The 142,902-nt window shown below is 48.3% G+C and overlaps 3 protein-coding genes and 1 non-coding gene across 6 annotated transcripts; 1 reads left to right on the top strand and 3 right to left on the bottom strand.

Annotated features, from left to right (window-relative positions):
- Nucleotides 1–8,357: 8,357 nt before the first annotated feature.
- Nucleotides 8,358–10,682, bottom strand: LOC133249895 (MORF4 family-associated protein 1). Its single transcript, XM_061420912.1, has 3 exons — nucleotides 10,440–10,682; nucleotides 9,887–10,320; nucleotides 8,358–9,385 (listed from the first exon to the last, which is right to left on the bottom strand). Exon 2 carries the CDS (start codon nucleotides 10,281–10,283, stop codon nucleotides 9,900–9,902), a length of 384 nt encoding a protein of 127 aa, XP_061276896.1. The 5' UTR covers nucleotides 10,284–10,320; nucleotides 10,440–10,682; the 3' UTR covers nucleotides 8,358–9,385; nucleotides 9,887–9,899.
- A 330-nt stretch (nucleotides 10,683–11,012) lies between these two features.
- On the top strand, nucleotides 11,013–11,084 carry TRNAC-ACA (transfer RNA cysteine (anticodon ACA)). The gene has a single exon. It is a non-coding gene; the product is annotated as a tRNA-Cys (tRNA).
- Nucleotides 11,085–30,650: 19,566 nt separating this feature from the next.
- LOC133249894 (epididymis-specific alpha-mannosidase-like) lies at nucleotides 30,651–83,538 on the bottom strand. 3 transcript variants are annotated; one of them, XM_061420908.1, is made up of 19 exons: nucleotides 83,331–83,537; nucleotides 81,721–81,867; nucleotides 79,117–79,222; nucleotides 70,853–71,025; nucleotides 70,367–70,455; nucleotides 69,420–69,597; nucleotides 63,068–63,266; nucleotides 59,768–59,958; nucleotides 48,443–48,581; nucleotides 47,434–47,567; nucleotides 43,678–43,961; nucleotides 38,034–38,225; nucleotides 37,282–37,534; nucleotides 36,065–36,175; nucleotides 35,795–35,987; nucleotides 34,931–35,074; nucleotides 32,653–32,765; nucleotides 32,193–32,313; nucleotides 30,651–30,888 (listed from the first exon to the last, which is right to left on the bottom strand). In XM_061420908.1, exons 1-19 carry the CDS (start codon nucleotides 83,466–83,468, stop codon nucleotides 30,791–30,793), a joined length of 3,003 nt encoding a protein of 1,000 aa, XP_061276892.1. In that variant the 5' UTR covers nucleotides 83,469–83,537; the 3' UTR covers nucleotides 30,651–30,790. The 3 variants fall into 3 exon arrangements, with proteins under 3 accessions (XP_061276892.1, XP_061276893.1, XP_061276894.1); XM_061420909.1 differs by lacking the exon at nucleotides 36,065–36,175 and having other exon boundaries at nucleotides 83,331–83,538; XM_061420910.1 differs by lacking the exon at nucleotides 34,931–35,074.
- Nucleotides 83,539–89,307: 5,769 nt separating this feature from the next.
- On the bottom strand, nucleotides 89,308–130,941 carry LOC133249184 (epididymis-specific alpha-mannosidase-like). Its single transcript, XM_061419246.1, has 19 exons — nucleotides 130,804–130,941; nucleotides 129,314–129,460; nucleotides 127,884–127,989; nucleotides 110,183–110,355; nucleotides 109,708–109,796; nucleotides 108,936–109,113; nucleotides 108,064–108,262; nucleotides 107,010–107,200; nucleotides 105,802–105,940; nucleotides 103,355–103,488; nucleotides 99,708–99,982; nucleotides 98,817–99,008; nucleotides 98,055–98,307; nucleotides 96,813–96,923; nucleotides 96,543–96,735; nucleotides 93,024–93,161; nucleotides 91,252–91,364; nucleotides 90,788–90,908; nucleotides 89,308–89,545 (listed from the first exon to the last, which is right to left on the bottom strand). The coding sequence occupies exons 1-19, from the start codon at nucleotides 130,939–130,941 to the stop codon at nucleotides 89,451–89,453; spliced, it is 2,985 nt and encodes a 994-aa protein (XP_061275230.1). The 3' UTR covers nucleotides 89,308–89,450.
- Between the last annotated feature and the right edge of the window lie 11,961 nt (nucleotides 130,942–142,902).

The following is a 142,902-nucleotide window of genomic DNA, read 5'->3' as shown; positions in this document are numbered from 1 at the left end:
CACTATTTACAATAGCCAGGACATGGAAGTAACCTAAATGTCCAACAACGGATGAAGGGTTAAAAAAGATGTGGTACAATATGCAAAATAGACAGCCAACGGGAATTTGCTGTCTGGCTCAAGAAACTCAGACAGGGGCTCTGTATCAACCTAGAGGGGTGGGATGGGGAGGGCAGTGGGAGGGGGGTTCAAGAGGGAGGGGATGTATGTATACCTGTGGCTGATTCATGTCGAGGTTTGACAGAAAACAGCAAAATTCTGTAAAGCAATTATCCTTCAATAAAAAAATAAACTAAAAAAGAAAAGAGAAAACCAAAGAAAGATATGGTTCATATATACAACGAAACATGACTCAGCTATAAAAAATGAAGGAATAATGCCATTTGCAGCAACATGGTTGCAACAAGAAATTATCATACTGAGTGAAGCAAATCAGACAGAGAAAGACAAATATCACTTATATGTGGAATCTAAAAAATCTAAAAAATAATTTAACTGCATTTATTTATGAAACAGAAACAGACTCATAGACATAGAAAACCAACTGCTGCTGCTGCCAAGTCGCTTCAGTCATGTCCGACTCTGTGCGACCCCATGGACTGCAGCCTACCAGGCTTCTCTGACCATGGGATTCTCCAGGCAGGAACACTGGAGTGGGTTGCCATTTCCTTCTCCAATTAGAAAACCAACATAGACGTAGAAAACCAAAGGGAAAATGTGGGGAGAGGGGAGGGACAAATTAGGAGTGTGGGATTAACAGATACACACCACTACATATACAATATATAAACAATAAGGATAATACTGTATAGTACAAAGAACTATTTTTAATACTTATAAAGGAAAATAATCTGAAAAAGTTATATATAACTGAATCACTTTGCTGTACATCTGAAGCTGACACAGTATTATAAATCAATTATACATGAATAAAAAATTTTAAAAAGTGTTTTTTGGGTTTTTATTTTATTTTTTTTACAAACAATACCTTTCAGAAAATATATTTCTTTGGGGAATTCCCTGGCTGTCCAGTAGTTAGGGCTCCACAGTTTTCACTGCTGAGGGCCTGCATTCAAGATCCCACAAGCCAAAAATGTGGCCAAAAAAGAGTGAAAAAAAGAAAAGAAAGTATATTTTTTCTTTGTTCCTGGTGAATAGAAACACTACTTACTTTTAGGTATTGATTTTTTTTCTAGAAAACGTGAAAACTTGCTACTTGCTAAGTACTAAACTCTACTACTAATTCTGATAATTTATCTTTAGACTCTTTCAAATCTATGATGTCTTAAAAACATTTCATCGGATTGTAATGATAATAGCTGTGGTGGTTTTAATGTGTCCACAAACTCCTTGCCATTTCCCTTGTTGAGTGGTGGAACATTTTTTTTTCTGGCCATGCCATGCAGCTTGTGTTATCTTAATTCCCTGACCAGGGATTGAACCCCGGCCCACAGTAATGGAAGCACTGAGTCCTAACCACTGGACCACATGGGAATTCCCCAGAGGTGAAACTTGATTCCCCTCTCCTTGGAATGTGGTTCTGGCCTGTTGCTGACGAGGCCAAGCAGAACCGATGGTATATTTCACTTGTGATATCAAGTTGTCAAAAGACTGCAGCTTTTGGGGAATTTCCGGCAATCCATGGGTTAGACTCTGTGCTCTGACTGCTCAGGTGTTGTTATTGTTCTGTCTCTAAGACCTGTTTGATTCTTTGTGACCCCTTGGACTGCAGCATGCCAGGCTTCCCTATCCTGCACCATCTCCCGGAGTTTACTCATACTCATGTCCATTGAGCCGATGATGCCATCCAAACATATCATCCTCCGTCGCCCCCTTCTCCTCCTGCCTTCAATCTTTCCCATCATCAGAGTCTTTTCCAATGAATCGGGTCTTCGCATCAGGTGGACAAAGTATTGGAGTTTCAGCTTCAGCATCAGTCCTTCCAATGAATATTCAGGGTTGATTTCTTTTAGGGTGGACTGGTTTGATCTCCTTGGGTTCCATCCCTGGTTGGGGCACTAAGATCCTAGGAGTTCCTGAGGTGCTGTTACAAAAAAATAAAAGACTGGAATTTTTACCTGTGCTTTCTCCGTGTCTCTCGGATCATTCTCTTTGGGGGAAACCTGCTGCCTCGGAGTTGGTAAAAGACCACTGATTACAAGTTCCATTCAGAAAAGGGAAGAACGTTCAGCACACAGCCACCAGAGTCCACAGGCGGAGGGCAAAGCCCCAGCTCAGCCATCAAGCGCCTCCTGCTTTGCTGTGTAAGAGGACCTATGCAGGGAGGCTCTTCCTTGTCTTTCGCCTTCTCCGGCCACAGATCAAATACACCCTGGGGGAGTGCACCCTTTTGGGGGTAATGTAGCTTTGGAAGCCTGCTTCTTGCTGCTGCAAGTGCCAGACTCAGGAGTTCCTCCAAGGTTTAGCACACCTGGTCTGGAATTTCTTTGGTGATGTCATGTCTTCAATACCCAAGGATGCTTCCTGTTTACTTCTGGTCAGGTCAGTTCTAATGGGAAGGTAATCACAGACAAAAATCTCACGAAGACGCTTGGGTTTTGTTCAGTGGTCTCTGTGACATCCCTCCCGACTCTTTCAGCCCCATGATGTCTGTGTGAAGCAGTGGCCTTGATAGGACGGTGACAGTAATCCTTTGGTCTCTGTTGCTTGGCAGGCATTCACCATCTGGGGAAGCACCTTTAAAGGAGACACGTGAAAACAATCTTGGGGCCTCGGTCTCATCTCATCTGGAAGACAACTTCTGGAGCCATCTTACAGCTGTTTCAGGTTGGGGTGCAGAGATCCTTGCCACTGTCCACCCCAAAGGACAGTGGTGGTGGCCTCCTAGATCTCCTTCAAGGACGCTATTCAGGAAGCACAGTTGGGTGACAACCTTCAGCCACAGCTTCTTTGGCTCCACCATACTGTTCATGGGGCTTCCCCGGTGGCTCAGTGGCAAAGAGTCCACCTGCCAAGCAGGAGACTCAAGTTTGATCCCTGGGCTGGGAAGATTCCCTGGAGGAGGAAATGGCAACCCATTCCATTATTTTTTTTTTAACTTTAAAAACATTTTATTTATTTTAAATTGGAGAATAATTGGGGCTTCCAAGGTGGCTCAGATGGTAAGGAATCTGCCTGCAGTACAGGAGACTGGGGTTCCTTCCCTGTGTTGGAAAGATCCCCTGGAGAAGGGAATGGATACCCACTCCAGTATTCCTGCCTGGAGAATTCCACGGACAGAGGAACCTGGATACAGTCCATGAGGTCACAAAGAGTCAGACATAACTGAACGACTAACACTTTTACTTTCTGCTTTACCATAATGTGTTGGTTTCTGCCATACATCAACATGAGTCGGCCACAGGTATGCATATGATCCCTCCCTCTTGAACCTCCCTCCCACTTCCCACACCAACCCATGCCAGTATTCTTGCCTGGGAAATCCCATGGACAGAGGAGCCTGGCAGGCTACAGTCCATGGGGTCCCAAAGAGTTGGGGCATGACTTAGTGACTAAACAACAATAGTGTTCACACCAAAGGGATACCCTCCTCCCCGAGGAGATGGGGTTCGGGACTGCCTGTCACCCCTGTTTCTCCTGTGGATGATGCAAGTAGATGTCAGCCTCGGGTGCTATTCTTCTGCCAAGTTTCCCATAAAGCTCTCCTCCCCCAAACCCTCTCCTGAGCCACAGCTTCACGTGCCTGGCTCACCCACCCCCATCTTGCCCCTGGCTGGACTGTCCACGGAGAATTGTGCCAACTCTGTACTCAGGCCCGTGGAGGGAAAGCTGCTCAGTTCCCTGTGTTCCTCGTGCGTGCTCCTCCCCTGGCTGTGGCTACACTGCTGCTGTCTTCCCCGTGTCTAATGGGACAGACATGCCTTTGGAGTGCTTGCTGCTCATCTGACAGTCCTCTTCCTTTGTCATCCTCCAAGCCCCTCCCCCACTGCATGGATGCCCCACCCACTGCAGGTTTCCCACCTGGCCCCTGGGCCTCTTCCCCACCTCACACCCTGCCTGCCACCATCATCCTAGCTGAGTTCCATGCTCATACGGTCACCATCCCACACCTGGGGCCCCAGGTCCTCAGTCTCTTCGTATCCAATGAGCAGTTCCCACTAGCTCAGGGCATTGTCCAAAAAAAAAAAAAAAAAAATCTTTTTCTTTCCTTGGTAGCTGTTTGCTCTCCTCTGCCCTCTAATGACCCCAAGGCAAATCCATCCTCCCCCTTCCAGACAGCAGATAAACATATTTTCACCGTCTTCCAAAAACAAGTGGGGATTTGTTATCTGTGGCCAGAAAAATCTAAGTCCAAACAGGGCTTGCTTCTGTCACTCACTCCTAAGTGTGACTTAAGGCTTGTTACTGCCCCCAAACCTGCTTAGTAGCTGCTCAGTCCTCTTTTCTGATCTCAACCCCATCCTTCCCACCATTTCCACTATAGTCGCTAGCCCCGTTTACCTTATTTATTTGACTGCCTTGGGTCTCAGTTGGGACACTTGGGATCTTGGTTGCCTCGTGCAGGATCTTTCGTTGTGGTGCAAGGACTCAGTAGTTGCGGTGAGCCGGCATTTGGGATTTTAGTTCCCCGACCAGAGATCAAACCCATGTCCCCTGCATTGCAAGGCAGGTTCTTAACCACTGGACCACCAGGGAAGTCCCCACTGGCACCCTTTTTAAGCTTCACCAGGCCCTCAGCTCACTTGAACAGCTTTCTCCCCTGCTCATCCACTTAGTGGGCATGGTCATGGTTGAAATAACACCCTTGTCATAACCCCAACCTCTTACTCCCCTTTTCTTTTTTTGCCCTTCACTCCTCTCTGTTGAAAAATGCAGCCCTTGATTGATTGGGTGTTGGAACCATCACCAGTGGGGCAGCAGGAAAGCCCAAGGCTTGGTGGCGTGTGGGGAGTCCAGTCTCAGCTGTTACACGTGGTAAAGAAACTTTGTTTGAAGAGTCAAAGAATATGGATGAGTTTGGGGATAACAGAATGGAGGATTTTATGAGTCACAGAGAGCTTGAAGAAAGAAGGAATGGGAATATAAATCAGGAGAAAAGAACTACAGAGAAAGGGAGAAAGGATCAGGGGTGGGGCTTACTTCCAGCAGCAGCAGAAGCACTCCCTGTTTGGACTTAGATTTTTCTGGACACAGCATTAAGCAGATAACAAATCCCTACTTGTTTCTGGAAGATGGTTAAAACTCATGTTTATCTGTTGCCTGGGATGGGGAGGATGGATTTTCCTTGGTGTCATTAGAGAGCAGAGGAGAGAAAACAGCTACAAAGGAAAGAAAGAGAAAGATAATGTTTTTTTTTTTTGGACAATGCCCTGAGCTAGAGGGAGATGTGAGGATAAGTGAACATACAGGCCTCAGAGAGAAGGACAAGGCTTTCATCAAAACACAGGAAAGGAAAGGAATGAAAGTATCAGTCATCTCAGTCTAGACTGTGTCATCCTAACAATTTCCAAATCTCAGTGGCTTAAAACAAGCAAAGTTTTTCCTTGTTTGTGCGACATGTTCATCACTGGCCGGCAAGGAACACAGGCTGACAGTCAACCACCATCTGGAAAGTTGTGTCCCTGAGCCAGAAGAAAGAGCTCTGGATGGTCTCATGTTGGAGAATTTGGCTTGGATGTTTCCCTCACAACTCACACACACACACACACACACACACACACACACACACACACACAACACAACCATAACTGCCGGGGGTCAGATGCATGCAAGGTGAAGAACTGGAATTTATTTCAACAGTACTCAGGACTTCTATGGCATTTTTACCTCAGATGAGCTTTATGCCAAAGAACTGATGTTTTCTAATGGTGGTGCTAGAGAAGACTCTTGAGAGTCCCTTGGACAACAAGATCAAAACAGTCAATCCTAAAGGAAATCAACCCTGAATACTTACAGGAAGGACTGATGCTGAAGCTGAAACTCCAATACTTTGTCCACCTGATGCGAAGAGCCGATTCACTGGAAAAGACCCTGCTGTTGGGAAAGGGTGAGGGTAAAAGGAGAAGAGGGCAGCAGAGGATGAGATAGCATCATTGACTCAATGAACATGAATCTGAACAAACTCTGGGAGATAGTGGAGGACAGGGGAGCTTGGAGTGCTGCTGTCCATGGAGTTGCAGAGTTGGACATGACTGAGCAACTGAACAACAAAAAGAAACCCAGGGCTGGAAACCTCAGAGACAAGCCAATACTTGCCCAAGATCACAGAAAGCGGCAGTGGGCTGACTGGGAGCCGGGTCTCCTGTCCTCCAGCCCCTGGATTCCGAGCTTTTATCTTTGGCAAGGTTAGAAACACTTGACTCACCTCCCTTCACCTGGAGTCAGACTTTCACTCATGCTGCCACACACCCTGCCTCAGAGTTGAAAGTGTCCTTGGCTATTGCCAGTACTTCTGTAGTGTCCACTAGAATTTTCTTTTCTCCCTGGGGCCATCTCAGCTGATGCAACCAGATGTCAAAACCTTTGTAGCACGAATTTTTGATCTCCCCAGCCTGATTGTGATCAAGTAGGACCAGCAGATTTTGAACATTCTGCACCTTTCATCAGATGTTCTGTTACGAAATACCATGTTTATCTCCTCCTGAATGCTTCTCCAGACCCCATGCTCCCACAGCCCTCATGCTTCTTCCTGTAATAGCACTTTGATAAAAAAAAAGGTCACTTGTCACATCTGAGCAAAGATAGATTCCAGCTCCAGTGGGCCTCTGCTAGCAGGAACCTGTCCAAGGACCCCAACAAGGCTTTTTGCACAGCTGTCCATGACCTACCTCTGAACAGCCTGGGGCCCAGCAGGGACATATGGATCCATGGTAAAAATTCTGGCAACCCTAGTTAGACTCAATCTAACATTATACAGCCCTATCAGACTACCTGTCAGATTGGCTTCTTACCACTCTTTGCCCAGAAAAAGCAAGATTGAATTGCTCCAGCTGCTAGCAAGCCAAGACTGATTTCAGCAAATGGAGAAATTGGGACTTATCGGCTGCACTGTTAGTGAAATCGTAAGAAAGACGAATTAAGGAGTGAAAATAATCTAGGACAAGTCTCAAACTTCTGGGTATGTAAGAAACCACCTCTGACTTCATAGTTCAGTGAACAAAATTCAGTCTTTTAAAAAAGAATGCAGGCCTGGACGTTTGGCTAGGGTTAACTGCCAAACTATAGTTTTAGGTGGAAAAAAAAGTCAAAGGACAGTCATAGATCAGTGTGTTCCTATTTATGCAAAATAAAAAGGTTGGAGAGAGCTATATATGTGTATGTTCAGACATACACATTTGGAAGGCTACACAAGACCCTGATGCTGGGAAAGAAGGCACTGAAGGAGGAGAAGGGGCCGACAGAGGACGAGATGGTTGGATGGCATCACCGACTCAATGGACATGAGTTTGAGCAAGCTCTGCGGGTTGGTGATGGACAGGGAAGCCTGGCATGCTGCTGTCCATCGGGTTGCAAAGAGTCAGACACGACTGAGTGAGTGAACTGAACTGAACTGACCGATAAAAGACGCTAGTGAATGGTCATCTTCGAGGGGAACTGGGACGCTAAGGAGAGGGTCACTTTTCTTTTGAATTTTGGGCCATTTATATTACTTCTTTTAAAAATAAATCACCAAATGCAATGTGATATCCTGACAGAAAAAAGTGTTAGTGGGAAACCAGTCAAATTAGAATAAAGTATAGTCTAGTTAGTAGTACTGTACAGCATTAATGTCCTTGTTTTGGCAAATGTACCAAATGCAGATTTTTTGGTGACTTTTTCCTGGTTCTTTTTTCATCATGCCCACTCTTCCCCATTCCTGGAACTCTGGCTTTTTCTCATGCTATTCCCTGCGTGTGGGATGTTCTCATTCTCTCTTCCTCCAACGCTGCACCCATCCTTCAAGGCCAAGTTCACCAGTTACTTGCTCTGAAGTGCTTTCCTCACCTTCCTTCCCTCAGTGCTCTAAGGTACCGTATCTGGCTGTGACAGTTGGTTTACTCTTGTTTCTTACCTGCCATCAATTGGATTCCCCACGAATTAGACTTTAAGGTGAAGACTGAAGTGCAGCTAAGTTCTGCAGGATGCAGAATCGTGGGTACTGAGGGTTGGAGGGCTGACTGTGCTGTCATCTAACAAGGACCTTGAGTAGCCCTGGATTTGGACCTGTGGGAAGGTGGGGGTCCTAGAACCACCCCTTCCACCCTCTAGAGTGACAACTGCACTTTTTTCAGTCACACACAGCAACGAACCTTCCTTATGAGCCAGGCTTACTGAGAGCCTCAAAAACCGTAAGCAATGATAACATTAAATTTCATTCTTAAAGAAACAAAACTTCTTAGTCAATAATCTTTCAGGTCTTTTGTCTTTCCAAGCAAATGAATACTTTTATTAACATGGTAAATTGTTTTTAAACACACGGTAGGGTTTTGACCTCAAATGCTTGTCAGGTCTGCTACTGAAATGAACTTACAGCTAGATAATTTACAAATCTTGAAGATACCTAGTCCCTGTCCAGTTTAGGGTCCAAAATAGCCATTGCTTTTCTTCCCCAGACCCTTAAGGGCCTTTGCAAATATCGCTTTCATGTCCAGAACCCCCTGAAATGTATCAGGGTATCACAACCATTACACAGAATACGGAGACCTAGCTTGCGTCCTATTTTAGGTTCCGTGTCACATAAAGCTGAGTTACCTTTTCCAAACGAGCTGACCAGACAGGTTACATCAGTGTGCCGCATAAAACTTAAAACTTTGAACAAAATACATTTCTCCTCCTTTGGTCTCACACAGAAATCAAAGTCCCCAAACATAATATCATCCTCCAGCCCTTCTTCTGGTTCATCAGTCCCAGCCAGATCAGCTCCCGTCACATTCCCAGTTGAAGTCTGGTCCCTTCTTCAGCTTCTTTAGCGATCGTTGCATGGAGTCATCTTCCAGAAATAATGTAGTTCCTTCAGGACCTTCAGAGCCAGAGAACCCCAACTCTGAGTCTCATCGGTCACACACAGACCCAAAGTTCCAGGGAGCTATCAGGTCACACAAGAAAGAGCAAAGCACCTCAAAACTTAGGAACAAGTTTAGAAAAGCCCAGGAACAAATGTGGCTGCTGTAAGAGCTTACAATCTAGGCCCTAACTCTTGTGAGTGCATTTTCCAAATTAAAGTTACCTCTCCAAACAAAAACATTTAACAGTCAAAACTGAAATTGAGGTCATTAACCACAGACCATAGCAGAAACGTAGTGTAAGTGAGAACAGAGTATAGACAGAAAGGTGGGGGGTGGGGAGGGGGCGGAAAAGAAAGAGAAAACAAAAGGCTCTCTGGTTTCAGCTTCTCCAGGGTGTCAGCCAATCTCCATCAGTTGACCAGAATCCATTGGCTGTAAATCTAAAGTGAAAGTGGGAGAAACTCATCATTAACAGGTTAATCCGGAGTGGGAAAAAAACAACTCAATAACATTACAAATTCAGCCTCGCAGGAAACCATCTCTTCCGGAGGCCATTTGACTCCTTCAAGCAAAATCTGGGACCGTCCAATAATGGCCTTCTCTCTGTTAATTCTGTTATTTCTATCCCCGTCTGCTTAATGGTCTATACTGTGATTTTTGTTGTTTATTACCCTAGTAGTTATCCTAATGAGCGTGATTTTAGCTTTCAACCACTTACTAAGTCAAAACCAACCAACTGGCTTTCCCCCTAATTGCCAGTTCAAGAGTAAACAATTTTTGTACGCCCTAACACCTCCTAACGTAAAAACTTGAGTAGAATTCTATTCTCTTCTCCCAACTCCCACCCGCCAGGCATCCCCTGTAAACAAACGTCCCCGAGGCCGACCCAACCGTCGGGCAACCGCTGGGACCCCCCTGCTGTCCCCCACCCCCCGCCTTACCGCCGACCCTCCTTCAGGACGACTCGCTCTTCTCTATCCGCCGCACCAGCTCCACCAGCATCTCTGCCATCTTCGCGATCTCCTTGGCCTTCTCCTCCGCCTTCTCGCACCGTTTGGTCCCCCGGCCCTCGACTCCGTCGTCCGGATTCTGCAGATGGTTGAGCGCGCTCTCCTCCGAGGCCTCCACCTGCGTCTTTATCTGGATGAGCATATTGTCCATCTCCCACAGCTTGCTTCGGTTCCGCAGGTAGGCCCGCCCGTGCTCACGGGAGAGTGCTGCGATGTCCTCGCGCATCTCGTTGATGACCGGCAGCAGGAACTGCTCGAAGTCCTCCTCGGGCTCCAGCACCTCCACCTCCTCCGGCTCCGCCAGCTCCACGATGTCCAAGGGCCGCATCTTCCCCGCTCTTCCCGAACCACAGGATGCGAGGCGGCTGCAGAGAGAAAATGGAGACCCGCGGGGCTTACCAACACACTTCCAGAATATTCTTTAAAACTTTCACCCCTTTTAAACTTTTCGCCTCACAGAAGCTACGGAAGACGAGCGACTTACGAGCAGAGAAGCGGAGGACAAAATGGAGGCTCAGCCGTCAACCAGCGCCCTGCGTGTTGCGGCCCCTTTCACGACACCGCCGTGCCTCTTTACGGTCACGCCGCTGGTGGAACTAGCTGCGGGCTCGCGCACGTCAGTAGAGGGCGACGCAACCCGCTTTACTGCGGCCGCACGCGCGCACACCCAAGCTCTCTCTACCCCTTCGCCTTCGGGCTGCGTCCTTCTGTAACACACGCACGCGCAGACGCACACGCACGAGCTCCCTTATCTCCCTCCCCCTTCACCCCTGGCGACCCGCCGCTGCTAACCCATGGAGTGTGCACGTGGGCTCTCGTGTTCTCCTCACCGTTACCCTCATGCTGCGCTCGCCTCCGCAACCCACGCAGGGGCAGGCAACACTCCCTCTTGTCTCGCTTCGTTTTCATCCCCAAACCTCCATCCGGCTGCTACGCTGGCTTTGGGCCTGGGTCCAAAGTGTGTCTCCTGAAGGAATTTGTGTGTGTGGTTGTTATTGTTTAGTCCCTAAGTCGTGTCCAACTCTTTTGTAACCCCCCCCGCGCCTTTGGACTGTACTCCCTGGTGGCTCAGACGGTAAAGCGTCTGCCTACAATGCGGGAGACCCAGGTTCAATCCCTGGGTTGGGAAGATCTCCTGGAGAAGGAAATGGTAACCCACTCCATTATTCTTGTCTGGAAAATCCTATGGACAGAGGAGCCTGGTAGACAACAGTCCAAAGAGTTGGACACGACTGAGCGACTTCACTTTCACTTGGGACTGTAGCCTGCCAGGTTCCTCTGTCCATGGATTCTCCAGGCAAGAATACTGGAGTGGGTTGCCATTCCCTTCTCCAGGGGATCCTCCTGACCCAGGGATTGAAACCTGGTCTCCTGCATTGCAGACTGATTCTTTACTGTCTGAGCCACCAGGAAGCCCCCTTTATTCATAATTGCTAAAATTTGGAAGTGACCAAGATAGCCAACATCCGCTGTATCATCGAAAAAGCAAGAGAGTTCCAGAAAAACATCTATTTCTGCTTTATTGACTATGCCAAAGCCTTTGACTGTGTGGATCACAATAAACTGTGGAAAATTCTGAAAGAGATGGGAATACCAGACCACCTGACCTGCCTCTTGAGAAACCTACATGCAGGTCAGGAAGCAACAGTTAGAACTGGACATGGAACAACAGCTCAGTTCAGTCGCTCAGTCGTGTCCGACTCTGCAACCCCATGAATCACAGCACACCAGGCCTCCCTGTCCATCACCAACTCCCGGAAATCACTCAGACTCATGTCCATTGAGTCATTGATGCCATCCACCCATCTCATCCTCTGTCGTCCCCTTCTCCTCCTGCCCCCAATCCCTCCCAGCTTCAGAGTCTTCCCATGAGTCAACTCTTTGCATGAGGTGGCCAAAGTACTGGAGTTTCAGCTTTAGCATCATTCCTTCCAAAGAAATCCCAGGGCTGATCTCCGTCAGAATGGACTGGTTGGATCTCCTTGCAGTCCAAGGGACTCTCAAGAGTCTTCTCCAACACCACAGTTCAAAAGCATCAATTCTTCGGCGCTCAGCCTTCTTCACAGTCCAACTCTCACATCCATACATGACCACTGGGAAAACCATAGCCTTGAATAGATGGACCTTTGTTGGCAAAGTAATGTCTCTGCTTTTGAATATGCTATCTAGGTTGGTCACAAACTTTCCTTCCAAGGAGTAGACTGGTTCCAATAGCAAAAGGAGTACGGCAAGGCTGTATATTGTCACCCTGCTTATTTAACTTCTATGCAGAGTACATCATGAGAAACGCTGGGCTGGAAGAAGCACAAGCTGGAATCAAGATTGCTGGGAGAAATATCAATAACCTCAGATATGCAGATGACACCACCCTTGTGGCAGAAAGTGAAGACGAACTAAAAAGCCTCTTGATGAAGGTGAAAGAGGAGAGTGAAAAAGTTGGCTTCAAGCTCAACATTCAGAAAACGAAGATCATGGCATCTGGTTCCATCACTTCATGGGAAATAAATGAAACAGTGGAAACAGTGTCAGACTTTATTTTGGGGGCTCTAAAATCACTGCAGATGGTGAATGCAGCCATGCAATTAAAAGATGCTTACTCCTTGGAAGGAAAGTTATGACCAACCTAGATAGCATATTCAAGAGCAGAGACATTACTTTGTCAACAAAGGTCCATCTAGTCAAGGCTATGGTTTTTCCAGTAGTCATGTATGGATGTGAGAGTTGGACTGTGAAGAAAGCTGAGCACTGAAGAATTGGTGCTTTTGAACTGTGGTGTTGGAGAAGACTCTTGAGAGTCCCTTGGGCTGCAAGGAGATCCAACCAGTCCATTCTAAAGGAGATCAGACCTGGGTGTTCTTTGGAAGGAATGATGCTAAAGCTGAAACTCCAGTACTTTGGCCACCCCATGTGAAGAGTTGACTCATTGGAAAAGACTCTGATGCTGGGAGGGATTGGGGGCAGGAGGAGAAGGGGACGACAGAGGATGAGATGGCTGGATGGCATCATCAACTCGATGGACATGAGTTTGAGTGAACTCTGGGAGTTGGTGATGGACAGGGAGGCCTGGCGTGCTGCAATTCATGGGGTCACAAACAGTCGGACACAACTGAGTGACTGAACTGAACTGAAGGTAGCTTTCAAAAGGTGGATGGAAAAGTGTGGTATATCCAGAGGATGGCATATCAGTTCAGTTCAGTTCAGTCAGTTAGTCGTGTCTGACTCTTTGCGACCCCATGAACTGTAGCACGCCAGGCCTCCCTCTGTCCATCACCAACTCCCGGAGTTCACCCAAACCCCTGTCCATCGAATTGGCGATGCCATGCAACCAACTCATCCTCTGTTGTCTCCTTATCCTCCTGCCCTCAATCTTTCCCAACATCAGGGTCTTCTCAAATGAGTCAGCTCTTCACATCAGGTGGCCAAAGGATTGGAGTTTCAGCTTCAGCATCAGTCCTTACAATGAATGTTCAGGACTGATTTCCTTTAGAATGGACTGGTTGCAGTCCAAGGGACTCTCAAGAGTCATCTCCAAAAGCATCAATTTTTTGGCGCTCAGCTTTCTTCACAGTCCAACTCTCACATCCATACATGGCTACTGGAAAAACCATAGCCTTGACTAGATGGACCTTTGTTGACAAAGTAATGTCTCTGCTTTTCAATATGCTGTCTAGGTTGGTCATAACTTTCCTTCCAAGGAATAAGCGTCTTTTAATTACATGGCTGCAATTACTGTCTGCAGTGATTTTGGAGCCCCCCCCCCAAAATAAAGTCTGACATTGTTTCCACTGTTTCCCCATCTATCTGCTGTGAAGGGATGGGACTGGATGCCATGGTCTTAGTTTTCTGAATGTTGAGCTTGAAGCCAACTTTTTCACTCTCCTCTTTCACCTTCATCAAGAGGCTTTTTAGTTCGTCTTCACTTTCTGCCACAAGGGTGGTGTCATCTGCATATCTGAGGTTATTGATATTTCTCCCGGCAATCTTGATTCCAGTTGTGCTTCTTCCAGCCCAGCGTTTCTCATGATGTACTCTGCATATAAGTTAAATAAACAGGGTGACAATATATAGCCTTGACGTACTCCTTTTCCTATTTGGAACCAGTCTGTTGTTCCATGTCCAGTTCTAACTCTTGCTTCCTGACCTGCATATAGGTTTCTCAAGAGGCACATCAGGTGGTCTGGTATTCCCATCTCTTTCAGAATTTTCCACAGTTTCTTGTGATCCACACAGTCAAAGGCTTTGGCATAATCAATAAAGCAGAAATAGATGTTTTCTGGAACTCTCTTGCTTTTTCCATGATCCAGCGGATGTTGGCAATTTGATCTCTAATTCCTCTGCCTTTTCTAAAACCAGCTTGAACATCTGGGAGTTCATAGTTCATGTATTGTGGAAGCCTGGCTTGGAGAATTTTGAGCATTACTTTACTAGCGTGTGAGATGAGTGCAATTGTGCAGTAGTTTGAGCATTCTTTGGCATTGCCTTTCTTTGGGATTGGAATGAAAACTGACCTTTTCCAGTGCTGTGGCCACTGCTGAGTTTTCCAAATTTGCTGGCATATTGAGTGCAGCACTTTCACAGCATCATCTTTTAGGATTTGAATTAGCTCAACTGGAATTCCATCACCTCCACTAGCTTTGTTCATAGTGATGCTTCGTAAGGCCCAGTTGACTTCACATTCCAGGATGTCTGGCTCTAGGTGAGTGATCACACCATCGTGATTATCTCATTCAGTACTAAATGGAAATGAACTATCTATGGAGGAAATGCAATTACACATCACAAAGTGAAAGAAGCCAATCTGAAAAGGCTACATAGTGTGTGATTCCAACTATATGACATTCTGGAAAAAAAAGCAATGGAGACAGTAAAAAGAGCATTAGCTGTCAGGGGTTTAGAGTCTGGGGTAAGGAATAGGTGCAGCACAGAGGAGTTTTTAGGGCAGTGACACTTATTCTGTGGGGAAAGGCAAAATGAGAAAAATAATAAAATATAAACAGAAGAGAAAAGAAGTAAAGTCCAATCAGTGAGCATGCTGACTTTCCTTAAAAGAATTTGGCATTTGGAGTCAAACTTAAAAGTCCAGGTGTGTGTTATTTATGAGAATCACACCAGTGATGAAATGCAATGAAAGTATAAAAATGAAGGAATAAAGTAGAATTGAAGCTCCAAAGTGTGAAAGAGAAAAAAAGGACATTGTGCACTGATAAAAGATGTCTTGTGGCTCAGATAGTAAAGAATCTGCCTGTAATGCAGGAGACCTGGGTTTGATCCCTGGATCGGGAAGATACCCTGAAGAAGGGAATGGCTACCCACTCCAGTATTCTTGCCTGGAGAATTCTATGGCCAGAGGAGCCTGGCCAGGTATAGTCCATGGGGTCGCAAAGAGTTGGACATCACTGAGATACTAACACTTTCACTTTCACTATATGTTTCAGTCATCTATTGTTGCTTTCTAAAGACTCCAAAACACAATGGCCTAGAACCCTAAGGCTCACTTGTCACACTTCTGGGATTCAGGAATCTGGGCAGGGCTCGCTCGTTGCTTCTTCTGTTTCTTGTAGTGCTGCCTGGAGCCACTTCCTCAGCTTCATTGTCCTGCTGGCTGGATGGGCCGGGAGGCCCCCAAAGGTCTCACTGGTTTCTCTGATTACAGTGGTGAGGTTCAGATGCAGCCTTTGGATGAAACAGAAACTGGGAAATGTCTCTGGCTGTGGAGTGTAGAGGGGAAGAATGTATTTTGGTAGAGAGCTGACCGTCTTTGCCACAACAAAAGCATCTCCATCTTGTTTAATACTGGAATGGGTTGCCATGCCCTCTTCCAGGGGATCTTCCCAACCCAGGGATTGAACCCAGGTCTCCTGCATTGCAGGCAGATTCTTTAATGTTTGAGCCACTAGGGAAGCCCAAGAATGCTGAACTGGGTAGTATATCCCTTCTCCAGGGGATCTTCCTGACCCAGAGATTGAACCAGGGCCTCTTTCATTGCAGGCGGATTCTTTACCGCTGAGCTATCGGGGAAGCCCAGTTTATACCGTGGAGGGTAAGAATGGATTTTGGTAGAGAGCTGACCATCTTTGCTACAACCAAAGCATCTCCATCTTGTTTAAGTCGGTTTGTGTTAGGCCTGTGTGGTCTGGGTTAGGTAAGAAAACCTGTTAGAGGTAAGGTGTGAATTTGAACAATTTTTCTTCTTTTTTCACTTTGACATTGATTATTTTTCACATATTTGTACTTTGAAACATTTTAAATATTTTTATGTGACAATGACATGTACATAAATATTATATATGTAATGTATGTCATATATTTATATAGGGACTATTTTATTACATATATTTGTATATTTACTATAATATGAAGTTTTAAAGGACATGTGAAGGGCACTCTTTTTAAAATTTCTTTTAATTGGAGGCTAATTACTTTACAATATTGTAGTAGTTTTTGCCATACATTGACATGAATCAGCCATGGGTGTACATCTGCTCCCTATCCTGAAGCCCCCTCCCCTCCCCTCCCCATCCCATGCCTCAGGGTAATCCCAGTGCATTAGCCCTGAGCACCCTGTCTCATGCATCAAACCTGGACTGGCAATCTGTTTCACATATGATAATATACATGTTTCAATGCTATTCTCTCAAATCACCCAACCCTTGCCTTCTCCCACAGAGTCCAAAAGACTGTTCTATACATCTGTGTCTCTTTTGCTGTCTCACAGGGTCATCATTACCATCTTTTTAAATTCCATATATATGTGTTAATATACTGTATTGGTGTTTTTCTTTCTGACTTACTTCACTCTGTACAATAGGCTCCAGTTTCATCCACCTCATTAGAACTGATTCAAATGTATTCTTTTTAATGTCTGAATAATATTCCATTGTGTATATGTACCACAGCTTTCTTATCTATTCGTCTGCTGATGGACATCTAGGTTGCTTCCATGTCCTGGCTACTATAAACAGTTCTGCAATGAACATTGGGGGTACGCGTGCCTCTTTCAATTCTGATTTCCTTGGTGTGTATGCCCAGCAATGGGGTTGCTGGGTCATATGGCAGTTCTATTTCCAGTTTTTTAAGGAATCTCCACACTGTTCTTCATAGTGGCTGTACTAGTTTGCATTCCCACCAATAGTGTAAGAGGGTTCCCTTTTCTCCATACCCTCTACAGCATTTATTGCTTGTAGAATTTTGGATAGCAGCCATTCTGACCGGTGTGAGATGGTGCCTCATTGTGGTTTCAATTTGCATTTCTCTGATAAATGAGTGATGTTGAGCATCTTTTCATGTGTGTGTTAGCCATCTGTATGTCTTCTTTGTAGAAATGTCTGTTTAGTTCTTTGGCACATTTTTTGATTGGGTCATTTATTTTTCTGGAATTGAGCTGCAGGAGTGGCTTTATATTTTTAAGTTTAATTCTTTGTCAGTTGCTTCGTTTGCTATTATTTTCTTTTTCTTTTTTTTTTGCTGAAAGCACTTTATCAACATTGTATTTGGTTGGATGAAAACCAAACATGTTTGTCATCATTTCTTTTTTTTAACCACTTATCATTTCTCTATTATTATTATTTTACTTGACAATATTATGTTGGTTTTGCCATACATCAACATGAATCCACCACAGGTGTACACGTGTTCCCCTTCCTGAGCTCCCCTCTCACCTCCTTCCCCGTACCATCCCTCTGGGTCATCCCAGTGCACCAGCTCCGAGTGCTATTGTTTTTTCCCATTCTGAAGGCTGTCTTTTCACCTTGCTTATAGTTTCCTTCACTGTGCAAAAGCTTTTAAGTTTAATTAGGTTTCATTTGTTTATTTTTGGGTTTATTTCCATTACTCTGGGAGGTGGATCATAGAGGATCCTGCTGTGATTTATGTCGGAGAGTGTTTTGCCTATGTTTTCCTCTTAGAGTTTTATGGTTTCTGGTCTTACGTTTAGATCTTGAGTCCATTTTGAGTTTATTTTTGTGTATGGTTTTAGAAAGTGTTATAGTTTCATTCTTTTACAAGTGGTTGACCAGTTTTCCCAGCACCACTTGTTAAAGAGATTGTCTTTTCTCCATTGTATATTCTTGCCACCTTTATCAAAGATAAGGCGTTCATAGGTGCGTGGATTTATCTCTGAGCTTTCTATTTTGTTCCATTGATCTATATTTCTGTTTTTGTGCCAGTAACATACTGTCCTGATGACTGTAGGTTTGTAGTAGAGCCTGAAGTCAGGCAGGTTGGTTCCTCCAGATCCATTCTTCTTTCTCAAGATTGCTTTGGCTATTCGAGGTTCTTTTTGTATTTCCATACAAATTGTGAAATTTTTTGTTCTAGTTCTCTGAAAAATACTGTTGGTAGCTTGATAAGGATTGCATTGAATCTATAGATTGCTTTGGGTAGTATACTCATTTTCAGTATATTTATTCTTCCAATCCATGAACATGGTATATTTCTTCATCTATTTGTGTCATCTTTGATTTCTTTCATCAATGTTTTATAGTTTTCTATATATAGATCTTTTGTTTCTTTAGGTAGATATATTCCTAAGTATTTTATTCTTTTCGTTGCAGTGGTGAATGGAATTGTTTCCTTAATTTCTCTTTCTGTTTTCTCATTGTTAGTGTATAGGAATGCAAGGGGTTTCTGTGTGTTAATTTTATATCCTGCAACTTTACTATATTCATTGATTAGCTCTAATAATTTTCTGGTAGAATCTTTAGGGTTTTCTATGTAGAGGATCATGTCATCTGCAAAAAGTGAGAGTTTTACTTCTTTTCCAAACTGGATTCCTTTTATTTATTTTTCTTCTCTGATTGCTGTGGCTTAAACTTTCAAAACTATGTCCAGTAGTAGTGGTGAGAGTGGGCACCCTTGTCTTGTTCCTTACTTTAGGGGAAATGCTTTCAATTTTCACCATTGAGGATAATGTTTGCTGAGGGTTTGTCATATATAGCTTTTATTATTATGTTGAGGTATGTTCCTTCTATTCCTGCTTTCTGGAGGTTTTTTTTTTTTTAAAATACCATAAATGGATTTTGAATTTTGTCAAAGTCTTTCTCTGCATCTATTGAGACAATCATATGGTTTTTATTCTTCAATTTGTTAATGTGGTGTATTACATTGATTGATTTGCAGGTATTAAAGAATCCTTGCATCCCTGGGATAAAGCCCACTTGGTCATGATGTATAATATTTTTAATATGTTGTTGGATTCTGTTTGCTAGGATTTTGTTAAGGATTACTGCATCTATGTTCATCAGTGATAGTGGCCTGTAGTTTTCTTTTTTTGTAGCATCTTTGTCTGGTTTTGGTATTAGGGTGATGGTGGCCTCATAGAATAAGTTTGGCAGTTTACCTTCCTCTGCAATTTTCTGGAAGAGTTTGAGTAGGATAGGTGTTAGCTCTTCTCTAAATTTTTGGTAGAATTCAGCTATGAAGCCGTCTGGTCCTGGGCTTTTGTTTGCTGGAAGATTTCTGATTACAGTTTTGATTTCCATGCTTGTGATGGGTCTGTTAAGATTTTCTATTTCTTCCTGGTTTAGTTTTGCAAAGTGAAAGTGAAAAGTGAAATCGCTTAGTCATGCCCGACTCTTTGTGACCGCATGGACTGTAACCTATCAGGCTCCTGTGACCATGAGATTTTCCAGGCAAGAATGCTGGAGGGGTTGCCATTTCCTTCTCCAGGGGATCTTCCTGACCCAGGGATCGAAGCTGGGTATCCTGCATTGCAGGAAGATGGTTTACCATCTGAGCCACCAAGGAAGCTTGGAAAGTTTTACTTTTCTAAGAATTTGTTCATTTCTTCTAAGTTGTACATTTTATTGGCATATAGTTGCTGATAGTAGTCTCTTATGATCCTTTATATTTCTGTATTGTCTGTTGTGATTTCTCCATTTTCATTTCTAATTTTGTTGATTTGAATCTTCTCCCTTTGTTTCTTGAGGAGCCTGGCTAATGGTTTGTCTATTTCATTTATCTTCTCAAAGAACCAGCGTTTAGCTTTGTTGATTTTTGCTATAGTCTCTTTTGCATTTATTTCTGCCCTAATTTTAATGACTTCTTTCCTTCTACTAATCCTAGGGTCCTTAATTTCTTCCTTTTCTAGTTGCTTTAGATGTAGAGTTAGGTTATTTATTTGACTTTTTTCCTGTTTTTTTTTTTTTTTTTTTGAGGTAAGCTTGTACTGCTATGAACCGTCCCCTTAGCTCTGCTTTTACTGAGTCCCATAGGTTTTGGGTTGTTGTGTTTTCATTTTCGTTCATTTCTATGCATATTTTGATTTCTTCTGTGATTTGTTGGTTATTGAGAAGTGTATTGTTTAGCCTTCATATGTTGGAATTTTTATTTTTATTTTTCCTGTAGTTGACATCTAATTTTACTGCATTGTGATCAGAAAATATGTTTGGAATGATTTCGATTTTTTTTTTTTTAATTTACCAAGGCTAGATTTATGGCACAGGATGTGATCTATCCTGGAGAAGGTTACGTGTGCACTTGAGAAAAAGGTGAAATTCATTGTTTTGGGGTGAAATGTCCTGTAGATATCAATTAGGTCTAACTGATCCATTGTATCATTTAAAGTTTGTGTTTCCTTGCTAATTTTCTGTTTAGTTGATCTATCTATAGGTGTGAGTGGGGTATTAAAGTCTCCCAGTATTATTGTGTTACTGTTAATTTCCCCTTTAATACTTGTTAGCATTCCCCTTACATGTTGCAGTTCTCCTATGTTGGGAGAATATATATATATATATATATATATATATATATATATATATATATAATTGTGCATATATATTTATAATTGTTATATCTTCTTCCTAGATTGACCCTTTGACCATTATGCAGTGTTCTTCTTTGTCTCTTTTCATAGCCTTTATTTCAAAGTCTATTTTATCTGATATGAGTATTGCTCCTCCTGCTTTCTTTTGGTCTCCATTTGTGTGAAATATCTTTTTCCAGCCCTTCACTTTCAGTCTGTATGTGTCCCTTGTTTTGAGGTGAGTCTCTTGTAGACAGTGTATATAGGGGTCTTGTTTTTGTATCCATTTAGCCAGATTTTGTTTTTATTTGGGGCATTCAACCCATTTAATTTAAGGTAATTATTGATAAGTATGATCCCGTTGCCATTTACTTTGTTGTTTTGGGTTCTAGTTTATACACCTTTTCTGTGTTTCCTGTCTAGAGAAGATCCTTTAGCATTTGTTGAAGAGCTGGTTTGGTGGTGCTGAATTCTCTCAGCTTTTGCTTGTCTGTAAAGCTTTTGATTTCTCCTTCATGTTTGAATGAGATTCTTGCTGGGTACAGTAATCTGGGCTGTAGGTTTTCCTCTTTCATCACTTTAAGTATGTTTTGCCATTCCCTCCTGGCCTGAAGAGTTTCTATTGAAAGATCAGCTGTTATCCTTATGAGAATCCCCTTGTGTGTTATTTGTTGTTTTTCCCTTGCTGCTTTTAATATTGTGTGTGTGTGTGTGTGTGTGTGTGTGTGTGTGTGTGTGTGTGTGTGTGTTTGATCTTTGTTACTTTGATTAATATGTGTCTTGGGGTGTTTCATCTTGGGTTTATCCTGTTTGGGACTCTCTGAGTTTCTTGGACTTGGGTGGCTATTTCCTTCCCCATTTTAGGGAAGTTTTCAACTATTATCTCCTCAAGTATTTTCTCATGGCCTTTCTTTTGTCTTCTTCTTCTGGGACTCCTATGATTCGAATGTTGGGGCATTTGACATTGTCCCAGAGGTCTCTGAGATTGTTCTCATTTCTTTTAATTCTTTTTTTCTTTTTTCCTCTCTGCTTCATTTATTTCCACCATTCTGTCTTCCACCTCACTTATCCTAAGTTTTGCTTCAGTTATTCTACTGTTGGTTCCCTCCAGAGTATTTTTGATCTCATTTATCGTATTATTCATGATTGATTGACTCTTTTTTATTTCTTCTAGGTCCTTGTTAAACATTTACTGCATCTTCTCAACCCTGGTCTCCAGGGTATTTATCTGTAACTCCATTTCGTTTTCAAGATTTTGGATCATTTTTACTGTCATTATTCTGAATTCTTTTCAGGTAGACTCCCTATCTCCTCCTCTTTTGTTTGGTTTGGTGGGCGTTTATTGTGTTCCTTTACCTGCTGAGTATTTGTCTGCCTTTTCATCTTGTTATATTGCTGTGTATGGGGTGACCTTTCTGTATTCTGGCAGTTGGTGGTTCCTCTTTATTGTGGAGGTTCCTCCCTGTGGATGGGGTTAGACGGGTGGCTTGTCAAAGTTTCCTGGTTAGAGAAGCTTGCGTTGGTGTTCTGGTGGGTGGAGCTGGATTTCTTCTCTCTGGAGTGCAATGAAATGTCCAGTAGTGAGTTTTGAGATGCCTATGGGTTTGGTGTGACTTTGGGCAGCTTGTATATTAAAGCTCAGGGCTGTGTTCCTGTGTTGCTGGAGAATTTGTGTGGTATGTCTTGCTCTGGAACTTGTTGGCTCTTGGGTGGAGCTTTGTTTCAGTTTAGGTATGGAGACTTTCGGATGAGCTCTTATTGATTAATGTTCCCTGGTGTCAGGAGTTCTCTGGTGTTCTCAAGTTTGGGATTTAGGCCTCCGACCTCTGGTTTTCAGTCTTATTCTTACAGTAGCCTCAAGACTTCTCCATCCATACAGAACCAATGATAAAACATCTAGGTTAATGGTGAAAAGATTCTCCACAGTGAAGGAGACCCAGAAAGGTTTGCTGAGTTACATGGAGAAGATAAGAGGGAGGAGGGAGATAGGGATGACCAGGAGGAGAAGGGGGGGGCGGTGGTCAAAAGGAGAGAGACAGATTTAGCCAATAATCAGTTCCCAAAGTGTTCTCCATAGCCTGGAATAGCCGAAGAGATTCACAGAGTTGGGTAGAGAAGAGAAGGGGGAGGGGGGAGATAGAGGTGACCTAGAGGAGAAAAAGGAGAGTCAAAAGGGGGAGAGGGCAATCAAGCCAGTAATCACACTCCTAGGTAAAAATGGGTACTGAAGATTGGATTTTTAAAGGTAGAAAATTGATATCAAATACCAAAAAGCAAAGATTAAAAATTTAGAGTAGAGGTTAGACTCTCAAAAATACAATATTAAAAAAAAATCACAAAAATTATAAAAAATATATATGAAATTTGCTTTAAAAATAGGTTTTTTCTTGCAAGGTAACAGTAGGTTATAAAAATGAAAATTAAAGGAGTAATAAAGGACTTAAAAATAAAAAAATTAAAAACTAAAAAATTTATAATAGTAAAAATATATCTAGGAATTTCTCTGGAGCTGTTGTGGGCAGCGTTTGGTCAGTTCAGTTTCAGATAGTTCCTTGTTCAGCTTATACTTCTCAAGGTCTATAGGCCCCTTCCAATGTAGTTGGTGCTAACTACAGGGTTTTAATCTGCTGTACCTGTCACTTCCAAAGTGGTTCCCTTTTGTTTATTTTGGCTTCTTCTGTTTGCAAGTCTCTTCAGTGTCTAATTTCTGCCCTGACACAAGGGGGTGAAGGTGGTCACTTATTTGGGCTCACTTGTTCAGTCGTGCTGTGGGGAGGGAGGAACACTGCAAACAAATGTCCCTGGCGTGTGTGGGGAGTGCTCGCAGTGTGCTCGCAGTGTCGGGGCCACACTGGGTTTGCCCCCGCTCACGGTGTGTGTGCTTTCCCAGTCAACACTGCTCAGGCTCCAGGTTGCTCTGCAGGGGAACTGTCTAAAGTGGGCTCTGGGTTGCGTGCACTTCCCAGGTCTAAGCCACTCAGGTTCAGGTTCTCGGGTACTCCACAAAGGCACAGACTTGGTTGGGCCTGCGTTTTGTGCCTTTCCCAGGTCCGAGCAACTCAGGTGACCAGGTACTTGGCGAGCGCACTCTCCCCAGGTGGGGTGGTGTGTCTTATCACCTCCCCGGTCACAGCCGCTCGGTTTCCGGGTGCGCAGCAGGAGCGCTGTCTCAGGTGTGCCCTATGTCTCCTCTGGGGAGCTAACCTCTGACTGCGACCCTCCCAGTGGATGTCAACCATCCAGGATCCTAGGAAGACTTGGTTAGCAACTGGGAGCCTGCTCACAGTTTGGTAGAGGATGCCGTTTCTGGGGCCGAGATTGCCCCTTTCTGGCTCTGGCTGTAGGCTGCCTGCCTCTCTGCCTCCAGCGGGGGAAGGGCTGGTCCGCAGCTGGCTAGCTCTCCTCTGGTATTTGCTCAGTCCTTTGTTCTGTGAGCAGGCCCGGCAGTGCCTTAGTTTATAGCTTTTCATGAGAAAGTTCTCTCTCTTCTTTTCTCTCTCTCTGGCTATCCCACAGTTGAGGTTGCCCTGTATACCATCAACTGTAAGTCACAATATAAACTTACTCTGGAACCCTAGGCCCTCAAGGTTTGGGGAGCCTTCTCAGGTTGCATTCATTACTTTGTAGATAAGTGCATTTTGCTATATGAGCCCCCATATTTCATAAGATTTTCAAAGGATTCATGGACTTCCAAAACATATTTTAAAAAGCAATTGGAAGTGGAAATTATTATGAGAAATTTAACAAGTACAGAAAGAGGACAGCAGATCTGGCTAGTGTTGCTGGATGTTGCTGAATTTTTCAAAGCCCTGCCAATGATCAAAATAATGATTATTTGCTCAATAAAACCATATTTTCCTGTTCTCTTCTAAATGATAGTTCCACTGTATGTGAAGTTCAAGGGTAAGAGGGAAACAACATGGGTATATTCAAAATTGGTCCTAGTTCAAGTTTAGCATCTGGTAGGAAGAGCATTTTGTTCCTTTCATAATTTATCCCTTGTAGTTTTCCACTCATGGCTGCCTAGACTCTTAGAACATTAGAGCTGGCTGGATGTGTCCAGATCAGGTCACTTACCTCTTTAATTGTCCTCAGGGCATTCAGGCCCAGTCCTTTCCCTAAGCAGTGCAGCCCGCGCCTCCTTGTTCAGCCCCCGCTTGCTGGTGGCAGATGCAAGCGTCTGGGTTACTTCTCCATTGGGAGTTGCCATTAGGCACATAATCCGTGGGGCTTTTTTTTTAATTTTTCCTCCCAGTTATGTTGCCCTCTGAGATTCCAAAATTCCCTACAGACCCACTGGTGAGAGGATTTCCTGGTATTTGGAAACTTCTCCTCTTTAAAGACTCCCTCCCCGGATGGGTCTTCGTCCCTAACTCTTTTGTCTCTTTATCTTTTATCTTTTGTCCTATCTCCTTTTGAAGACAATGGGCTGCCTTTCTGGGTGCCTGATGTCCTCTGCCTGGTGGCCTTCTGGGTTCAGAAGTTGTTTTGTGGAATTTTCTCAAATGATCTTTGGATGAATTTGTGGGGGAGAAAGTGGTCTCCCCGTCCTATTCCTCTGCCATCTTAGGACCTCCCCCTCGAGGGTCACTTTTTTTTGCAGCACAGACTTCTCATTGCAGTGGCTTATCTTGTTGCCAAGCATGGACTTTAAAGAGGGAGGGCTTCAGTTGTTGTGGTGCACAGGCTTAGTTACTCTGAGGCATGAGGGATATTCTTGGATCAAGGATTGAACTCATATCCCCTGCACTGGCAGGGGGATTCTCAACCACTGGGCCACCAGGGAAGTCATGAGACATCTCTTCTTAATCCAGCCCTCCCACTCCCCATTAGAGATAACCCCTTTTATGACTTTTGGTTATTTATTTATTTTGGCTTTTCTTTGTTTTATCAGCTATAAATGTAATCATAAATAATATGGTATAGTTTTTCTCCCATTTTTTAACTTTATATAAGTGAAATCATAATTATTTGTTTGTATCTTGCTTCTTTTACCAGTTTTATATATGAGACTCACCTGTGTTGACGTGGGTAGGTATGTGTGTGTGTGCGTGTGTGCTAAGTCGATTCAGTTGTGTCTGACTCTTTGTGACCCTTTGGACTCTAGCCCACAAGGCTCCTCTGTCCACGGGATTCTTCAGACAAGAACACTCGAGTGGGTTGCCATGCCCACCTCCAGGGGATCTTCCTGACTCAGGGATCCAACTCAAGTCTCATGTCTCCTGCACTGACAGAGGAGTTCTTTACCACTAGCGCCACCATGGTAGGGAGTGTTCTCTGGCAGTAGTTCTCAAATTTGATTGTGCATCAGAAAAATCTGTAGAATTTGTTGAAACACATATTTCTGGGCCCAAACCCTAGAGTTTTGGATTTATTTGATCTGGGGTAGGGTCTGATGGCGGAGAAGGCGATGGCACCCCACTCCAGTACTCTTGCCTGGAAAATCCCATGGACGGAGGAGCTTGGTAGGCTGCAGTCCATGGGGTCGCGAAGAGTTGGACACGACTGAGCGACTTCACTTTCACTTTTCACTTCATGCGTTGGAGAAGGAACTGGCAACCCACTCCAGTGTTCTTGCGGAGAATCCCAGGGACGGCGAAGCCTGGTGGGCTGCCGTCTATGGGGTCACACAGAGTCGGACACGACTGAAGCGACTTAGCAGCAGCAGCAGCAGCAGCAGCAGGGTCTGGTGGTTTGTATTTCTCACAGCTTCCCAGGCAATGCTGGTACTGCTGGTCTTGGGGTCACACTTTGAGACCAACTGAACACTTTCCTCATCTGGCTGTCAAGGGATCTTTGGGTTATTCACAATTTACAGCTGTCACAAACAATACCACAACTTGCTCAAAAGCAAGTGCCATGATCTGTTAGTCCCATCTGTTCCTGAAAAACAGGTCTTGGGCACATCTTGGAAATTTTCACTAGGCTCTCCCAGAACATTTTGGAGCTTGGAAATCTCTCCACACCCACAGCGACACAAACTATACCATGTAGGGTTGCAGTCCGTTGAATTGTATCTCCCCAGAGATTTGATGAAGCTCTAATGCTCTGTGTATGTGAACAGCACCTTATCTGGGAATAGAATCTTTGCAGATGTAATCGAGTTCAAATGAGGCCCTGATGGCACAGGGCGGGGCCCTAATCCGATATGACTGCTTTTATGTCCTTAAAAGAAGGGGGTGGGGCTCACAAAGGGAAGATGGCTATGTGAAAACAGGGGAAGAATGGGAAGTGACGGAAGAATTGCTGGGAGTCACCAGAAGCTGGAATTGGTGAGAAACAACCTTTCCCATGAGCCTCAGAGAATCTGGCCCTGTGGACACCATAATTTCAGACTCCTGGCCTCCAGAACTGTGATAGAATAAATCACCTTTTTTTCTTTTTCTTTTTTTAAAAACCACCTAGTTTGTAGTACTCTGTCACTGCAGATAGTGATGCAGCCATGAAAACAAAAGACGCTTACTCCTTGGAAGGAAAGTTAGGACCAACACAGATAGCACATTCAAAAGCAGAGACATTACTTTGCCAACAAAGGTCCGTCTAGTCAAGGCTATGGTTTTTCCTGTGGTCATGTATGATGTGAGAGTTGGACTGTGAAGAAAGCTGAGTGCCGAAGAATTGATGCTTTTGAACTGTGGTGTTGGAGAAGACTCTTGAGAGTCCCTTGGACTGCAAGGAGATCCAACCAGTCCATTCTGAAGGAGATCAGCCCTGGGATTTCTTTAGAAGGAATGATGCTAAAGCTGAAGCTCCAGTACTTTGGCTACGTCATGCGAAGAGTTGACTCATTGGAAAAGACTCTGATATTGGGAGGGATTGTGGGCAGGAGGAGAAGGGGACGACAGAGGATGAGATGGCTGGATGGCATCACTGACTTGATGGAGGAGAGTCTGACTGAACTCTGGGAGTTGGTGATGGACAGGGAGGCCTGGTGTGCTGTGATTCATGGGGTTGCAAAGAGTCGGACATGACTGAGTGACTGAACTGAACTGAACTGAAGAAAACTAATGTGAGGGTGTTCTTGTCATGGAGCCAGGCCCTGTGGTCCCCCTCCCCACATGTCCTCTGTTTGCCTTTTGTATGTGGAAACAGTTAGCCAAAGTTTAATCACAGAAGTGAGAAAAGGCAGAAACAAATGAAGATAGTCCAATAAGACTAAATAATTATAGTTTTGTCATTAAGCAAAGCCAGGGACATTTAGTTCCTTCTTAAGGACTTATATTCCAAGCCATATACTGTGAGCTTTCTCGTAGATATTAAAACCCCCACCGGGTGGAAGAAGGTAACTACCTGACCAGACTGTAGCTATGGCATAGGCGGCCACAGTTCCAAGAACTGGCCTCAAAGAAATGGAAACAAACCACTGCAAGAACTGCAGATTAACTGTGCTTAAAACAATCAAGCTGATGCTAATGAATGAATTTCAAGATGATGATCAGAGCTGACTGTGCTGTTTCTTCATGCAGCCCCTTCCCTCTGTCTATAAAAGCTTTTGCCCACTGATTGTCAGTGGCAGGGAGTCAGCCTTTGGACAGGCATCTGTCCTCCCCCTACCCCTCTGGTTGTGGGGCTCCAAAATAAAGCAAATTTTACTTTCCACCATCCTTGCTTCTTTACTGGCTTTTGAGCGTCGAGCAGGTGGACCTTTGCTTTTGGTTACACTCGGATTCACTTTTTCCTTCAACGATGTGTCAAGCACGTTTTTCTAAGCCAATTAGTGGGTCCCTCCCTGCAGGGTCCATCAGAGCCTGATGCTCAGAATACCCTCCCAGCTCTTCCCCTGGAGATTTGTCATGGGTATGAATAAGTTCAAGGCCCCTGTGTCCCTCTGGTGTCTGCCCTTCCTTGGTGATGCTTGGAGGGATTTGTTAACTAAATCCTCTAAAATTTATATAAGTAGAAACTGAGAATTGACTTTAGGTTAATAAGTAAATTTTACGATTTAACAGTTATTCTAAATTGATTATGAATTTACAGTGCTCCACACTTGCTCAGCTGTAGTTCTGAAACCTAAAAAGCTCTGAAAATGAAACACTGCTTTTTGACCTCTTTGCTGGTAAACATGGCCTGACGGATGTGAGGGCATTTGTAGCACTTATTCGTGCTACTTCCTGTGCATATCATATCCTCACTGTGTAAATGTTCATGTGACGTTGCCAGGGTCAACATAACAAAGTAACAGGGACTGGGTGGGCCAGTGAATATAATTTTGTTATCTCACAGTTTTGGAGGCTGGAAGTCCAAGACCAGACAGAGTTGGTTTCCTTCCGAGGCCTCTCTCCTGGATGTGTAGACGACCATCTTCTCACTGTGTCCTCACACGGTCATCCCTCTGTGCATCTGTGTCCCAGCCTCCTCTTCTCACAAGGACACCAGTCAGCCTGGATTGGGACCCACCCTAATATCTCACTGAAAGAGCTGACTCACTGGACAAAACCCTGATGCTGGGAAAGATTGAAGGCAAAAGGAGAAAGGGTGGCAGAGGATGAGATGATTGGACGGCATCACTGATTCAATGGACATGAACTTGGGCAAACTCCGGGAGATGGTGAAGGACAAGGAGACCTGGAGTGCTGCAGTCCATGGGGTCGCAAAGAGTTGGACATAATTTAGCAACTGAACAACAAAACAACAAGATAACTTCTTTTATGTTAATTGCCTCTTTAAAGACCATATCTCCAAGTATAATCACATTCTGAGGTGCTAGGGGTTAGGACTTCAGCATACACATTTTGGGGAGACACATTTTGTAGCCTGTGATCATGGGTGCTGTCCTAAATCCACTGCTGGGTGCTCTGTGATACAGGACAGGTACTGTTTATCTCTTTCTAAGATCCGAAGAAGCTCTAGGATCTGGGACACCTGGCTGGTCCCAGACTCTGTGTGAGGACCTCTGTTGCACACAGATCCTGACAGCCTGTGGGCTGTGATCTGGTGTCATCCCTAGGTGCTCCTCCAAGGGCCCAGGTGAGGTGTCCTGTTAGAAGTGACCTGGTTAGATATCTCCTGAGAGCCCCCTACAATCCTGACATCCCCTGCACCCAGGAGTCTGGCTCCACCAACAGCCCAGATGGGAGTTTTGGGGGTTTTCTTGGAATGACCCCCAAAGGCTCTGCTTGGCCACCCCACCTCTTGCCATTCCAGGTCAAGGCAGCAAAAGATCAGAGGGCCCCTTGACCTCAGCCAGCTCCATGAGTGCTCATGGACATCACCCTTCCAAACACTTCACAATGCTGGAACTGGTTTAGCATCCATCCCAGCTGCCTGCCTCACCTCCCAGAGGATAGTGCCCAGTGATCTCTCTTCTCAACCATCCTCCAACTTTTTCAAGACTCCTCTGGAAGAGGAGACTGGACGTACCTTCCTGCATGTAGCTGCTGTGTTTGCCTTGTTCTGTTTAGGGAAAGACATCCAGCCTGAGAGAGCGTTGGAGCCACCACAAGAAGCCCTCTGCTGGGTGCCTGCATCACCCCAAATGGACTCCTCAATATGTCTGCCCCAGCTCAATGATAGATTTCCTGTCTGCATTTCTTTTTTGCAGGGAGTGCAGATGAAATTTTCCAGTGCAGGATGCGGGGGACCCTACAGGAAGAGGGGGCCTCAAGCTGTGTCTGTGAGGTGTTTATACAGTTCCAGCCAGGAATAACCTTTCCACAGCTTTCCCAACATAGAAACCATGGGCCATGAAGTCCTCTTGTCCCCACCATGCTGGCTCCTGGCACCTCAGGTCACTAGTCACACAGCAGGGTCACTGTTAACACTGGTGGACTTGCTGAGATCTGGCAAGGCTGCAGACATTTTGGTATCACTGGGGATTATTTCTTTCTGTCTTTGGGAGAACTTCCTGCCTTTGATTCTTGCAGGTGAAGCAGGAGTGTGAGTGTGTGTGAAGCTACTGTCTGTGATAGGAGAGGAGAGAGAGGGCTGGCTCCAGTGGGCAGGGGAAGACACAGGTCCTTAATGCAATTTTATTTAAGAAGTCAGAACACCCCCCATCCGTCCATTTCCTGCTGTTAGCCCTCCAGATTGGCAGCTTTCCCCTCATCCCTGTAGGCTGCTTTCCTGTGTCCTGGGACCAAGAATCTCCCAAGGGCTCACTGCTCTTGAAAGTGAATGAAGAACGTCCGGATCTCCTTCGGGTAGATGGTGACCTCGGGGCCTCTTGGCGGTGGTGAGGGCCGACTGGAGTTTCCTGGGAGCACAAAGAGTCAGTTCAGCATGGCCCCTGGACCACCTGCTTCTCCGGGGCCCCTCCTCCCAGCATCCCCCTTGCAACAGGGCTCCTGCTGCGTCTGTGGCTCCCACTGTGGTTACAGCCCTCAGCTGACCCCTCTCAACAGGACTTCACTGCCAGGGGCACTCTCTCATTTCTGGCCTCCTCTGAGGGACAGCACAGTGAAGGCATGTACAGGGGTCCTGGCCCCACTTGGCCTCATATCTCCATGGGTTGTGGCCCTGTATATGTATATAAGAGCCTTCTTACTGAGGCCACGAGGGGGCCCTGGTCCCTCTTGGCCTCCTATCCCATAGGGTGTGGAACTCAATTCCTAAGAGCTTTATCAGTGAGGTCATTAGTGGGCCCTGTCCTTGATCTCAGCGGACTCCACTGAGGGGTCACAGCCTGGGATTTAGGCTTCCTCCTTGGGTTGAAACACGCTCATCCATCCATCCTTCCATCCATGCATCAATCTATCCATCGAAACATTCACCATTTAATCATCCATCCATTCACCATCTACTCAACAATCCATCTTCTATCTTCTTTCCCTCCTTCCATCGTTCCTTTCCTCATCCATCCATCCACCCATCCATTACCCATCCATCTTCTTTTCTTCCTTCATCTTTCCAACCATGTATCATCCAATCACCCACCTGTCCAGCATTCACTTACCTTCCACCCTTCTTTATATCCTTTTTACCCAACTAACCAGCCTTCTATTAATCTGTCAGTCAAGACTGACAAAGTGTCTACCTATGTAGCCAGACTATGCTGTGTGCAGTAGACAAAGAGGAGATAAATGGGTCAGAGCAAACTGAGGGAGAGGGGAGAGCAGAGGAGGCCCCGGATTCAGCCCTGGACCTGGAAGAGCCCCATTAGGAGATGCCCAGATAAAGGGGACAAGGGCCTTGCAGGTAGAGGGAGCAGCGCAGATAGAGTAGTAAGGCAGGCTGTGGTTTGCAGGAGCTGGCTGTGTGGCACAGTGCAACGCACAGCGGGGCAAATGTCAGAACCCGAGGGTATACTTGCAAGATGAGGCTCACCCAAGGCAGGGAGAGGGTGTGTGGTCTCGGACTCATGCACACACAGCCTACATACATAGTCTGTGTGATGACTCTCCTGAAGACTGTGAACCTTCTGTGGCGGATGCAGGCAGACCTAGACTTGGGGCAGGAGGGCACCACTTCAAGGTCACACAGGCCTTAGAGGAAGAGCTGGGGTCTGGCTGGGGGTCAGGCTGGCTACCCGGGGCGGGGTCAGGACCAGGGTGCCCGAACCTCTGTGGCCGTGAGGGTCCCGCGTGCTCCAGGTCCAGCGGTGCATCTCGCTCACGTCCCAGGTCCCTGTGAGTGAGCGCTCCTCCACGGACACCACGGAGCCCAGTCCCCGCAGCACAGACTGCAGGACAGAGCACAGGGAGGGCTGAGCACCCGGACAGCAGATCTGAGCAGAGAACCCGACGAAGAAGGGCGGCCACACCAGGGCCCAGGGACAGGATCCCCCACATTCATTGTATTGCAAGTCCCTGCGGGAGGAGGGGCAGTCCCATTTTACAGATGAGGAACAGGCTGGAAGGAGCTGCTCCCAAGTGCCGAGATTGATCAGCACTCCCAGCAGGTGGCAGGCAGGTGGGGCCACCCCAGGAAACACCCAGTCACCAAGGTTTGTCTCCCGAGGTGCCTCCTCCTGGGGCCTGACTCAGTGATGTCGGAGCGGGACATGGGAGGGGCAGGTGACCTGCAGGTTCACCGTCACAGGCCGAGACAGCACGGGGTCCTGGTCCACCTCATACAGGTGCTGGAGCCGCAGCAGGACACGGCGAAGGTCTGCCTTGGCCTCGTGCTCTCGGTCTTGGGGACAGAAGGAAGGTGGAATGAGGACACAGTCTTGGCCTGGCTCTTCACACTCTCACCTCCCTTTCACATCTTCACCGTCCCTCAGAGGCAGCTAACACAGCCCCACTTCGCAGATGAGCCAAACAAGGCTCAGAGAGGGGCAGGCACTTGCCCAGACACACAGCTGGTGTGCATAAAGAAGAAGGGGGAGGATCCACCCCAGGTGCAGCCAAAGCTACCGCCTCCACCACCCACGCTGAAGCCGGCGCTGATTCTTATTCACTGGTGGGGTCTTCACTGGGCTCGTCCTTTCACCTTCCAGTTCTCTGGAAGATTCTCTCTGGCTTGGCCACTGTGAAGCATGGTATGGCCTCGTAACCCTGAAGATGAGGCGCCATCTTCAGGATTGATGTGTCAGGTCACTGCCACCAAGACCTAGGAAATGTGTTGTAATACAGCTTCCACTTTCTGGGTCCTTGGTGACCAAATGAAAAGACCCATGCTGACAACCCCACAGAGCACAGGGACGAAGTGACCTGTGCTGTGTGAGGAGGACTGAGAGCATGTGGGCTCCTTGTTACTGCAGCCTAAGGGGCCTGCAAAGTCTCTTGTTTCCATCAAGTGCTGAGATTAGGGACTGGAGCTCTAGAATCAGGGAAGGGCTTCTCAGAGCAGAAAACGAAGTTGACCAGGATAATGGTGATGAAGATGGTGATGTTGGTGATGAGGGCAGTGACGGTGATGCTGGTGATGGTCCTGATGCTGTGATGGTGGTGGTGATGGTGATGGTGATGGTGATAATGTTGGTGATTGTGGTGATGGTAGTGATGGTGGTGATGATGTTGGTGATGGTGTGGTGATTGTGGTGATGGTGATGATGGTGATGATAATGTGGTGATGATGGTGATGGTGACGCTGAGGTGATGATGGTGGTGATGGTGATTGTGGTCATGGTGGTGATGGTGATGGTCCTGATGGTGCGATGGTGGTGATGGTGATGATGATGGTGATGGTGGTGATGGCGATTGTGGTGATGGTGGTGATGGTCCTGATGGTGATGGTGATGCTGATGGTGATTGTGGTGATGGTGATGATGGTGGTGATGACGGTGATGATGGTGTGGTGATGATGGTGATGGTGATGCTGATGGTGATGATGGCGGCAGTGGTGATTGTGGTGATGGTGGTAATGGTGATGGTCCTGATGGTGTGATGATGGTGATGGTGGTGATGGTGATTGTGGTGATGGTGATTGTGGTGATGGTGGTGATGGTGATGATGATGGTGATGGTGGTGATGGTGATGGTGGTGATGGTGATTATGACTGTGATGGTGATGACAATAATGGTGAAGACAATGATAATGATGGCAATGATCATGCTGGTGGAGATTCCTCGAGGATTCAAGCATCATGAGAGGCAGCAGGCCTCACGCCATCCCCTGTGGCTCCCCTGATGCAGTCTCTACCGACGTCTCTCTAGGAGGGTGGACTTGCCCAGCCCAGCCCCCTTGGCCTCCTCTTTGGCACAAGCTGCCCCCGGAAGATGCGTTTTCAGTGCACTTAGCCTGACACACATAACAGTAGCAGAGGCTCTGTCACCCCAGGTGAGGCTCCCCCATCTCACCTTCTGTGACAAGTGGAGATGCTGTGTGTCAGTGTTAGAATTCTCATGTCTACAGACTTGAGCCACAGTTGGCAATGCCCCTCTATCAGGTACAAAGATGACCTCTGCCTTTTTCCACCTTCTCCTCATTTCACAGACACTTGGAGCGTGCCAGCCTTTGGTGGGTCTCATGGAGCAGGGGAGTGGCTGAGGCACAGCCAGTCCATCCTTTGAAAAGCATGGAGTTAAGGGAGCAGATAAGCTGCAGCAACCCCAATATGAATAATGGGTTCCTGGCAGTTGTTTCCTCCTCCAGGAAGCCCTCCCTGACCCCCTGCTGGGGGCTTCCTCTGTACACAGTCACAGCACCTGACGTCATCCAGACGCACCTTGTTTCTGCTTGCTGAGTGACCCGCCTCCCTGAGGCTTCAGATCCGTCTTTGGCCAGATAAGGGAACCAGGTGACCTCACAGAGCCTGGACGACTCTGAGGAGAGTCCTTTGTACGGTGAAGGGCTGGGGACATGGCTGACATGTGGAGGCAGGAGTGAGTCTGGACACCTGAACACCTGCCTCACCTTTCTGGAGAGTCCGCAGGTGCTTTGTGTGGTTCGAGCTGTACTTCCAGCCGGGGATGCTGAGGATCTGCAGGTGGACACTTGAGGGGAGTGTCACAGCCTCTTGCTTCCAAGAACCATTCCAACTGCCTCTGTGGGCAGTTTCTGCAAGGCAGATGGACAACAAGGAAAGGCTTTGGGCCAAATTCTCCTCTCTGCATTCTTAGCTCTCCACACTAAGGCCCCCATTTAATCTGATCTCTTTCCTTCAACCACACCACAGGCAGCCTGAAGCACCTGCTGGTGCAAATGCCCCAAAATGCCTTGAATCTCTAGTCCAGCCCTTTCAAAACTGCAGATGGGGAGACTGAGACCAGAGAGAAGATGCCATTTCTTCCATAAAATGCAGCGAGTTTACACAGAGACCTGCTCTGTGAACAATTCTAGGAAGCCAGCTTCTGTGCTGTCATCTATCGCTGCCTCTGCCCAGAGGGACCGAGCTCTCCTCTTCCAGGAGATGTTCTGCTCAACTCTGGGCTCCAGCTGGAGCTACCATCCCCTCACAGTTCCCAGGCCATGGGGATTGGTCAGTCTCGGGTCACATGATTTGATCAGGACCAGTCAGAAACTTTCTCTGGGATCTCTGCTCTTGAAAGAGGAGTTTCATTTCCTCATACTAGCCGTATGACCTTGAGCAAGTCACTGAAACCTCTTTAACCTCAGGATGCCCACGTTTACAAAGAGGGGCTTAGATCTGAGGTCCCTGGTCACTTCCTGCCCCATAGTAGCTCAGGTCCCTGCAGGCACCAGCTCAGCGCCAGTGCTAGACAGGTCGGCTCACCCGGGGCAGTGATGACAGGTGCACTGTGGGACCCCCCACCTCACCGTTCATCTCTCTGAGCATCACGACGGGCCGGTGCTGCAGCGCCAGCCCACTCCTCTGGCGCAGGCCACTGATGAGTGTCCTGGGTCCCAGCAGGAGCCAGAACACTGGGTGGACGACTGAGGAGTCATTCAGTGTGACGTTATTGTCGAGGGCCCACTGGTCATTGTTCCACAGCCGCCGGTGGAGCATGACCTACAGGGGACAACTGTCTGACCAGGCCTGCCTGGGCCCTGGGGTCCTGGAGAGTGACCAAAGGGGCCTCCTCCTACCTCCACCTGCCCGTTCCCTTGGCTGGAGATGCCGTGTGCCTGCTCAGACAGCAGCACCAGCCTGCTTGGTAAGTCCTCGATGGAAGCCATTTGCACCATGGGGTAGTAATTCTGTGGACAGAAACATTGGCAGGCTGGTGGTAAGAGCAGAGGGCCAGGTCAGCCAGCAGGTCTGGGGTCTCCCTCTGGCCCCAGGCGGCCTCCTGCATGGGCACAGCAGCAGCCCAGGTTGGCACAGTAGTGATGGGAGGGGCTCTGACTTGTGAGATGAACACACTGGGATTCAATCCAGCTCCACTGCTTCCTGACCTTATGCCCTGGGGGACTCAGCCCAGCTAAGCCTTGGTTTCCCCATATATGAAATGTGCCCAAAAGGTCCCCCTGGTGGAGGGAGACAATAAGGCATCTGTGCCAGTCCCTCCAGGGATGGCCCCCAGCCAGGGGTTCCAAATAGAAAGGGCCTGGTGTCTGGGCTGGAAAGTGCTCATACAACTTTTTGTTCTGTTTGTTTGTTCTACTGGAGCAAGATGTCCTGGGCTGATTTCCCCAGACTCTCTGGAGCCCAGGTCACAATGGGTGAGGAACAGCTGCAGAGATGAAGGGACAGAGGTTCAAGGAAGACAGAGCAGGGAGGAACCACACCCATTCTCAGGGCTCCAGTGGAAGGAGCGAAAACTAACAGGGATGGAGGCTCAGGAGGTGGTCAGCACAGCACTGCCCCTGGATCATCCCAGGGCTCAGTGCACTTCTCTTCCCAGGAGAGTACCGAGGGCCAGGGACACCCAGGGACTCAGCCAAGGTCACGCTTTTGGAGGGCGAAGCCCTGGGAGCTGACTGATTTTGGAGTTCAGCCCCTGCTCAGCCCTCCCTGGCAGCCAGGCTGTGGCTCAGCTCAGAGCAGCAGAGGAGGGTCACACCCCATTCAGGCCTAGCCAGGTACCACATGCTTAATCCTCAAGCAGCCCCCAGTGGGTCACCCACTGACCGAGTAAGACCCGCGGTGGACATAGGAAACCTCAAGGACACACCTCACACACGGCAGCCCCAGACTCTGAGACCAGGTCTGAACATGCCTGGGCCACAGCCCCTAGGGGCGGACAAAGGGCAGTTGGGCTCTGGGAGATGCTCTAGACCTAAAGGGGCTCTCCTGCCTTCTGGAGAAAGGTCACCAGGACTGGATCTGTGGCTGCCACACCCCGGGACAGCTCAGGGTGTACCCGAGCGATGGTGTTCCACATGTTCTGCCGGTAGGGCCTGCGCTGCATCTGGTAGCCATTGTTGTCCGAGTGGAGGACTTGCCCCGTGTTCAGATCAGTGCTTGTCCTCAGGATGGCCTCACGGTTCAGCTCCAAGGGGCCCACCCGGTACTCCTGCTCTATGCGATGGCAGAGCAGCTCCCCGTCAGAGCTCTGGGGCCCGCGGGCCAGCCAGGAGTAGATGGCGAATGTGGGCTCATTGTCGTTCACCCCCCTGGAGGAGAAGCAGGAGAGGTAGGTCAAGACTTGGGAGCATTCTGGGTGCCCTGCCCTTCTTCTTTCTTCCTTCCTCTCCTTCCATTTCCCTTCCTCCATCCTTCCTGCCGCCAGGGGTACAGGGAGCCTGCTCAGGCAATAGAACAGGAGCAACCCAGTTCTCTGAAGGTTCTGGTTACCAAGTCATACCTGGGTGGCTCTGTCTGTCCTGCTAATGAAAACACAAGAACTGCTCTCATGTCTAGGTCACTGTCACTGTGGGCTCCTGTCCCGCCTCTAGACTTAGGTACCACCAAGGTGACACAGCACAGGCAAGCAGAGCAGGACTGCAGAGACTGGAGCAGCTCATGACTTCATCGAACTTCCATGGAGGAAGGACCATGTACCAAGCCCAGGTCCAGGAGCTGGGTGTCTGAAGCATGACGGGCCCTCATTTCCCCATTCACCTGCCTGTGAGCACCTCCATGTGCTGAGCACAACCAGGGGGCCACCTTCACCTGTAGAAGTACTGCCGGATCTCAGTCACCAGCGGCCCCTCCACAATCTCCATCCTCACAGCCTCCCACGCTGGCTCTGCTCTACCACTGGGTGTGAACACATAATTATCTGAAATGGGGTCATGATTGGAATCACTCTTCACATGATACTCCATGAAACTCTGGGTCACCCGTACTGTTCGGTTACTCTGCCTGCACAGAAAGGAAAGAGAAAAGAGTGTCATCATCATGGCCATCTCATCCTCATTCTGGGACCCAGGCTGACAGAGCCTCTGGAGATGCCAGCCTGGGCCAAGGGGGGGAACACAAACAACCTCCTAAGTGCACCAGTGACATGTGTGAGCTCACTTAGTGAGGCTCATGCACTTGGTTTGGATAAGAGCAGGATGGACCCACCAGAGCTCACATGACATCAGATCCTTTCCCTTTCCTGGTTGTTGCTGTTGTTCAGTTGCGAAGTCATGTCCGAATCTTCTGACCCCACGCACTAAAGCACACAAGGTTTCCCTGTCCTTCACTATCTCCTGGAGTTTGCTCAAATTCATGTCCATTGAGTTGGTGATGCTATCTAACCATCTCACCCTCTGCTGCCCCCTTCTCCTTTTGCCTTCCATCTTTCCCAGCATCAAGATCTTTTCCAATTAATGGGCTCTTCCCATCACATGATCAAAGTATTTGAGCTTCAGCTTAAGCATCAGTCTTTCCAATGAATATCAATGGTTAATTTCCTTTCGGATTGACTAGTTTGATCTCCTTGCAGTCCAGTGAACCCTCAAGAGTCTTCTGCAGTACCACACTTCAAAAACATCAATTTTTTGGCACTCAGTTTTCTTTATGGTTCAACTCTCAAACCCTCACATGACTACTGCGAAGACCAAAGCTTTAAGTATATGGATATTTGTTGGTAAAGTGGTATCTCCATTTTTTAATATACTGTGCAGATTTCACATAGCTTTTTTTTTGCCATGGAACAAGGATCTTGAATTTCACGTTACGTCACGATCTGCTGCAGTAATTTGTGGAGCCCAAGAGAATAAAATCTGTCACTTTCTCCATTTTTCCTGTTTCTATTTGCCAAGACATGATGGGACCCGATGCCATAATCTTAGTGTTTTGAATGTTGAGTTTTAAGCCAACTTTTTCACTCTCCTTTTTCACCTTCATCAAGAGGCTCTTAGGTTCCTCCTTCACTTTCTGCCTTTAGAGTGGTATCATCTGCATATCTGAGATTGTTGATATTTCTCCTGGCAATCTAGATTCCCCCTTGTGATTCATTCAGCCTGGCATTTCACAGGATGCACTGTGCATATAAGTTAAATAGTCAAAGTGACACTATACAGCCATGAGGAACTCCTTCCCCAATTTTGAACCAGTTGGTTATTCCACGTCCAGTTCTAACTCTTGCTTCTTGAGTTGTATACAGTTTTCTCATGAGATAGGTAAGGTGGTCTGCGGTTCCCATTTCTTTAAGAATTTTCCAGTTTCTTTTGATCCAAATCCAAGGCTTTAGTATAATTAATGAAGCAGAAATAGATATTTTTCTGGAATTCCCTTGCTTTTTCCCTGATCTGACATATGTTGGGAATTTGACCTCTAGTTCCTGGAAGTTCTCAGTTCACATACCACTGAAGCCTAGCTTAAAGGATTTTGAATACATCCTTGCCAGCATGTGAAATGAGGGCAACTGTACATTAGTTGGAACATTTTCTGGCATTGCCCCTCTTTGGGACTGGAATGAAAGCTGATCTTTTACAGTCCTATGGCCACTGCTGAGTTTTTCAAATTTGCTAACATACTGAGTGCAGCACTATCACACATCATCTTTTAGGATTTTAAATCGATCAGCTGGAATTCCATCACCTTCACAAGGTTTGTTTGTAGTAATTCTTCCTAAGTTGAAAGAACTCTTACAACTGCACAATAAAGAACAGCCCAATTTTGAGATGGGCAAAGGATCTAAAAAGACATTTCACCAGAGAAGATGCACAAATGGCCAAGAGGCCCATGAATAGATGCTCAACATCTACAGTCCATAGGGTTGGAAATCAAAGCCACAGTGAGATAGCACGTCACGTTCACTAGGGTAGCTATATGGACCAGGCAGTTAATACAAATGCAGGTGGGGTATGGGGAAATCAGACCCTCATAGTTTTGGATAAGATTGAAAAATGGTGCAGCTGGGTGGGACACAGTCCAACAACTTCTCAAAGTGTTAAACATAGAGTTTCCTGTGACCAAACAATTCCACTCCTAGGAAATGACCCAAGAGAAAGGAAAGCTTTTGTCAACACAAAATCTTGTACATGCATGTTCACAGTGGACTTATTCACAAAAGCCCCAGAATGAAAACCACCCACATGTCCATGAGGTGAGAACTGGATAAATGAACCCAGGAATATCTGTCAGTGGAATATAAATCAGCCCCCAAGAGGAACTGGGTCTCACTCCCACTGCAATGTGAATGAAACTTGGAAATATGATGCTGAGTGGAAGAGTCATCATGCAAAATGTCAGGCTGGATGAACCGCAAGCTGGAATCAAGATTGTCAGCAGAACAACAATCTGAGATGTGCAGATGAAAGTGAAAGTGGAAAGCCCTCAGTTGTGTCCGACTCTTGGCAACCTCATGTACTTTACAGTCCATGGGATTCTCCAGGCCAGAATCCTGGAGTGGGTAGTTTTTCCCTTCTCCGGGGGATCTTCCAATACCAGAGATTAAACCCAGGTCTCCTGCATTTCAGGTGGATTCTTTACCTGCTGAGCCACAAGGGAAGCCCAAGAATACTGGAGTGGGTAGCCTATTCCTTTGCCAGGGTATCTTCCCGACCTAGGAATTGAACTTGGGTCTCCTACATTGCAGGTGGATTCTTTACAAACTGACCTATCAGGGAAGCCCTACATGCAGATGATACCACTCTAATGGTGGAGAATGAAGATGAACTAAAGATCCTTTTGATAAGGGTGAAAGATGAGAGTGAAAAAGATGGCTTAAGTCTGAACATTCAAAAAACTAAGGTTATGGCATCTATTCTCATCACATCATGGCAAATATAAGAGAGAAAAATGGAAACAGAGACAGACTTAATTTTTACCTCCAAAATCACTGCAGATGGTGACTGCAGCCAAGAAATTTAAATACACTTGTTCCTTGGAAGGAAAGCTATGACAAACCTAGACAGCACACTAAAAAAGCAGAGATATCACTTTGCCGACAAAGGTCTGTATAGTCAAAGCTATGGTTTTTTCAGTAGTCATGCAAAGATGGGAGAAGTGGACCATAAAGCCATAGATCTGATGCTTTCAAATTGTGGTGCTTGGGAAGACTCTTGAGAGTCCCTTGGACTGCAAGGAGATCAAACCAGTCAATCCTAAGGGAAATCAACCCTGAATATGCATTGGAAGGACTGATGCTAAAGTTGAAGCTTCAATACGTTAGCCATCTGATGAGAAGAGCAGACTCATTGGAAAAGACTCTGATGCTGAGAAAGACTGAGGGCAGGAGGAGAAGGGGGTAACAGAGGATGAGATGGTTGGATGGCATCACTGACACAATGGATATGAATGTGAGTGAACTCCCGGAGGGAGTCGAGGACAGAGGAGCCTGGGGCACTGCAATTGATAGGGTCACAAAATCGGACATGCTGTAGCGACAGAACAACAACCACCGTGTGAAGGATACCAGGCTCCAAAGGGCCCCGTAGGGTGTGATTCCATTGACTGAAATGTCTAAATTAAGCAAGTCCAGGAGATTCCACTAGCCAGGTAGCCCTGTGTGTGTGCTTAGTTGCTCAGTGGTGTCTGACTCTTTGCAACCCCATGGACTCTAGCCTGCCAGGCTCCTTTGTCCATGGGATTCTCCAGGCAAGATTACTGGCGTGGGTTGCCATGTCCTTCTTCAGGGGATCTTCCCAATCCAGGGACTGAACCCAGGTCTCTTGCATTGCAGCTGGATTCTTTACCACCTGAGCCAGCAGGGAAGCCAGGTCCCTGAGGGAGGTGAAAAGAGGACATGTGAGGATTCTCTCGGGGGTGATGTAACTGTCCTAACCTGAGTGTGGAGATGCCTGTACGATGCTGTGATCACAGGGAACAGCACAGACGTGTACAGTGTAAAGTGATGACCCGGATGGTATGTGCCTTTCAGCAACACCCTTGATGTATATAAAAGAACAAAGGCCCTCCTCCAGCAAAACTGCCCTGGGGTGGTCTGTGCACATGCTGGCTCCCTGCCTTAGGCCTTTGCACGTGCGGGTCCTTCCCAGGAACCACTGCCCCCTTCTCTGACCCACAGACTCCCTCCTGCCCTTCAAGGCCTCACACCTGGCTCCAGGGGCCTCATCCCACTACGCCCACTCTGCACCACCCTTTCTCAGTCCCCACAGCCTCCCCTCTCTGACTCTGCAGCAGGCGCTGGCAGTTTCCCTACTGGGATGTGAAGTGGCATCATAAGGAACATGCTGTCCTCCCTGAGACAAAAGCACCTAAAGACACACAGGGTGAGGAAGGTGGACAGCAGGACACATGCTCTTCCCCTGGGGAGCGCCATGTGGGGTCCTGGCTTAGGGATGGGGTACCTGAGGGAGGGAAGAACGGGGTGGCGAGACGGACCTGGCTGTTCAGGGGTGTTCCAGAAGGGGCATGGGGCCTGAGTGATGACAGAGCTCAAGCTGGCCTGCAGACTCCACCTTTCAAAGCATGACCCCTTGGAGGGGGGGGGCAGTCACTCACAACCTACTGGGGTGACAGCCCATTTCTTCTGTTCCACCAGAGTCTCTGCAGTCAGCCCTGACTACGTGCCTCATGCCCTCTCAAGAAGGACCTGTGGGTTGACTGGAGGAGGGAGCCCTATTGAGGGGGTCCAGGTCTGTGCTTGCAGACTGCTGACAGATGACAGGGCTGAGCTGCAGGTGACACTCACCTCAGACTGATGTGCCCTGTCTTCCTCCCTTTCTCTGGCTGCCTCCTCCTTCTCTTTCCTTACCTCACTTTCTGCCCGGTGCCTGGACCCCCACCCCCGGTTCCTTGACCCTCTCCCTGGCAAACTTCTGTTCCTGTTAGGAGATCACATCAAGAAACAGAAGTGGGTGCGTTGGACAAAGAGCTGAAGAGGTGTCGAAACTGCCTATCATGTGACCTCACCATGGACAGGGCTCTGGGGGCCTTTCCTGGGGCTCAGCTGCCCTCTCTGCTGCCAACGAATAGCTGGTGGTGAGTGAATAGTTCAGTGGATGGGTGGATGGATGGATGGATGATGCATGGATGGATGGATGATGGATGGAAACCAGGAAGGTTAGATGCATAGATAAGTGGTTGTGTGAGTGCATAGTGGATGGGACTGTGGGTGAATAGATGGATTTCATATGGCTCTCAGTTTTAAAAAGTTGATCTCATGATTAGTATGTTTTCCCGGGGTGTGTTAGGATATACCCCATTTTCTGAGGATTAAAATTTTTGGAATGAACAAGTTCAAGAAAGGCTGTATGGACCTGGCTTAGATTCCCACAACTAGACTGGTTTCACTGCAGGGAGCTTCATCACCATCACACCCTCGCCCTGCAGCTGAGGAAATGGAGACCCAGGTGGGGCATCACCTGCCCAGGTCCAGGGTGCTCCTGGCCTCAGAGGCACAATGGCTGCACCTTACCTCTCCCAGATGCTGTGCATCAGGTTGGTGTCTGTGTCCAGGAACACGGTGTAGCAGTCATTCTCCACAAGCATCAGGTGGTAGCCCACTTGTCTGCCACGTCTCCTGAGTCTGGGTCCAAAATGCTGGGTGCTGGCCACAAAGGGTGCAGTCTCCCCAGTGGCCTTCTGGGAACTCCTGCTGGGCCGGATGCTGTAGTGCCGGTAACTGAGTCCTGGGATTGTGGTCAGCATGCGCAGGTCATAGGCAGAGGGCATCTCCTTTGAACTCTGGACCTGAAAGGCCTGAGGGAAAAGATGAATGATGGATGTCAGGGATGGAAGATGCCTCAGTCCCCTTGGAAATCCTGGGCTTACACACCTGGTGGATGGGGTGCTTGCTCTGCACAGAGACAGTTGGGTCATTCAAAACTGGGCTGAGCTGGGCTCCCCTCCTGCATCCTCCCTGCTCAACCGGGTCCAAACTCTTCTCCCTCCTTCCTCTTTCTCCATCGGGGCTGCAAACCACCTGCCCTCTTCACACATTCCCTCCTGTTCCTGCCTCTGAGCCGTTGTTCATGCCATTCCCTTGACCTCTTTGAAGGGGGCTCCCTTGTCTCTTAATCCTCCAGTTTTCCCAAGGAGGGAGGTTTCCAGATTATCCTACAGGACTTTCTCCATCTTCATGTCATCTGATTCAGGGAAGGGAGTTGGATGAGGACACGAGGTCTATGCAGGAGGTCCTTCACTTTCTAGGGAACATGTGTCATTTCTGAGTCCTGTGTGGAGGGTTTGGGGGATCTATGAAGAAACTCATGTTTCACTTCACAGTCTCCAGCATGGCCTTTCTCTGAGCTAAAGAAGACACCTGTTGCCACCTCACATCCCACACTTGTCCTGAAGGATTTCCTCCACCACAATTGTCATCTGTCACTCCTACACTTTCTTATTTTCTTCTTTCCTGCATCCCCCACTAGAATAGAAGCCCCATGAGAGCAGGGATTATTGTCTACATGATTATTAAAGTTTCTCCAGTGCCTAGAGTAACACCTGGCACATATTAGGTGTTCAGTAGGCTGTGGGGGAGGCCTTACAAATAGCTGTGAAAAGAAGAGAAGCAAAAAGCAAAAGAGAAAAGGAAAGATATAAACATCTGAATGCAGAGTTCCAAAGAATAGCAAGAAGAGATAAGAAAGCTTTCTTCAACGATCAATGCAAAGAAATAGAGGAAAACAACAGAATGGGAAAGACTAGGGATCTCTTCAAGAAAATCAGAGATACCAAGGGAACATTTCATGCAAAGATGACCTCGATAAAGGACAGAAATGGTATGCACCTAACAGAAGCAGAAGATATTAAGAAGAGATGGCAAGAATACACAGAAGAACTGTACAAAAAAGATCTCCATGACCCAGATAATCACGATGGTGTGATCACTGACCTAGAGCCAGACATCCGGGAATGTGAAGTCAAGCGGGCCTTAGAAAGCATCACTACGAATAAAGCTAGTGGAGGTGATGGAATTCCAGTTGAGCTATTCCAAATCCTGAAAGATGATGCTGTGAAAGTGTTGCACTCAATATGCCAGCAAATTTGGAAAACTCAGCAGTGGCCACAGGACTGGGAAAGGTCAGTTTTCATTCCAATCCCAAAGAAAGGCAATGCCAAAGAAGGCTCACTACCGCACAATTGCATTCATCTCACACACTAGTAAAGTAATGCTCAAAATTCTCCAAGCCAGGCTTCAGCAATATGTGAACCGTGAACTTCCTGATGTTCAAGCTAGTTTTAGAAAACGCAGAGGAACCAGAGATCAAATTGCCAACATCCGCTGGATCATGGAAAAAGCAAGAGAGTTCCAGAAAAACATCTATTTCTGCTTTATTGACTATGCCAAAGCCTTTGACTGTGTGGATCACAATCAACTGTGGAAATTCTGAAAGAAATGGGAATACCAGACCACTTGATCTGCCTCTTGAGAAATTTGTATGAAGGTCAGGAAGCAACAGTTAGAACTGGACATGGAACAACAGACTGGTTCCAAATAGGAAAAGGAGTTCGTCAAGGCTGTATATTGTCACCCTGTTTATTTAACTTATATGCAGAGTACATCATGAGAAACGCTGGACTGGAAGAAACACAAACTGGAATCAAGATTGCCGGGAGAAATATCAATAACCTCAGATACACAGATGACACCACCCTTATGGCAGAAAGTGAAGAGGAACTCAAAAGCTTCTTGATGAAAGTGAAAGTGGAGAGTGAAAAAGTTGGCTTAAAGCTCAACATTCAGAAAGTGAAGAACATGGCATCTGGTCCCATCACTTCATGGGAAGTAGATGGGGAAACAGTGGAAACAGTGTCAGACTTTATTTTTCTGGGCTCCAAAATCACTACAGATGGTGACTGCAGCCATGAAATTAAAAGATGCTTACTCCTTGGAGGGAAAGTTATGACCAACCTAGATAGCATATTCAAAAGCAGAGACATTACTTTGCCAACAAAGGTTCATCTAGTCAAGGCTATGGTTTTTCCAGTGGTCATGTATGGATGTGAGAGTTGGACTGTGAAGAAGGCTGAGTGCCAAAGAATTGATGCTTTTGAACTGTGGTGTTGGAGAAGACTCTTGAGAGTCCCTTGGACTGCAAAGAGATCCAACCTGTCCATTCTGAAGGAGATGAGCCCTGGGATTTCTTTGGAAGGAATTATGCTAAAGCTGAAACTCCAGTACTTTGGCCACCTCATGCAAAGAGTTGACTCATTGGAAAACACTCTGATACTGGGAGGGATTGGGGGCAGGAGGAGAATGGGACGACAGAGGATCAGATGAGTGGATGGCATCACTGACTCGATGGACGTGAGTCTGAGTGAACTCCGGGAGGTGGTGATGGACAGGGAGGCCTGGCGTGCTGCGATTCATGGGGTCGCAAAGAATCGGACACGACTGAGCGACTGATCTGATCTGAATATTTAAGAGCATTTAGACTTAGTGGGTGGTGCCTTTGGGTTGGAGGGGGATGTTATATATTGGATCTACTCATCCCAACACCCTCATGTCTCCCGACCCTGACATAGAGGAATCTTCCTCCTCTGTCTCAGCTAAGGATCACTGCCCTGCCTGCCAGGTCATCACCCCATGCCTTAACTGTCTGTTTCTTGAATCCCAGGATGGTTCCACAGTCCAGGGATGAGCACTCATCTGGGGCCAGGCTCAGAACAGACATTTGGCAGTGTTTCTGGAATGATGGACTGATGAAATTCCCTCTCTCACCTCTTCAAGAAAGGGCTGGCTTGGTAACAGTAGGGTCACCTCCAGAACCAAGTCTAGCCCCAGGTCTGGGAAGGAGATGAGGAGGGACCACACAGGATGTGGATGTCATAGCTGGGGCCTGCCCCTACGACAGCACCTCCATAAATGCACAATTAGGACTATTTCTGGCTTCCCCATGAGAAGTAGAAATGTACACATATGTGTATATATATATATTCCCAATGAGGGGCTGGACTGTGGGTGGATGCCTCCCATGGAGCTGAAGATACCATGAGACCTTCCAGGGCAGGAAGAGTAGAGCAGACTTCTGGTCAACTCAGATGCCCAAAGCCCAGGGTCAGTCCCCTGGGTGGATCCACTGACCCTGATGGTGACTCACCCATAGGACACTGTCCTCACAGTGAGGGCAGCGTGTCACATGTTCCTTTTAGATGCCTACTTCTGGGGCCCCAGCCCAAAGCAGGGGCAGCAACAGGGCATGCACCATAGATGGGATGTCACCCTTACCTGTGCAGGGACAGGGCGGCCTGACTCGTCTGTGATGCTGACATTGGGGAAGTCCAGAGTCAGGGTGATGATGGTGGTGACTGTCCAGGCCAGCGGGTTGTAGACCACTGCAAAGTGGCCCCCAGACTCCGGGCCTGCACACAGAGAACAGGCTCTACTGCTGTACCTGACCCACCCCTCACCCCGGTGCCCCTTGGAACAAGAGAAACTGAGGCAGGTGAGACGAGTTCTGCAGAGTCCAGGGGGAGGAACAAGCAGACACGTGGGGTCTGACGTCCAACTCCCTCCTAATCTGTTCAAGCTGGGTCTTGGTTCCCAGGAGGGGTGGGAGAGCATCCACCCAGAGATGAGGGTCCATGAGCTCCTCACTCATCTCTTCCTGTTAGCCCACTTTACTGGTGCGGACACTGAGCTGCAGAAAGAAGGGTCAGCTGCCCAAGGTGACCCATGTTCTAAGGCAGGGTTCCAAAGCTTAAAAGCTTGGAAATGTACAGAAAATCCTCTGGAGCTTGAAGGGTCAAGGCCAGTCACCAAGGTCAGCACTGGAGGTCTCTTTGGTGTGAACCTGGATTCTCTTTCCACTCCATCCTCCACCAGATGTGCCCCAGGATAAGGTCGTGTCCGATGACTCCCGGATCCCTGAACACTGCACACACTGTCCAGTCCCTGGCCTCTGCCCGGGCAGCTCCCATGGCTGGATGCCTTTCTGGGGTCTCCACCTGCACCTTGCCTGGGGAGTCAGTCACCCTTCTGAGCTCATTGGAATAGCCAGCCCCACCAGGAACTGGAAGAACCCAGTTCTAAGTCCCTTACTGAGAAAGTCTTCCCCTCCCAACACCAGTCTGCATGGGCAGAGTTCCTGTGTGCTGCACCCCTGGTCTCCAGGGCCGTTCCAGACTCTGAAAGTGGGATGGGACTGCACACAGACACACAGCAGAGGTCAGAGCTGGGCAGTACAACCGGGCAGACACCTGCCATGGCCCACTGTGCCCCCAGGGGGCTCGCTTACCTGAGTTTGCTGGAGACCTGTCCTGGGTGATGGAGGCCATCAGCTTGTGCACCGCTTGCATCCCGGTGCTCAGGTGCTCCACAAACATGTCACCAACCTTGCCGGCGTGAGTCCCGGTGATGGCATCGTGGGGCTGGACCTGGGCCCCCGCAGGAGCAGGACAGGAGTGGGGTCAGGCCAGCCTCTGCTCAGCACCTGCTGTCCTGACACCCACAGGGCCCTGACACCACTTCCCTCTCAGCAGGTGCTGCTGGAGAATTGGGGGTTCCTCCCACTTTACAGAAGAGGAAACTGAGGTCAGAGAGGTCGATGAACTTTCCCAAGTGTTTTTGACCTTGGGAAAACGCATAACTGTGTCCCTGACTCTGGACAGAAAACTGACTTCCGAAAAGGACCCTCCCCAGCTTCCCTCCATGACCCAGCCATCCCATAATGAGAGGGTAACAAGCAGGAAGGCCAGGGGTCTCCGAATGGAAGAGTGTCAAACATTTTTCTCTCTCTCTTAAGGGGCAGGAGGAAACAAACTAGTGTTATTTTTTTTTCCCTTTTCTATACAAATTTAAAAAGAGGTTTCTCTTAAAACTCTGTGTTGCCATAATGACACCTGGTTCCACCTGAACCTAACTTTTCTCCAACCTTGAGCTCACCAATGCATTTTCCTTATGGAAGTGTTGGTCTTAAGCTGTGCTAATGTACAGTGTATTTTCCCCAGACTCTGTCTTCAAGTCGGTTCCCCCTAAAGACTCAGAACCCACTTGACAAGCCAGTATGTTGTACTCATACACTGTTCTCCTAATCTATGTTACCGAAACTGTGTCTGTGTATGACAGTCTGCCCTTCTTCAAGATTCACGTCAATCATTTCATGGCCCGGGATGACTCCCCTGGTGCTAATGTTATCTCAATGAATCTTGTGGGTGAGGGGCCTGGTGCCATTCTCTGAGTTTTGAGACATTTCCTTTCTCTAATTAGCAGATTTCTAGTAGCTATGTAACACCCAGCTAAAGACTGGCAGGGGGATACTCTTTCTGCCCCCTTCTGATGTCTATGTCAGAAGCTTTCTCTATCTCTTTTATACTTTAATAAAACTTTATTACACAAAAGCTCTGAGTGATCAAGCCTCGTCTCTGGCCCTGGATTGAATTCTCCTCCAGAGGCCAAGAATCCAGGGTTTTTCATGGTTCAGCAACAACCTTTCAGTAAGTGCTGATAACCTGCTCCAGAAAAGCCCTACACATGGCCTATTACTTGCCTGCACCACGTAGGGTTGGATGACCTCCTCTTCACAGAAGGGAAACTTGAGTCCCCGTGAGGTGAAGCCACACGGCCACCCCCTCTGATGGATGCTAAAGTCAATCCTCTTCACCCCCGCGCAATGACTAGTCCTGCCAACAATTCTTTTTAGTGACTATGAATGTCATGAGCAGTGTGGCCCATTTCTGACTAGTGAAGAGACAAGTTGTAGGAGATCTTCGGTCTCAGTTTTCCCATCTGTACAGTGGGGACAAGTAAGATGCAGAGTTATGAACAACTTTCTTTGTGGCAGCACAGAGCCCAACAACCTATGTGTGTTTGGATATAGGGTTCTCATTTTCCAAGGAGGAAATTAGAGCTCAGAGAGGGCAAGTCAATAGCCTGAGCTCACAGATCTGGGCTGAGATTTGAGCCCAGCATTGGATTGTTGGACATCAGTGCTACTCCACTTTGCCCTTTTCTCTCTGGGGAAATCTGGCTGTATATCTTCCTTAACCGCAAGCTTGACCCAGGCAGGCCATGGTCCTAGCCTTGGGGCAGCTTCATCATGCATGTGTCTTGTGATCAAAGGCGACCTTTGTGTTCTCATCTATAAAGTGGACGTGTAGTGACCAGGGACTGGGAGGTGTGCTGACCTAGGTGAAGAGGAAAAGTTAAAATTTTACATAACGTCCTGCTCCTTCTGCCTCTGTAACTCAGCGTGCTCCTTGCAACGTCTGGATCATGTAGGTCATGTAGTCTCAGAAAGTGGGGACTCATAGTACTAGGAACTGGATCATATTTCACTCAGCCTTGTCTTGCTCTTTGCAATCGCCCAGCCCCCTGCAAATGCACTGATCATCACTGTCTGTGTATACAAACTGTAAGCCCCGTGCTTGGGGCTCACAGCTTGGAGTGTTAACTCCTCTGGAAAACCTGAATTTCTCCAACTCTCTGAGTGTGGTGCTTGGTTTCTCGAGTACTGGTTTCTGCAACATTTCTGGAGGCCCCAGCAAGATTGCAACCATGCCACCTGAGCCACCAGACTGGTTGCTCAGCCGGGTCGGAGTGGAGGAGCCCCGAAAGGGACGGGGTGGCACACCACCTGGTGGTGTTCTGGGTTCTCTTTTGGACCAGCGTTCTGACTCTCCAGGTGGCTTAGCCCTGACCGGACTCATTGGAGGAATGGACCAACTCACCAGGAACAGCCACAGGATCAAGTAAGGCCCCGTGGCCAGTCCCCAGTCAGGCCCTACCCTAACGGGTAGAAGAGGAGACTGATCACCTCCTTGGAGATCCCAGGAAGGGAGCATCAGATAGGGAGACCTGGGGACTCAGGAAAAGGGAGGTACTGTGATGACCTCTTGAATTACTGTGTATACATGATTGCTGATTGAAGGAAGTGGAAGTGAGCTACACAGTCCTCGGACTACAGAGCCTGAGAGGATCCAAAACCTGCAGTTCTGTGATGACCTCATAAGGCTGAAAGGCAGGGCCAGTCTGTGGGGGATTTGATTTCTCCCTGCGAGGCTGGTCTGGGTCGGCAGTTTATACCAACCTGCCAATGTTCAGAGGCATCTTAAATCTCCCTCAAGAGAGCAGCCAAGAGGATGAGACATGAATGTGAACGAGTGTGCAGCCTGATTCGCTTGTGCTTCCGGCTTAATTGTGTGGCTTCACGGCCTTCATGGCTACGGAGTCTGAGTAGGCCCTAACTTGTGGTTCCGTGGTGACCTCATGTGGTTCAAGGCGGTATCTGCTCTGAGGGACCCAGTCCCTCACTTCGAGACAGAACTGGATCAGGGGTATATACTGATCTGCCAATGCTAAGAGGCACCTAAGTTCCCCCCAGGGACGCAGGCAAGCAGTCACCTGAATGGTATTCTCTTTTGACGGGCCAGCCACCCTTGCTTGTCTTTACACCACTGACTCAAGGCGGGATATACAGTGAGGGAGAAATTATTGATTACTGGTTATTCTTCTGTTGACTGACTCCTTGAGCTGACAGGTAAGAGATGAGGTTTTCCTCAAAACCCTGCCAGGTAGATTACGCTTGTCAACATGGGTGGCACTTCCTCTGAAGCAACAGTTTTAGACTGATAAAGAACTTTAAGAAGGGCTTTGCAGGAGATTAGTCAAGATGACCCCCAGGAAACTTAACTTATGTGAGCTCAGTTGGCCATCCTTTGATGTTGGATGGCTGCCAGAGGGCAATCCTGACCTTCCCACTGTCCAAGCAGTGAACCAGGTAGTCACTGGGACTCCAGGCTTCTCTGTCCATGGGATTTTCCAGGCAAGAGTACTGGAGTGGGTTGCCATTTCCTTCTCCAGGGGATCTTCCTGATCCAGGGATCAAACCCAGGTCTCCTGCATTGCAGGCAGATGCTTTACCTTCTGAGCCACCAAGGAAGCCCCCATATATAGACACCTGGCTTCTAATAGCACAGATCCTGCCCCCATGGGCAAGATTTTGCATGAACAGATAGGGACAGAGTAGGGTATTTGTTTCCCAACCAGAACTCAGAAAAAGAAAGAAGAGAAAAAATATATATTCCAGGGAGATCCAGTGGAAGACCCATGACTGCCCCTGCCATACCTTCCCCGGACTCCAGACGCCCCGGCACAGTCAGCGCCAGACCCATTGCCAGACAGTCCACCTCCCTCCACATCCCCCGCAGCACCTCATGAGCAAGACACCAGCCCTGAGCCAGTAGGGAAGCAGCTCCGCTCAGCCAAACAGTCTAACCAGCTGGCCACCGCCCATGAGACGCCACTGCAAGAAACTCAAGGTCCTCAACAAGTGGATGAGGCTCAGTCCAGCCTGGTCGCTCCCTCCTCTATCACCAGCCTTCAGCCCTACTGATCTCCTAAACTGGAAACACCATAACCCAGCGTACTTGGATAAACCACCAGCTATGATTGACCTCCTAGGGTCCATTTCCCACACCCATCAGCCTACATGGGATGACTGTCACCAGCCCCTTACGTCTCTCTTCACCGCTGAAGAAAGGTGATGCATCTCAACAGAAGCCCCCAAATGGCTCCGAGGACAAGTGTCCACAGAGGTCTTAGATGCAGAAGGATGGGCACAAGAAGTGATGCCAGAGATGAGGCCTGGTTGGGATTTCAATTTCAGAGGAGGATAAGAAACCCTGGGTTGCTACTGTGATGCCTTTCTACATGGATTTCAAGCAGGAGCCAAAAAGCCCACCAATATGTTCAAAATTACAACAACAGTCAAAAAAGGCAGATGACATTCCCACCAATTTCTATGAAAAACTGTGTGAAGCATTCCGGACATACAACCTGTTCATCCCTGAGGCAATAGAGAATCAACCAATGATTAATGCTTCCTTTGTGGCTCAATCCTGTGCAGACACCCAACGAAAGCTCCAAAAGCCGGAAGGCTTCACTGGGACGAATCCCTCACATTTACTGGAGGTAGCAAATAAAGTCTTTGTGAACCTAGACCATGAAGCCCAATGAGAATCAGATAAATTAATGAAACAGAGAGCAGCCCTGCTAGCAGCATCATTGAGGAGCTCAGATCAAGTGAAACAGAATGTCCCCTTGTGGAAAGGGGAAACTAAGAAGAGACCACCTCTACACCACGACCAGTGCACCTATTGCAAGGACACTAGACACTGGATTGAGTGCCACCGTCACAGAGGGACATCTAAGGGTCAAAGAAGTTCGGTCAACCCAAAAAGAAAGGCACCAGCCTGAGCTGGCCGTCCAAAACCTTGTTGGCCTGGCTGGAGCAAAAGCAGACTAAAGAAGACTGGGCTAACTAATCCTGGGCCCTTGGGAGCCCCTGGTCACAATGAAAGTAGGAAGCCAATCAATGACTTTTGTGGCAGATACTGGAGCTGAACACTTCATGGAAACCACACCTCTGGCTCCCCTCACAGGCCGAACAGCAACTACTGTTGGGGCCACAGGGACATGGCAGCCTGCTCATTGTGCAAGGCCCATTCGTGTCAGCTAGGGGGCCATCTGGTGACTCATGAATTTCTCTGCTTACCTGAATGCCCCATTCCCTGGCTTGGTAGAGACTTACTGACAAACCTGGGGGCACAAATTACCTTTGCTCCTGGAAAGCATACGAGCCTCACTCTGAGGAGCCAATCAGCTCTGACAAAGGCCATGACTATGCCCAGGGAAGATGAATGGCATCTCTGCTACTCACGGAGGGAAAAAATAAATCCCCCAAGCTTGCTAATAGAATTCTCTGATGTCTGGGCAGAGAAGGAGCCCCCAGGTTTGGCCACAAACCATGCCCCCATTGTAGTGGACCTGAGGCCAGGAGCCACTCCTGTTAGAAACAATATCCAGTACCTACAGGAGGCATGCCTGGGAATTTGGGACCACAGCCAGTGCCTACGAGATGCCGAGATCCTAATGGAGTGTCAGTGTCCCTGGAACACCCCACTCTGACCAGTCAAAAAGGAGGGAATGACTACCGCCCCATCCAGGGCCTCTGTGGCATCAACAGTGTGGTGATCACCAACCATCCCATGGTCCCAAATCTCAACATTCTCCTGAGTCTCTTACTCTCTCATGCAAGCTGGTTCACCTGCTTTGATCACAAGGATCCATTCTTCTGGCTCTGGCTCTCACCAGCCTGCCAGCCAGCCCTTCTTTGCCTTTGAAAGGGAAGACCCACACACTGGGACGAAGACACAGCTGACTTAGACCCGGCTGCCACAAGGCTTCAAAAACTCACCTGTTTGGTGAAGCCCTGGCTGAAGACCTTGCTGCCTTTCGCAGAGAAACTTTGAACTGCACACTATTCCAGTATGTGTATGTCCTGTTGCTAGCCAGTCCCACCCAGGGGATTGCTGGAGAGGCACCAAAGCCCTGTTGGCTTTTCTCTCCACCACAGGGTACAAGGTGTCATGGAAAAGGCTCAGATCTGTACACAGGAGGTCAAGTACCTGGGCTTTGTCATTTGAAAAGGGCATCGGGCACTGGGACAGGAGGGGAAGCAAGCCATCTGCTCACTACCTCGGCAGAACACCAAGAAAGAAGTCTGTGAGTTCCTCGGGGCTGGATTCTGCTGGATCTGGATACTGAGTTTCTCTGAAATTGCCAAGCCTTTGTTGAAAGCCACAACAGAGTGGTAAGGATCCCCTGGAGTTGCACCCTTAAAAGGAAAAGGCCTTCAAGGAGATAAAGAGACTCTAGACCACTGTTCCTGCATTAGGGCTGCCAAATGCGGCACAGGACTTTAACCTCTTTGTGCATGAGAAAAATCACACTGCAGCAGGGCTCCTCACACAAACAGTTAGGTCATGGCAGCGCCCGGCCATATACCTGTAAAAGCGACTGGATCCAGTGGCTGTGGGACGGCCACCATGCCTCCGGGCATTAGCTGCCACTGTGATTTTGGCCAGAGAAGCAGATAAGCTTACTCTAGGACAAAATATAAAAGCAAAGGTTCCCCAGGTTGTTACTGCCCTGATGAACAGCCAGGGCCATAAGTGGCTGACCAACTCCAGGATGATTTGCTATAAAGGACTGCTCTGGGAAAACAAACAGGTACAACTCGAGACTGTGTGGACGCTGAACTCCGCCACAGTTTTACCTGTGTAATTGGGAGCCCCCGACCATAACTATAAGGAGGTCATAGATGAAATTCGCTTGAGCAGGCTGGACCTGATGGACATCCCCCTCCAGAACCCAGAGCTGGAACTGCTCGCTGACAAAAGCAGTTTCATCCAAGACGGGCAGCACAAAGCAGGCTCTGCCGTAACAACAGTTGACAAGAAAGTGCAGGCCGAGGCCTTGCCACAAGGGTGGTCAGCACAACAGGCTGAGCTACGGGCATTCACCCAGGCGCTAAGGCACACCAAAGGGAGATGAGTCAACACCTATACTGATACCAGGCATGCCTTGGATACTCTACGTGTACATGAAGCCATTTATAACGAAAGGGGACTATTGACAGGAGGGGGAAAGGAGATTAAAAACAAAAAAGAAATCCTTTAGTTGTTACACGCAGCCTGGAAGCCTTTCCAAATAGCAGTCATCCATTGTAAAGGCCATTTAGCGAGGAACTGATCCAATCAGCAAAGGAAATTGGTCAGCTGACCAGGCAGTCAGGGAGGCGGCGACCCAACCAATCCCCAGAGTCGACCCTGAGGCAACCTTTAAGGTCCTCTTGGCACCAGAATTGCCTCCGTCCCCGAGATACACCAAGTAAGAAGACCAATGGGCTCTAAATGATAGAGGAATAAAAGAAAAGGAGGGCTGGTGGAAGCTCCCAGACCAAAGACTCACTGTCCCCAGCAGTCATGCAGTCCAGCTGGTAAAACAACATCATGAGACAACTCATTTAGGAAAAACTGTGCTGGAGAGCTTACTGAGCTGCTACTGTTTCGATTTTAAGCTCCCAACCCTGTGTGCCCAGATCAGTACTAGAGGTGTGACTTGTACACAAAACAACGCCAGCCAAGGACCAAGACCTAACCCAGAGATGCAGACAGTTGGGACTCTGCCCTTTGAAGATCTAGAAGTGGACTTTACTGAAGTCAAGCGGTATAGGGGCTGTTAGTGTTTACTTGTGGCAGTCTGCACCTACTAGGGATGGGCTGAAGCCACCCCACACGCACTGGACAGACATGAGAAGTGTCCAAGGCCCTACTAAGAGACATAATCCCGAGATACGGGCTGCCTCGGTCCTTAGGGTCTGACAATGGGCCAGCTTTTGCGTCTGAGATAATGCAAACTTTATCCAGGACACTGGGTATCGAATGGAAGGGTCACACCACTTACAGGTCACAGAGCTCAGGGAAAGTTGAACGCATGAATGGCACCCTCAAGACTACATTAGCTAAACACTGTCAGGAGACTCATTTATCTTGGGTTGACATGTCGCCGCTAGCCTTAGTCCAAGCCGGATGTATCTTGCAGTCCTCAGACAATTCTCTTCTTGAGATCTTATATGGGAAAATGCCCCCAGTGATAGGAAAACTCAAAGGAAACCCCCAACAACCAGCTGGCCTGGAGATGTACTGACACTTCCAGGCTCTGGGAAAAGTCTTCCACCGTATAGCCCAAGAAACCTTAGAAAGGACACCCATTTCTTTGGGCAATTGGATTCATCCCTATCAGCCCAAAGATGAGCTATGGGTTAAAGACTGGAAAAAGAACCACTTCCACAAGTTCAGACAGGCCCTCTCACTGTCGTCCTGGCAACACCTACTGCTGTTAAAGTTATAGACTTCATGCCTTGGATCCACCCCCAGAGTCAAGAAGGCAGTGGCTTCCTGTGACGAGGACATCTGGAAAGCAATTCAGGACTCTGAAAATCCCCTCAAGGTCTGGTTCCAAATACAGTGGCCCTCACCCACAAGGGGTGCTCGCTGAGCTCTGCTCTAGTCACTTCAGAAGCTGACTAATCAATGCAGAGCAGAAGTTTGAGGACTGTTCCAGCCACACTCCGACAGCTGACTGGTCATTCCCTGGTGGAAGATTGAGGATCTGGCTATCAAAATATCAATGGATTTTCATTGTCAACCTTGGTCTTTATCCCTGGTTGGAGGTATTGCTGTGCTCCTTGCTCCAGGACTAGCTTCAGTCGCACTCCAGGACTGGGATTTGGGTCCGAAGCTGCAGTTAGCTGTCTGTTACCTCAATGTAGCGGGAAGCCTCAGAGATCATGTCTCTTATGATGAATTCGCCCTACTAACTAAATCGCTCACAGTATAGCTGACCCCCTTCACGATAGGCTCAGTTGCTATAGCCGTGACAGCCCAAAGACGGGGAGAAAACCTTTGGCTAGTGTTCAGTTATCTGTTACGTGCAGGTTGCTTTGCAATCTTTTCTGTCCCTTGCCGTTCCTTACCCATCACGCACCAGTCAACATTACAGTCAACCCTTGGAAAACTGCATCCTTAATCATCAGTGTGAACAATGTATAGATAGCCAATCCTATAGGCTGGTCACCTACTGCCTTAACCATGTGACATATATCCAGAAGCCTGGGCACCGAAAATGTTCTCCATTCATGCCCCCCGCTGCTGCTACCTTTCCCCCACCAGGTGGTCCAAGCCCCAGGGGTATCCTGATACCATGCCATTGTCATCATGCCTCCGTGCCTCCGTTTACCCCCAAACAGCACACAGATGCAATAAAAGAGAACAGGTGTCTGTCTGCAAATAAATGGAAAAACCTACTGGACAGGAACAATAATGCAGACAGACACAATCACGGAGCAACTTTGCCCTGAACGCTCAGGCTCTGTCCTTTGGCAGTATGACTCAGGTTAGAGTTAACTCCCCTTTAAACTCTCATCTGTACCAGGTTCTCAGTGCAACCCATCGCCTTCTTAAAGACACCATCCCCCAGCTGGTCAGGGACTGCCGGCTTTGCTTATCCTACGGAGTGCCACGGCACTTAGGTACACCAGTATCACTGAATAATGCAACAGCCATGGGACCTCCTATATATTCACCCTTACAAGGGCCAGTCTTAAGGACAATTGAGCTAACTCAGAAGGCTCCAGAATGCTTTACAAATAATGCAGGAACTGAACCTGTAGACAAATTAGCCAGGGACCAATGTAATCAAACTTTAAAAGGTGAGTGGCCCACTCATCCTCCCACAAACACGATATGCTGCTGCCCCTATCAAGGCCTTTTCTTTGTGGGAAAGATGCTTACTTATGCCTACCAGTCAGTTGGATGGGTATCTGCATCTTAGCTTTCCTCACTCCGCCGATGAATATTGCCCCTAACAGCCAGACTCTCACCTTACCTTTGGCAGCAAAGACATGGTCAAAAAGGGCCATCCAGTTTATGCCTCTACTAGTTGGTCTGGAAATTACTCCTGGAATAGGTATGGGAATAGGAGGAATTGTTTCATCAACCTCCTCCTACCATACACTATCCAGGGACTTCACAGACAACACTGAGAGAGCAGCCAAATCTTTAGTGGCTTTACAGGACCGAACAGATTCCCTGGCTAAGGTGGCTTTACAGAATAGGAGAGGACTAGACTTACTGACAGCTGAAAAGGGAGGCCTCTGCCTCTTCTTGAACAAAGACTGCTGCTTTTATGTAAACCAATCAGGAATAGTCAGGGACATGGCCTAATATCTAAGGGAATGAATGATGAAAAAGAGAGAGGAACTAGCAAATTCCTGGGGTCACTGGAACCACATATGGAGCTGGACATCGTGGGTCTGCCCTTAAGCCAGTCCTCTCTTCACGTTCTTTGTGCCGCTCTTGTTTGGTCCTTGTATTCTCAGTGCTATTACCCAGTTCATAACCTCTCGAACCGAATCCATAGTTACAATGGTAATCGCTCAATATACCCCCTAAACAAAGGGGAGCTTTGAATACCCTACCGAAACACGAGATGATGCTTTCTACAGGGAATGACAGAAGCATCAAGAGGGGGGAATGCAGAGGATAAGGTAAAGTTTTACATAACCCCCTGCTCCTTCTGCCTCTGTAATTCAGCTTGCTCCTTGCAAAGTCTGGATCACGCAGGTCACACCGTCTCAGAAAGTGGGGACTCACAATACTAGGAACTGGAGCTTATCTCACTCACCTTTGTCCTGCTCTTTGGAATCTCCCAGCCCCTGCAAACCCACAGAGTCATTCCTGTCCGTGTTTAAAAACTCGGTAACCCCTTTTTTGGGGATCCCAGCTTAGAGTGCCAACTCCTCTAGGCCTGCCAGCATAGTAAACCTGACTTCTCCAACTCTCTGAGTGTGGTGCTTGGTTTCTCAAGCACTGGTTTCTGCAACAAAGCTCAGAGAGGGGAACTCAGCAGCCTGAGGTCACAGAACTGAGCCCAGCCTTGGATTGTTGGATATCAGTGCTATTCCACTTTGCCCTTTCCCCTCTGGGTAATCTGGCTCTGAATCTCACTGAACCACAAGCTGAACCCTTGCAGGCCATGGTCCTAGCCTTGGGGCAGCTTCAACATGCACAGGTCTTGTGACCAAGGCAACCTAAGTATTCTCATCTGTAAAGTGGACCTGTAGTGACCAGGGACTGGGAGGTGTGCTGACCTAGGGAGGGAGAAGCACACAGCCCAGGAGGGTCCAATCCTGTCCTGTCTCTGAGAGGCATTGTGTTACCTCGGAGACGGCCCAGCGGAGCTGCTGGAGCTGCTGCAGGCCCCAGGCCGGGTCCAGGAACCGGTGGGGAGCCAACAGCACGTAGCGTGTGAACATGGACTCCCCAGCGTACAGCAGAGCACTGGCTCGCCTTGCCAGCCCCTTGAGACCACTTCGGGAGGCGTAGAATCCGGTCCAAGCATGAAATATTTCTAGAAGCAAAAGGTCAGTAGTGGGTGTGAGGTCCTGCCCATGGAGGCCCCTGAGCCTCATCTGGGAAATGCTGAGGAAGATGAGGTCAGAGATAGACCTGCCTGGGTCCCCAGGGACACAGCCTAGGTCAGGGGGGTGATCTCAGGGCTCCTGTCCCAGCCAGATCAGCAATGGTACAAGATTCCTGGATGGCTGGGCAGCTGGCAGGGACAGGCCGGGCTGGGGCAGGCCTGGAGAGGCCCGAGTGCTGAAGCACTGTGATGACAACAAGAATTCAGTGTGCACCTGAACCCTCGGTAGGGCCTGTGGGGAAAGGCCCTGAGTACCTCAGGGGAGGAGGGAGAGGGATGACGGCAAGGGCTGAGGGACCCAGGGGGAAGTGCTGGAGTGCTGGCAGCCCCTGTGTGCCTCTGGAGAAAAAGTGGGTCCCGGAAGGCATGCATTTCAGCAGTTCTCTCTGGATGCTCAGCAGGGAAGGATGGCAGCGGTGTGGGAGCTGTGAGAGCCCCGGAGCCACGGTCCTGACCCTGGACTAAGAGTGTGAGGCTGGTGGAATGGGCAAGAGTCTGAGCACCTTGGGGCTGGGACGTGTCTCAGAAGGTGGTTCAGGGTTCCCGAATGTTCACTCCTCCTGCCTCCTCCCCAGGCTGGGTTGTGCCTCCATTCTCTGTTCTTCCCTCAGAGGACCTTGGCTAGACAAGGAAGGGAAGCCAGGAGGACCTGGGAAAGGCTACAATCTCAGGGGGGAGACACAGGGACCCTCCACAGCTCCTCCCAGAAGCTGAGCACACAGGTCAGGCACTGGCTCACCACAGCCTCAGCTCTAAGCAGGGACCCAACTAGACAAAGCTACCAAGATAACCCTGTGCTCAGATCAGGACCAAGTCTCCTCCTTGAACTTTAGTCTCTGATTAAATGGTGCCTCTCTAGAGGGAGGCTAAGTAGCCACACCCACCTCGCTTTTCACTGGACCTTTCAGCATACACTCCTTCCTGCCTCCTGGTAACCACGCCCACATCCTCTATCCCCTCCCACCTCAAGTGTGACCACGCCCACACGGCAGTGTCACACCCACCTCAATTGGGACACCGCCCACATTCTGGTAGCCCCTCTCATCTACTCTAGGAGCCAGCCCTCCCCCAATCTGATGAGGTCCCAAGGGAAGTGTCCTGAGAGATATGTAGCTCCCCTTTCTCACCACTCAGGCAGAAGACCAAGGCCGGAGAGGCACTGCAAATCCAGATCTGGGGCAGTCAGGGTGGCACCCAGCCCAGAACCAGCCCTGCAGCTGGGGGCCCATCCTGTTGTCTCTTCGGAAGGAAAGGAAATGAGAAGGGAAGTGGTTGTATTTGAACTGCCATGTGGGATTCCCTCCAGTCCTCTGAGAACCCATGTCATGGATGACAAAACCAAGCCTCAGAGCGGTGACGTCATTTACCCAAAGCCACCCAGCCCGTGGGGGCAGGAGCTGTGATCTCAACCCAGGTGAGCATCTGAGTCACCGCCTGGGGCCAGCCCTGCTGAGACACTGTGCCTGCTGAATGGTGAGGTCGGGCAGGGCACAGGCCCTGGAGAGGCGCAGCTCAGGCACCCTGGTCCCCTGGAGGATGCTCAGCCAGTGGATGCTGCTGTGAGCCTGTGTCTCCTAACTGTCCATGGAGACAGACACTCACCTCACCTCTCCCTTCTAAAACGACCTGTCCTGCTGAGTGATCCCACCATGGACCTACAGCTGGGCAAACCTGCCTGGGAAGTAGGACCTGATCAGGGTCCCTGGGCAATCCTGGCTCATGGGGTCCTGGCCACAGTCTCCTCCCACGACCATACCCCTTAGCTCCTCTTTTTTTTTGGAAAAGGGGAGCAGGACAACAAGGATCCTTCAAGGATTCTGGCATTGTATGCAGTAAGAGTTTCAGATACTCAATAATTTAGCCAACGCCATCCCCCGCGGATGCCCTGAGCAAAGGCTGGACTGGGGTGTGGAGGGCGTTCTGCCTCCCCAGCTGTCAGTGGGAAGCTGTGTGTGCATAATTCCTGTCTGGCTTGCAGATAGCGGGGCTGGACCTTCTAAGGGGGTCCGCTTGGAGGTGGGTGGGGCTGGACCTGGAAGAGACGCTGATGCTGGGCTTCCTTCAGGGCAATCAGGCCCCGGGCTAGCTTCCTCAACACGGAGTGCCCACAGCATGTCCAGGATGGAGCCTGGCCTCCCAGGATGGAGATGCTGCTGTCAGTGTTAAAAGCTGCATCTGCTGAGCCCTGGCTCTGGCCCAGGCACTAGGCTAAGGGCTCTCCTCATCTCACTTCATTCTCACACTGGATGAGCTAACCAAGATGAACATCCCCCCTCTCCTGACACAGAGTGGTTCCACAGTGCACACAACCCAGCACAAGGCTCACTCCATGACCTTTCACTCTGAGCCTTGCTGGCCGCAGCCAAACCTGTCCTGGCCTCCAGGACACAGGCTTGTGGGAGACGTGGGCATTATTGTGCCCACTAATGACTCTGTGGCAATAGGTGAAAAGTGGGACCCTGAGGGGAAGAGGAGACACCCGATCTAGACTTAAGGTCAGGAAAGGCTTCCTGGAGGAGGTGACATGCATGCATGCATGCTCAGTCCTGTCCAACTCTGCGACCCCACGGACTGTAGCCCGCCTCTGTCCATGGGATTTCCCAGGCAAGAATCCTGGAGTGGGTTGCCATTTCCTCCTCTGAGGGATCTTCCCTACCCAGGGATGCAACCTGCATCTCCTGTGTCTCCTGCATTGGCAGGTGGGTTCTTTACCACAAGCACCACCTGGGGATCAGAGGAGGTGACATTACAGGACAACTGGGACTTTGCAGGAAGAGGAGGTGGGCACGGGGCAGTCCTTCCGGCAGCACTGCAATAAAAGGCAGAGACGGGACCTGCTGCACGTGGACAGCGTGAGAGGCTCCGGGAGCTAGGAAGCGGGCAGAGTGTGGAGGGGGTCAGGAAGGAGGGTCAGGGCCTGTACCTCCCCCAGGGCCCCTAGCAGGCTCCAAGCAGAAGCCTGAGCAGGCACTGAGTTGGGGGCCCCTTTCCTCCCTGGCACCGAATCCCTCCCTGCTCCCCAACCAGCGGCTCCTACCTGAGGAATAAGGCAGGAAGTCTCGGTGGTCTCGGACCTTCCAGGAGAGCCGGTGCGCATGCACAGCCCGGAAGTAGTTGCCGAGAGAGGCGTACTTCATCCGGATGCCGTGCTTGTCTGTGAACTTGTTGACCTCCTCCATTACACGGTCCATGTTGGTGAATTGCAGTGAGGCGTTGAAGAACTGCCTGTCACATCCCTGCAGGCCCGGGGACAGAAGCAACGTCCTGTCCTTCTGGGTGCAGAGCCCAGCCTGCACGGGGAGAGCCCCTCTTACCCCTATGACCGCCCACACTCCCCGCGGCGGGCACGGATCCCGGGCCCTGTGCGGGCTGTGTCTGCCTCTCTGCCATGCTGAGGGTGATTCCCCAGCACTGGTTTGTCTTACAGCTGCAGGTTTGTACCCTTTCACAACTTTCCCCCAATTCTGCACACTCTCCAGGGCCGCTTTTGGCTGCCAAAATCTGATCTCTTTCTGTATGAGACTGATTTTGTAAAATTCCACGTAAGTGAGATGATTTAGGTTTTGGTTTTCTGTGTCTGCCAGATTCCGTTTCCTGACAATTTCTTAAATCCCAGCACTGCTCTTAGGTATCAATAACCTTGATTATGATGAGATACTAAACAAGAATAAAAAACAGAATGGCTTGCTTGAATTTACTGACCTTAATCCCGTCCTCAGAAAGATGTCAAAGTAGAAAAACAGATAAATTCCTGGAAATACATAACCTGCCCAGTCTGAATTATGTGTAAATAGAAAGCCTGAACAAATGGATACTAGAACCAAACTGAACCAGGATCCAAATACTTCTCAAGAAAGCAAAGATCAACATTCAGCAGTGATGTCTATCGAATGTTGAAGAATTTATACAAATCCTTGTTCAATCAGTTCAATCACTCGGTTGTGTCCAACTTTTTGAGACCCCATGGACTGCAGCACACGAGGCTTCCCTGCCCATCACCAACTCCCAGAGTTTACTCAAACTCATGCCATCGAGTTGGTGATGCCATTCAACCATCTCCTCCTCTGTCATCCCCTTCTCCTCCTGCCTTCAAATTTTCCCAGCATGAAGGTCTTTTCCAATGAGTCAGGTCTTCGCATCAGGTGGCCAAAGTGTTGGAGTTTTAGCTTCAGGATCAGCCCTTCCAATGAATATTCAGGACTGATTTCCTTTACTATTGACTGGTTTGATCTCCTTGCAGTCCAAGGGAATCTCAAAAGTTGTCTCCAACACCACAGTTCAAAAGCATCAGTTCTTCGGTGCTCAGCCTTCTTTATGGTACAACTCTCATATCCATACATGACTACTGGAAAAACCATAGCTTCAACTAGATGAACCTTTGTTGGCAAAGGAATGTCTCTGCTTTTTAATATGCTTTCTAAGTTGGTGATAACTTTTCTCCCAAGAATCAAGCATCTTTTATTTTCATGGCTGCAGTCACCATCTGCAGTGATTTTGGAGCCCAATACAGTAAAGTCCTTCAGTGTTTCCATTGTTTCCCATCTCTTTGCCATGAAGTGATGGGACCAGATGCCATGATCTTAGTGTTTTGAATGTTGAGTTTTAAGCCAGCTTTTTCACTCTCCTCTTTCAGTTTCATCAAGAGGCTCCTCAATTCCTCACTTCTTCCATAAGGGTGGTGCCATCTGCATATCTGAAATTACTGATATTTCCCCCAGCAATCTTGATTCCAGCTTGTGCTTCATCCAGTCTGGCATTCTGCATGATGTACTCTTTATATAAGTTAAATGAGCAAGGTGGCAATATACAGCCTTGATTTACTCCTTTCCAAATTTGGAACCAGTCCATTGTTCCATGTCCAGTTCTAAATGTTGCTCTTGACCTGCATACACATTTCTCAGGAGGCAGGTAAGCGGGTCTGGTATTGCCATCAAGGATTCAGGAATACAGATCCTTGTTAGTCTCTTTTACAAACTAGAAGGGGACTGAAAGTTTTCAATATAATTTTACAACGCCAAGACTACCCTGACACCAAACCAGGCAAAGAAGCCTCAAGAAAAGAAAATTATAGCTGAATATATCCTAGGAACATAGATGCAAAAATCCTCAACAATATAATAACAAACAAAATCAACAATACTTGAAGACAATATTGCATCATCATAAAGCAGAATGCAAGGGATTTATTCCAGGAATGCAAGGATCAGTCAACATCCTCAAATCAACCAATGAGAAAATGTGAGATAAAAATTATATGATCATCTCAACAGATGCAGAAAAGGCATAAGACAAAATTCAAGTTCCATTTGTGATAAAAATTCTCCTCAAAGTGGGTGTGGATGAAAATTACAACATAGTAGAGGCCATACATGACAAGCTGACAGCTAACACCAACTCAAGGAAGAAAAGGTAAAACTATTCCTGGGAGATCAGGAAAAAGATGAGGATGATCCCACTCACCACTTATTTAATGTGGTATTATAAATCAGAGCTGCAGCAATTAGTAGTGAAAAAGCATGGAAATCAGAACAGAAGAAATAAAATTCTCACTAATAGCTGCTGTAATGATGTCATAAAAATAGTGACTACAGAAAACCCTAGAGACAAATCTTAAAATTTTTTTAATATCAATATATTTATTTTAATTGGAGGCTAATTACTTTACAATATTGTATTGGTTTTGCCATACATTGACATGAATCCACCACAGGTGTACACGTGTTCCCCATCCTGAACCTCCCTCCCACCTCCCTTCCCATGCCATCCCTCTGGGTCATCCCAGTGCACCAGCCCTGAGGATTCTGTATCATGCATCGAACCTGGACTGGCAATTCATTTCACATATGATAATATACTGGTTTCAATGCCATTGTCCCATATCATCCCACCCTTGCTCTCTCCCATAGAGTCCAAAAGACTGTTCTATACATCTGTCTCTTTTGTTGTCTCACATATAGGGTCATCATTGCCATATTTCTAAATTCCATATATATGTGTTAGTATGCAGTATTGGTGTTTTTCTTTCTGGCTTACTTCACTCTGTATAATAGGCTCCAGTTTCATCCACCTCATTGGAACTGATTCAAATGCATTCTTTTTAATAGATGAGTAATATTCCATTGTATATATGTACCACAGCTTTCTTATCCATTCATATGCCGATGGACATCTAGGTTGCTTCCATGTCTTGGCTATTGTAAACAGTGCTGCGGTGAACACTGGGGTACACGTGTCCCTTTCAATTATGGTTTCCTTGGTGTGTATGCCCAGTATTGGGATTGCTGGGTCATATGGCAGTTCTTGGAGAAGGAAATGGCAACCCACTCTAGTGTTCTTGCCTGGAGAATCCCAGGGACAGAGGAGCCTGGTAGGAGGCCGTCTATGGGGTCGCAGAGAGTCGGACATGATTGAAGCGACTTAGCAGCAGCAGCAGCAGCATGGCAGTTCTATTTCCAGCTTTTAAGGAGTCTCCACACTGTTGTCCATAGTGGCCGTGCTGGTCTTAAATGAATAACAGCAGTAAAGTTGCAGGATAAAATATCAACAGACACAATCACCTGCTGATTAGTGTTTCCACATGCTAACAACAAACCATCAGAAAGAGAAATGAAGGAAACAGTCCTCTTGATAGTTACATGAAAAAGGTAAAATGCTTGGGGCTGGTGCACTGGCACGACCCAGAGGGATGGTACGGGGAGGGAGGAGGCAGGAGGGTTCAGGTTGGGGAACACGTGTATACCTGTGGCGGATTCATGTTGATATATGGCAAAACCAATACAATACTGTAAAGTTAAAAAATAAAAAAAAATTTAAAAAAGGTAAAATGCCTAAGAATACATTTCATGGAGCAGGTGACAGCCCTGCACACTGAAAACTAGATGACACTGTGATGATCAAAATGGAGGAAGACACAAGTTAAGTGGGAAAATATTCTGAGCTCATGACTGCAAGAGGAGGGCTGCGTTTTCCAAAGCAATCTAAAGATTCAAGGCAAAACCTTTTAAAATTCCAATGACGTTTTTCACACAAATAGAACAACCAATCCTAAAATTTATGGGAACCACAAAGACCATGAGTGGTCAGAGCAATCTTTAGTAAGAACAAAACTAGAAGCATCGTACACCCTGATTTCAGAGTTCACTGCAAAATCATAGCAATCTAAATAGTAGACAATAAAAGATACAGATAGATCAATGGGATAGAATAGAGAGCTCAGGAACAAAGCCATGTGTGTATGGTAATTACACTAAAGCAAAGGGCAAGAATATAAACTGGGAAAGGACGTCTTCTACCAGAAATGGTCTTATGAAAACTGCACATCCTCAGGTGTAGAATGAGGTTGGACCACTGCCTGACACTGTACTCAAACAGTAAGTCAAGCTAATTGAAGACTTGATTGTAACTCCTGGAACTATAAGGGCTTCCAGAAGAAAACATACACTGTAAATTCCTCATCATCAATCTTGATGATGAGTTTTTGGATTTGACATCACATGGAAAAGGAACACAGAGAATAATAAGACTACATCAAACTAAAAGCTTCTGCACAGCAAAGAAACTTCATAAATAAAGACAGCCTATGAAATGGACTTCCCTGGTGGCTCAGATGGTAAAGCGTCTGCCTACAATGCAGGAGACCCGGGTTCGATCCCTGGGTTGGCAAGATCCCCTGGAGAAGGAAATGGCAATCCACTCTAGTACTATTGCCTGGAAAATCCCATGGACAGAGGAGTCTGGTAGGCTACACTCCATGGGGTCACAAAGAGTCGGACACGACTGAGCGACTTCACTTACACTTCCATGAAATGAAACATTTGCAAGTCATAAATCTGGAAAGGCATAATACACAATATATAAAAAGAACACATATAGATCAGTAGTAATGATGAAAACGATCCAGGTAAAAAATAGGCAGAGGTTCTGAATAGATATTTGTCTGAGAAGACATGAAGATGCCAACAGACACAGGAAAAGATGCTGAACAAATCGAAACCACACAGAGGTACCACCTCACACCTGTTACGACGGCTATTGTCTAAGTGAAAAGAAACAACAAATGTACATCAGGATAAGGAGAAATGTAAACATTCACGCACTTTTGATTTAAAAGTAAATTGTTCCAGCAATTATGGAAAGCAGTGTGGAGGTTCCTCGAAAAACGAATGATAGAGCTGCCACGTGATTCAGTCTCCCCGCTTCTCTGTATTTATTCAAAGAGAACAAAAACACTAACTTGGAAGGACTTCTGCAACCCTATGTTCACTGCAGCTGTATTTATAATCGGCAAGAAATATGGAATCAACCTACATGTGCATCAGTGGACGACGAGATCAAGAAAATGTTATATATGTACACGGTATTATTCACCATAAAAAGAGGAAATCCTGCCGTTTGCAAGAGCATGGATGAAACTTCAGGGCACTATGCTCAGGAAACCAGTCAGACAGAGAAAGATGAAATGCTATATGGTCTCAGGTATACGTGAATGAAAGGAAAACAGAAAGTATGTGGAAAATAACTTCATGTATGGAGAGAACATATGGGTAGATCCAAAGACAGGGGCTGCAGGGTAGGCTAAATGCTTGACAGAGGTCAGAAGTTATGTTTCCATCTGAAAAACACGTCATGAGGACGTAACGTGCAGCATGCTGAGTGCGGGAGCGTGCACACGTGCGTTCTCGCTCGGGAGCTTTTCTGACGGCTCTGAGCACAAATTCCACTTTCTTAGCTGCCCTGCTAAGCACCTATGTGGCCTCAGGAAGATTCCCTAACCTCTCTGGCTCTCAGTCCCTTATGAGTAGACAGGACACCATAGGGCCTGCCCCTATGCCCAGTGGGCAGAGGAAATGGAGGATACACATGCATCCCATAGAACGGGGTGCTCCCTACAGTTTAGCAGTGACGACATAACATCAGGCACTGTCCCCTGGGGTGTCTTTCCCACTTGACCTCAGATCCAGCCTATGGAGCAGGTCCTGTCATCATCCCCATTTCACAGATGAGGAAAGTGAGGCTCAGAGTGTTCCCAGTCCCACAGCCCCTGAGTAGGAAGCCAGGACTCAGGCCGAAGCCTCTGCTCCCAGCATTGAGAAGGAGAAAGGAGGGGAGAGCTGGGGAGAGGCTGGAGCCTGCGTCGGGCAGGGGCTGCATTGGAGGCAGAGGTTGTTGGGGTGATCCAGGGTGGGGTGAGGAGCTGGTAGACTGGGTGAGGACTCGGGGTGCAGGGAAGGAGGACTGAGCCGGAGCTGGGATGGCCCACTGTCTGGATGGACACTGGCCTGATTAGAACAGGACACACCATCCTGGGGTGGACCCGGCTGCTGGGGTGGGACACATGAGAGCAGCCCTTGTGCAGAGTTGAGCGATCAGGGCCAGGGACCCCCACTTACCCAGGGCCAGAGGATGTGTGGTGTCCGGAACCAGGTGGCTCGAGCCAACACGTTGTTCACCAGGAGATTGGTAAAGCTTGGGATGGTGTCCTCAGTGACAGGGATTTCCATGAAAGGGTACAGGCCATTCTTGGGTGGACCTGGGAAGACTGGGTCGCCATCCCAGTAAAATCCCTCACTGAGAGAGAGACAAGTGTTAGGGACCAGCCCTGAGAAGGGCAGCAGCCCGAGACCTAGGAGGTCGGGAGGACTCAGCAAGGCCAGAGCAACTATGCCTGCAGACCTGGCTCGGGGCCTCTGTCTCCCATCAGAGGGCAGAGGGCGGTGGTGGGCAGATGAGAGCTGAGTGGACAGAAGGCGTCACCTTTCAGCCCTGCAGGACCTTGGGCACGTGACCCTACAAGCCCATATTTTTTCAGCTGTTCCGTGGAGCCCACAACCTCTGGGCCCCACTTCCTTCACGTGGATCAGGAGCAATTCATGCGATCACTCATTCTTTAGGTCATCCTTGTGCCCTTCAGTTCTGATTCCAAGAACCCCGAGCAGGGCTGGGACCAGAATGAGGCAACTGAGATACTTGCCTTCACATAAAACTGCGCACTTGTAAAAATCTCAGTAACAATTTAATGAGATTTTCACACTTTTCAAATAAAAAGAAAAAAGCAAAAAACATCGTGATGAACAGAATCACAAAATTCTATATAAAGACAGAGCAGTATTACAAAATCCTCAGACCCAGGGAGACTGAGGACACGGAGGCCTTGGTGCTGCCTTCTGAGCCCAGTGCAGCTGCCCTACAGCTGCTACTGCGCATGTCCAGGCCTCAGTTGTTCTTTCTGTAAGATGGGTGCTCAGTGCGTGCCCTCAGGGCCGGCCATGAGGGGCGTGCCTGAGGTGGTCCTCAGGGAGGGTGCTGGGACGGGGGCTGGCCCGAGGCAGGTGCTCACGAGCAGTAGCCAAACTGGTCCAGGACGTGTGTGAAGATTTCCTGTTGTGCCGACAGGGATCTGGACCCTCGCCACACGAACTGCAGCTGCTGCAAACCCGGAGGGAAGGGAGTGAGGGCACAGGGGCGACACGGCTGCCGGCTCCCCAGCCCACCCAGGCCCCGCCTGAGTCTCCTCGCCGCCCCCGCCGCTGCTCTCAGGGGTTCAGGTCAAGATCCTCCTCTGCTGCCCCCTCCTCAAGATTTGCCTTGACCTCCCAAAGCCACAGGAGGCGGAGGAATCGGCCCTCCAGATGGTGCCTGTCTGCACCTTCATCTGACCCTCCTCAGGGCAGGACTCTCTGTCAGGACCTGCCATCCAGGCTGTCTGTAACTCGGCTTGAATGCCTGCAGACACCGGGAGCTCATCACTATTACTAAAGGTACAGCAGCTTTTTTCAGTTCTGATGGTGAGAAAGTGGATGAGTAGATGCGGCTCACCACTCACCCGGTTATCCTGCATGGCCTCCTTCAGGTTGTAGTCGATCCTAGAGATGACGTGGGCATTGAAGCCCGCCAGGGCAAAGAGGGTGGGGGTCGTGGAGGATGCACCAAAGGGGTCCACCTGCCAGGAGAACTGTGGCCGGACCCCAAATGTTTCATAGAGAAAGCCGTGTCCTTCTGCAAAGAGACAGCCAGGCGGTTGGACTTGGGGTGGGCTCTGAGAACTCAGGGACCAGTGGGAGCAGCAGAGGAGGTGCAGGAAGCAGAGGAGACCAAGGAGGAGCAGCTGGAGAAGAGGCGGAAGACTTGGGGATGGGGGGTCTGAGACGGGGGTTCAGCAATCTGTGAAGGGCACACCCTGTCCCCATATCATCTGCCTGAGGAGGGCAGGTCTGATGTCCCCTAATTCCACACTCAGAATCCTCACTTCAGTCAGGGAATATTGACCCAGACCCAAGGGATGACTTAGCACTGGTCCCACAGGTCATGAAAGATCACCCACCTCTGCCTGATTCTTGTTTTCTCCACCTCTGTGGGAACTAGAAGTGGGCATGCAAATAGTTATAGCTGAAAAGATGTATGGGCTTAACTGGCTTGAGTTTCAGGGCAAGAATTCACACATTTTCTATTTTAAGAAGATTCAGCAAGCAATGTCCCCTTGTACCCCTTTTCTTTCCTGATGACTGGAGCTGTAGCAGCCATTCTGTGATCATGTGGGAGAGGATATGAGAATATGAGAAACATCAGTGGGCTGCAGAATCCGTCCCTAAATCCTCCCCCTTCTTTGTAAGGAAGCAGTAAATATCTTAATGACAGCTCAGTGTACCTCAGGTTTTTACAACACTGTTAGAAAATCTTCCTGAGGTCCAGATGAACAGGTGATTAATGCATAAAACAATTAATCTTTGCCCAACATATACTCTCCCCTCTGCCTTTTAGGAACAGAACCACACAGCCCCTCCTAATTAGGACAGGGTAATAGACTCCTGGCAGGAGCCTGCATTCCCCTGCCTCCTGAGGATGACAGACCACGTGATGAGGTTCTGAACAGTGGATGTGCCCAGAAGTGATGAAGGTAGTTCAGGGTCACCTTTTCGAGGATGCACTGCCCTCTTCCCTTCATTCCCCTCCCCTTCCCAACTGAGATGATATTCCAGGGGGGTGAGGCACCTTCAGCCATGCAAGGAAGACAGGGACACCCTGTGGGGTGGCAGAGCAAAACACACCAGCTACTGGAAGCCTCATTACTCTGTGGAGCAGTGACCCCTGATGGCCCAGAACAGCCCTCAGTGTAGACTCCATGCCCCACCCCCACGCTGAGAGAAGTAACCTTCCCTCTTGCTTGAGTCACTGTCACTCAGTCACCTTCTTGCAGCTGAACCAGCATCCTAATGAGCACAAAGACCAGGTCAAGACCTCCCTGCCCAGTAATGGAGGGCGGGGCAAGAGTGCAGGGGCCAAGGTGCCCGAGAGGCCAAGGGGACACTGGAATTGTGGTCTCCGCCTCAGCTGGAGAGACCTGCTTCCTTCCTCCTCAGGAGAATGTTAAGCAGTTTTTAACTCTGCTGAGGAGGAGTCAGAGAGAAGCAGGGAGGTGGAACAGAGGGGCACCCAGGAGACAGGGGATTACTGGTATTGGGAGGGGGAGGGGGTGGGCACAGGCCGAGAGCTGGGGCAGGAATAACCAGGACAGCAGGGTACTCTCAGGACTGTCCCAGGTGTGTCCTTCCCTGTTGGGGACATTTGCTTCTATCACTGCAGTTATGGGAGCCCCAGCCCCCATGTGACCTGAGCTGGGCTCCCTCCCAGAGGATGGGGTCACTGGGGGCACCCTTTTGTGTCCCACCTCTCTTCCAGGCCTCTGCTGAGAATCCCAGCTGAGAAGTGTCACCTCAGGGAGAGGATGAGCTCGCATCCCCAGGGCCTGATGCCCACACTCAGCTTGTCCTGTCCTCTGAGCTGCTGGGAAAACCGCCATTCCCCCATTGAGATATTCTATCTAAAACTAAGTCTCGAGAGTGTTTATCAAGACCTAGGAGAATGAAAACACAGTGACTCAAAACCTATGGGATGCAGTAAAAGCAGTGCTAAAAGGGAGGTTTATACCAATACAAGCCTACCTCAAGAAACAAGAGAACCATCAAATACACAATCTAACTTTGCACTAAAGCAACAGAAAAGAAGAACAAAACCCCCAAAGTTAGTAGAAGGAAAGAAATCATAAACATCAGAGCAGATAAATGAAAAAAAAAAATAAATGAAATAGACAATAGGAAAGATCAATACAACAAAAATCTGATTCTTGGAGAAGCTAAACAAAATTGATAAATCATTAGCCAGACTCATCAAAAATAATAGAAAGATTCAAATCAATAAAATTGAAAATGAAAAATAAGTTATATCAGACAACACAGAAATACAAAAGATCATAAGAGACTACTATGAGGAAATATATGCCAATAAAATGGATAACATGGAAGAAATGTACACATTCTTAGAAAAATACTCCTTTCCAAAACTGAACCAGAAAGAAATAGAAAATATGAACAGGCCAGTCACAAGCACAGATTCCCAAAACTGTATTCACAAAATTTTCCAACAGAGAAACACCCAGGGCAAGAGAACTTCACAGGCAAATTCTGTCAAAAGTTTTGAAAACAGCTGTTACCTATCCTGCTCAAACTCTTCCAGAAAATTGCACAGGAAAAAATCATCCCAGTTCATTATACATGGCCACCATCACCCGGATAACAAAACCAGACAAAGATGGCACAAAAAAGAAACTTACATGCCAATATCACTGGTGAAAATAGATGTAAAAATACTCAACAAAATTCTAGCCAACTGAATCGAACAACACATTAAAAAGATCATACTTCATGATGAAGTAGACTTTATCTCAGGGGTGCAAGGATTCTCCAATATACAGAATATCACCATCACACAAGAGACAAATCAATCAATATGACATGCCATCTTAACAAAATGAAAGATAAAAGCCACGTGGTCATCTCAGTAGATTAAGAGAAAGCTTTTGACAAAATTCTACACTTATTTATTATAACTCTTCAGACAGTAGACATACAAGGAGCACACCTAACACAATAAAGGACTTACACGACAAAGCCAGAGCAAGCACTGTTCTCAACAGTGAGAAATGGAAAGCATTTCCTCTAAGATGAGGAATAAGACAAGGGAGAAGGCCATGGCAAGCCACTCCAGTACTCTTGCATAGAAAATCCCATGGATGGAGGAGTCTGGTGGGCTGCATTCCATGGGGTCTCTACTAGTCAGTCGCGACTGAGCGACTTCACTTTCACTTTTCACTTTCACCCAATGGAGAAGGAAATGGAAACCCACTCCAGTGTTCTTGCCTGGAGAATCCCAGGGACGGGGGAGCCTGGTGGGCTGCTGTTTATGGGGTCGCACAGAGTCGGACACGACTGAAGCGACTTAGCAGCAGCAGCCCACTCTTGCCACTATTATTCAACATAGTTTGGGAAGTCTTAGCTACAGCAATCAGAGAAGAAGAAAAAAAAAGAATCCAGACAGGAAAAGAAGTAAAATTCTCACAGTTTGCTGATAACACGATAATATACAGAGAAAACTCTAAAGATGCCACCAGAAAATTACTAGAGGGAATCAGTGAATATAGTAAAGCTCAGTTCAGTTCAGTTCAGTCGTTCAGTTGTGTCTGACTCTTTGCGACCCCATGAATCGCAGCATGCCAGGCCTCCCTGTCCATCAACTCCCAGAGTTCACCCAGACTCACGTCCATCGAGTCAGTGATGCCATCCAGCCATCTCATCCTCTGTCATCCCCTTCTCCTCCTGCCCACAATCCCTCCCAGCATCAGAGTCTTTTCCAATGAGTCAACTCTTCGCATGAGGTGGCCAAAGTACTGGAGTTTCAGCTTTAGTATCATTCCTTCCAAAAAACACCCAGGGCTGATCTCCTTTAGAATGGACTGGTTGGATCTCCTTGCAGTCCAAGGGACTCTCAAGAGTCTTCTCCAACACCACAGTTCAAAAGCATTAATTCTTTGGTGCTCAGCTTTCTTCACAGTCCAACTCTCACATCCATACATGACCACTGGAAAAACCATAGCCTTGACTAGACAGACCTTTGTTGGCAAAGTAATGTCTCTGCTTTTGAATATGCTATCTAGGTTGGTCATAACTTTCCTTCCAAGGAGTAAGCATCTTTTAATTGCATGGCTGCAGTCACCATCTGCAGTGATTTTGGAGCCCCAATAAGCAGGGTGACAGTATACACCCTTGATGTACTATTTTTCCTATTTGGAACCAGTCTGTTGTTCCATGTCCAGTTCTAACTCTTGCTTCCTGACCTGCATATAGGTTTCTCAAGAGGCACATCAGGTGGTCTGGTATTCCCATCTCTTTCAGAATTTTCCACAGTTTCTTGTGATCCACATAGTCAAAGGCTTTGGCATAGTCAATAAAGCAGAAATAGATGTTTTTCTGGAACTCTCTTGCTTTTTCCATGATCCAGCGAATGTTGGCAATTTGATCTCTGGTTCCTCTGCCTTAAAACCAGCTTGAACATCTGGAAGTTCACAGTTCATGTATTGCTGAATCCTGGCTTGGAGAATCTTGAGCATTACTTTACTAGCGTGTGAGATGAGTGCAATTGTATGGTAGTTTAAACATTCTTTGCATTGCCTTTCTTTGGGATTGGAATGAAAACTGACCTTTCCCAGTCCTGTGGCCACTGCTGAGTTTTCCAAATTTGCTGGCATATTGAGTGCAGCACTTTGACAGCATCATCTTTTAGGATTTGGAATAGCTCAACTGGAATTCCATCACCTCCACTAGCTTTGTTCATAGTGATGCTTTCTAAGGCCCACTTGACTTCACATTCCAGGATGTCTGGCTCTAGGTCAGTGATCACACCATCGTGATTATCTTGGTCATGAAGATCTTTTTGTACAGTTCTTCTGTGTATTCTTGCCATCTCTTCTTAATATCTTCTGCTTCTGTTAGGTCCATGCCATTTCTGTCCTTTATCGAGCCCATCTTTGCATGAAATGTTCCCTTGGTATCTCTAATTTTCTTGAAGAGATCTCTAGTCTTTCCCATTCTGTTGTTTTCTTCTATTTCTTTGCATTGATCACTGAAGAAGGCTTTCTTATCTCTTCTTGCTATTCTTTGGAACTCTGCATTCAGATACTTATATCTTTCCTTTTCTCCTTTGCTTTTCCCTTCTCTTCTTTTCACAGCTATTTGTAAGGCCTCCCCAGACAGCCATTTTGCTTTTTTTGCATTTCTTTTCCATGGGGATGGTCTTGATCCCTGTCTCCTGTATAGTGTCATGAACCTCAGTCCATAGTTCATCAGGCACTCTGTCTATCAGATCTAGTCCCTTAAATCTATTTCTCACTTCCACTGTATAATCATAAGGGATTTGATTTAGGTCATACCTGAATGAGCTAGTGGTTTTCCCTACTTTCTTCAATTTAAGTCTGAATTTGGCAATAAGGAGCTCATGATCTGAGCCACAGTCAGCTCCTGGTCTTGTTTTTGCTGACTGTATAAAGCTTCTCCATCTTTGGCTACAAAGAATATAATCAATCTGATTTTGGTGTTGCCAAATTTGCCTGTTACTCCAGGTGTTTCTTGACTTCCTACTTTTGCATTCCAGTCCCCTATAATGAAAAGGACATCTTTTTTGGGTGTTAGTTCTAAAAGGTCTTGTAGGTCTTCATAGAACCGTTCAACTTCAGCTTCTTCAGCGTTACTGGTTGGGGCATACACTTGGATTACTGTGATATTGAATGGTTTGCCTTGGAAATGAACAAAGATCATTCTGTCATTTTTGAGATTGCATCCAAGTACTGCATTTCAGACTATTTTTGACCATGGTGGCTTCTCCATTTCTTCTAAGGGATTCCTGCCCGCAGTAGTAGATGTAATGGTCATCTGAGTTAAATTCACCCATTTCAGTCCATTTTAGTTCGCTGATTCCTAGAATGTCGACGTTCACTCTTGCCATCTCCTGTTTGACCACTTCAAATTTGCCTTGATTCATGGACTTGACATTCCAGGTTCCTATGCAATATTGCTCTTTACGGCATTGGACCTTGCTTCTATCACCAGTCACATCCACAGCTGGGTATTGTTTTTGCTTTGGCTCTATTCCTTCATTCTTTCTGGAGTTGTTTCTCCACTGATCTCCAGTAGCATATTGGCCACCTAGTGATTGGGGAGTTCCTCTTTCAGTATCCCATCCTTTTGCCTTTTCATACTGTTCATAGTAAAGTTACAGGATATAAAAGTAATAAACTGAAATCCCTTGCACTCCTATACCCTAATAATGAAAGGCACATTGTACTCCTAATGTTCACTGTAGGATGATTTGCAATAGCTAGGATATGGAAGCAGCCTAGATATCTGTTGACATGGATAAAGAAGTTGTGATACATATATGCAATGGAATATTACTCAGCCATAAAAAGGAACACATTTGGAGGAAAGGAAACCCCAATGCCATTGTGATGTCCTACACACAGTGCCTCTTTAGTGGAGTGAGAATGGGTAGAGCTCAGCACACACTGCAGTCAATCCTGGCTCATCCACTGACTCTTTGTCCTTCTTGTATTCTCTATTCTGCTTGTATTTCTCTATTCTATACTCTATTCTGCAAAGGAGCCTGAGAGCCATGATGCCCCTGCACACCCTGCCTTTACTGGTGAGTGAGGTGATATGTTATGACCAACCTAGATAGCATATTCAAAAGCAGAGACATTACTTTGCCAACAAAGGTCCATCTAGTCAAGGCTATGGTTTTTCCAGTGGTCATGTATGGATGTGAGAGTTGGACTGTAAAGAAGGCTGAGCACCGAAGAACTGATGCTTTTGCACTGTGGTGTTGGAGAAGACTCTTGAGAGTCCCTTGGATTGCAAGGAGATCCAACCAGTCCATTCTGAAGATCAGCCCTGGGATTTCTTTGGAGGGAATGATGCTAAAGCTGAAACTCCAGTACTTTGGCCACCTCATGTGAAGAGTTGACTCATTGGAAAAGACTCTGATGCTGGGAGGGATTGTGGGCAGGTGGAGAAGGGGATGACAGAGGATGAGGTGGCTGGATGGCATCACTGACTCGATGGAGGTGAGTGTGAGTGAACTCTGGGAGTTGGTGACGGACAGGGAGGCCTGGCATGCTGCGATTCATGGGGTCGCAAAGAGTCGGACACGACTGAGCGACTGAACTGAACTGAGGTGATATGTGTAGAGAACACTTGTTAAATGGAGAGGAATGTGCCTACTAGTTGCCATGTGAGTGGTGGTGCAGGGGATGGTGGTGATAATGGTGGTGCTGATGGTGGTGCTGATGGTGGTGATGATGGCGGTGCTGATGGTGGTGATAATGGTGGTGATAATGGTGGTGCTGATGGTGGTGCTGATGGTGGTGATGATGGCGGTGCTGATGGTGGTGATAATGGTGGTGCTGACGGTCGCAGTGACACTGGTGTTGGAGGTGGTGCAGGTGTGGATGGTGATGGTGGTGGGAATGGTTGTGATGGTGATCGTGTTGAAGGTGCTGGTGTTAGAAGTGATACAATGATGTGCTGAGCTGTTAGTGGTGGTGATGGTGCTGGTGCTGGTGGGTGAGGTGATGGCAGAGATGGCATCTGGCCTTTACTGATCATTTACTAGGGACCCACACACTGTACACTATGTGCTCTGTTGGAATTATCCCAATTTAATCCCGATAACCTGATGCTGGGAGGGATTGAGGGCAGGAAGAGAAGGGGACGACAGAGGATGAGATGGTTGGATGGCATCACCGACTCAGTGGACATGGGTTTGGGTGGACTCCGGGAGTTGGTGATGGAGAGGGAGGCCTGGTGTGCTGTGGTTCATGGGGTCACAAAGAGTCGGACATGACTGAGCAACTGAACTGAACTGAAAGGAATCTCCATAACACCACTTTGAGGTAGACCTTCCATCACTACTGAGCACTTTCACAGAGGAGGGAACCAAGCCCTAGAGGCTGCATCACATGCCAGGGTCACAGTGTTGGGAGTTAGCAGAGTCAGGAGTCAGCCAGGCTGGCTTGTCTAGAATCCACACCCTCATCCCCTGCACTCAGGCACAGACATGGACATGGTGCCAGCAGTCACAGTGCTGACTGGTCACAGTCTCCTGCTGAGAGGGGAAGATGGAGCCTAGGACCAGGGCTCAGACACCCAGTCCCAGCTCCACAGGAGGCCACAGGGACCCTGATCTGGGGAAGGGTAATCAAACCTGTGAGCTGGAGGATCTGGTCATCAAAGTGGGTCACGGCCTCGTCATGCATGACCTGGCCTCCGAGGACAAATTCCAGGCGACCTGTGGCCACAAGCTGGCGGACCTTGGGATAGTGGGCAGAGAGAAAAGGCCAGGTTACACCTTCCAGGCTGAGCCAGTTGTAGTTTCTGGGCACATGCCTATAACATCTCATGGTCCTTCCTTCAAACTCTACAGCCTCATTTATTCTGCAAAAGCAGAACACTGTCTGTCCTGGTCAGCACTGCGTCCAGCTCCGAGAACAGCACCTGTCCCTGGCTGCTGCTTCGTCAGGCATATACACAAATACATATGTTCACAGCTTTCGCTTTTGAATGATGCCAAGATTATGGAAAACTTGCAGGAACTGTACCAAAAAACTCCCATAAATCCTTCTCCAGATTATCTCATTGCTAATATTTTTTACCTCTTTCTGTTAACACTCTCCCATGTCACTACACACAGTATGATTTTTCTAAACCATTTGAAAGTACAAGTTATCAACTCTATGCCTTTATCTGAATAGTTTAGGTCATTTTTGAAAGAAAAAGATAATTACAACTGCTATATAATGATCAAAACTCAGACTATTTCACATTAATAACGTGTGCATGCATTCATGTTTAGTTTCTCAGTAATGTCCAACTCTTTGCGACTCCATGGGCTGTGCCCCACTGGGCTCCTCTGTCCATGGGATTCTCCAGCAAGAATACTGGAGTTTATCCTCTAATTTCCAACACTTTCTGAGTATTTCTGTTTCATAATTTTTATGGTTTCAGGCTGGTACGTTTGTAGAATGCTCTTCCAATTGCATTTGTCACATGTCTGTCTAACAGATATTTTAGAACACAGGAATGAAGGAAATTTCCTGGGGCTTCAGTGTGTAGGATGCACTTTCAGTGCTGAGGATGTGACTCTGATCCCTTCTTGGGCTTCCCTGGTGTCTCAGATGGTGGGGAATCTGCCTACAGTGCAGGAGACTCAGGTTTGATCCCTGTGTTGGGAAGACCCCCTGGAGAAGTGAATGGCTATCCACTCCAATATTCTTATTGGAAAATTCCATGTAGAGAGAAGACTGGCAGGATGCAGTCCATGGGATTGGAAGCAGTTGGACATGACTGAGTTACTTTCCTTTTTACTTTAACTAGGGAGCTAACAACCCACAGACCTCATGGTGCAAACAATAAAGTATATCCATGAAAGAAGGGAAGAATGGAAGCATGAATACAGTCAGAGACCATGCCACTGAGCACACCATGCTCTTGGTAGACTGTGGCTTGGATCTGATCTGAAAGTACTGTCTTTGCAGATCGCTCATTGAGAAATGTGGAACGACACCTACTGTGTACTGTTTCAAATGTGCACCTGCTTCATGTTGGGCCCCATCCAGGAACTGGGATTCAGCCCAAACAAATCACGGAAAATTGCTAGTTTCCAGGGACATATTATTGAATTTCCTGTCTAGGTCTTAGCCAGCACACCTAACTGTGAGAGTAAGAGTAAGAGTAAGTGATTTGGCTCTGGGCGTGTCCGTGTAAAGAAGGAAAAACTGCCCAGTGGACACCAGAGAGCAAGGCTCTGATTCACAATACTGAACCAGAATCCATCTGTCAGGTATAAGCTGTGTGACCTTGAGCCAGATGCCTGCCCTCTGTGAACCTGGACCAGCTCTGTGCAGTAGGATAAGGGTCCTCACCGTGCAGGCCGTGGGGAGGAGTCAGTAGAGTAACCTGTACAAACCTGAGCCCAGCACCTGGCCCGCGGCAGAGCCCATCAGATGGGAGGCTCGTTCTCTCGGCTCCACAGGCTGCAGGGTCACATCTCCTCTGTGGATCTGGTGGACACCGGCTTCACCGTCTGAGCTCTCTGCCTTGAGCAGGTGGCTGAGCCTCTGACTTCCACCGTCAGCAACTGCTCTGAGGGCAGGTGATGCCTGGAGGGGACCATGCCCCAAGCACCCTAGGTGCTTACATCCTGGGCACATTCTGGGCACAGCCTCTCTGAAGAGGGAGGTCACTCCTGCTTCCAGATGTGGGACCTGCAGCTGCAGAGCCAGCCCCACCTGTGACCATATGGGGATCGGGGGAGGACCTGGCCCCAGGCTGCCCCTCCAAGGACCAGGGCCTCTGACCCCCTGTGACACGGAGTTAATCAGCCCTGGAGGCTAATCCACAGGGACTCCTGCACCCCTGTCTGGTCCTGGACTCTGGTGCCCATGAGGGACACAGAGACACAAATGAAGTCAGAAGGTGTGGACACAGGTCACCCCAGAGTGCGCAGTGTCAGAGGTGACCCCATTCACACCAGCTGAGTGCCTGGCTGGGCTGCCAGAGCCGCAATTATTCAGGAGAAACCAGAAAGGCAGGATCAAACACGAACCTGTCCCCTGGGTATGGGGCTGACCGCAAACCTGTACTAAATGGGCCCTGGGCACAGCCTCGCCGGGTTGTGGCCTCCTGGTTTATGCAGCCCTGCCCTGGCCTCATGGAGCACAACCCAGGAGCTTCCTGAAGGGTCGTCCCTGGGACCCCGAGGGCATCTGCTCTCATCTTCCTGGTGAGGACCCCCTGAGGGCAGCATTACCTGGCCTTTCTGCTTGTCCGAGGCGACGCCATCCCACCACAGCCGGAAATATTCCTGTTCCACAGCAATGAACCTGCGCTTCTTCTCAAGGGTTAGTTCCTCCACCACGGAGTTGTAGACGTTGGCGACATAGGCCTGCATGTTCTCCTGGGGTGGGGAGGGGGAGAGACCATCACTCCAGACCCGTGGGGGAAACCAGAGGGCATGGACCAGGGACCAACGAGGAACGTCCAGGGAGACACAGTGTCCGGGGGCCACTGGCGCTCCCCACAAGCCTGTCCAGGCCCTGCAGTTGGGTCCCCCTCCTCCTCAAACAAGGGAGCCTGGTATCCACTCTGTGATGGACACACGGTGAGCCCTGCACTGAGAGAAGGACCCAGGCAGACAACCTTTGATGGGAGCCTTCCCCTGAGGAGAGTCATGAGGAGACAGACACTCTACGTGACAGAGGATCGTGCCAGTCCAGCCAAGTCCACGGGCCAGCCCAGAGGGGTGTGCTGACCACTCCTGCCTTGGAGGACAGACCAGTCGACAACGGGGCCCTGGGAGTGAGATCCAGGGACCCTGATGGGCCTTCTTGGGATGAAATGATGGGGAAGTGTGTGTCAAGGGCTGAGGCTGAGAGGAGCTGACAGCTCGAGCATCTCTCTGGATCTATCTCCCACTGCACACTGAGGCTGGGAGTCCCCAGAATGGAGCTCTGTCTGCTCCCATCTGGGTCAGGCTGCTCACTGTGGTTCCCAGAGATGCTGATAAAGGAATGCAAGAAGCCTTGGGCAGGGGGTGAGCGGGCAAGGCAGCGATGTATGCTGACTTGGGCAGCACCCCACCCCAGGCCTCAGTGTCCCATCTCTAAACTGGGGGTGACAAGCATGCTTCCCCACACATCAGCAGTTCCACATGCAGGTGGGTGACCACCCACAGAGGCTGCCCAGTGACCTGAGACCAGACTCAACCCTCAGCCTCAGGGCCTCTTGCTGCCCGACTCCCTTTAAAATGAGTGACTCGCTTACTAACGTTTCACGGAAAGTATTGTATCCATGATCACAGAGTGGTCCTATTCATTTATTTCCTTCCTCCTCCCAGAAAAGAGCTTGTGTAGGCCTGGGTAATCATTTCAGTTACCTGCCCCAGAAACTTATGGAAATCAGTCCTGACCTCTTTTCCTCTGCCCTGGTTCATTCGTTCACTCCAGGAATATTTGAGGACACCTTCCACCCATTGCAGCCGGGGACGCATTCTCACACCTGCCCAGAGCAGCCCATGTTTGTTGCTCATCGTGTCCGACTCTTTGAGGCCCCATCGACTGTATCCCGCCAGGCTCCTCTGTCCATGGAATTCTCCAGGCAAGAACACTGGTGTGGGTTGCCATTGCATTCTCCAGGGGAACTTCCTGACCCAGGGATCAAAGCTGGGTCTCCGTCACTGTAGGCAGATTCTTTACCATCTGAGCCACCAGGAAAGCCCTCAGCCAGTCCATAGCTGAGTAGTGATGGCGTCCAGGCTGAGACTCCTTATGGCACAAACCCATTACATGAACCCACTCTGGAGTCCAGATGGAAAAAGGACCGCAGCTTCAAGAGGTGTGTGGGGTCACTCGGGCCACCTACCTGTATGGTGTGCAGCCAGCCCACGTCCGTGTGGCTGTGGGGAACCACGAAGACCCTTAGTTGGGGCTCAGGCTGAGCCCACGGGGGCCACATCAGGCCCAACTGCAGGAGCAGAGGCAGCCAGCCCCGCGGCTCCATCTCCTCGGCCAGCTCAGGGGCTGGAGGACGTCTGCCTGACTGCAGGGCCCAGCCTCCTGCCAGCTGACTGGGCCACCACCCTTTGGTGGATGCAGTGGGAAGGAAACCAGAGTGACACCCACACAGATGCTGTTACCTGAGCAGTGCAGGCAGGTGGCACTCGCTCACTGCCCAGTAGCACTCTGCTCCCATCTGTGGTGTCCTGACCATCCACCTTTAGACAAACCCCAAATACCACCTCCCCTGGGGGGACTGCCAGCTTCCCTCTGGCCAGGCCTGGGTCTCCTCACCCCAGTCCTCATGCCTTTCCCTTAGGCCTCTCCCAGTGGTATTTCCCACTGGGCATCTTACCCATCCCTGCCCCCAACCCACTGGTCTGGCTCCTTGACACTGCCCTGCAAAACGTAACACTCAGTGTGGGGCCTGCCACCACCAGGAGGCCCACCGTGATACACTCTCCTTCACATGAAACCCCAGACTGAGCCTGGCAATAGCAATTGTAATCTCTTTTTTAAGGAGAAAAGTGGGCTTTCACAAATAGGACCTGACTACTTGAGGTTGCAGTGCCAAAGAATGCTCAAACTACTGCACAATTGCACTCATCTCACATGCTAGTAAAGTAATGCTCAAAATTCTCCAAGCCAGGCTTCAGCAATACGTGAACCATGAACTTCCAGATGTTCAAGTTAGTTTTAGCAAAGGCAGAGGAACCAGAGATCAAATTGCCAACATCCACTGGATCATGGAAAAAGCAAGAGAGTTCCAGAAAAACATCTATTTCTGCTTTATTGACTATGCCAAAGCCTTTGACTATGTGGATCACAATAAACTGTGGAAAATTCTGAAAGAGATGGGAATACCAGACCACCTGATCCACCTCTTGAGAAATCTGTATGTAGGTCAGGAAGCAACAGTTAGAACTGGACATGGAACAACAGACTGGTTCCAAATAGGAAGAGGAGTACATCAAGGCTGTATATTGTCACCCTGTTTATTTAACTTATATGCAGAGTACATCATGAGAAATGCTGGGCTGGAAGAAGCACAAGCTGGAATCAAGATTGCTGGGAGAAATATCAATAACCTCAGATAAGCAGATGATACCATCCTTATGGCAGAAAGTGAAGAAGAACTCAAAAGCCTCTTGATGAAAGTGAAAGTGGAGAGTGAAAAAGTTGGCTTAAAGCTCAATATTCAGAAAACTAAGATCATGGTATCTGGTCCCATCACTTCATGGGAAATAGATGGGGAACCAGCAGAAACATTGTCAGACTTCATTTTTTGGGGCTCCAAAATCACTGCAGATGGTGATTGCAGCCATGAAATTAAAAGACTCTTACTCCTTGGAAGGAAAATTATGACCAACCTAGATAGTATATTCAAAAGCAGAGACATTACTTTGCCAACAAAGGTCCGTCTAGTCAAGGCTATGGTTTTTCCAGTGGTCATGTATGGATGTCAGAGTTGGACTGTGAAAGCTGAGTGCCAAAGAACTGATGCTTTTGAACTGTGGTGTTGGAGAAGACGCTTGAGAGTCCCTTAGACTACAAAGAGATCCAACCAGTCCATTCTGAAGGAGATCAGTCCTGGGTGTTCATTGGAAGGAATGATGCTAAAGCTGAAACCCCAATACTTTGGCCACCTCATGCGAAGAGTTGACTCATTGGAAAAAACTCTGATGCTGGGAGGGATTGGGGGCAGGAGGAGAAGGGGATGACAGAGGATGAGATGGCTGCATGGCATCACCGACTTGATGGACATTTGTTTGGGTAAACTCCGGGAGTTGGTGATGGATGGGGAGGCCTGGCGTGCTGCAATTCATGGGGTCGCAAAGAGTTGGACACGACTGAGCGACTGAACTGAACTGAACCCCAGGTTGCACAACTAGTGGAGGAGCAAGAAGGCCTGAAACTCAAAATTAAGTCTGGATCAGGGCTAGTGACCTTGGCAAGAAGACTAAGCTCTCTGGGTCTCGGCAGCCCACCTGTAAAATGGGACGCCCTTAGAGGAGCTGGGCCCTGAGGGAATGCATGTGAGATGACAACACAGGGCCTCCTTCCTGGAGGACGGTGGGCGCGGTGATGCACCTGCAGGGGCCAGAGTGTTGCCTAGGGGTCTCTGTACCCTCGCTCAGGAGCAAGGGAGTGGGCTCTTCTGTCTGACACCCAAATGCCTGAGTGGCTCTTAATATCACTGCCAGACCTGAGACTCACTCTCCCTTCTGGCCACCTTTTCCTCTCCTCCAGCATACACATCTGGAGAACACGGTCTCCAAGCAGGTCTCCATCCTCTCTCTCCCATCCCCTCCCTGGTACCCACCTGACTTGACTCGACCAGCACTTTCCTCCCATGGAGGGTCTTAAACAGCAGACATGTATTATCTCACAGATCTGGAGACCAGAAGACCCCCAGAGAGTTAGGGCAGCTTCTATAAGAGCCTCAAGGCTCTCTGTCCTTCACCGGGTGCTTGCTAAACCGCTTTAGTCAAGTCCAATTCTTGGGGACCCTATAGACTCCAGTCCTCTGTCCATGGGACTCTCCAGGCAAGAATACTGGAGTGTGTTGGCACACCCTCTTTAGGGTATCTATCCAAACCAGAGATCTAACTTAAATCGTTTATATCCCTGGCATTGGCAGGCAGGTTCTTAAGTAGGTGGCTCAGATGGTAAAGAATCCGCCTGCAAGCCAGGAGACCTGGGGTTCAATCCCTGGATAGGGAAGATCCCCTCGAGAAGGGAATGGCTACTCACTCCAGTATTCTTGTCTTGAGAATTCCATGGACAGGGGAGCCTGGTGGGCTACCGTCCTGTGGATCACAAAGAGTCAGACATGACTGAGTGACTAACACACTTCAGGAGAAGGTAGCATTTCCTTGCAGGGACAGGCTACAGCACAGGAGCGGTTCTTTCTGGTCAGGCTCTGTCATGCCCAGTGGTTCAGCGGAAGAGGCTACTTGCGGTTCTGGGACACGTGACCTTGGTTCCTGGCAGCAAAGTGTTGTCAAGTAAAAGGGCCCTTGCACATGTGTTCAGCGCCAACGAGATGCACCATGAACTGCACCATGAACGCTGAGCCCGGGCACCATGAGAACACATGGTCCTGGCAGGACCCACAGCGGTGCCAGCTTGTCCCCAGTGTCACACGTGGGCGTGTGGCCTGTGACCGCTTCCTGATCTGGGCCATAGTGAATCGTGAGAGCGTGAAGCGTGCCTTGTGCTGGGTGTTCCAGAGAAGGAACAGCCCGACCCTACTCTGTGCTGTGTGGGAGTCTGCACGATGGACCCACCAGCACCACTTCTGTGTGTTCTTGGGGACATGTCGCTGTCTGTCCTCTAGGGTGTGTGACCAGCCTGGGGCTCAGGATGCCCTCATGGGCAGACTGCCTGGGATGCACCCAGTGCCAAGATCCCCGCCCCCCACAGCAGCAGGGCCTGGCATCCTCTAGCTCCAGCCTTCCATAGCTCCCGTGTCTGCCCTCTGGGAGCCTGACCCGAAGCCTGCACCTGGGCCCTCCAGCACATGTCCCCCCTGCCTTTCTGGCCTCACCTCCCACCCACTCTTCTGCTCAGTCCACCCTGAAGCTGCTGGAGGCCCACTGCCCCCATCCTCACGACCCTTTTCCTCTGCTGAGTCCTGGCCTCTGCTCCTGGCCTGAAAGGAGCGCCGTCCACCCATCACCACAGCTGCAGGGTCAGGGCCTCCCTACAGGTCGAGCCCTTTCCCAGGTCAGGGCCTTTGACGTGCTGCTCCCTCTGCTGGGAAGCATCTTCCCCACTTCCTGTCTGTTCCTCCTTTATGTCTTTTCACGTGTGAGAGACTTTCTCTGGGCCTCCCATCTCACCTCCATGGCATTTACTGAAGAATATTATTCTGTATTAAGCTGTGTGCTTCGTCCACACCCTCCTCACCCACCAGACAGGCTTCATGTCCATTATGTCCTTTGCTGGATCAGCTCCAGGAACAAAGCAGGACCTCCTGATCTTTTGAGGGAAAGAACTCAGGGGTGTAACTGTCATGGACATGGCTGTCCCCCTTCTACCATGGACGACATGGGTGATGCCCACAGCACAGCATATAAAGCTCAGCTCAGCAGCTCCTCCCAACTCCGCCTCCACTTGCTGTGTGGGCGAGTCCCTCCCCCCTGGAGCAGGACCTGCACACCTCCCGACAGCCTGACTCAGAGCCCCGGGCCCTGACCTGGACAGTGGGCACTCGTAGGTCTGTCCATAGGGTGGTTTGGATACTAAGCTGTTGGAGATGTAAGTGCCCCCCCAGTGCCTGACCACAGAGATAACTCTCCTCATACACAGCAGGTCCACCCTACCCCAGGCTGCAAGGCTGCCCTGCACCCCATTCTCAAGTTTCCATCAGTTAACAGCCACTGAACCCTGACTCTGTGCCAGGCTCTGTGCTGGAGGTGAGGGGCAAGAGTTGTGCTGCCCCCAGGATGTCCTTGTGGGGAGACAGGACTTGGCCGTGGTGGCTCTGCCCACAGGAGAATCTGCTCTGGTGGTTTGGATGTGCTTGGAGGACCCTGGAGGGCTTCCTCCGGGAGGGGTGGAGGGCACAGGGTGCTGGGGAGATGGCTGGTCCTGGGCCATGTTGTGGGAGGAAAGCCAGGGCAAGGCTGGGTCTTGCAGGCTCTTTCTCTCTCTCTGCTCTGGCTTCCTCTCTTATAACTCCACCTGTTCCCTCTCCCTGGCCATCTCTCCTCTCATCTCGCTCTGGGGCTGGGAGATGGGTAGGCAGGGTATTCAAGTCCACCCACTCCTGCAGTTTAGGGTCTTTAGTGTCCAGAGGGCAGGTTATTGTTCCGCATTGGGTGAGGCAGCTGGAATCAGAAGGTCAGTCCTCCATTCATGTCAAGATCACACGGGGAGCAGCTCCACTTTCCTCCTTGGAGCTGGCTTCCAGGGCTTTGTCCAGCTCTATGGGGCATCCCTGGGGAGCAGGGGAGTTCAGACAGCTCTGCCCCCAACAGAGGGCATTTGGGGGCTGGGGAGAAGGAAAAGTTCCTCAGGGCAGAGTCAAACATCCACAGTTTGAGAACCTTCCTCTCTACCCATTCCCGTTCAGCTTGTCTTGCATAAAATGGGCTTCATACCAAGGCAGGCAACGCCAGTGCAGAACCCGGGCACAGAGGACACAGCTGCATGGCACTGACACACTTTCATATGGTCATCTGCTCCTGCCATCTCTTCTTCTCCCCTTCCTGTGCCAACCTTTCTGAGGGTACCCACCAGCTCCAGACCCCCTCCGTGTCCTGCTCTGTCTCATAATGGTCACCAGAAGCACAGAGTCCTGAGGCGGCTGCTGTTCGTGGTCCTGAAATTATGACACCAGTGGGATCTTTAATATTAATAATCCTTACACTGGGTTTTCCGTGTTTCACTTGCTGCATGATTTCCTTCCATCTTTCAGTGGCCTGAGCTGTAGGAACTTCCTGTAGGGCAGGTGTGCCCAGGGGCCAGGACAAGAGTATGAGATTGGAAACAGAGCTTGGCATCACACATCCAGGTCAGTAGGCCAGTGCTGTAGCTCCCTCCCGTATATCTTAGGCATATCCCTCCACAGCAGGGGCGTCTCCACCCTGCGATGAGCCCATGAAGGTGCCCAGGACACAGCAGGGCCAGTGTTAACACTGGGGGACTTGCTGAGATCTGGCAGGATGCAGGCAGATGCATCTTGGTATCCCTGTGGATTATTCCTTCTGTCTTTGGGAGAACTTCGTGGCTTTGACTCTTGCAAGTGAAGCCTGAGTGTGAGCATGTGTGAAGCTACTGTCTGTGATAGGAGAGGAGAGAGAGGGCTGGCTCCAGTGGGCAGGGGAAGACACAGGTCCTTAATGCAGTTTTATTTAAGAAGTCAGAACACCCCCCATCCATCCATTTCCTGCCGTTAGCCCTCCAGATTGGCAGCTTTCCCCTCATCCCTGTAGGCTGCTTTCCTGTGTCCTGGGACCAAGAATCTGCCAAGGGCTCACTACTCTTGAAAGTGAATGAAGAACGTCCGGATCTCCTTCGGGTAGATGGTGACCTCAGGGCCTCCTGGCGGTGGCGAGGGCCGACTGGAGTTGCCTGGGAGCAGAGAGGGTCAGTCCAGCATGGCCTCTGGACCACCTGCTTCCCCAGGTCCCCTCCTCCCAGCATCCCCCTGGCAACACGGCTCCTGTTGCGTCTGTGGCTCCCACTGTGGATGCAGCCCTCAGCTGACCCCTCTTGACAGGACTGCACTGCCGGAGGGCCTCTCATTTCTGGCCTCCCCTGAGGACACAGCACATTCAAGGCATGTACTGGGGGCTCTGGGCCTGCTTGGTCTTGTTTCTCCATGGGTTGTGGCCCTGTATGTGTGCATAAGAGCCTTCTCACTGAGGCCATGAGGGGGCCCTGCCCTTGATCTCAATAGGCTGTCCTTAGACACAGCCTGGGGTTTAGGCTTCCTCTTTGGGGTGAAACTTGCTCCTGCATCCATCCCTCTATCCATCCATCCATCCACCATCCACCACACACTCTTCCATCCTTTCATACGGCCCTCCATCCTGCATCCTCCTATCCATCTCTTCAACCTCCATCTACACAACAGTCCATGTTCCATCCATTTTCCCTCCTTTCATTCATCCTTCACGCATTCTCTTTCCTTCCTTCCTTCCTTCCTCTTTCCATCCATCCATCACTCAACCATTGACCTGTCCATCATCCATCTACTTTTTTCCCTTCCTTCCATCTTTTTTTCTATCAAACCACCCCTTTATCCATCTGTCTATCATACATTGACTAAGTGCCTACCTACGCAGCCAGACTATGCTGTGTACAGTAGACAAAAAAAAGGAGATAAATGGGACAGAGCAAAGTGAGGGAGAGGGGAGAGCAAGGGAGGCTCCTGACTCAGCCCTGGACCTGGGGCACGAGTCAGGGGAGGCCCAGATAAAGGGGCAATGGCTTTCCAGGCAGAAGGAACAGCAGAGGCAAACATTCCCAGGCAAGAAGCAGTCTGTGTGTGTGCACATAATGCACAGCAGGGCAACCGTCAGAACACCTGGGGGTGCACCTAAAGTTTGGGGCTCACTCAAGGCCGCAGAGGGTTGTGGTCTTGAACACACAAGTGCATGCACACACACACACACACAACCTGTCTGGAGCTCTGGCACGTGGAGACTGACCTGAAGCCTAGAGTATAACCTTCTGTGGCTGATTCAGGAAGACTGAGACCCAGAGAAGGACGGCCAGCTCCAGGTCACACAGGCCTTAGGGGAAGAGCTGGAGTCTGTCTGGGGGTCAGCCTGGTTACCCGAGGCGGGGTCAGGACCAGGGTGCCCGAACCTCTGTGGCCGTGAGGGTCCCGCGTGCTCCAGGTCCAGCGGCGCATCTCGCTCACGTCCCAGGTCCCTGTGAGTGAGCGCTCCTCCACGGAAACCACGGAGCCCAGTCCCCGCAGCACAGACTGCAGGACAGAGCACAGGGAGGGCTGAGCACCCGGACCGCAGATCTGAGCAGAGAACCCGACGAAGAAGGGCGGCCACACCCGGGCCCAGGGACAGGATCCCCCACATTCATTGTAGTGCAAGTCCCCATGGGAGGAGGGGCAGTCCCATTTTACAGATGAGGAACTGAGGCTAGGAGGAGCTGACTCCCCAGGGCTGGCTGGATCAGCACTCCCAGCAGGTGGCAGGCAGGTGGGGCCGCCCCAGCAAACACCCAGGCACCAGGGTTTGTCTCCCAAGGGTGCCTCCTCCTGGGAGCCTGACTCAGTGATGTCGGAGCGGGACACGGGAGGGGCAGGTGACCTGCAGGTTCACCGTCACAGGCCGAGACAGCACGGGGTCCTGGTCCACCTCATACAGGTGCTGGAGCCGCAGCAGGACACGGCGAAGGTCTGCCTTGGCCTCGTGCTCTCGGTCTTGGGGACAGAAGGAAGGTGGCATGAGGACACAGTCTTGGCCTGGCTCTTCACACTCTCACCTCCCTTTCACATCTTCACCGTCCCTCGGAGGCAGCTAACACAGCCCCACTTCGCAGATGAGCCAAACAAGGCTCAGAGAGGGGCAGGCACTTGCCCAGACACACAGCTGGTGTGCATAAAGAAGGAGGGGGAGGATCCACCCCAGGTGCAGCCAAAGCTACTGCCCCCCACCGCCCACACTGGGGCCGTTGCTGAAGTCTGCAAGACTTTGTTCTTATTCACTAGTGAGGTCCTCATTGGGCCTGTCCCTCCAGCCTCCTGTTCTCTGGAAGATTCTCCCTGCCCTTCCCCTGTGAAGGGGAGTGTGGCCTTGTAACCCTGAAGATGAGTCACCATTGCAAAGGTAATGTGTCAGGTCATGCCACCAGGACCTAGGAAACGTGTCGTAATAGAGCCTCCATCTCTGGACGTTGGAGAACGAATGAGAAGGGCCACCCTGCTGATCCCACAGAGCAAGGGGTCGAAATGAACCGTGCTGTGTGAGGACAGAGAGCGTGTGGGCTCCTTGTTACTGCAGCATAAGAGGTCTTGCAAAGTCTCTTGTCTCCATTCAGGTGATGGGTTTAGGGACTGGAGCTCGAGAATCAGGGAAGGATTTCTGCCACTGGAAAATGATGCTGGAGATGATGGCAATGGTGATGCAGGTGATGATGATACGGGGGTTGTTTGTTCCTGGGGAGGCAGGCGGCCCTCCTGCCATCCCCAGTGCTCCCCTCGCTCAGCTTCTTACTCACTCCCTGGGAAGAGGGTCTTGCTTGGCCCAGCCCATGTCTCCCTTACTTCAGTACAAGCAGCCTCCAGGAAGTGCTTTCTCAGTAGCTTGGCCATACACACACACACACACACACACACACACACACACGTTGGAGCCAAATGACTCTACTGCTGCTGGGAACCCCGTCCACCCCATCAGATGTGTCAGGTGGGCAGTGGTGCAGGGATGCTGGAGGTCAGGGTCAGGAAGCCACGTGGCTGCAGGCGTGAGCCATTCTTTCAAAGATCCAGTTTATCAGGCATAAAGATAACTCTGACCTTGACTTCTTTCTGTTCTGGGCTGTCGGGCTGTCTGTCTGGGCTGACACTTATATGAGAACATCCTAAGCCCTGAGTGCGGCTTTGGGGACACAGCAGTAGCTGGGGCACGGGAACTGCTCAGAGCCTAAAGGGGCAGGTAAGGGGTACAGCACCTATTCGTTTCTGGAAGGTGTTGCCTCCACCAGGAAGCCCTCAGTGATGCCCAGCTGGGACCTTCCTCACATCACTGTCATTGCTCTCCGATGAACTGCCTGCTTCCCTCTGTAGACAGAGGCCCCCCAAGCCCAGGGATGTTTCCTGTGTCATCCATGGCTCTATCCACAGTGCCTGACATTAGAATCATTTTCAAGGTATGAACAGAACCTCATCAAAGTCATGCCTGAGCCCAAAATACAGGCAGGACAACGGTGTCTGAGGCTCCAGGAGAAGACCTTGGAAAAAGCAGGACCTCACAGAGCCTGGACGACTCTGAGGAGAGCCCCTCTGTTCAGTGATGGGATGGAGGACCGGGCTGACATGTGGAGGCAGGAGTGAGTCTGGACACCTGAACACCTGCCACACCTTTCTGGAGAGTCTGCAGGTGCTCTGTGTGGTTTGAGCTGTACTTCCAGCCGGGGATGCTGAGGATCTGCAGGTGGACACTTGGGGGCAACGTCACAGCCTCTTGCTGCCTGGAGCCTGAGCCACGCGGGGCAATCTCTGAAAGGCAGATGGACAACAAGGAGAGGCTTTGGGCCCAACTCTCCTCCTGACACTCACAGCTTGCCACACTAAGTCCCCCACTTCATCTGATCTCACTCCCTCCCACCTGTGGCCCACATGGCAGGCAGCCTGAAGGACTTGCTGGTGCAAAAGCCCCAGCCTGCCTTGAATCTCTGGTCCAATCAGTTCAAACTGCAGACTGGGAGATGGGCCAAGAGAGAAGACGCCATTTCTTCCAGAACTTGCAGGGAGTTCACACAGAGACCTGCTCTGTGAACAAGGTCTCAGACGCCAGCTCCCGTGCTGTCATCTATTGCTGCCTCTGCCCAGAGGGACTCAGCCCTTCTCTCCCAGGAGATGCTTTGTTCAACTCTGGACTCCAGCTGGAGCCGCCATCTCTTTACAGTTCCCAGGCCTCAGTGATTGGTCAGGCTTGGGTCACGTGATTCGATCAGGGCCAATCAGAGCCTTTCCTGGGATTTCGGCCCTTGACACAGGCGTCTCAGTTCCTTTGGTCCCAGAGCTGTTCACAGTCACCTCCCAGACAAGAGGACAAACAAGGTCTGCAGACAGTGAAGCTCAGGTGACGGAAAGAGAGGGTGGACAGTGCATGAAGGGCCCAGCACCCGAGGAAGCAATACATGCTACCCTTCCCTCAGGTGCGTCTGCCCCAGAATAAAGGCTCCTCTGGCTCCGTCTCACACCTTTGGCTTCTGTCTGTGCAGGTGGAAGAGCCCAGGGATGAACCTGGGATGGAGCTGACCACAGCCATGGATGGGACCGTGGATGGAGCTGGCGACAGCCATGGACGGGACCGTGGATGGAGCTGGCCACAGCCATGGACGGGACCGTGGATGGAGCTGGCCACAGCCATGGACGGGACCGTGGATGGAGCTGGCCACAGCCATGGACGGGACCGTGGATGGAGCTGACCACAGCCATGGACGGGACTGTGGATGGAGCTGACCACAGCCATGGAGCTTTCTCACCACGGCAACATCCTCTTTGCTACCAGGAAGGAACCACTGACTGCCACAGGAGCAGTCCCAGCCCAGCTGGCCAAACCCGTCCCTCTCCTCGGAATCTGCCCCTGGACATAGGCATGGCTGGGCAGGCAGCTCCTGACAGTCCCAAAAGAGATGGACATGACCACCTGCTCCCAAGAGGCCCAGAGCTACCCTGTCTCCCTCCTGCCTCAGCCTCTTGTCCAGCTCATCCTTCCATTCCACTTGCTTCCCCACGTCCGGCTCAAGTACCTGCCGCTTCAGTCTCTTTACTTCCAAACAAGAGAACATCAACTGTTATCTCTTAAAGTTGATCACTGTACACCACCTGGTCTGGGGTTGCAATCTCCACCAAACATACAGACATCAGGTCTCTCGTGGCCTCTAATTCCCCGTCACCCTGAAGTTGGATCCCGTGACTCGTTCCGCAGCAGAGCCCCTGAGAAGTCCTTCAGGACGAGAGCTGGGTCAAGCGCAGGAGCAGTCTGCAGCGTGTCAGGCACTCAGCAAATGCTCAGTGAGCGCGTCAGCTACCACCCGCCTTCTTCTAATGCCTTGTGGAAGTCTAGCCTAAATCTCAAACAGGGAAAACCTAAAATCACGCCCTCATCAGAACTTCTGCAAGTGATGAGAAATAGGAAACAGGTTAAGGATTACAGGCAACATTTGGAATTAATGTGGGTTTGACTCCATCCACTGAAATAAGTCAAATATTGTAATAAAGCCAGACAGGAGTATCTTGGTTTCATAGTGCATATAAAATTTATGTTTACACTTTACTATAATCTATTGTGTGCAGTAGCATTATGTCTAAGAGAAACAGTTTATATATACATTAGATTTTAAAAGCTTTCTTGTTAAAAAAAAAAGTTACCTCAGGTGAGACTTCAGTGATTAGCAATCTTTCTGCAAGAACAATGACAAAGATCACTAATCCTATGGCAATTATAGTAATAATGAAAAATATTTGAATACTGTGGGAAATAGCAAAATGTGATACATTGGTGTGAACTGAGCAAATGCTGTTGAATGAGCAGTGCAGATGAACGTGCTGCATGCAAGATGCAGCAAACCTTCAACTTGTAAACAATGCAGTATCTTCAGTGCTCAAAAAAAAAAAAAAAAAAAAGAAATGCATATATGTTGAGGTATGCCTGTAAAGAGAATGACAAATACACACTTTGTGTTTATGTCTCTAAAATTTGAAAGATTCTCTAACTGTAGCATCTTCAAATACTTTCAAATGCACTCATTGTTTAAACTATTTCATGTTCAACTATTTAGCTATGCTACCCAACTGTAGTGAAGGAAATTTATAGAAGCCTCAGGAGAGGCAACTCATAAAACTTGCAGATCAGGACACAGAATAGAATCACCCTCACCTGGTGACAATGCACTTAATTCAGATAAAGCCGGTCTCTTAAATGCTGAGCAACCAGACCTGAATGGTGACATATATCACAGGAAGAAGTAGAAAGTGTCCTCAGAGAAGGAAATAGAGGAGATTGAGGGAACAGAGGTAAGGAGGGCATTGCAGTAAGTCCCAGCTGAGAACCTACTAGCTGTATGACCTTGAACGAGTCACTGAACCTCTGTGCACCTCAGGTTGCCCACATTTAAAGTGAGGGGCCTGGATGTGAGGACTCTGGTCCCTTCCTACCCCGAAGTAGCCCAGATCCTAGCAGGTACTGAGAGATAAGCGGTCCAGGGTCCTGGAGGAGAAGAATGGACAAACTTTTTTTTTTCTACATTTCTTTGTCTTAGACCCAAAAGATGTTTTTACTTAAACTGTGAGGTGTTATGACAGCAATCTTTAAGACTAACTTTCTTTAAGCCCAGAGCTAATGATTACACAACAAAACAACTCATCTTGCTCAAGAGTATGTTTTTCCTTAAACTCTATACTCATGATTATACAATAAAAAAGTATCGTGCTCCAGGACATGTTTCTCCTTCTTAAGAAGTACCTTCTGACTAATCTTATCTTAAGACTTACTTGTGGCAGTCAGTCTGGTAAGACCTGTCTCTTGTTGGTTCTAACCTTGTTCATTTAAGATGTCACTTGTGGGAGTGGGTCTGGTAAAAATGTATAAAGGCTTGATATGACTACCAGGTGGGGTTCTCCCCCTCCGCCTTCTGACGTCTACCTCAGAGGCTTTCTCTGTCATTTTTCAGTGCAATGAAGCTTCAGCTACACAAAAGGTCTGAGTGATCAAGCCTGGGCCCTGATTCCAAAGCTAAATCTTCTTCTTCAGAGATCACAAATCAACATCATTCACCATTGGCTACCAATATGAGCTCAGCCCCATCCCTGGGAAGGTGGGCTCCCCTGAGGGCAGTGATGGCGGGTGAAGTGAAAGGACCCCCACCTCACCGTTCATCTTTCTGAGCATCACGATGGGCCGGTGCTGCAGCGCCAGCCCGCTCCTCTGGCGCAGGCCACTGATGAGGGCCCTGGAGCCCAGCAGGAGCCAGAACACTGGGTGGACGACCGAGGTGTCATTCAGTGTGAGGTCAACAGCGATGTTTCCCGGATTGTTGTTCACCAGCCGGCGGTGGAGCATGACCTGCAGGGGACAACTGTCTGACCGGGCCTGCCTGGGCCCTGGGGTCCCCAAGAGTGACCAGCGGGGCCTCCTCCTACCTCCACCTGCCCGTTCCTTTGGCTGGAGACACCGTGCGCCTGATCGGACAGCAGCACCAGCCTGCTTCGTCTGTCCTGGATGAAGGCTGATTGCACCATGGGGTAGTAATTCTGCGGACAGAAACATTGGCAGGCTGGTGGTGGGGGCAGTGGGCCAGGTCAGCCAGCAGGTCGGGGGTCTCCCTCTGGCCCCAGGCGGCCTCCTGCATGGGCACAGCAGCAGTCCAGGGTGGCACAGTACTGATGGGAGGGGCTCTGACTGTGAGATGAACACACTGGGATTCAATCGAGCTCCACTGCTTCCTGACCTTATGCCCTGGGGGCCCAGCCTGCCCAAGCCTCAGTTTCCCCATATGTGAAATGTGCCCAAAAGGTCCCCCTGGTGCAGGGAGACAATGAGGCATTTGTGCCAGTCCAGCCTGAGATGGCCCCCAGCCAGGGGTTCCCAAGTAGAGAGAGGTTGGTGTCTGGGTTGGAAAACACTCGCACAGCCCTGCCCTTTCCTGTTTTGGAGGAAGATGCCCGGGGCTGGTAGCCCTGGACCCTCTGGAGCCCAGGGCACAGTGTGTGAAGACCAGCTGTAGAGATGAACTGACAGAAGCTCAAGGAAGACAGAGCAGGGAGGAGCCACACCCCCTTCTCCGGGTCCCTCTGGAAGAAGACACAACTGACTAGAGGAAGGCTCAGGAGGCACCCAGCGCTGTGCTGCCCCTGATCATCCCAGGCCTCAGCACAGCTCAGGGGGAGGTCGCTCTCTTCCCAGGAGAGCACCGAGGCCCAGGGACACCCAGGGACTCGCCCAAGGTCATGCCTCCGGAGGGTGAGACCCTGGGAGCTGATTGATTTTGGAGTTCAGCCCCTAATCCGCTCTCCCTGGAAGACAGGCTGAGGCACTGCTCTGAGCAGCCAAGGAGGGTCACACCCCGTTCAGGCCTAGACAGGCACCACGTGCTTAATCCTCAAGCAACCCCCAGTGGGTCATCCATCTGACCGAGGAGGGCCCGCGGTGCACACAGACCTCAGGGACACAGCTCATCCACAGTCAGGGACACAGCTCATCCATGGTGGCCCCAGAGCTCTGACACCTGGTTTGAACAAGCCTGGCCACAGGCCCTAGTGGCAGACTCAGGGCAGCGGGGCTCTGGAGACGCTCTGGACCTAAGGGAACTCTCCTGCTTTCTGGAAAATGGCCATCAAGATTGGGTCTACAGCAGCCACACTCCAGGACAGCTCAGGGCATACCCGAGCGATGGTGTTGTTCTTGTAGTTCCTGTACGGCCTGCGCTGCATCTGGTAGCCGTTGTTGTCCGAGTAGAGGACCCGCCCTGTGTTCAGCTTGGTGCTTGTCCTCAGGATGGCCTCGCGGTTCAGCTCCAAGGGGCCCACCCGGTACTCCTGCTCTATGTGATGGCAGAGCAGCACCCCGTCAGAGCCCTGGGATCCACGGGCCAGCCGGGAGTAGATGGTGAACGTGGGCTCACTGTCGTTCACCTCCCTGGAGGAGAAGCAGGAGAGGTAGGTCAAGCCTGGGAAGCCTTCTGGATGCCCCGCCCTTCTCGTTTCTTCCTTCCTCTCCTTCTGTTTCCCTCCCTCCATCCTTCCTGCAGCCAGCGGGGTGGGGAGACTGCTTGGGCAATAGAACAGGAGGGACCCGGTTCCCTGAAGGTTCTGGGCACCCAGCGATGCCTGGGGGCTCTGTCTGTCCTGCTAATGAAAACACAAGAACTGCTCTCCTGCGTTTTCACTGTCACCATGGGCTCCTGTCCCGCCTCTAGACTAAGGTACCACCAAGGTGACACAGTGCAGGCAAGCAGAGCAGGACTGCAGAGACTGGACTGCAGAGTGGACCAGCTCATGACTTCATCGAACTTCCGTGGAGGAAGGACCGTGTGCCAAGCCCAGGTCCAGGAGCTGGGTGTCTGGAGCATGATGGGCCCTCATTTCCCCATTCATCTGCCTGTGAGCACCTCCATGTGCTGAGCACAACCAGGGGGCCACCCTCACCTGTAGAAGTACTGCCGGATCTCAGTCACCAGCGGCCCCTCCACGATCTCCATCATCACAGCTTCCCACGCTGGCTCTGCTGTACCACTGGGTGTAAACACATAATTGTCTGAAACGGGGCCTTGCCAGACATCACTATTTGCGTGATACTCCATGAACTGCTGGGTCACATATACCTTTCGGTTACTCTGCCTGCAAACAGAGGAAAGAGAAAGCCGTGTCATCATGACAGAAAACATGTCATCCTCATGCTGGAACCAGGCTCACAGAGGCTCCATGGAGACGCCAGCCAGGAGCCAGGGATGAACAGAGACCCTTCAACAGGACGAAAGTGGTCTATCTGTACAACAGAATGTTATTGTGTCTGCAAGAAGAATGAGGGGTCTCATTGACCCTGCAACGTGCCTGAAAGTTGGAAACATGACAAGAATTGAAAGAAGGGAGCCTGCCAAGGACCCCATATGGTATAATCTCATTGCATGATACGTCAGTGTAGGCCAGTCTTGAGAGACAGAAAGGAGGTTCGAGTCACCAGGGCTTGATCTAGGTGAAAGATGCGTGGGGCCTGAGCCATGATGGAGCCTAAGTCCACAGTGCTGACTGCACCTTTCCCAGCCTGACCAGGGAGACTCAGAACGTTCTGGGGCTGCACCCCATTTCTGCTGCTCCCCACACTCTCCCCCTGACCACCTCTGCTGGATCCTGTAGGTCCTGGCTGCTTCTGTGTCCTGGCCTAGACTCATACACTTAGGAATAGAGCTCGATGCACTACAGGGAGCTTCACCATCACACCCTCGGCCTTGGCGGAGGAAATGGAGATCCAAGTAGGGCATTACATGCCCAGGTCCCAGGGTCCTCCTGGTCTCAGAGGCAGCAATGACTGCACCTCACCTCTCCCAGATGCTGTGCATCAGGTTGGTGTCCAGGTCCATGAAGACGATGTAGCAGCCATTTTCCACAGGCACCAGGCTCCCGCCCACCTGCCCACCGTATCTCCTGAGTCGGCCTCCAAACTGCGTGGTTTTGGCCACAAAGGGCTCAGGCACCCCCGCTTCCTCCTGGGAACTCCTGCTGGGCCGGATGCTGTAGTGCCGGTAACTGAGTCCCGGGATCGTGGTCAGCACGTGCAGGTCATAGGCAGAGGGCATCTCCTTCGAGCGCTGGACCTGCAAGACCCGAAGGATGGGATGAATGATGGATGTCAGGGATGGAAGGTGCCTCAGTCTCCTCGGAAATCCTGGGCTTACACACCTGGTGGATGGAGTGCTTGCTTGACACAGAGACAGCTGGTCATCCAACACTGGGCTGAGCTGGGCTCCCCTCCTGCACCCTCCCTGCTCAACTGGGTCCAATCTGCTCTCCCTTCTTCCTCCTTCTCTACTGGGGCTGCAAACCACCTGCCCTCCTCCCACACTCCCTCCTGTTCCTGCCTCTGAGACTGCTCACAGTGTTCCACCTCTTTAAAGGGGGCTCCCTTGTCTCTTAATCCTCTGATTTTTCCAAGGAGGGAGGTTTCCAGGTCACCCTGCAAGCTTTTCTCTAGCTCCACGTCATCTGATTCAGGGAAGGGAATTGAATGAGGACACTGGATCCATGCAGGAGGTTCTTCAGTCTCTAGGGAGCAAGTGTCACTTCTGGGTCTTGTGGGAGGATTTGGGGGGCTATGAGCAAGCTCATGTGGCTCCTTGCAGGCTCCAGCCTGGCCTTTCTCTGAACTAAAGGAGATACCCATCTCCACCCCACACCCCTAACCTGTCCTGATCTTTTCCTCCACCACAATTGTCATCTGTCACTCCTATACTTTCTGATTTTCTTCTTGCCTGGATCCCCCACTGGAATAGGAGCCCCCCGAGTGCAGGAACTTTTGTCTACTTGGTTATTAAAGTTCCTCCAGTGCCTAGAGTAACGCCTGACACATACTAGGTGTTCAGTAGTATTTAAGAAAGAGCATTTCGGCTTGGTGGGTGGTGCCTTTGGGTGGGGAAGGGAGATGTTCCATGTTGGGTCTACTCCACCCAACACCCTTCCCTCCCCTGACCCTGATATAGAGGAATTGTCCCCCTCTCTCTCAGCTAAGGATCACTGCCCTGGCTGCCTGGTCATTACCCCAGGCCTTAACTGTCCATTTCTGTGTCTGCTCCTTGAATCCCAGGATGGCTCCCGAGTCCAGGGATGAGCACTCATCTGGGACCAAGCCCAGCACAGGCTTTCAGGAGTGTTTGCTGAATGGCTGACTAATGGCATTACTCGATCCATCTCCCCAAGGAAGGGCTGGCTTGGTAACAGGAGGGTCACCTCTATAATCAAGTCTAGCTCCAGGTCTGGGAAGGAGATGAGCAGGGACCACACAGGATGTGGGTGTCATAGCTGGGGCCTGCGCCTACGACAGCACCTCCATAAAGATGAACAGTGAAGACTATTGCTGGCTTCCGCATGGGAAGTAGAAATTTATACACGGTTATAGGGAACATTTCATGCAAAGATGGGCTCGATAAAGGACAGAAATGGTATGGACCTAACAGAAGCAGAAGATATTAATAAGAGGTGTCAGGAATACACAGAAGAACTATACAAAAAAGTTCTACACAACCAAGATAATCACGATGCTGTGATCACTCACCTAGAGCCAGACATCCTTGAATGTGAAGTCAAGTGGGCCTTAGAAAGCATCACTATGAACAAAGCTAGTGGAGGTGATGGAATTCCAGTGGAGCTATTTCAAATCCTGAAAGATGATGCTATGAAAGTGCTGCACTCAATATGCCAGCAAATTTGGAAAACTCAGCAGTGGCCACAGGACTGGAAAAGGTCAGTTTTCATTCCAATCCCAAAGAAAGGCAATGCCAAAGAATGCTCAAACTACCACACCATTGCACTCATCTCACACGCTAGTAAAGTAATACTCAAAATTCTCCAAGCCAGGCTTCAGCAATACGTGAACCGTGAACTTCCAGATGTTCAAGCTGGTTTTAGAAAAGGCTGAGGAACCAGAAATCAAATTGCCAACATCTGCTGGATCATGGAAAAAGCAAGAGAATTCCAGAAAAACATCAATTTCTGCTTTATTGACTATGCCAAAGCCTTTGACTGTGTGGATCACAAGAAACTGTGGGAAATTCTTCAAGAGATGGGAATACCAGCCCACCTGACCTGCCTCTTGAGAAACCTGTATGCAGGTCAGGAAGCAAGAGTTAGAACTGGACATGGAACAACAGACTGGTTCCAAATAGGAAAAGGAGTACGTCAAGGCTGTATATTGTCACCCTGCTTATTTAACTTCTATGCAGAGTACATCATGAGACACGCTGGGCTGGAAGAAGCACAAGCTGGAATCAAGATTGCTGGGAGAAATATCAATAACCTCAGATAAGCAGATGATACCATTCTTATGGCAGAAAGTGAAGAGGAACTCAAAAGCCTCTTGATGAAAGTGAAAGTGGAGAGTGAAAAAGTTGGCTTAAAGCTCAACATTCAGAAAATGAAGATCATGGCTTCTGGTCCCATCACTTCATGGGAAATAGATGGGGAAACAGTGGAAACAGTGTCAGTTTTTTTGGGCTCCAAAATCACTGCAGATGGTGATTGCAGCCATGAAATTAAAAGACTCTTACTCCTTGGAAGGAAATTTATGACCAACCTAGATAGCATATTCAAAAGCAGAGACATTAGTTTGCCAACAAAGGTTCGTCTAGTCAAGGCTATGGTTTTTCCTGTCGTCATGTATGGATGTGAGAGTTGGACTGTGAAGAAGGCTGAGTGCAAAGAATTGATGCTTTTGAAATGTGGTGTTGGAGAAGACTCTTGAGAGTCCCTTGGACTGCAAGGAGATCCAACCAGTCCATTCTGAAGGAGATCAGTCCTGGGTGTTCATTGGAAAGAATGATGCTAAAGCTGAAACTCCAGTACTTTGGCCACCTCATGCGAAGAGCTGACTCATTGGAAAAGACTCTGATGCTGGGAAGGATTGTGGGCAGGAGGAGAAGGGGACGACAGAGGATGAGATGGCTGAATGGCATCACTGACTCGATGGATGTGAGTCTGAGTGAACTCCGGGAGTTGGTGATGGACAGGGAGACCTGGCGTGCTGCAATTCATGGGGTCGCAAAGAGTCGGACACGACTGAGCGACTGAACTGAACTGAACTGATACATACTTATACACCAAGTCACCTCAGTGTTGTCTGACTCTTGGTGACCCCATGGACTGTAGCCCGCCAGGCTCTCTGCCCATGGGATTCTCCAGTCAAGAGTACTGGAGTGGGTTACCATGCGCTCATGCAGTGGATATTCCCGACCAGGTATCGAACCCATGTTTCTTGTGGCTCTGCATTACAGGCGGATTCTGGTCAACTCAGATACACAAAGGGAAAGGTCAGTCCACTGGGTGGATCCACTGACCCTGAAGGCAACTCACCCTTAGGACACTCCTCACAGTCAGGGCAGCATGTCACATCTTCCCCTTAGATGCCCACTTCTGGGGGCCCGTGCAGAGCAGGGTCAGCAACAGGGCATGCACCACAGATGGGATGTGCCCCTTACCTGTGCAGGCACAGGGAGGCCTGACTCATCTGTGATGCTGACTTTGGGGAAGTCCACAGTCAGGGTGATGATGGTGGTGACCGTCCAAGCCAGTGGGTTGTAGACCACTGCAAAGTGTCCCCCAGGCTCTGGGCCTGCATACAGAGAACAGGATCTACTGCTGTACCTGACCCAACCTTCACCCCTGGTGCCCCTCGGAACAAGAGAATCTGAGGCAGGTGAGACGAGCTCTGCAGAGGCCCAGGGGAAGGACAGACAGACACATGGGCTCTGATGTCCAACCCCCTCCTCATCTGTTCAAGCTGGGTCCTGATTTCCAGGCGGGATGGGGGATCATGCCCTAGAGATGAGGGTCCTTGAGCTCCTCACTCATCTCTACTTTTCAGCCAGCATTACTGGTGAGAAGACTGAGGCCTAGAGCCAAGGCTTAGGTGTCCAAGGTGACCCACGCCCTACGGCCTGGCGCCAAAGCTGGAGAGCTGGCAATGTACAGACAATTCTCTGGAGCTTGGAGAGTCAAGGTCAGTCACCAAGGTCAGCAGTGGAGCCCTCTTTGGTATGAACCTGGACTCTCTTTCTGCTCTACCCCCAACCCCAGGTGACCATCTATGACCACGTCCAATGACTCCCAGATCCGTGAACACTGCACACACTGTCCAGTCCCCGGCCTCTGCCCATGCAGTTCCCATGGCTGGATGTCTTTCTGGGGTCTCCACCTGCCCCTTCCTTGGGGAGCTGCCCCCGTGAGCTCATGGGAATGGCTGGACTCACCAGACACTGGAAGGACCCCATTCTACCTCCCTTTCTATGTCCGTCATCCCCTCCCGACCCCAGTCCCTGTGGACAGGATTCCAGTCTGCTGCACTCCTGACCCCGGCCCCTTCCAGTGTCTGAAGGTAAGATGGGACTGTACACAGAGAAGAGGGCAGAGCTGGGCGGGTGAGGGGTGAGGCAGAGTGGGGAGAGCACAGTGAGAGAGAGCAGGGTGAGTGCGGATCCTGGGAGGGTGGGTGGGCCACATGCTCCTGCAGGGAAGACACCTATCTCTAATTGCCCAGGATTTGCAGGGGTGAATCCCCTCAGCTCCAGGAAAATGAGGTGACCACTCATCCTCTACCTGTGAAGCCCACAATGTCAAAAGAACGCATACATCCTGTCTGCGGAGGTGGGCAGCTCAGGGGTATGGGGACCATCCTCCCTGTGTGACCCTGGGCAGCTCAGGGGTATGGGGACCATCCTCCCTGTGTGACCCTGGGCAGCTCAGGGGTATGGGGACCATCCTCCCTGTGTGACCCTGGGCAGCTCAGGGGTGTGGGGACCGTCCCTCCCTGTGTGACCCTGGGCAGCTCAGGGGTATGGGGACCATTACAACCTGTGTGACCCTGGGCAGCTCAGGGGTATCGGGACCATTACGACCTGTGTGACCCTGGGCAGCTCAGGGGTATGGGGACCATTCCTACCTCTGTGACCCTGGGCAGCTCAGGGGTATGGGGACCATCCTCCTGTGTGACCCTGGGCAGCTCAGGGGTATGGGGACCATTACAACCTGTGTGACCCTGGGCAGCACAGGGGTATGGGGATCATTACGACCTGTGTGACCCTGGGCAGCACAGGGGTATGGGGACCATTACAACCTGTGTGACCCTGGGCAGCTCAGGGGTATTTGGACCATCCTTCCTGTGTGACCCTGGGTAGCACAGGGGTATTTGGACCATCCTCCCTGTGTGACCCTGGGCAGCTCAGGGGTATTTGGACCATTCCTACCTGTGTGACCCTGGGCAGCTCAGGGGTATGGGGACCATTCCTCCCTGTGTGACCCTGGGCAGCTCAGGGGTATTTGGACCATCCTCCCTGTGTGACCCTGGGCAGCTCAGGGGTATTTGGACCATTCCTACCTGTGTGACCCTGGGCAGCTCAGGGGTATGGGGACCATCCTCCTGTGTGACCCTGGGCAGCTCAGGGGTATTTGGACCATCCTCCCTGTGTGACCCTGGGCAGCTCAGGGGTATGGGGACCATCCTACCTGTGTGACCCTGTGCAGCTCAGGAGTATGGGCTCCATCCTCCCTGTGTGACCCTGGGCAGCTCCATGATCTGTGTTCCTTGTGTGTCCTCAGCTGTGAAGTGAGGACAGTAGCACTTCTAGCTTTTCAGAGATGTGAGGTGTTACACTAAATTGTGCAAGCCGTGTGCTTGGCAACATCTGGACTGCATTAGCATTTATTCCTGCCTCTAGTTGGCATATCAGCCTTTGCTGAATCACACAGAGGAGACGGCTCGGTGAAGTGAAGGCACCTGCCCAGCTCATGCCTAAACGAGAGCCTCCCCTGGATGGAAGTCGAGTCTGAAGCTCAGGTGTCCCAGCCCGTCCCCTGACCCTCAGGCTCTCTTCCCAGACTGGGGCGGACACCTGCCATGGCCCACTGTGCCCCCAGGGGCCTCGCTTACCTGAGTGCGCTGGAGACCTGTCCTGGATGATGGAGGCCATCAGCTTGTGCACCCCCTGCATCCCGGTGCTCAGGTGCTCCACAAACATGTCACCCACATTTGGGACATGAGTTCCGGTGATGGCGTCGTGGTGCTGGACCTGGAACCCCGCCAGAGCAGAGCAAGAGTGGGGTCAGGCCAGCCTCTGCTCAGCACCTGCTGTCCTGATGTCCGCTGGGCCCTGACACCATTTCCCTCTCAGAAGGTGCTGCTGGAGAACTGGGGATTCCTGCCACTTTACAGAACAGGAATCTGAGGCTAGAGCGGCTGACAATCTTGCCCGAGTGTTGTTGACCTTGGGAAAACACATGGCTGTGTCCCTGATGCTGGACAGAAACAGACTTCTGGAAAGGACCCTGCCCAGCTACCCTCTGTGACCCTGTCATCCCATAAGTGCTGATAACCTGCTCCAGACAACCCCACACATGGCCTGGTACTCATCTGCACCATGTTGGGTGGATGACCTCCTCTTCCCAGAAGGGAAACTTGAGTCCCCGTGGGGTGCAGCCACGAGTCCACTCGCCCTCATGGATGCTAAAGTCAATCCCATCACACCCCGCACAATGACTGGTCCTGCCAGCAATTCCCTTTAGTGAGTATGAATCTCATGGGCCGTGTGGCCCATTTCTGACTGGAGAGGAGACAAGTTATAGGAGATCTCTGGTCTCAGTTTCCCTTCTGCACAGTGGGGGACAAGTAAGATGAAGATTTATGAACAACTTCCTTTGTGTCGGCCACAGAGCCCACCAGCATATGTGTATTATCACATTCAACTGTCCCATTAGTGTCCTGAGTGAGCATGTAGTTCTCATTTTTCAAGGAGGAAATTAGAGCTCAGAGAGGGAAATCCTGAGCTCATAGAGCTGAGCTGAGATTTGAATCCAGCCAGGATTGTTGGACACCAATGCTGCTCCACTTTGCCCTTTCTGCTCTGGGGCAGTCTGGTTTTAAATCTTACTGAACCACAGCTGGACCCTGGCAGGCCATGGTCCTAGCCTTGGGGCAGCTTCATCATGCATGGTCTTGTGACCAAAGGCGACCTCAGTGTTCTCATCTGTAAAAGAGTCCTGTAGTGACGAGGGACAGGGAGGTGTGCTGACCTAGGGAGGGAGAAACACACAGCCCCGGAATAGCCAATCCTGTCCTGTCTCTGGGAGGCATTGTGTTACCTCAGAGACTGCCCAGCGGAGCTGCTGGAGCTGCTGCAGGCCCCAGGCTGGGTCCAGGTATGGGTGGGGAGCCAACAGCACGTAGCGTGTGAACATGGACTCCCCAGCGTACAGCAGACTGCTGGCTCGCCTCGCCAGTGCCTTGAGCCCACTTCGGGAGGCATAGAATCCAGTCCAGGCGTGATGCATGTCTAGGAGGGAAAGGCCAGGAGTCGGTGGGAGGGCCTGCCCTTAGAGGCCCCTGAACCCCACTTGGGAAATGCTGAGGAAGAATAGATCAGCATGGATCTGCCTGGGTCCCCAGGGACACAGCCTAGGCCAGCGGGTGATCTCAGGGTTCCTGGTCCAGCCAGATCAGCAATGGTATGAGATCCCTGGAAGGCCTGGGCAGCTGGCAGGGTCAGGCTGGGCTGGGGCAGGACTGGAGAGGCCCAAGTGCTGAAGGACTGTGACGAGGAAAGAATCCCAGTGAGCACCTGGGCCCCTGGGATGGCCTGTGGGGAGGGGCCCTGGAGGACTTCAGAGGAGGATGTAGAGGGATGAGGGCCCAGAAGTCAGGACACAGAATGGAAGGGCTGGAGTGCTGGCTGCCCCGTGTGCCTCTGAGGAAAATCAGGGTCTGGAGAGGCATGCCTTCCACCAGGTCCCTCTGGTTGTCCATGGGAGCAGACTGGCAGGGCCGTTGGGAGCTGAGATCCGTGAAACCACTCTCCTCACCCTGGACACCAAGGTGATGGCGTGACGAAGTCCCCAAGGGGCATGACCAACCCCCGCCAGTGCCCCGCTGGGAACCATGGCTGCCTCTGGACATCACTCAAGCCTCTCTTGTGAAAGAAAGGAACTGGCAAAGGAACAGTGGACAGCACTGAGCTCGCCTGTATTTGTCCACACCCTAGGCAATCCACGTTAGGCAGGTGGGTGAGGTAGGGCTGTCTGTGCACCAGTGGCCCTGTGGGTTCCACTGGCAGAGCTGAGGAAGCTGGGAAACCACATGCCACTGCTTTGGTGACATCTCCCTTGCACCGAATCCCCCTCTACCCCCAGAGGCTCCTACCCGACGAATAGGGCAGGAAGTCGCGGTGGTCTCGGACCTGCCAGGCGACTTGGTCAGAGTGCACAGCCCGGAAGTAGTCGCCGAGCGTGGCATACTCCACTGAGAAACCGAACTCCGATGCTTCACTGTTGATGTAATCCATCACAATGTCCATGTTGGCGAACTGCAGTGAGGCGTTGAAGAACTGCCTGTCACATCCCTGCAGCCAGGGGACAGAAGCAATGCCCAGTCCTTCTGGGTGCAAGCCCAGCCTGCACAGCCTGCACATCTCTTCATCTGCACGACCGCCCCCCTCTCCCCATGGTGGACACTGAAGCCCTCCACGGGGCTCACTAGCTCTCTCCTCTGGGAGCACAGCAGGTGCTCCGCCCAGTTGAGCTGTGACTATGTTGACTGGTGTCCCGCACTGTCCCATGAGGGTGCCTTTCATGATAAGACAAATTCAGCCAATGCAGCAGGTCCTGTCATCACGCCCATTTCACAATTCAGGAAAGTGAGGCTCAGAGGGTCCCAAGTCTCACAGCCCCTGAGTAGGGAGCCAGGATTCAGGCCGAGGCCTCTGCTCCCAGCATTGAGAAGGGGAAAGGAGGGGAGAGCTGGGGAGGAGCTGGAGCCTGTGTAAAGGAGGGGCTGCCTTGTAGGCGGAGACTGTGGGGATGATCCAGGGAGGCGGGAGAAGCTGGTAGACTGGATGAGGACTTGGGGTGCAGGGAAGGAGGACTGAGCCAGGGCTGGGTGACCCATTGCCTGGATGGACACTGGAATGGTTAGAGGTGGACACACAATCCTGGGTGGAGCCAGTGCTGGGGTCAGATCGAAGAAAGCAGTACCTGCACAGAGTTGAGGAACCAGGGCCAGGGACCCTAACTTACCCAGGGCCACAGGACGTGTGCTGTCTGGAACCAGGAAGCTTTATGCAACACACGTTTCCCCAGGAGACAGGTAAAGTCTGGGATGCTGTCCTCAGTGACAGGGATTTCCATGCTGGGGTACTTGCCATCCAGGGATGGACCTGGGAAGATGGCTTCGCCATCCCAGTTAAATCCCTCACTAAGAGAGAGAGGAGCATTAGGGGCCCAGCCCTGAACATGGCAGCAGCACAAGGTCTGGGAGGCGGGCAGGGCTCAGGCAGGCCAGAGCACTGAGGCCTCTGTCTCCCATCAGGGGGTGCACAGTGCAGTGCTAGGCAGATGACAGCTGTGTAGACAGAAGATGCCCCCGTGTGAGCCCTGTGGGTACTTGGGCACATCACTCTGGTCCTACAGAGCACCCAGAACCTGCTAGTGAGTCCCCCTTGCCTCTTCTCTCAGCTGCCGCTTCATCCCACCTCCCCTACTCACGGGGGCTCAGCCTCTACCCACGACCTCCCAGGAACAGAGGGCAGAGGGACTGGACACAGGGCCCCCCACCAGAAAGCCCGCAGGAGGGCTGATGCCAGAACTTGGAAGTCTTGACTCAATCGCCTGAGCCACTCCATCTGCCCCATGGCTGCTACCGCGGGACCTTGGCTGGGGTCCAGGCCTCAGTTGTTCTTTCTGTAAGATGGGTGCTCAGTGTGTGCCCTCAGGGCTGGCCAAGAAGGATGTGGCTGAGATGGTCCAGGGAGGGTGCTGGGATGGGGACTGGCCAAAGGCAGGTGCTCACGAGCAGTAGCTGAACTGGTCCAGGACGTGTGTGAAGATTTCCTGCTCTGCTGACAGGGATCTGGACCCTCGCCACACGAACTGCAGCTGCTGCAATCCCGGAGGGAACAAAGTGAGGGCTCAGGGGCGACATGGCTGCCAGCTCCCCTCCGCAGTCCCCGCCTGAATCTCCTTGCCGCACCCGCAGCTCTCAGGGGTTCAGGTCAAGATCCCCCTCTGCTGCCCCCTCCACAAAGTTCCCCCTGACTTCCCAAAGCCACAGGAGGCGGAGGAATCCGCCAGACGCCGCCTGTCTACACCTTCATCTGACCCTCCTTAGGGCAGGACTCTTTGCCAGGACCTGCCAGCCAGACTGTCTGTAACTCGGCTTGAATGTCCCGAGACACGGGGAGCTCATCACCATCCCTAAAGGCACAGCTGCTTTTTTCAGTTCTGATGGTGAGAAAGTGGATGAGCAGATGCGGCTCACCACTCACCTGGTTATCCTGCATGGCCTCCTTCAGGTCGTAGTCGATCCTGGAGATGACGTGGGCATTGAAGCCCGCCAGGGCAAAGAGGGTGGGGGTCGTGGAGGATGCACCAAACGGGTCCACCTGCCAGGAGATCTGCGGCCGGACCCCAAATGTTTCATAGAGAAAGCCGTGTCCTTCTGCAAAGAGATAAGTTTCTGCACTCCCTCAGGGCCCCGTGCCCTTCTCCAGGGCTGGGATGCCACCTAATAGGCAAGGAGGGGTTGTGAAATAGATGCTAATATTAGGACTTCTTCCCAGAATCATTGGTCTATTCACATCTTAATGCATGATTTAAAAGCCACCCCATAGGAGCAGAAATCAGGGTGACTGCAGAAAGTCCCGTATTTGATATGCCATTGATTCCCCAAGGGTTTTCCCCCAATATAATCTAATCTCTGGCCAACCCCCCACCACCTCCTGGGTATACATATACTGGCCTGGTTACACTCAGATGGGATATCTTGGCTGATGTTCGCCCTTTATGACTCACTGCTTCTACTGCAGACAGGACTGTACTCAGGAAGGCACACAGGCATGTGAACGCTGGATGCTCCCCTGGAGCCCTGGCTTGGGGAACATTCTGGGAAAACTCCTCTGCTCCACCCCGGGTGGCATCGGAGAAGAGGGCCCATAAACACAGGCTTTGGTGGTGTGGGACCACAGCAGCCTGGGGTGCTATCAGGTCTGCCCCTTCTGCGTCTCCACCCCGCCTCAGTGGTAGAACCGAGAGGGACGAGGGAGATGCCTGCGTCGGTGAGGGACTGACAAAGTCTGACCAGGGAAGGAACGCTTTGGTGGAGAGTCTGTGTACAGCCCCATCTAGAGCAGGGAAGGACGCATCTGATGGAAAAACCATGGTTGTGGTTGTCGCTTTTTCTCTCTAACAGATGGGAGCCAGCAGTTCCAGAATGACTCCTTTAAAATGTTTTTTTTTTTTTTTTTTTAATGCTGGGAGAAGTTTGATCCTCAGAGGTTAAGAAGACATGCCTGATCTTCTTCTGGGATACTGAATGGTCATGGTATCCTGTGAAAGATGGGGAATCCTGGCCATTTGAAGGGTCTCTTAACTATGATACTGTTTTACAAGTAGACCAGTTCTGAAGAAAACAAGAGAAACGGGTACAAGTGCCATCTGTCTTGCTCTTTATCTCTCTGTGAGACATTCCAGACTTGTGTCCCAAGGGTACAGATTTGGGTGTGAAACCTACAGCTCCCTCCTGTTCTCTTACTTTGCCTCTGTATCTGAGGCTCCCAAATGAACAGGCTGAGAATCAGGGCAGGGTTCTAGGAGGGGTTGCCTCAGTCTCAGTAGACTATTTAGAGGACCCAAAAGGTACATGGAAGGCTTTATGGGACTAACTTTACCTTATGACCTTATTTGGCGAGATGTAGCACATGTTTTGGGACAGACACTGACTCCTGACTCAAGAGCTTGAGTTTTGGGGGAAGCTACTACTTTTGGCAAAGAATGGCTTAAGTAAGGAGAAAGTGGGAACACGAAATAGCCCTCCTCCCTACTTGGAGCCAAGCAGTTCCCATAACAGACTCCCTCTGCTGGATGTATTCTTGCGGGACTCAAGCGAGTGCTCACTGACTTTTAAATACGGTAAGTTGGCTGAGATAGAACAGGGAGAGAAGGAAACTCCTGGTAAATTCCTAGATAATTATGGGAGGCTCTCTACATGTTCACTGATGTTGACCCTGAAAGTTCAGATGGAGAAATGGTCCTAAAAAATAGATTCCTCACTCAGTCAGCTCCACATATCTGCCATAAGTTACTAAAACAGGCGTTTGGACAAAATCAGTTTTTAGAAAAACTGTTGCAGCTGGCTCAGACAGTATGTTATGGCAGAGAAGATGAGGAGGAAAATAGGAAAAAATAACCAGTCAGAAGACTGATGCCCCAACAATGGCTGTTAGACCTGCTCTGAAACAGCCTGAGCAAAATGCCCGGAGGGACCCAGGTAAAAAGGGATGGGCTTGCTATTACTGTGGAAAGGACAGATATCTCAAGCAGGATTGCCCTCAGGCATCTAAGCTGCCTTCGGCTCCATGTCTGGTCTGCAAAGACCATGCTGGAGAAGAGACTGCCCTCTGAGGTGTAGCCCCCTGGGGCTGGACTCTCAAGATAATCGTCACTGAAGGTGCTTTGGGTCCCCACACAAGCTCCCCTCCTAATTACACCTGAGGAACTCCAGGTATTAATAACTGTGAAGGGCCAATCCGTCCATTTCTTTTGGAAACTGAGGAAAATTTCTCTGTGGTCACTGAAGACCTTGGTCCGCTTTCCTCCCAGTCCACTTCTGTAATGGGACTGTCAGGACGAGACATATGCTGTAATTTCAGTCATCCTTTAAGCTGTGACTGGGACTCTGTGCTGTTTTCTCACAAGTTTCTAATGGTGCTGAAGTCTCCCTCACCCCTTCTGGGGAGGGATATACTAAGCAATGTCCAGGCTTCTGTTTTCATGCATATGGAGCTTTCTGTTTCTTTCCCATTGGTTGAACAAAATGTAAATCTCAAAGTGTGGGCTGATGGAAAAACTGTGTGTTGAGCACACACAGGTTAAAGCCAATCATTAAAAATGTAAAGGAACAAGGACTGTTAATTCCCTGTAACAGTCCATACAACACTCCTATTTTGGGTGTAAAAAAAGTCAAATGGTAAATGGAGACTTGTTCAAGACATACAAATAATTAGTGCCTAATTGTTATACTTTGTTTGTAGTGATGCTTTCTAAGGCCCACTTAACTTCACATTCCAGAATGTCTGGCTCTAGGTGAGTGATCACACCATCGTGATTATCTGGGTCGTGAAGATCTGTTTTGTACAGTTCTTCTGTGTATTCTTGCCACCTCTTCTTAATATCTTCTGCTTCTGTTAGGTCCATACGATTTCTGTCCTTTATCGAGCCCATCTTTGCATGAAATGTTCCTTTGGTATCTCTAATTTTCTTGAAGAGATCTCTAGTCTTTCCCGTTCTGTTGTTTTCCTCTATTTCTTTGCACTGATCGCTAAAGAAGGCTTTCTTATCTCTTCTTGCTATTCTTTGGAACTCTGCATTCAGATGTTTATATCTTGCCTTTTCTCCTTTGTTTTTAGCTTCTCTTCTTTTCACAGCTATTTGTAAGGCCTCCCCAGACAGCCATTTTGCTTTTCTGCATTTTTTTTCCATGAGGATGGTCTTGATCCCTGTCTCCTGTACAATGTCATGAACCTCATTCTGTAGTTCATCAGACACTCTATCTATCAGACTTAGGCCCTTAAATCTATTTCTCACTTCCACTGTATAATCATAAGGGATTTGATTTAGGTCATACCTGAATGGTCTAGTGGTTTTCCCTACTTTCAATTTAAGTCTGAATTTGACAATAAGGAGTTCATGATCTGAGCCACAGTCAGCTCCTGGTCTTGTTTTTGCTGACTGTATAGAGCTTCTCCATCTTTGGCTGCAAAGAATATAATCAATCTGATTTTGGTGTTGACCATCTGGTGATGTCTATGTATAGAGTCTTCTCTTGTGTTGTTGGAAGAGGGTGTTTGTTATGACCAGTGCATTTTCTTGGCAAAACTCTATTACTCTTTGCCCTGCTTCATTCTGTATTCCAAGGCCATGGCAGAAAGTGAAGAGGAACTAAAAAGCCTCTTGATGAAAATGAAAGTGGAGAGTGAAAAAGTTGGCTTAAAGTTCAACATTCAGAAAACGAAGATCATGGCATCTGGTCCCATCACTTCATGGGAAATAGATGGGGAAACAGTGTCAGACTTTATTTTTTGGGCTCCAAAATCACTGCAGATGGTGACTGCCGCCATGAAATTAAAAGACGCTTACTCTTTGGAAGGAAAGTTATGACCAACCTAGATAGCGTATTCAAAAGCAGAGACATTACTTTGCCAACAAAGGTTCGTCTAGCAAGGCTATAGTTTTTCCTCTGGTCATGTATGGATGTGAGAGCTGGACTGTGAAGAACGCTGAGCGCCGAAGAATTGATGCTTTTGAACTGTGATGTTGGAGAAGACTCTTGAGAGTCCCTTGAACTGCAAGGAGATCCAACCAGTCCTTTCTGAAGGAGATCAGCCTTGGGATTTCTTTGGAAGGAATGATGCAAAGGCTGAAACTCCAGTACTTTGGCCACCTCATGTGAAGAGTTGACTCATTGGAAAAGACTCTGATGCTGGGAGGGATTGGGGGCAGGAGGAGAAGGGGATGACAGAGGATGAGATGGCTGGATAGCATCAATGACTCGATGGACGTGAGTCTGAGTGAGCTCCGGGAGTTGGTGATGGACAGGGAGGCCTGGCATGCTGCGATTCATGGGGTCACAAAGAGTCGGACAATACTGAGTGACTGAACTGAACTGAACTGAAACCTTATACTTTATTGTCTAAAATTGCTGAAAGAGAAAATATTTTTCAGTCACTGATTTGAATGATACTTTCTAGAGTTAACCCTATATTAAGTCATCCCCTTCCTATGACTTTAAGACAAGAGAGGATTTTTAGGTATCAGGCTACTGCCCCATTTGGATTCTGGGTTATACAGAACTTGACTGGCCTTTATATTCACTTATAACTGAGACTCAGCAGGTCCAAACTGACAAGCTAGTTTTGCCCCCAGGAACTCAAAAGGTTTTTAAGACTCTTTAAACTGCTCTCTGGTAGGCTCCCGCTTTGAGCTTACCCACAGGATCAGAATTTAGTTTGTTTGTTACTGAAAAAAAGGCTATGGCTACATTGCTTAAAGGATAATTGACGCTATTGTTTTGCTAATGCCTAAAAGCCTGTTGATGAAAGTGAACGTGGAGAGTGAAAAAGTTGGCTTAAAGCTCAACATTCAGAAAATGAAGATCATGGCATCTGGTCCCACCACTTCCTGGGAAATAGATGGGGAAACAGTGGAAACAGTGTCAGACTTTATTTTTGGGCTCCAAAATCACTGCAGATGGCGACTGCAGCCATGAAATTAAAAGACACTTACTCCTTGGAAGAAAAGTTATGACCAACCTAGATAGCATATTCAAAAGCAGAGACATTACTTTGCCAACAAAGGTCCGTCTAGTCAAGGCTATGGTGTTTCCAGTGGTCAGATATGGATGTGAGAGTTGGACTGTGAAGAAAGCTGAGTGCCGAAGAATTGATGCTTTTGAACTGTGGTGTTGGAGAAGACTCTTGAGAGTCCCTTGAACTGCAAGGAGATCCAACCAGTCCATTCTGAGGAGATCAGCCCTGGGATTTCTTTGGAAGGAATGATGCAAAGGCTGAAACTCCAGTACTTTGGCCACCTCATGTGAAGAGTTGACTCATTGGAAAAGACTCTGATGCTGGGCGGAATTTTGGGCAGGAGGAGAAGGGGACAACAGAGGATGAGATGGCTGGATGGCATCTCTGACTTGATGGACATGAGTCTGAGTGAGCTCTGGGAGTTGGTGATGGACAGAGAGGCCTGGTGTGCTGCGATTCATGGGGTCGCGAAGAGTCGGACACAACTGAGTGACTGAACTGAACTGAATTGAAGTGAACTGAAAGCTCCTAAGCTTATTAATAGACAAAATCTTACTGTACTGACTTCTCATGATGTAAGTGGGATCTTAGACTCTAAAACTCAGAGTGACAATGGCTCCATCTTTAAAACTACTGTAACTCAAGGTGTGTCAAAAGCTCTTGGAATAGAATATCACTTACACTGTTCCTGGAGATCCCAATCTTCAGAAAAAGTTGGAAAGGCTAATGACATTATTAAGAGGCATCTGTGTAGGAAACTCAGAAACATGAGACAGTTGGTTTAAAGTTCTCCTTGTAGCTTTAACGAGGGCTCGAACTCCCCCTAAGAAGAAGGACCTGTCTCTATGACTGACTGGTTTTGTGCACAGATATTGTCATAGATCCTGAAGGGTTAAAATTAACTATTTGACTCAGCTTTCAACTTTTCAACCTCCTGATCAATTGAAAGCTTCCCATGGTGGGTTTCTCCACTTCAAGGAAAAGACTTTCTTCAGCTTTTCTTCATCTGATGACATCAACCAATTTTAAGAAGGACTGATATAACGTATTGTTCCTTAACTGTGGACATAATGTAACTTTTAATTTTGATTATGTTTTGACTTGGCTTAATGCCTATTTTGTCTTATATCTGTAACTGCTAAATGGGGTTTGTTTCTAACTGTCTGAAAGCTTTTAAGTTACAAATGGTTGTCCAGGCTCCTACAAGAGCCACAACCTCCTCCAAGTACTGCTTGGGTCCCCTGGATCAGAGACCCACAATATGAGGGTAAGGAGAATATGTTACATCAACAATTTAGGGACAATGCCCCTCAACAGCAGGAAGTAGCTATGGAATGAAAATGATGCCCCCTTTCCCTTGGCAACATAATTCTCCCAAAAGAAAAAGGAAGATTGAGAGAGTCAATCCCTGGGCAGTTTGATCAGAAGTCCAGGGTCTCTGAGGAGGAGACAGGTGTCTGGGGCTCTCAAGGAGGAGATAGGGGTCTGGCATTATCAAGGAGGAGGAAAGGACAAATGCTATTTTCCTTATGTTTCCTTACTAAGGATTATATAAGAATAATGTATCCTGTTTAAGGTCATGTTTCTCCTTCCTGAAAACTTTCTGACTAATCCTGTTGTCTTAAAATGTATACTATGGGAGTAGATCTAGAAAGGTCTTTACAACCTTGGGACATTATTTTGATTCATTGTAATAATCGATTAAAAACTATGTAATTCCCTTGCTTAGACTAGAGAGGGGGGCATTCTCCGACCCCTTCTGATGTCTATGTCAGAAGCTTCCCCTGTCCCTTTTCATAGTTTAACGAAACTCTGCTACACAAAATCTCTTGAGTGATCAAGACTGGTTCCTGGTCCCAAAGGAAAATCTTTGCCTTTGTAAATTACCAATCTGATATTGATATCGTTCACAGTAAGCTATCATATAGGCTTTAGCTGGCCAGGCTCTTCTATCCATGGGATTTCACAGATCACAATACTGGAGTGGAGTCTTCTCCAGGGTCTCTTCCTAACCCAGGGATGGAACTCATGTCTCCTGCATTGGTAGGTGGATTCTTTACCCTTGAGCCACCAGGGAAGACCCCCACCCCACCCAGTTAGGTCAGGGGAATAGACTTCTAGCTGGCACCTGCATTCTCAAGCCTCCCACAGTTCCACAGTGGCTAGAACAAATGCCACATTACAGAAAGTTAATCAGGGTGAAAAGGCAGAAAGATATGTCCCAGAATAAGGGACAAGATAAAACCCCCAGAAAGACAACTAAATGAAGTGGAGATAGGCATGCTTCCAGAAAAAGAATTCAGAATAATGATAATGAAGATGATGCAGGATCTTGGAGAAATAATGGAGAAGAGGCAAGAAATGTTTTCCAAAGACCTGGAAGAACTAAAGAACAAACAGCAATGAATAATACACTAGAAAGAATTAACAGCAGAATAACGGAGGCAGAAGAATGGAAAAATGACCTGGAAGACAGGATGGTGGAAATGACTGCCATAGAACAGAATATTGAAAAATGATGAAAAGAAATGAAGGCAAACTAAGACACCTCTGGGACATCATTAAATGCACCAAAATTTGCATTATACGGGTCCCAGAAAGAGATGAGAGAGTCCCAGGAAGGATAAACTCAAAGAGGAGCACATCAAGATACATAGTAATCAAACTGACAAAAATTAAAGACAATGATAAAATATTAAAAGCAACAAGGGAAAAACAACAAATAACATACCAGGGAACTCCCATCAGGCTATCAGCTGATTTCTCAACAGAAACTCTGCAAGCCAGAAGGGAATGGAAAGATACATTTAAAGTGATGAACGGGAGAAACTACAACCAAGAATACTCTACCAGCAAGACTCTCCTTCAGATTTGATGGAGGAATCGAAAGCTTTCCAGACAAGCAAAAGTGAAGAGAATTCAGCACCATCAAACCAGCTGTCTTTTTTTTTTTTTTTAATTGGAGGCTAATTACTTTACAATATTGCAGTGGTTTTGCCATACATTCACATGAATCGGCCATGGGTGTACATGTGTTCCCCATCTTGAGCCCCCCTTCCACCTCCCTCCCATCCCATCCCTCTGGGTCATCCCAGTGCACCAGCCCTGAGCACCCTGTCTCATGCATCAAACCTGGACTGGTGATCTGTTTCACATATGATAATATACATGATTCAGTGCTATTCTCTCAAATCATCCCAGCCTTGCCTTCTCGTACAGAGTCCAAAAGAGTGTTCTATACACCTGCATCTCTTTTGTTGTCTCGCATATAGGGTTGTCGTTACCATCATTCTAAGTTCCATATATATTTGTTAGTTACGGTATTGGTGTTTTTCTTTCTGACTTACTTCACTCTGAATAATAGGATCCAGCTAATAAAACTGATTCAAATTTATTCTTTTTAATGGCTGAGTACTATTCCATTGTGTATAGGTACCACAGCTTTCTTATCCATTCGTCTGCTGATGGGCATCTAGGTTGCTTCCATGTCCTGGCTGTTATAAACAGTGCTGTGATGAACATTGGGGTACACGTGTCTCTTTCAATTCTGGTTTTCTTGGTGTGTATGCCCAGCTGTGTGATTGTTGAGTCAAATGGCAGTTCTATTTCCAGTTTTTTAAGGAATCTCCATACTGTTCTCCATAGTGGCTGTACTAGTTTGCATTCCCACCAACAGTGTAAGAGGGTTGGTTCCCTTTTCTCCACACCCTCTCCAGCATTTATTGTTTGTAGACTTTTGGATGGCAGCCAGTGAGATGGTACCTCATTGTGGTTTTGATTTGCATTTCTCTGATAATGAGTGATGTTGAGCATCGTTTCAGGTGTTTGTTAGCCATCTGTATGTCTTCTTTGGAGAAATGTCTGTTTAGTTATTTGGCTCATTTCTTGATTGGGTCGTTTATTTTCCTAGAATTAAGCTGCAGGAGTTGCTTGTATATTTTTGAGATTAGTTGTTTGTCAGTTGCTTCATTTGCTACTATTTTCTCCCATTCTGAAGGCTGTCTTTTCACCTTGCTTATAGTTTCCTTCGTTGTGCAAAAGCTTTTTAGTTTAATTAGGTCCCATTTGTTTATTTTTGCTTTTATTTCCACTACTCTGGGAGATGGGTCATAGAGGATCCTGTGGTGATTTATGTCGGAGAGTGTTTTGCCTATGTTTTCCTCTAGGACTTTTATAGTTTCTGGTCTCACGTTTAGATCTTTAATCCGTTTTGAGTTTATTTTTGTGTATGGTGTTAGAAAGTGTTCTAGTTTCATTCTTTTACAAGTGGTTGACCGGTTTTCCCAGCACCACTTGTTAAAGAGATTGTCTTTTCTCGATTGTATATTCTTGCCTCCTTTGTCGAAGATAAGGTGTCCATAGGTGCGTGGATTTATCTCTGGGCTTTCTATTTTGTTCCATTGATCTATGTTTCTGTCTTTGTGCCAGTACCATACTGTCTTGGTGACTGTAGCTTTGTAGTATAGCCTGAAGTCAGGCAGGTTGATTCCTTCAGTTCTATTCTTTCTCAAGATCTCTTCAGCTATTCGAGCTTTTTTGTATTTCCATACAAATTGTGAAATTTTTATTCTAGTTCTCTGAAAAATACCATTGGTAGCTTGATAGGGATTGCATTGAGTCTATAGATTGCTTTGGGTAGTATACACATTTTCACTATGTTGATTCTTCCAATCCATGAACATGGTATATTTTGCCATCTATTTGTGTCATCTTTGATTTCTTTCACCAGTGTTTTATAGTTTTCTATATATAGATCTTTTGTTTGTTTAGGTAGATATATTCCTAAGTATTTTATTCTTTTCATTGCAGTAGTGAATGGACTACTTTCCTTAATTTCTCTTTCTGTTTTCTCATTGTTAGTGAATAGGAATGCAAGGGATTTCTATGTGTTGATTTTATATCCTGCAACTTTACAATATTCGTTGATTAACTTTAGTAATTTTCTGGTGGAGTCTTTTGGGTTTTCTATGTAGAGGATCATGTCATCTGTAAACAGTGAGAGGTTTACTTCTTCTTTTCCAATCTGGATTCCTTTTATTTCTTTGTCTGCTCTGATTGCTGTGGCCAAAACTTCCAAAACTATGTTTAATAGTAGTGCTGAGAGTGGGCACCCTTGTCTTGTTCCTGACTTTAAGGGAAATGCTTTCAATTTTTCACCATTGAGGATAATGTTTGCTGTGGGATTGTCATATATAGCTTTTATTATGTTGAGGTATGTTCCTTCTATTCCTGCTTTCTGGAGGGTTTTTAATCATAAGTGGATGCTGAATTTTGTCAAAGGCTTTCTCTGCATCTATTGAGATAATCATATGGGTTTTATATTTCAATTTGTTAATGTGGTGTATTATGTTGATTGATTTGTGGATATAGAGGAATCCTTGCATCCCTGGGATAAAACTCACTTGGTCATGATGTATGATCTTTTTAATGTGTTGTTGGATTCTGTTTGCTAGAATTTTGTTAAGGATTTTTGCATCTATGTTCATCGGTGATGTTGGCCTGTAGTTTTCTTTTTTTGTGGCATCTTTGTTTGGTTTTAGTGTGATGGTGGCCTCATAAAATTAGGGTGATGGTGGCCTCATAGAATGAGTTGGAAGTTTACATTCCTCTGCAATTTTCTGAAAGAATTTGAGTGGGATAGGTGTTAGCTCGTCTCTAAATTTTTGATAGAATTCAGCTGTGAAGCCGTCTGGTCCTGGGCTTTGGTTTGCTGGACGATTTCTGATTACAGTTTCGATTTCTATGCTTCATGGGTCTGTTAAGATTTTCTCTTTCTTCCTGGTTCAGTTTTGGAAAGTTGTACTTTTCTACTAATTTGTCCATTTCTTCGAAGTTGTCTATTTTATTGGCATATAGTTGCTGATAGTAGTCTCTTAGGATCCTTTGTATTTCTGTGTTGTCTGTTGTGATCTCTCCACTTTCGTTTCTAATTTTGTTGATTTGATTCTTCTCCTTTTGTTTCATGATGAGTCTGGCTAATGGTTTGTCAATTTTATTTATCTTCTCATAAGCCAGCTTTTAGCTTTGTTGATTTTTGCTATGATCTCTTGTTTCCTTTGCATTTATTTCTGCCCTAATTTTTAAGATTTCTTTGCTTCTACTAACCCTGGACTTCTTCATTTCTTCCTTTTCTAGTTGCTTTAGGTGTAGAGTTAGGTTATTTGATTTTTTCCTTGTTTCTTGAGGTAAGCCTTTATTGCTATGAACCTTCCCCTTAGCACTGCTTTTACAGTGTCCCATAGGTTTTGGGTTATTGTGTTTTCATTTTCCTTCGTTTCTATGCATATTTTGATTTCTATTTTTATTTCTTCTCTGTGATTTGTTGGGTATTCAGCAGCATGTTGTTCAGCCTCCATATGTTGGAATTTTAATAGTTTTTATCCTGTAATTGACATCTAATCGTACTGCATTGTGGTCAGAAAAGATGCTTGGAAATCTTTCAATTTTTTTGAATTTACCAAGACTAGATTTATGCCCCAGGATGTGATCTATCCTGGAGAAGTTTCCGTGTGCACTTGAGAAAAAGGTAAAATTCATTGTTTTGGGGTGAAATGTCCTATAGATATCGATTAGGTCTAACTGATCCATTGTATCCTTTAAAGTTGTGTTTCCTTGTTAATTTTCTGTTTAGTTGATCTATGCATAGGTGTGAGTGGGGTATTAAAGTCTCCCACTCTTGTTGTTTTATTGTTAATTTCCCCTTGCATACTTGTTAGCATTTGCCTTACATATTGTGGTGCTCCTATGTTGGGTGCATATATATTTATAATTGTTATATCTTCTTCTCGGATTGATCCTTTGATCATTATGTAGTGTCCTTCTTTGTCTCTTTTCACAGCCTTTATTTTAAAGTCTACTTTATCTGATATGAGTATTGCTACTCCTGCTTTCTTTTGGCCTCTATTTCCATGGAATATCTTTTTCCAGCCCGTCACTTTCCATCTGTATATGTCCTTTGTTTTGAGGTGGGTCTCTTGTAGATAACATATATAGGAGTCTTGTTTTTGTATCCATTCAGCCAGTCTTTGTCTTTTGGTTGAGGCATTCAACCCATTTACATTTAAGGTAATTATTGATAAGTATGACCCTGTTGCCATTTACTTTATTGTTTTGGGTTCGAGTTAAACACCCTTTCTGTGTTTCCTGTCTAGAGAAGATCCTTTAGCATTTGTTGGAGAGCTCCACCAAACCGGCTTTATAGCAAATGCCAAAGGAACTTCTCTAGGGAGGAAACACAAGGGAAGAAAAAGATCTACAGAAAATAAACCCAAAACAATTAAGAAAATGGTAAATTGGATCAAACATATTGATAACCACACCAAATGTAAATGCATGAAAAGCACCAACCTCCACTTACCAGGTCACTCTGCTTAACCCAAGCAAAAAATTTGTTCCTATTTTATATTGTTAGGTTAATCATGTTTCCATAATTGTTTGTAATTGTAACTATCTTTTATTTTTTGTCTGGCTATTTATGGTGAAAACTGATAAGAATCTTTTACATTTGTGATTATGTAGTTCAGTTCAGTTCAGTTCAGTCGCTCAGTTGTGTCCGACTCTTTGCGACCCCATGAATTGCAGCACGCCAGGCCTCCCTGTCATCACTAACTCCCGGAGTTTACTCAAACTCACATCCATCGAGTCAGTGATGCCATCCAGCAATCTCATCCTCTGTCGTCCCCTTCTCCACCTGCCCAGTCCTTCCCAACATCAGAGTCTTTTCCAATGAGTCAACTCTTCGCATGAGGTGGCCAAAGTACTGGAGCTTCAGCTTTAGCATCATTCCTGCCAATAAACACCCAAGACTGATCTTCTTTAGAATGGACTGGTTGGATCTCCTTGCAGTTCAAGGGACTCTCAAGAGTCTTCTCCAACACCACAGTTCAAAAGCATAAATTCATCGGTGTTCAGGGTTCTTCACAGTCCAACTCTCACATCCATCAATGACTACTGGAAAAACCATAGCCTTGACTAGACGGACCTTTGTTAGCAAAGTAATGTCTCTGCTTTTGAATATGCTATCTAGGTTGGTCATAACTTTCCTTCCAAGGAGTAAGTGTCTTTTAATTTCATGGCTGCAATCACCATCTGCACTGATTTTGGAGTCCCCATAATAAAGTCTGACACTGTTTCCACTGTTTCCCCATCTACTTCCCATGAAGTGATGGGACCAGATGCCATGTTCTTCACTTTCTGAATGTTGAGCTTTAAGCAAACATTTTCACTCTCCTCTTTCACTTTCATCAAGAGGCTTTTTAGTTCCTCTTCACTTTCTGCCATAAGGGTGGTGTCATCTGCCTATCTGAGGTTATTGATCTTTCTCCCGGCAATCTTGATTCTAGCTTGTGCTTCTTCCAGCCCAGCATTTCTCATGATGTACTCTGCATAGAAGTTAAATAAGCAGGGTGACAACATACAGCCTTGACGTACTCCTTTTCTTATTTGCAACCAGTCTGTTGTTCCATGTCCAGTTCTAACTGTTGCTTCCTGACCTGCATATAGGTTTCTCAAGAGGCAGGTCAGAGGGTCTGGTATTCCCATCTCTTTCTGAATTTTCCAGTTTCTTGTGATGCACACAGTCAAAGGCTTTGGCATAGTCAATAAAGCAGAAATAGATGTTTTTCTGGAACTCTCTTGCTTTTTCCATGATCCAGCAGATGTTGGCAGTTTGATTTCTGGTTCCTCTGCCTTTTCTAAAACCAGCTTGAACATCTGGAAGTTCACGGTTCATGTATTGCTGAAGCCTGGCTTGGAGAATTTTGAGCATCACTTTTCTAGCATGTGAGATGAGTGCAATGGTGTGGTAGTTTGAGCATTCTTTGGCATTGCCTTTCTTTGGGATTGGAATGAAAACTGACCTTTTCCAGTCCTGTGGCCACTGCTGAGTTTCCAAATTTGCTGGCATATTGAGTGCAGCACTTTCACAGCATTATCTTTCAGGATTTGAAAGAGCTCAACTGGAATTCCATCACCTCCACTAGCTTTGTTCGTAGTGATGCTTTCTAAGGCCTATTTGACTTCACATTCCAGGATGTCTGGCTCTAGGTGAGTGATCACACCATCGTGATTATCTTGGTCGTGAAAATCTTTGTTTTGTACAGTTCTTCTGTGTATTCTTGCCACTTCTTCTTAATATCTTCTGCTTCTGTTAGGTCCATACCATTTCTGTTTGAGTACGTAACTATTACTCAATACCATGTGTCATGATTGGTCAACAGAAAAATAATAGAATGTATCACTAAAACTACCATTTCATAGAAAAACCTGTAATCACTTTTTAAAATGCAGATACATATCAGAATTTTCTTGGAATCTTTTTTTTTTTAATATAAATGCCCAGGCATTGCTGTTTTTTCTCCAGAGCTCCAGATACATTTGTCATGAACCACCATAGTTAAAAAACAACTGGACTATATGATGATTTTTTACTTTTATCTAGTTTGTTTCACTTTTGCTATTTAACATTCAGTGCTTCTCACTTCGTTTAGTTTTTGTTTTCCAATTTCTGCATCTCTTTTTTTGTTCTTTTTCACCCCTTCTTCAATTGTAGTAGCAATGCTTTTGTGTGTGTGTATATATATATATATAATATGCATAACATATACTTATATATCTTAGAATATTTATGAATTTCTGCCTAAATAAAAAATGCATGACATTTTGATTTCAGTTGTTTGACTAAGGATGAATAGATGCTAGATTTTTAATTAAAAAACAGGTATGCAACAAACAAGAAAGGTGTACTGTACAGCATAGGGAACTTTATTTAATAACCTATAATAGAAAAACATTTCAAAAATAATATGTGTGTGTATGTACACTGCATCAATCGCTCTGCACCTAAAACCCTGTAAGTCAGCTGCACCTCAATAATATACATAATAAGAAAAAGTAAGTAACTTTTTAAAAAAGAATGCGACCATCACCTGCTAGCAGCGTGATTCATGTAAGTTTCAGCAGCATTTTTGCCTCATATTCAACCTCCAAGAATGGGGTTTTGTAAGTCTCCCCATCTCCAGGACTGCGACCAGGACTGACGGAAGGAAGTGTATGCCTTGTTTTTAGAACAGGAGGTCATCATGAGATGAAGTCAGGGCCCATCCTCTGAGGGTCCCAGGAGCCTGATGGTGTTGGAAATGGAGCCTCAGAGAATATCCTGGGGAGGATCAAGAGGTCCACAGCCCTTCCTGCCCCAGTGATGGGAACCTATCTTAGCTTAGATTCTGGCTCCTCTGGTCTGCCTTTCAAGGTCAGCTGTGCGGTGTTTAAGAAGGTGAGCATGGTGGTCTGAGACCAGAGATGAGGAATGATGATTCTGTAGGTACCCGGAGGAAGAGAGCTCAGTGCCCTTTCCCTCCCTCTATGCCCACCAGCCCTGGCTGGTCAAATCCTGGACTGAGCCCTGGGGACCCAGATAAGAATCAGACACCGGTCACTGCCAGAAGCAAACTGTAGGTCACAGTGAAGAGGGGAGGTACTCGAGCACTGTGGCCCCAGTGGAAGGTTCCTGGACATGAGACTCCCTAGGTGAGTCTGACTGGAAACAACAGGAAACCTTGTTCTGAACCACAGGAGGCCTTGTCTTAGGGGCAGATCTGGGAAGCAGGAAGCAGAAGGAACAGGAGGAAAGCAGGAGGTGAGGCCTGAGGCTGCATTTTGCAGACAGGGGAGTTTCTATGGTAAAACATAAAGATTCCCATGAGCTTATCACTTCCATCTAGAAATAAGGCAGCAGAAACTCAGAAGGAAGGAAGCACCGATTAAAGAGTTGAGAGGAGAGACGAGGTAAGAAAATCCAAAGAGAGAGCCCAGTGCCATCGTGATGTCCTGCACAGGGTCCAACTTCAGTGGAGTGACAGTGGGCTAGCGCCCAGCCCACACTGCAGTCAACCGGGTTCTCCCACTGACACTCTGCCCTCCTGTAGCTTCAGTCTTAGTGTCTCTTCTGCGAAAGAGAGTGCGAGCCTGATGCCCTCTGGACACCCTGCCTTCTGGGGTGAGTGAAGTGATGCCTGTGAAAAACATCTGTTAAGCAGAGGAGAACGTGCCCTTCGTGGCAGTATGTGTGGTGATGGAGGTTGTGAAGGTGATGGTGGTGCGACAGTGGTGGTGTTAGTAATGCATATGGAAGAGGCGATGGTGGTGATATGGTGGTATTGATGAGAGCTGTGTTGGTGTGATGGCTGTGATGCCAGTGGTTGTGGTGTTGACAAGGATAATGATGATGCAAATGGAGTTGGTGGTGATGATGGTGGTAGTGAGGATGGTAGAGGCGGTGGTAACGTTTGTCAGTTTCTGTTAGGCTGTTGGCACGGATGATGGCGGTTGTGCAGTAGGTGGTAGAGTTAGCCCTGGAGGTTTGGTGGTGGTGCTGGAAGTGGTGGTGCGGGAAGCGGTTGGGGTGTTAGAGGTCACCATGAAGGTGATAGTGCTGGTGATCCAGGTCCTGCTTGTGGTGGTGGAGACGGTGCTGCTGGTGGCAGGGGGCCAATGTTAGCGGTAGACGAGCGGCTGTTGGTTTTTGGGGTGGTGAAGGTGATGAGATTTGGATGGTAGTAGAGGTGTTGGTGTTGTGATGGTGTGGATGTAACAGTTGAGAGAGTGGTTGTATGCACTGGTGTTAGAAGGGGTATTGAATTGGGGGTGAAATGAGAAATGGGGAAATGGGAAATGAATACATTTTCAATAGATTTCCCATATTTTTCTACATTTGCTTCCTTTTGTCCCCTTCTCTACAAGAATGGTGTTTAAAATAATTAACACACTTTTAATTTTGATGGTGGTCGGAATGCGAATAGTGGTGGGGAATGTGGTGGTTTTGGAAGAGGTGCAGGATGGGTAGGTTGTGGTAATGGTGGTAATTTTGGTGTTGGTTGGGGGTGTTGGTGTTAGAAGCGATGCAGTGATGGGCTGAGCTGTTAGTGGTGATGGTGGTGGTGCTGGAGGATTCACTACGACTTGGAGGCGGTGGTACTGCAGGTGGTACAGGCGCAGATACAGGTGACATTGGTGATGGTGGTGATGGTGATGGTGCTCATGTTGGAGGTGCTGGTGTTATAAATTACGCAATGATGTGCCAAGATGTTAGTGGCGGTGATGGTGGTGTTGGGCATTCATGACAGACTTGGAGGTGGTGTTGTTGGAGGTGGTACAGGTGCGGGTATGGATGGTGGCAGTTGTAATGGTGGTGATGGTGGTGGTGCTGGAGGTGTTGGTATGGTTGAACAGTTGGTGGGTGAGGTGATGGCAGAGATGGCATCTGACCCTTATTGATCATTGACTAGAGATCCACATGCTGTACTCAATGTGGTCTATTTGAATTATTTCTATTTAAACTTTATAACACCCATTTGAGATAGATCATACATCATTACCAAATATTTTTATACAGGAGGCAACTGAGGCTTATTGAGGCTGCATCCTTGCCCAGGGTCACAGGGTTGGGAGTTAGCAGAGTCAGGAACCAGCCAGGCTGGCTCGTCTAGAATCCAAACCCTTATCCCCTGTACTTGGGCACACATGGACACGGCACCAGTAATCAGTGTTGACTGGGCACAGTCTCCTGCCGAAAGGGGAAGACAGAGCTCAGGACCAGGGCTCAGACACCCAGTCCCAGACCCGCAGGAGGCCACAGGGACCCTGATCTGTGGAAGAATAATCAAACCTGTGAGCTGGAGGATCTGGTCATCAATGTGGGTCACGGCCTCGTCGTGCATGACCTGGCCTCCGAGGACAAACTCCAGGCGACCTTTAGCCACAAGCTGGTGGACCTTGGCGTGATGGGCAGAGAGAAACGCCATGTTACACCTCCCAGGCTGAACCATTTTTGTTTGCTGGTCTCATGCCTACTGCATCTCCAGGTCCTTCCTTCAGACTCCTCAGCCTCATTTCTTCTGCAAATATCAGGACACTGTCTGTCCTGGTCAGCACTTTGTCTAGCTCTGAGAACGGCACCTGGCCATGGCTGATGCTTCATCAGGCATACATACAGGTACACAACTTTTGTTTTGAAATAATTTCAAAGTTATGAAAGTGTTGCAAGGATTGTAAAAAACACTCTCCTCCCATAAATCTTTCCACTGATTGTTGTTTTTCAGTTGATCAGCCATCTCTGACCCTTTGTAACCCCATGGACTGAAGCATTCCAGGCTTCCCTGTCATTCACTATCTCCCAGAGTTGGCTCAATCGGATGTCCACTGAGTTGGTGATGCCATCTAAGCTCCTTATCCTGTCATCCCCTTCTCCTGCCTTCAATCTTATCCCGCATGAAGGTTTTTCCAGTGAGTTGGCTCTTCTCATCAGGTGGCCAAAGAACTGGCGTTTCAGCTTCCCCCAATTATCTCACTGTTAATATTGTTTACCCATTTCCTTAACACTATTTATTTATTTTAATCCAAGATATGGTTTACTTAAACCAATTGAAAATAAACGTTAGAAGCTTCATGTCTTTAATTCCGTAGTTCACTAAGTCTTGAGCAAGAAGATCATTATAGCTCTTATATAATTAACTAAATCGGGAATTTAACATTAATCATGCTCCGAGTGAATTCACATGCAGCTGAAGAGGCTAGCCCCATCCTGTGATGACATGGAGATGAGGAGAGGACCTGGCTCCAGACTGCCTCTCCAAGGACCATGGCCTCTGACCCACTGTGATACAGAATTAATCAGAAGGGTAATCCACAGGGACTTCTGCACCCCTGGATGGTCAGTGGCTCCAGTGTCCATGGGAGCCACGCAGATTCATAAGTGAAGTCAGAGGGTGTGGACACAGGGTCACCCTGATGTGCCCAGGGTCAAAAGTGACCCTATTCACACCAGCTGAGTGCCCAGCTGGGCTGCCAGAGCTGCAACTTTTCAGGAGGAACCAGAAAGGCAGGATGAAACACAAACCTGTCCCCTGGGCATGGGGCTGACCACAAACCTGTACTAAATGGGCCCTGGGCACAGCTCAGCACAGTTGGGGCCTCCTGGTCTATGCATCCCCGACCTGGTCACACAGAGCACAACCCAGGAGCTTCCTGAAGGGTCGTCCCCAGGACCCCCAGGGCATCTCCTCTCAGCTGGTCAGGACACCCTGAGGGAAGCGTTACCTTGCGTTTCTGCCAGTCTGAGGCGACGCCGTCCCACCACAGCCGGAAATATTCCTGCTCCACGGCGATGAACCTGCGCTTTTTCTTAAGGGTCAGTGCCTCCACCACGGAGTTGTAGACGTTGGTGACATAAGCCTGCATGCTTTCCTGCGGTGGGGAGGGGAAGAGACCATCACTGCAGACCCGTGGGGGAAACCACAGGGCGTGGACCAGGGAGCGACGAGGAAGGTCCAGGGAGACATGGTGCCTGGGGGGCACTGGTGCTCCCACAAGCCTGTCCAGGCCCTGCAATCGGCTCCCCCTGCTCCTCAAACAAGGGAGCCCAGCGTCCACTCTGTAATGGACACACGGTGAGCCCTGCATTGAGAGAAGCACCCGGGCAGACAACCTTTGATGGGAGTCTGCCCCTGAGGAGAGTCATGAGGAGGCAGACACTCTACGTGACAGAGGGTCGTGCCAGTCCAGCCAAGGCCGGGCCAGCCCAGAGGGGCATGCTGACCACTCCTGCCTTGGAGCACAGACCAATTGACAACAGGGCCCAAGAAGTGAGGTCCAGGGACACTGATGGGCCTTCTTGGGATGAAATAGTGGGGAAGTGTGTGTCAAGGGCTGAGGCTGAGAGAAGCTGACCCCGCGATCTCTCTGAATCTATCTTCTCCCCAGGGGCTGGGAGCCCCCAGGATGGAGCTGAGCATGCTCCCATCTGGGTCAGGCTGACTTGGGCAGCACCCACCCCATTCCTCAGTGTCCCTTCTGTAAACTGGGGGTGACGAGCATGCTTCCCCACTTGTCAGCAGTTCCACACGCAGACGGGTAGCCGGAACCAGGCTCAACACTCAGCCTCAGGGCCTCTTGCTGCCCAACTCCCTTTAAAATGAGCGACTCAGTTATTAACATCTCATGGAAATTATTGTATCCACGATCACAGAGTGGTCCTATTCATTTATTTCCTTCCTCCTTCCAGAAAGAGCTTGTGCAGGCCTGGGTAATCATTTCAGTTACCTGCACCAGAAACTTATGGAAATCAGTCTTTCCCTCTTTTCCTCTGCCCTGGTTCATTCGTTCACTCAATGGAATTTTGAAGAACACCTTCCACACATTGCGACTAGGGACACATTCTCACCCCTGCCCACAGCCAGTCTGCCTTAGTTTCTCTGTCGTGTCCAAATCTTTGTGACCCCATGGACTATAGCCCACCACACTCCTCTGTCCTTGGGATTCTCCAGGCAAGAATACTGATGTGGGTTATCATTTCCTTCTCCAGGGGATCTTCCTGACCCAGGGATCGAACCTGGGTCTCCTGCATTGAAGCCAGATTCTTTACTATTTTAGCCACCAGGGCAGCCGACATCCAGTCCATAGCCAAGTACAGGTGGGCCCAAGGCCAAGTTCCCTGATGGCAGAGACCCAGGACACAAACCCACTCTGGAGTCCAGATGGAAAAAGGACCGCAGCTTCAAGAGGTGTGTGGGGTCACTCGGGGCACCTACCTGTACGGTGTGCAGCCAGCCCACGTCCATGTGGCTGTGGGGAACCACAAAGACCCTCAGTCGGGGCTCAGGCTGAGCCCGCGGGGGCCACATCAGGCCCAACTGCAGGAGAAGAGGCAGCCAGCTCTGCAGCTCCATCTCCTCGGCCGGCTCTGGGGCTGGAGGACGTCTGCCTGCCTGCAGAGCCCAGCCTCCTGCCAGCTGACTGGGCCACCGCCCTTGGTGGATGCAGTGGGAAGGAAACCAGAGTGACACCCACACAGATGCTGTCACCTAAGCAGTGCAGGCAGGTGGCACTCGCTCACTGCCCAGCAGCACTCTGCTCCCATCTGCGGTGTCCTGACCATCCACCTTTAGACAAACCCCAAATACGCCTCCCCTGGGGGGACTGCCAGCTTCCCTCTAACCGGGCCTGGATCTCCTCACCCCAGTCCTCATGCCTTTCCCTTAGGCCTCTCCCAGTATTTCCCACTGGGCATCTTGCCCATCCCTTTCCCCAGCCCACTGGACTGACTCCATTACACCGCCCTGCAAATCATAACTCTCAAGGTGGGGTCTGCCACCACCAGGAAGCCTGCCCTGATACACTCTCCTTCACATGAAGCCCCAGTCTGAGCCTTGCAATAGGAATTGTAGTTGCTCTTTTAAGGAGGAAAGTTGGCTTTCACAAATAGGACCTGACAACCCGAGTTTGCACAGCTAGTGTAGGAGCAGAAGGCCTGAAATTTTCAGAATTAGGTCTGGATCAGGGATAGCGACCGTGGCAAGATGCCTAAGCTGTCTGCATCTCAGCAGTCCATCTGTAAAATGGGGCGCCCATAGATGTGCTGGGGACCCGAGAGGGAATGCACAGGAGATGACAACAGTGGTGTCTCCTTCCTGGAGGATGCCTGGCACATGGTGCAGCCTGCAGGGGTCAGAGTGTTGCCTGGGGATCTCTAACCCTGACTCAGGAGCAGGGGTCTTGGAGCGGGCTCCTCTCTCTGACCTCCAAATGCCTGAGTGGCTCTTTCTATCGCTGCCAGACCTGTGACTCACTCTCCCTTCGGGCAACCTTGTCCACTCCCCCAGCAAATACAACTGGAGAGCACGGTCTCCAAGCAGGTCTCCATCCTCTCTCTCCCATCCCGTCCCTGGTATGCACCTGACCTGACTTGATCTTGACTTCCTCCTACTGAGTACAGGACCTGCGTCTTCTCCCTTTGTAGCTGGTGAACTTGTGACTGTCTAGGAACCAACAGAATGGAGAAAAGATGGCCTGTGTGACTTGGAGGCTGTCAGAAGTGGCAAGACACAGTTTGCCTTGGTCCCTGGTGTGCTCATGTGTGGATCCCGGTGCGCCCGGCTATGGGGAGCCCTAACCAGGCCCTGTGGAAGGAGACGCGCAGCAGCCCTAGGAGCCCTGCAGAGAGAGGGGCAGGCCAGCCCTGCTGCTCCAGCCCCTGCCCCGTGCGCCTGTGCCCACGTGGAGATGTCCTCCACGTCCCACAGGTGTGTACTCTCATCCCTCCAACAGGCCTGTGTATTAGCTGTTCTTGTCATAGATCACGGGGGATGTGGAAGATACTCAAGTCCCTCCCTGCCATCCATCTCCTTTCACCTCCAGTGGGCACCTGTGCTGGTATGATGCTGACCTGGTGCTACCCAGAGCCTCTTTCCTGAGGGCCTGACCCTTGGTCAGCATCCCTTCCTGAGCCACAGCGCCTGCCTGTCCATTCAGCATCCAGATGAGGCAGAGAAGACCAGAGATGCCCATGTGAGCTCCAAACCAAGTCTTCTTGGCCTCCTTGTGCTCAGCTGGCCTGATCTACCTCCTCACATGGTCTGGGTCAGTTTTCCTCGCTACACTGCTGAATCTTTTCTACTGGCCTTTTGGCAGGAATAACCCATAGTGACCAGGCCAGCAGGAACTTCTCCCATGGTGGAAGCACCCCCACTTTGAATGCCCAGACCTCTGAACTGGCAGTGTCCAGAGTCATGTATATGAGGTTCCAGTTCCCAAGTAGGTCCCTGGGAGTGATGACAATGGGCCCCACCTGTTTCCTTCCCACATATTCTACCCGCTCAGATCACCAGGCTCTGGTCACTGGTTTGGGGTGTACATGCCTCCTAGAGGGCAGTGCCCCAGCCTCACAGGTGCCATCTCCAAGCTCCTGCTCAGCAGAACCTCCAACTGGTTGCTCCATTCCTCTCTCAGGTCAGCAGTTCACAATCGGAGTGTAGTCACCATGGCTGTGTACCCACTGCCACACCTCCTTACTAAAATCCATGCCACTGGCTGGCACCCTTTACCTCCTAACCCATTCATCCTTGATTCCTTCTCAGAGGCCATAGTGAGGGTCACCCATGTCATCCGTTAATCTACTTTGCCCCTAAGAGTCCTGGTTCCTTGTAACCATCTCCATAGCCCAGAGTGGGCTTGCTGCCCCTTTTCTCTTGAAATGTACAGTAATTTCATTGACTTTCCTTCTGACAACTATGTTCAGACACCTTACTTCTGATTGTCACATTGTATTACCTCAAGTGCCACCGAGGAGCCACTTCTGTAATCTTGTGTCTCCCGTCAGCCCCGGTCTACAGCCCAGGCCTTTGTCTGAGCTTGTTGGTGAAACCAGTGCTCAGTTTATGGACGGTCCTCTGGGCCTCTGACCTCACCAACCACCACCATCCAGCCCATTCCTACATCCCTGCATCTTTAACCCTCTGTCCTCCACCTGTCGTGCCAGAGTTGGCATCTCTCTTTCACTCAGTGTAGACCAACCCTGTCCACTTCAGAGTACTCTGCAGGCTGTTAACGTGCCTCCTGCTGTTAAATCCTTTGTGATTAGTGTTTAATCTGCCATAACAGGATACCAGAGAAAGGACATGAACAGCAGACATGTATTATCTCACAGATCTGGAGATTGCAAGGTTCCCCTTGGGAGGCTAGGAGTCAGGCAGCTTCTATGACAGCCTCAGGGGCTGACTGTTCTTCACCATGAGGTGGCATTTCCCTGCAGGGACAGGCTACAGTGCAAGAGCAAGTCATTCTGGAACAGGCTCATGCCCAGCTTGAATAGGCTACTTGCTGTTCTGTGATTCATGACTTTGTTTCCTGGAAGCAAATTGTCAAGCAAAAGGGATGGTTCCGCATGTGTTTTGGCCGCTCCAGTGAGATCACCAGGAACTCCATATTGAATCCAACCTGGTGAGAAGAACACAGGGTGCGATACTTCCCCCGCAGCAAAGTCAACTTGTTCCCACCTGTGGGCCCATGGCCTGTGAGCTCCCCTTGATTGGGCATAGCAGCCTGTGAGAGTATGAAGCATGACTTTTGCTGGGTGTTCTAGACAAAGAACAGCCCAACCCTACTTTGTGCTGCGTGGGAGTTTGTAGAGTGGACACACGAGCACCATTCTCGTATTCTTTGTGGCATTAGCATTCTCTGTCCTCTTTGCTAAGTGAACTGTCTTGAGGAGTTCAAACTTGTCTTGATGAGCAGACTGCCTGGAGCTGCCTCTAGTGCCAAGTGCCTCCCCACAGCAGCAGGGACCCAGCATCCTCTTGCCTCTAACCTTCCACAGCTCCTGTGTCTGCCCTCTGGGAACTGACCCTCAGCCTGCACCTCAGACTCTCTAGGACTCGTCCCCCCGCCTTTCTGGCCTGTTTACAATGAGAGTGTTCTAAAAATTTACTGATTTAGAAATTTATTCCATTTAAGGATCCATCATCTGCCATTGACAAATCCTATCTCAGTAGCAATTCAAACCAATTAGAGGCAAGAGGTGTTCCTACAAGAGAGTGCAAAGTATATTGCCTTCACAAGCTCTAGAAAACAGCCTAAGAAAGTAAAGGCCTTCATTGCTTAGCAGATGCAGTGAAGGTTGAGATGACACAGGCCTTCATAGAATGGGACCCCCTATGACAAATTTCCCTGAGAGCTGACACAGCCAAGAGACTACTTGGAAACCCAGTTTGTCTAACTGGGTGAAAGCTGTAACCCATATTATGTGTACATTCTGGATTGCAGAGACCAAGCTCTCAAAATAGAAACAGGACTCCTAGCAGTTCAAGTAGAACATATATATCTCAAAGGCACAGGGAGATAAATTCAAGTTCCTCCCAGAAGGGCTTTTGTTCCTTTAAGGTCAGAATTCTGAGAAGATATTTTATCGAGACAACTTTCTCTAACTGCATACACAAATTTCAAAATGTGCTTTGGAGTATCAACAGAGCTCCATCTTGGGTGAGTTCTCAATTAAGTGAGTACTCGCAAGTATAAGTTCTGTACCTGTATAAACCCTGGGCTGGGGTGTAAGCTGAAGGCTGGCAACCTGTCATCCCTCTTCTTTATGATTTGAAAGGTTTGTTTCCCATTTTAAAGTTGACTAGTAAGGATAGAATCATACTGAGAGCTGAGTGATGGGCCGAGGTGCTGTTTGTGAGCATAACTCCTCTTGGGGTCACCCTAGAGTTGTTCCACTCTTCTACATTTCTAGTTTCTCCCTCCTGCGGTCTAAAACCACTGTGAATGTTGAGAGGATTGGGTGTCCAGCTTTTTCTGTGGGTCCCTGTGAAAGAGTTAAAGCTTAGGCAGGCAGATCCTTTAAGGTGGAGATGAACATTCTCTCTCATGCTTTCCTTAATCCTTGTTCAATAATGTATCTTGCCTGAGAACTGGCCTTTCTTTGGGTCCGGAACTATTGATCACAGAGCACAAGGTCTTACTCATGGAAATGCTTTTCTTAGGTTCTATGTTAACAACGATAATTGTAACAAATTTTGCCTGGGAACCTGTTTCTCAAGACTGGTACCCCTGATTGCACAGCAACAGCATATCTTGCCCAGAGACATTGCCCAGAACCCGTTCTCCCTGGCCAATCCTGTGCCAAAGTTATCTCAGGATGTATGCCTTGGGAAAGGCTCTGGTGGAACTCTTACAACCTTGAGCATTCTTTTTATCAATCCCCAGCAGCAAGTTGAGAAGTATATAGGCTAGGCTAGGCTAAGTCGCTTCAGTCGTGTCCGACTCTGTGCGACCCCATAGATGGCAGCCCACCAGGCTCCCCCATCCCTGGGATTCTCCAGGCAAGAACACTGGAGTGGGCTGCCATTTCCTTCTCCAATGCATGAAAGTGAAAAGTGAAAGTGAAGTCGCTCAGTCGTGTCCAACTCTTGTCGACCCCATGGACTGCAGCCTACTAGGCTCCTCCATCCATGGGATTTTCCAGGCAAGAGTACTGGAGTAGGGCGCCATTGCCTTCTCTGGAGAAGTATATAAGGTCCTGCTTAAACTAGTGAGGCGGGTACTCTTTCTATCCCCTTATGATGTCTATGTCAGAAGCTTTCTCTGTCCTGTCACTTTAAGTAAAACTTTGCACGCAAAGCTCTGAGTGACTGAGACTATCTTTGGTTCCAGAGTTAAATCTTCTCTTTCAGAAACCACAAATCTGGTGGTGCCGTTCACTGTAAGCTATTATCTGCACAAGCAAATTGTAAACTAATAAGTGAGTTTGTCTATGGGACCACTACCCAGTATGTGGACTTGCCTCCAACACTCCCACAAGTTTCTTGGCTGCCTGAGAAAGCTGTCACCAGTTGGAAGATTTGTTTCATTTCTTTGAAGCTGGCAGCTCTCATTTGGTAGCTATAAATTTTTCCAACAATTTCTATTAAAGTAGCTGAATATGGGAAAGACATCATCTCAGCCTCCTATTTAATCACTGAATCCAAACTACCCCAGTGTCTCTCAACTGAGTAAAAATCCCTGTAACTTTAATCCTTGTAAATTTTAATTTACATTTTAATTACATGTTAATCCCTGTAAATTCCAGGGTAACCCAGGGATCTTTTCTTGAAGTTAAATCCAAGGAAAACCTGCTCCTCAAAGTTAGTTTATCCACCGCCAAGTAATACTTAGCACTGTCACCAATTACAGAAGATCCAGGGCACAGAAGGCTTCCCCGTTTTCCATCCTGAGTTCTCCTCAGGTGCACCATTGGTGGGTAGCTTGATCCTTGTAGTACTGAAATAGCAGTCAACATTTTTTTTCTTTACAGTTAACTTTTAAAATAAGACCACCTGAGGCTACAGATGATCCTTTAAGGCATCTTTAACTCCTTGGTCAAAGGCCAAACTATAGGCTGTAGTTAAAGAATTTCTTAAAACCAGGATCCTCAAGTTCCTGTAAATGGACAACTTCCTCAGATTAGTGACTAAATATATTTAAAAAGCAGAAAATAAGATGAGAGGCAACTGATCTGACTAAACTCATGATCACAGCTGATATTCAGAACCTGGTAGAAATTGTTTTAGGCCACCTCTCGTAAGTTAAAATAGAACTATGTATCTAGAAGGAAAAAAAATGGAGATTGAGAATGATGTAGTTGAAGGGCACATATTTCTAGACATTATAAAATGTATTTGTAAATTTGTTAATCTAATTAATTCTGGTATGACAGACAGTTCATATGCCTACTTCTTAGTTTTTATTAGATTTTCATTTCAGTTCAGTCGCTCAGTCGTGTCTGACTCTTTGCGACCCCATGAATCGCAGCACGCCAGGCCTCCCTGTCCATCACCAACTCCCGGAGTTCACTCAGACTCACATCCATCGAGTCAGTGATGCCATCCAGCCATCTCATCCTTTATCATCCCCTTCTCCTCCTTCCCCCAATCCTTCCCAGCATCAGAGTCTTTTCCAATGAGTCAACTCTTTGCATGAGGTGGCCAAAGTACTGGAGTTTCAGCTTTAGCATCATTCCCTCCAAAGAAATCCTAGGGCTGATCTCCTTCAGAATGGATAGGTTGGATCTCCTTGCAGTCCAAGGGACTCTCAAGAGTCCTCTCCAACACCACAGTTCAAAAGCATCAATTCTTTGGCGCTCAGCCTTCTTCACAGTCCAACTCTCACGTCCATACATGATCACAGGAAAAACCATAGCCTTGACTAGACGGACCTTTGTTGGCAAAGTAATGTCTCTGCTTTTGAATATGCTATCTAGGTTGGTCATAAATTTCCTTCCAAGGAGTAAGCATCTTTTAATTTCATGGCTGCAATCACCATCTGCAGTGATTTTGGAGCCCCCAAAAATAAAGTCTGACACCATTTCCACTGTTTCCCCATCTATTTCCCATGAAGTGATGGGACCGGATGCCATGATCTTCGTTTTCTGAATGTTGAGCTTTAAGCCAACTGTTTCACTCTCCACTTTCACTTTCATCAAGAGGCTTTTTAGTTCCTCTTCACTTTTGGCCATAAGGGTGGTGTCATCTGCATATCTGAGGTTATTGATATTTCTCCTGGCAATCTTGATTCCAGCTTGTGTTTCTTCCAGCCCAGCATTTCCCATGATGTACTCTGCATATAAGTTAAATAAGGAGGAGGTTTCTAAAAGTTCAGAATTCTAACTAATGTATTTAATTAGGACTACTGGAAATAACAGGAGAAACAACTCTGCAAGGAAAGAAGGATGTGTCCTTGGCTAAGAAAAGTTATGAGATATGGGGATGTGCTTTTGCTAAAAATAAAAACAAACAAAAGCCCCTCCTCCCCCTGCAAGTATCTGTCTCAGGATGAAACAGAAAAGGAGAGATCACAGCATGCAGAGTAGGGGGTAAGAAACTCACTATGAGTGGTCAAGCTGGCTAAAATTAAGTGAATTTACTATAAAGTTTATGAAATTAAGCTTTAATATTAATAGTATACTTAGGTAAAAATGAAACTTTATTTCTTTTTTACTTTCATCTATTAAAAGGATAAAAGTTTTATGGACTGTTGGACTGCTCCTGAAATGATCCTGAAAGATTTTTCCCCCTTTTAAGTAATCCACTTAGAAAACAAAGATGTTGTGTTTCATCAAAATAATTTTGCCTTTATCAGGTCTTTGACAGTTTCAGAAAACTGCTGCTGCTGCTGCTGCTAAGTCACTTCAGTCGTGTCCGACTCTGTGCGACCCCATAGACGGCAGCCCACCGGGCTCCCCCGCCCCTGGGATTATCCAGGGAAGAACACTGGAGTGGGTTGCCATTTCTTCTCCAATGCATGAAAGTAAAAAGTGAAAGTGAAGTCGTTCAGTTGTGTCCGACTCTTAGCGACCCCATGGACTGCAGCCTTCCAGGCTCCTCCATCCATGGGATTTTCCAGGCAAGAGTACTGGGGTGGGGTAGTCTTCCTAATATTAAGAGAGCTAAGTTTTGCTCACAACTATGTAACCTTTTGTATTTTTCTTTGAAATTTTTTTATTGTCACTTTGGTCAAACAGGTGGTTAAGTATTCTTTCATAATTATCTGTCATCCTAGTTAATCAAATATCCAAGCCTTTTGATTTTTTTTTTTTTTTGACAAGCTATCCCAAATCAAATTATATATGAAATCCTTTTGACCTCAAGTTTATTTGGGGACTTTTCAGAGGTCCCCGAAACATCTCAGAAGATTTTTGCTCTCTTTATGTAAAGAAAGATATTACATGAATTAGCCTTATTTCACATGATAAGTTATATAGGGGAGATTGTCAAATAAGTCATGCTAAAACTTCCTTAGATTATATTTTTGTGGCTTTCTTATTGGTGGTAAGGGAGAAGATCAAGATGGTGGAGTTAAAGCATGTGATACTCACCTGCTCCCCTGAACATACCAAAAATATATGCACATATGGAACAATTCTCACTAAAAACTTAACTGGAAACTGACAGAAGAATTCCTATATAATCAATCCTATAAGAAAGATACACACATAAGATACACATATAATTGAATAAGAAAGGGTAAAAAACGTGACGTGGTCAAGACCAACGCCTGGGAGGGGACTCAGAGGAACAGTGAGATTGCAGATGAAAGTCCATGCAAAAGGAAATCAAAGAAAGCTGGAATAGTAATACTCATATCAGAAAAAAATAGACTTTAAAATAAAGATGATTACAAGAGACAAGAGAGGATACTACACAAGGATCAAAGGATCAATCCAGGAAGGAAATATAGCAATTGTAAATATATATGGACCCAACATAAAGGCACCTCAATAAATAAGGTAAATACTAACTGGTATCAAAAGGGAAATCAACAGTAACACAATACAACTGGGATATTGTAACACCCTACTCACACTAATGGATAGATCATCCAGACTGAAAATTAATAAGGAAACACAAGCCTTAAATGACTTATTAGATCAGATTGATTTTATATCTACAGGATAGTCCATCCAAAGGCAGCAGAAATATACTTTCTTCCGAAGCGTACATGGAACATTCTCCAGGCTAGATCACACCTTGGGCCACGAGTTATGACTCGGCAAATTTAAGAATATTGAAATCATATCAAGCATCTTTTCTGAACCACATCACTATGAGAAATCAGTTATAAGGAGGGAAAAACTGTAAAAACACATGAACACTTGGAGGCTAAACGATATGTTACTAGACAACCAATTGATCAATGAAGAAATCAGAGAAATAAAAAAGGTACCTAGAGACAAATAACAGTGAAAACAAAATGATTCAAAACCTATGGGACACAGCAAAAGTAATTCTGAGAGGAAAGTTTATAGTAACACAGTCTTACCTCAGGAAACAAACAACAACAAAAAATGTAAACAACCTAACCTTACACTTACAGCAACTAGAGAAAGAAAAAACAAAACTGAAGTTAGTAGAGAGAAAGAAATCATAAAGAACAGAGCAAGAATAAACGAAATAGAGATGAAGGAAACAATAGCAAAGATCAATGAAAGTAAAAACTGGTTCTTTGAGAAGATAAACCAAACTGATAAAGCTACAGCCAGACCCATTAGGAAGAAAAAGGAGAGGATCCAAGTCAATAAATTTAGAAATGAAAAAGTGGAAGTTGCAACTGATTCCACAGGAATCCCAAGGATCATGAGACTACTATGGGCAGCTATATGGATGTAAAACGGGCAACCTAGAAGAGATGGATAAATGCTTAGAAAAGTACAACTTCCCCAGAGTGAGCGAGAAAAACATGAAAATATGAACAGATCAATCACAAGTACTGAAATTGAAATTGTGACTAAAAAAATTCCCAACTGTTGACTAAAAAATTAGTCATAACCTGAAAATAGAGACTTATTTTATTTGGTGGGAATGTTAAGGACTCTGATCCAGGGAGGCAGCATCTTATTAGCCCTGAGAAAACTGTTACAAGGAGTCAGGAGAGGGATTCAGGCTATATACAAGTGTGCAACAAAGGGAGAAGGCAGTATGAGCATCAAAGATTATTGTTGAGGAAGGAAAACCAGACACCAAGCTAAGAAACTTATCTTTCTTCTATGTATGGGAACACGCAAGCCTCCAGACACTGAATTCGTTCCTTTCATATGCACCTCCAGGGCCAAATCCTTGACTGATTGATTGTTCCCACCCTTAATACCTTGTTCACTGAAAGGAGTGACCTTCATGGTGGATGGCTGCTGTTTGTAATCCCCTGAATCCCTCAGAAACCAGGATGGCAGTGTCTGTTGGATCGCAGGCATTGTTTTCCACTTGGGGAGCCCTCATTCACATTTGGAGGCCCAAAATTGCTGATGGCTGTGACATTTCTTGCCCACTGATATGGCAGAAAATATTTCATTTCACACAACAAACAAAAGTCCAGGACTAGATGGCTTCATAAGTGAATTCTATCAAACAATTAGAGAAGAGTTAGCATCTATCCTTCTCAAACTATTCCGAAAACTTGCAAAAGGAACACTCCTCTCGTTGTGTGAGGCCACAATCACCCTGATACAAAAACCAGACAAAAAGACCACACACACACAAAAATATAAGCCAATATCACTGATGAAAATAGATACAAATATCCTCAACAAAATACTAACAAACTGAATCCAACAACACATTAAAAGGATCATATGCCACGTGCAAGGGAGATTTATCCCAGGAATAATTGATGAAGAAAATCAAAGATGGCACAAACAGATGGGCAGATAGCTCATATTCTGAGATTGGAAGAATCAATATCTTCAAAAAGACTATACAACCAAAGTAATCTACAGATTCAATGTATTCCCTATCAAAACCAATAGCATTTTTCACAGAATTAGAATAAAACACTTTACAATTTGTATGGAGACAAAAAGAGATACCAAATAGCATGATCAACCTTGAGAAAGAAAAATGGACTGGAAAAATCAGGCTCTCCAACTTCAGACCACACTTCTAAGCTACATTAATTAAGAAAGTATGGTATGAATGCAAAAAAAGAAATACAGATCAATGGAAGAGGATAGAGAGTCCAGACATAAACCCTTGCACCCATAGTCACCTAATCTATAACAAACAAAACAAGAATACTCAACAGAGAAAAAACAGTCCTTTAGTACGTGGTGCTGGGAAAACTGGACAGCTATATGTAAATCAAAGAAATGAGAACACACCCTAACACCCTACACAAAAATAAACTCAAAATGGATTAAAGACCTGGATGTAAAGCCAAATGTTATAAAACTCTAAGAGGAAAACATAAGCAGAACACTCTCTGACATAAATCACAGCAAGATCTTTTTTGGTCCACCTCCTAGAATAATAAAAATAAAAACAAAAATAAACAAACGGGGCTTAATCAAACTTAAATGCTTTTGCACAGCAAAGGAAGCCATAAGCAAAATGAAAAGACACCCTCAGAATGAGAGAAAATATTTGCAACGTATACAACAAACAAGGGTTTAATCTTCAAAATACACAAATATCTCATGCATCTCAGTATCAATTAAAAAAAAAAAAAAAAGCCCCAATCAGAAACTTGGTGGAAGACCTAAATAGACATTTCTCCAAAGACAACATACAGATGGTTTAAAACCACATGAGAAAGATGCTGAAAATCACTAATCATTCAGTTCAGTTCAGTCGCTCAGTCATGTCTGACTCTTTGTGACCCCATGAATCCCAGCACGCCAGGCCTCCCTGTCCATCACCAACTCCCGGAGTTCACTCAGACTCACGTCCATTGAGTCAGTGATGCCATCCAGCCATCTCATCCTCTTGTTGTCCCCTTCTCCTCTGCCCTCAATCCCTCCCAGCATCAGAGTCTTTTCCAATGAGTCAACTCTTTGCATGAGGTGGCCAAAGTACTGGAGTTTCAGCTTTAGCATCATTCATTCCAAA

This window comes from Bos javanicus, chromosome 6 (assembly GCF_032452875.1).
Source record: "Bos javanicus breed banteng chromosome 6, ARS-OSU_banteng_1.0, whole genome shotgun sequence".
In the NCBI taxonomy this organism is placed as follows: domain Eukaryota; kingdom Metazoa; phylum Chordata; class Mammalia; order Artiodactyla; family Bovidae; genus Bos; species Bos javanicus.
This window is presented reverse-complemented; position numbering and strand designations above follow the sequence as displayed.

Excerpts from the sequence above, each read along its gene's own strand:
- LOC133249894 (XM_061420908.1), bottom strand. The coding sequence starts at position 83,468 with ATGGAGCCGCGGGGCTGGCTGCCTCTGCTCCTGCAGTTGGGCCTGATG. Across the intron at positions 70,456-70,852 it reads AGGCCATGCAGGATAACCGG|CAGCTGCAGTTCGTGTGGCG; the intron begins GTGAGTGGTGAG and ends CCGGGTTTGCAG. Across the intron at positions 30,889-32,192 it reads GGACCCTCACGGCCACAGAG|GAAACTCCAGTCGGCCCTCA; the intron begins GTTCGGGCACCC and ends TTGTGCTCCCAG.
- LOC133249184 (XM_061419246.1), bottom strand. The coding sequence starts at position 130,941 with ATGGAGCTGCAGAGCTGGCTGCCTCTTCTCCTGCAGTTGGGCCTGATG. Across the intron at positions 108,263-108,935 it reads CACACGTCCTGTGGCCCTGG|GGATGTGACAGGCAGTTCTT; the intron begins GTAAGTTAGGGT and ends CCCTGGCTGCAG. Across the intron at positions 96,924-98,054 it reads AGAACAACACCATCGCTCGG|AATTACTACCCCATGGTGCA; the intron begins GTATGCCCTGAG and ends TTCTGTCCGCAG.
- LOC133249895 (XM_061420912.1), bottom strand. The coding sequence starts at position 10,283 with ATGCGGCCCTTGGACATCGTGGAGCTGGCGGAGCCGGAGGAGGTGGAG.